At 44.4% G+C, this 121,896-nt stretch overlaps 3 protein-coding genes and 1 long non-coding RNA gene across 4 annotated transcripts in view; 3 read left to right on the top strand and 1 right to left on the bottom strand.

The window, feature by feature from the left end:
- Positions 1-244: 244 nt before the first annotated feature.
- Positions 245-82,333, bottom strand: Cnst (consortin, connexin sorting protein). Its single transcript, XM_032915798.1, has 12 exons — positions 82,055-82,333; positions 49,153-49,570; positions 46,855-46,866; positions 34,414-34,595; positions 24,613-24,643; positions 23,006-23,092; positions 22,527-22,641; positions 20,193-20,214; positions 19,948-20,044; positions 16,128-17,002; positions 4,580-4,715; positions 245-2,699 (listed from the first exon to the last, which is right to left on the bottom strand). The coding sequence occupies exons 1-12, from the start codon at positions 82,250-82,252 to the stop codon at positions 2,494-2,496; spliced, it is 2,379 nt and encodes a 792-aa protein (XP_032771689.1). The 5' UTR covers positions 82,253-82,333; the 3' UTR covers positions 245-2,493.
- A 50-nt stretch (positions 82,334-82,383) lies between these two features.
- Tfb2m (transcription factor B2, mitochondrial) lies at positions 82,384-99,990 on the top strand. The gene is made up of 8 exons (XM_032915797.1): positions 82,384-82,853; positions 83,591-83,679; positions 86,504-86,654; positions 91,092-91,240; positions 95,389-95,478; positions 97,030-97,092; positions 97,590-97,750; positions 99,580-99,990. Exons 1-8 carry the CDS (start codon positions 82,541-82,543, stop codon positions 99,755-99,757), a joined length of 1,194 nt encoding a protein of 397 aa, XP_032771688.1. The 5' UTR covers positions 82,384-82,540; the 3' UTR covers positions 99,758-99,990.
- A 13,731-nt stretch (positions 99,991-113,721) lies between these two features.
- Smyd3 (SET and MYND domain containing 3) overlaps positions 113,722-121,896 on the top strand; it is a 547,366-nt gene continuing 539,191 nt past the window's right edge. Inside the window, exon 1 of the mRNA XM_032915340.1 lies at positions 113,722-113,963. Within this exon, the coding sequence (XP_032771231.1) occupies positions 113,800-113,963 (164 nt within the window). The 5' untranslated portion in view covers positions 113,722-113,799. The remainder of the gene's footprint in view (positions 113,964-121,896) is intronic.
- LOC116911389 overlaps positions 120,045-121,896 on the top strand; it is a 2,126-nt gene continuing 274 nt past the window's right edge. The window contains exons 1-2 of the long non-coding RNA XR_004389325.1: positions 120,045-120,149; positions 121,227-121,312. This is a non-coding gene — a long non-coding RNA (uncharacterized LOC116911389). The remainder of the gene's footprint in view (positions 120,150-121,226; positions 121,313-121,896) is intronic.

Raw genomic sequence — 121,896 nt, 5'->3', positions numbered from 1 at the left:
GTTGAGCCTCTGGACCCTAACGATGTGGAAGGAAGGAAGTGACTCCATGAAGTGCTCTTCTGACCTCCACATGTACACTGTGGCACAACTGTGGTCTCCCCCAAAATATGTGAGTGTAATAGAAAAAAAAGGATTTCCCCAAAATAGTTGGCCTCTCCCTCAGGGGCTGGACACCTCTGACATCATGCTTTGCTTTCAAGCATTTCCTTCAACACCCAAGGGTTCAAATAAATCCTCAGAGACATTTTGTTGGTGTAGATTTTAAATTACAAGCTTGTTTGACACCCTCAGATACAGTTCTTCAGAACCCTAGTTATGAGTAGTCGTCAGTACTTCCAAATGAGAGGAGTGACATTTCGGTACAGTTGTTGGATGCTAATTCGTGGGACAGCATCCTCTCACCTGCAGGGGGGATACTCCAATTCATGCAATAAATGACGATTACAGTTTTCAAAGGTGCCCTACTTTTTCTGGGTGAGAGTTCACGCCCACTTTAGGTCACGAGGTCAGCCTTCTCCCAGTCACTCTGGTTCCTTGAGTGGTGAGCACCAGCTCTCCGGATACACAGCCGGGTCACCGATTAGCAGCTCTTTCGTTTGCTGGATTCTCCCAGGAAATCCAGGGTTCTAGAAATGTGACCAAGGTGGCTGAGAGGCAAATACAACATCAGAGGTCACAGGGGACTCTTGAGTGACCGTAAGGAGGTAAACAGGAGAGAGATTTGAACTTTTCTTGACATAAAATTGGCAGAAACAAAAATCACCAAATCCCTGCAACTAGAAATCACGAGGGTGAAACAGGTTTGTGTCGAGAGGAGCCTGCATGGGTGACCTTACTAGTGGCTTCTACAGAACCATAGTATCAGGACAATGGGCCCTATTTTACATATGATATGAATACAAAGTCTTAAAATTTATAATAGGACATTAAAATAATCTTCTAATAAAATCAGCCTTAGGTATAAGGAATCTAAATTTCAGTATTCTGTATACTTCTAAATAAATAACTCTGATCTAGAACCATCGAAAATATTACAGTTTATGGTGACATGATAAGAGATAAGCCACGCAGTATTGTCAGTGAAAATAAAAACTCAATTTCAAAAGAAGCCTAGAGACATACGGAGCTGAAATGGTACAAAATCCAAACTCTGAGTGTCTAATTAAATAGGCAGCAGTGGGACGAAGGGACACATGCTCAGTGGCACACGCGCAACTCATAAAAAAGCCCCTTAAATCCACGCTCCAAATAAATAGGCAGAAACGCAAAGGAAGGTACTGTGCCAGCCAGTAACATCTACAAAGCAATTTCTCTCTCTTCCTTCCAAATGATCCTAATGGGAAAACAGAACATAACGATCACTTGCTAAAAAACTATAATTCATGATTTTTAAAAACAGATGTTACCTAGAATATAAAAAGTCAAAGCTTCCTAAGTGAGAGATCACTGTACCGCAAATGAGGGAAGGCCATCTAATGATGGAATTAAACATGGCTAGACCTTTGTCTCTTTACGGTGTGAGGACCTCATGAGGCGGTCTAAAATGAGCCCATGATAGACAGTCAAATTCTACACACCTAAGTGTATGGCCTGAGATTACTCATACATGTGGTAGCCTGTTTGAGTCATCAAAGTATGGGTCCACCTTCCATAGACACCTGCACAAGGAACTGTGCCTTTCTGGGCTCCTATCCTGAGGGTCTCAGAAACACAACAGATGTTCAGTGAGTTTCTCTGAGCAATCAACACTTGAGGCAGCTTAGAAGCCAGGGTGAAATCTCACCTGGGAACTGGGATTTCTGTCACTGTGCCTTCAGGCCTGTCAAGTTCATTGCCACAGTTCTGTTAGTTCCTCAGTTCAGGGCCAAAGTTTCTACAGTTTATCTAGTTCACAGGTAAGCCTTTTCCAAAGATTTGTGCCTGCACATTGTCGTCAAGTTAAAAGAATAAAGGTAATCTTTGTATCCTATGCCAGCTATCCACTCGAGATCACTGCTTCAGACCTCCACACACCCACACAACCATTTCACAAATGAAGACCAGAATCTAGAGTAATGCCCAAGGCTTAAGTTACACAGCTCCCAAGATTAACTAAAAAATGGCACTGAAGCCATAAGGTGACTCTCTCTGATGACAAAGGAACTTATTGCATGATGGCGGGAGGCAATGCCCTCGGAGCACGACTGTAAACCAGGAGTGTCCTTTAGCCCTCAGTGTAAGCCCCACAGGACACTGGAAAGGCAAGGACTGGGCAATGCTCGCCAAGGCTCCCTCCCTCTGTCCTCAGGGCCTGTGTCAGCACTGCCTTCTGCTGGGGATTATTCTAACGGTGCTCTCTGGGCTGCTGTTCGATGTTGCTGTTTCTAACGTCCGTCCTTGGGTCCTTGAAGCCAGGGAGGGGGAATGTTTCATGACTTCTGAAATAAAAGCTGTCGGGGAAGTTTGCATCTTCTTTGTCTGTCGGCATTCCTGTCACGCCTGTCACCCTTGCTGCTAGGAGAGGTAGACCCAGTGTTTAAGCCCTGCCACCCCCTGCAGCAGCTTAGTGTAATAGAAGTCCACGTTGTCAGCAAAGTCCGTACAAACAGGTGACTTCATGTCACCCAGAGTGCAGTAGAGCGCCGTCCCTCCAATGCTGAGGAAAACGGTGGCTATGCACAGCAAGATGAGCAGGATGCAGGAGCCACCGCCGACTTCATCTGCGAACAGAAAGGGGCAAACCGTCAGCAGGCTTTGCTCAAGCTCACCTGCTCTTCAAGCCACAGCTCTCCTACGCCTGCTAATCTAGGCTAGCAACCTAGCTAATCTCTTCCCTCTTCTCCATCACTGCGACTCCTCCCCACCTACGGCTTCTGATCAGAGAATATGTGGACCAAACATTCCGAAGAGCTAACGGCACTAAACATGCACTCTTTTCTCGTCACATTCCCTTAAACAGTACCACGCAGCAATTACGCACAGAGTATTTAAACTCATGAGATATTACATATAATCCAGAGATATGGCTTGAAGTTGACCCAAGGCCTTTTTAAAAAGAGGAATTAAGGAAGGCCTGGTGAGATGGCCGAGTTGGTGAAGGCGCTTGGCATGTAAGCCTGATCCCCTGAGTTCAATCCCTGGGATTAACTGTGAACCCAGCAGTGGTCCAACAGCAACAACAACGACGACGACATCCAAGAAAGTAGCCAGGAGGTGTGAGCAGAGTCCATGAGAACGCGTACTGTCTTAGACAAGCATCCTGAACAAATGCAGGTTTTATTATTCAGGAAATAATCCTGTGGTACATGCAGGGATGACATTTGAATACCATTCAGGTATTTGAAAATGTCAATTTTGTTTAAGCAACATGCATCATGGGCTGTGGTGGGGATGAGCTGGAGCGGCCTCTGCCACCGCTGCCGCTGCCGCCGCTGCCGCCGCTTACCTAACCTGTGACTGGCACAGAGATGCACCAGGAGTGTGAAATAGATCCTAGCTTTGGAAGACGGGGTTTCGGAAAAGAGGACGTGAAGTTTCTCACCAATAACTCTCCCGACCACATTATAGTAATTTGATGAACTCGGTTAAATGAAATATACTATTAAGGCAGGTCTCATATACTTTGTAACTTTTGTTATGTGGCTGTCATAAATTTAGGATCATCTATGAGGGGCTGGAGAGACAGCTCAGCAGTTAAGAGCACTGACTGCTCTTCCAAAGGACCCAGCTTCGAGTGCCAGGCACCATACAATGGCTCTCAACCCTCTCTAACTCCAGTTCCAGCAGGTCTGATGCCCTCTTCTGGCCTCTTCAGGCACTGCATGTAGGTGGCGTACAGACATAGGTAGGCCAACAAAACCCATGCACTTAAAAAAAAAAATCTAGAAAAAAACCCCCAATTACCTATGAGCTTCCACATTACATTTCTAACCAGAGGAAGGAAGCTCCAGGCAGGAGGGAGCTTTGCCTATGCACTTAAGCGTAACATAAAGACTTTGTGACTGTTGAAATCAATTCATATACATTATCTACATGTTTTTGTATTCTGTATTTTAAGGATAAAGCTGAGTAGCCCGGTGAGGGAGGAGGTGGCCCGAGTGTTCCAGAGCGAGGTGTCTGTGTATGTGGTCAGGATGGAGAAGGCCCCTGGGGTCAGGCGAGCTGTGCTGATTGCACACGAGATGCCAGGATAAAATGAAAACGTTTCTGAGGCCTGTGACAGCATCGCCTGAGGGCCGGCCAGGGACAGAGATGCCCAAGGGCGGCTGTGCTGAGGGGCTCTTGGGAGACACTTGGCTTCTGTACAGAGAAAGTGAGTGCCTCATAGGAAGGGAGGGACAGTAATTTGTCACTAAAAACAAAATAACAAGCTCATGAGAGAGAAGGAGGGAGGGGAAGAGAGAGGAGAGTTTTCAACCTTGACCATTTCTGGGCTGATGACTCACTCATTTATTTCAGAAAAAAAAAAAAAATGTAACAGAGAAACTTTTTCCTCTGCTAGAGGATAGAGCAACCGAGTCCACACAGCCCTTACACATCCTGCTGGCAAACAGCGTGTCGGGCTGCCCAGCACTCCCAGACCCAGGGCCGCCGGGCGCACCTTGGTCCAGGTTATCGTCTATTTCCTGGAACCGCACTCTGCGTTTGGACGGCTTCTGCTGCATTTGGGCAGGATGGCCGCCTACTGCATCATTCCTCTTCTTCAGTATGGACACCAGCCCTTCTGCAGGAACGGCCTGAGAGAGAGGGAGAGAGGGAGAGAGAGAGAGAGAGAGGGAGGAAGAACCGGTTGTTACGTAGAGTCCCGTGGGACTTAGAGGTGCTATGTTACACATGCAACCACAGAACACCATGTCGGGGACTTATACTCCGTCCCTCTGTTTAAACTCATCAACAGGTTGGTTTGCCCCTCCCTCCCTCCCTCTCTTCCAAGCTAGGGTTTTGCTTGTCTTGAATTCGTGGCAATTCTCCTGTCTTAGCGGGAGTCTGGAATTACATGCCTGAGCTCTGATGTCTAGCTTAGTGACAGCATTTAAGACATGGCAGAAAACTTACCTTAGTACCTCTGGGAAAGTCCACATTACTAAGTCTATATTCAAAATCTTTTGGGGAATTTTGCTCTAGAATTTCTCTCAGTTTTTTATGACTCATTTTGTATTCAGAGGATAGTAAACTATATGGATAGTAAACTATATAGTCCACAGCTCCCTGGCTCCCCCACCCCCAACCCTATAGAGGCTGTCTTCATAGCTCAAGAAAGCTAGGAACTTGCTATAGCCCAGGTTGGCCTTGAACTTGAAATCTTCTCTAAGTCTCCTGCTTGCTAGCATCCCTAGCTTCACTTCACTGTTTTTGTAAACTGAACCGGAAACCACTCATGTTCCGCATAGCTTTGGGGGGCTTTAAGGCAGAACTGAGTAGCTGTCACAAGACCATAAAGCCTAAAAGTATTTACAGTCTGATGCTTCACAGAAAAACACTAACTCTTCAGCCTCTTCACCCATGTTACTGCAACCTTCTGATTTTCACTGGCTACCTACCTCTGTCCTTCCTGTGCCCCATCTGTCTTACTTAAAGCCAAAGCAGGTGCTTGTCATTTAGGACCAGAAGCCTCTAAAGCGTGTGTGCGCCCGCGCGCGCGTGCGTGCATGTGCATGCGTGCATATGCGTGTGTGCATGTGCGTGTGTGTAGGGTCAGTTTGAAGAGGCAGGAGGGGAAGTAGCTGCTCGCTTCTGCACGTCCCAGTGCACTGGGCGCAGGTGCTTGCTTGCTTCATGCTATAGATGATGACATGGGTGGGCATTGGGGGCTCAAGTCCTAGCTGTCCCCGTAACGTCATTTATCTGATCAACGACATAAAGTACTTAACGTGATTTCCAGTTCCTGCAGCGATCTCGGATAATTATGGACTCCATTAGTGCTTTTTATGAAACAGAGCTTTTAGGAGCAAATGACTTTAGACAATAAGTCTTCAGCTCGGTTTCTCTGAACATGGGTCTATAGAAACCATTATCTTAAAAAAAATCAATAAGTTGGCAATTTATTCTTTTTATAGGAAATACATATTTCAGATATCCTTATTCTGAGAAAGTATTTTAGTAACATTAAAATGCTAAGAGCAGGGTTTGCAAAGATGTCTCTCAGTGGGTACAGATGCTTGCCGCCAACCCTGATAACTACCTGGGTTTGTCCTTGGAACTCACACAATGGAAAGAGAACTGACTCCCCCAGATGTCCTCCAACCTTCACACGCATGCTGTGGCCAAGCATGCCTTCTCAATAAAGAAAGGAATGTAACTTGTTTTATAGGTACACATGTATGAAGAAGTAGGTCTTAAAAATTTAGAGAAAACATTGAACAATTTTTTCATAAAACAACGGGAAGTGATTTTTTTTCTTTTATAAGTGCCTTGCTTAAGCTGGGAGACAAAGACAGACTGTTAAGTTTTAAAGAGCAGGAATGAGGCCGGTGAAATGGCTTTGCAGGCAAAAGCACCCACCGTACAAGCTTGACAAAGAGTTTGACTCCCAGATCCCCCTGGAGAGACCTGACCCAGAGCAGCTGTGCTCTGGTTTTCACGTGCCGGCTGACACGCGCATGTCTGTACCCACACATGAATCACACACATGACCACACACATACAGAGCATAAAAATCAATTCATAAAAATCTTAAAAAGCAGGGGACAGAAAGTAGAGATTAGTTTTAATGAAAGATATTTAACGGACAATCCTTCTACTTCTAGGAAATGTAGAAATAAAAAGAAGGGGCCTCATAGATCCTTCGTTATTTTTTTCCCATTAGACATTTCTCTGATACATATTTGCTGGTTAGTGAGTTTACCTCCCGCAGGAAGGCTTATTCTTGGTTTCACAGAGTCTGCTATTTTCTCAGGCTGGTCTTGAAGTCCTAGACTTAAATGATCTGCTTTGGCCCCTGAGTAGGACTGCAGGAGTGCTGTGTGCCAGGAAAAATTCTACTACTGAGATGTAAATCTACCTTAGGAGCTAAGGTGCAGTTTAAACACGTGTGTGTGTGGGTGTGTGTGTAGGCGCGCGCGAGTGCGTGTGTGCTGCGAGTGTATGTGTGTGCATTCACACGTTAGATCAAGATAGTTTGCAGGAGGTTGTCCCCCCTCTACTGTGGGGGTTCGTTCCAGAGATTGAACTCAGTGCGTCAGGCTTGGCAGCAGGGGCCCTCACCTACCCAGCCGTTTAGCGTGAAGACCTGACTTTGGATCCCCAACACCCAGATGAACAACTGGTGTGAGTTCCATGCACCTGTAACTTCAACACGGGGATGGGGGTACAGAGTGAAGCCGGCATCTGACAGAGGGACAGAAGACAGCTGACACCCTCTCTGGCATGCATACACAAAAGGACGGTGAGAAGGGTGAGCCCCAGAGCAGCATTAATTAGGTTATCTTTGGGATATTAATTTTGCATCTGTAATTTAAGAAACCAGCTCTCATCAAATGATGTTGCAAGTATGACAGACTGACAGACGTTCCCTGGAATGTCACTGGCGGTATCAGTGTGGCAGCAATCAGCCTCTACCTTACTTCTTGGGAGCTTGGTCCTGGAGGCTTTAAGGGACACAAGCCTTACTGAGGGTCCACCTTGTTTCCTTTGTGAGGAGGACGGAGGCAGAGTGTGAGACACACAGTGGTGTGGGATGTCAGAGTCGCTGTGACTGCCCTTCCCCTGTGCTTCAACTCTGCAGTAGGAATCCTGCCCTCCACTTCTTTACCAACAAAGCGCTTTCATTTTCAAGCCCCCTGCCCCCGACCCGCTCCCCACCCTTCCCCAGTGTCCACTGAGAAGGAGGGTGCTCTTCCAGTGGTAGCTCCTCTCAGTCTCTCTTTGGGTATCTTCTCTTTTGTTTTTTTTTTTTTTTTGGTGAGGATTTTCTGGTTCCTACGGCACACACATCAGGAACAAAGTACAATGGGACTGAGCACAGGAGAAGCCAGCCTAGGAGAGAAACTCTTGGATGCAAGATTCTTAGGATGCGTTCTTCTGTTTGTTTGTCGTCCTCCCCTGACCCCCATAGTTTGGAGTAAAGGGTTTGCACTCACCTGAAACAGTTCTTACTTTCCACAACATGGTATTCAGAAATCAAACCTGTTTCACTCCAGAATTCCTGCCCCATATGGACCTCCTAAACCTCATTCAGACTCCCTTTACGCCACAGAATGGCAATCAAAGTGGTTAAGAAAAGGAGCTCACCCCTAGCACCGCCTGGAGGGCCAGGACCCAGAGGCTGGATAGTATAGAGACCTGGGATTGAACAAAAAAAGACTGGCCAAAAACTCAAAACAAAACAAAAAGAATCAACTAACCAACCAATCAAACAACCAACCATCGACGAAATGATTCCTAACGATGCTCTGCTATACGCATAGATCGGTGCCTGGCCCAACTGTCATCAGAGAGGCTTTGCCCAGCAACCGATGGGAGCAGATGCAGGGACCCGCGGCCGAATGGCAGAGCTCAGGGAGTCCTTAGGAGGAGCAGAGAAATGTCTATAAGAGCCAGAGTGCTCAAGGACACCACAGATTCAACCAACCTGGGCTCATAGGGCTCCCAGAGACTGAACAGCGAACCGGGGAGCAAGCACAGGGCTTTTCTGAAGAGGACGAGAGAGGGGGTGGGGTGGGAAAAGGTGGGGGAGGATTGGGAAGGGAAACTTCTGTCAGGAATCAATTAATTAATTGATTAATTAATAAAGGACTTAGGTGGTGGAATTTGCGATAATTCCGTGTCTGAAGGGGAAGTACTTGGGATAAGAGCGAGGCCTGTTCAGAGTGTTGTGCTAAAGATGCCTGATGTTCTACACAGAGCCTCCAGATGCAGCTCACCGAAATGTGTCTCCTGAAAACGACCCCAAGAAAGTCATTCCACGATTTATTTATTTATTTATTTATTTATTTATTTATTTATTTATTTATTTTTCTACGATAAAATAAGAGGCCGAGTGTGGTGCTCACAGCTTTAATCAAGCACTTGGGAGATAGGGGCAGGAGATCTCTGAGTTCAAGGCTGGCTGGACTACACAGTGAGTTCCAGGACAGCTAGGGCTACACAGTGACACTGTCTCAAAAAAAAAATATATATATGGTATTAAGATATAAAGCTTTTCAGTCGGTCTGTCTGTCGGTCCATCCTCCCTCCCTCCTTTCCTTCCTTCCTTCTTTCCTTCCTTCCTTCCTTCATGGTGCTGGGATCAGGACCAGGGCCTTCCCTATGCTAGAAAAGAAATAAAGAAAATCTAAATCTCTCCAAAAGCTTTATCTGTAAAAGTAAATTTAATTTCCTGTTCCAATTAGCAGATTGCTTTCTTACCCAAACAGTGTATAGCCAGCTCATCCACTGAGAACATCTGAGCCGTAATTACTGTAATTGGTGGCACTCCTGATGCAGGGCTGGAAACAAGTCCATCTGGCCTAGTACTGTGTATCTGCAAATAAACAGCTCATCTCGCTCAGTGAATGTCAATGGCTGCCTTAAATGTAAATCACAGTACACAAAACCGGTGATTCCGAGACCCTGGAACACCCTGCAGTCAGTCACAGGTCCTTCCTCACCAGGTTAAGGGGAAATGGACCCAAATTAGACTCTTCATCCGGAACCTCAGGCTAGTCAATTTTATATAAGAACACATGCTTGGCTTCCAATTGACAAATAACACATACAAGCCAGCGACTTCACTGCAGACGAACTGGGCATTTAACAGACATTCCCACGCCATGCCATGCTCAGTCCCCACAAGGCTTGTAGCCATTGTCAGATGAGGAAAAGCCAGACTTAAAGGGCCTGAGAGTGTGCCTGAGCTCACACTGCCAGCAACTGACCCAGGGTTACATACAAAGACTTAGTCTGTATACTGGACTTTGCTTTGCGCTACATGCATTGTTACAATTAGATCGAAATGAATAGGATCTTTCAAGTAAATTGCAAGGCTTTTGGCTTTCCAGATGTTGCCTGTATCTTCTACCCAAAATTCTAATCTTGTTTCCCAGTTAAGAGATTCTTGTCATTGTCAGAGAGGAGGGGGTGAAAGGTTGAAGATCGTTGGTAGAAGCAGATTAATATCATGGCTACTGTCACAGCATCACAGCTAATTGATAGAACAAGCCACGGCTGGACCCAGAGGTAACAACTGATGTGGGAAGCCATTTCACAGAAGAGCCAGTGGCTTCCTCAGGCCTCCCAATGCTAAATCTAGGGACACTGCAGCAGGAGAGGACAAGTGGGAAAACTGATGGTAAGGGAAACAGGCCTTATTGAATTCCTAAAAGCTTAAGAAGGAAAAAGTGTATCCTTAAAAAAACGAAACCGGGAGGGGGGAGGAGGGGGCTGGAGAGATGGCTCAGTGGTTAAGAGCACTGACTGTTCTTCCAGAGGTCCTGAGTTCAATTCCCAGCAACCACATGGTGGCTCACAACCATCTGTAATGGGATCTGATGTCTTCTTCTGGTGTGAACGAAGACAGCTACAGTGTACTCATATATAATAAATAAAACTTTAAAAAAAAAAAGAAAAAAACGAAACCAGGAACGGTCTAATGCATCTAAATATTCAGATGGGTACGAGGCTTTTGTAACTAGCTCTTACTTGCCAAACAGACACTTTGTAAGTACAAGCTGGGAAAGGAACGGTAAGTGTCAGGCATACCCTACTTCTTAAATCCCCAGAATCTGTCCTCCCTTCCCAGTACCTGGGCGTCTGGATCCAGTTATTAGGCTTGGCAGCGGCTGCCTTGACCACCGAGCATCTCCCTGGTCTCTTTACTATTATTTCAAGGTACATTGTTTATTTTTATGTGAACTTGGTTACAATTACCTCTCTACCTAGAAAGCAAGCTTCATGGAGACAGGACTCGGTCTATGCTTACTGCTGTAGTAGGAGGAGCTGAAGCATGCCGGAGAGGAAAATGAATACACAGATGTACTCAGTGCACACTTAGAGGCTAGAGAAGGACGCTAGGCATAGCTATCAGGATCCTTATCTTTCGGGACCCGCCAGTCTGGTGTAGAAGAAAATACGCCTGTGTCTTAGGGGAAGATCACAGCTGGATGACCTGTGGGTTGAAGCCCCGCTGGAGGATTGAATGACCCTTTATACAGGGGTTGCACATCAGATATCCTGCATATCAGGTATTTACATTATGATTCATAACTGTCAAAATTACAGTTTGAAGTAGTAACAAAATCATTTTATGGCGGCGGAGGGGGGGATGTCACCACAACCTGGGGAACTGTATTAAAGGGTCGCAGCATTAGGAAGGTGGAGAATGCCTTAAGAGGACTGTCGCCCCACCCCTCCATCACCCAGAGGTTTGGAAAATCGGTTCCAAAGGAACATCAACTTCAGGGAGCCGGGCACTGTGCTGGATTTTCCATGCTGGAAGGGCATGGTCTAATGTTGAGGCTTGGGAAGGTACAGATACAGAAGACTGTGCATCACTAAAATGGACAGGGTCCAGGTGGGAAGGAACAGAGGTAAGATGTGCCAGGTGGATCTGGAGAGGGGACCAGTCTGAGTGCAGCTGAAAACGGGAAGTAGCTCAAAGTGGATGGACCAGGTTACCAAGAATTCTGTATTTCATGCTACATAGCAGAGCATATAGTGTCTTATTTATTTACTTAGGAAACAGGGTCTCACTATGTAGTTCCAACTGGCCTTCAACTCACAGACCTTGGCCTGCCTCTACCTAAGTGTTGGGATTAAGGGTGTGTGCGAGTGTGCCCAGGCCTACTAGAGGCTTTGTTTGTTTCAATTTTATTTTTTAAGGGTTCCCCTGCATGTACATGTGTACGCACCATGTGTGTACCTGTACCCGAGGAGTTCAGGGAAGGAGTTGGATGCCCTGGAAATTAGAGTTATAGATGTTTTCGAGCCTCTATGTGGGTGCGAGAAACCAAACCTGGGTCCTTGGAAGAGCAAAGGCTCCTAACCACTGCTCCATGCTCTCTCCAGCTCCATGTGGAGAGTTTAAAAAGATGAGAACCTTTACACAGATATGGGAACATCTCTACTGGCCTGCAGGCAAGTCATTTCATGCATTTGTTTGGCCCGGGCGGCCTCCGGGCATCAGTTTGAGACTCCAGGTCTACCCCGTGCTGATGTAAGATCACTGAGAACGGGGACGGAATAAAACAAAGGAGAGGAAAGGCAGGAAGTAGCTAATGCAAATGTGCCGGAAGAACGGTAAATATGGAAATCTTAAATGTAATTAAAGCAAGAAAGGAACTTGGTAAAAGAAACACGTCAATCAAGATGTGTTAACTAACTAGAAACGTAAAAGCAGTGTAAAAACAAGAGACAAAAATGATACCATCTGGCACAAAGTAAAAATGGGCAATCCCAGGGTGTTCCTTGGGGACTAGTTAGAGCGCTACATAAATCAGGGGTCAACCACTCCCTCCCACGGCAGTGGTCTTGGAAGGCAAAATGTCTTCAGTGAGCTATCCCTCTGCTTCCCTAGAAAGAGTCCTTCTGAGCAGACCTGCCGTGGCTGGTCTTCTTTTCCCAAGACCCACGTGCTCAGCACAATGGTCAAAGGTCTTATCCGCTCAGACGTCTCCCCAACCCCAACAGTTACTTTAAAATCAGGGTTTCACTATGTAGCCCTGCTGGCCTGGAACTCACTGTGTAGATCAGGCTGGTCTCAAACTCACAGCCTGCTTCTGAGCGCTGGGGTTAAAGGCAGGTGCCACCAAGTCCAGCTTTACCTGTATTTTTAATCATTACATCCGCTTCATGGTGGAACTCAATGGAAGTCCGTCACAAAAATTATTCAATGTGGGGCTCAATGAGGAGCAGTCCTAACTTCCTGTCTGACACTGCACGGAGCTAGATTTTTCTTATAAAAACATCTATGAAATAAACCAGGTGTGGCGTCACACACTTACACTGTCAGTCCTGAGGAGACTGAGGCAGGAGGATTGCAAGTTAAGGGACAGCAGCCTAAGTTATGCAGAGAGACCTTCTCAAACCAAGAAAAACATGGGCGAGAGTTGGCTCAGTAGGGAAAGGTGCTTACTAACCTGACAATGCCAGGTTCCCATAAGTGTCCTCCGACCTGTGGCACATGTGTACCCAAACCCACACAGAATAAATGAAAGTAATAAAAATTAAAAACAACCCCAGATCTATGAAATGAAGTGTGTCTGATTTCTCCCTTAAGCAGCGGGACAGCACTGGGCAACCATGGGTCATATTCTTTTTAATAAGAAAACCCAGCACTGCTTCAGCCGTCAGCTGCTCGGCAACATTATCCTTGGGTTTGAAGAGCTTATCCAGCCTAGAAAGTTTCATTTCCACAGGCTTCTGTACTCAGGAACTCAAACCCCGGAGCACATTTCCCTTCTCTCTGAGCGGAAACTTCATTTCACAGGATGAATTTACGTCTAAAACAATGCAATGAGAGGCTGTCCATGTAAAAACCCAGCCAGGCGAAGTGAGAAAAGCAGGCAGACACTGAAGACACCAGCTCCCTACCACTAGGTGGTTAAGAGCTTCAAGCAGAAGGGGGCCCTCAGAGGTCAGAGCCCCGGCAGGTGCCAGAAGAGGGACTCACAGTGACAGGCAGCAGCATGTGGTGAGGCCGCTACTCTGTTGAGCTGTTGGGAATGGCAGGGGCTGGGAGGCCTGACCCAGTGAGGTTGTTGGTCAGCCCCTCTAAACCCAAGATTCTCATTAGACTCTACAGCGCCCAGCAGTGCCAGACAGATGAGCGTGGACATTTACCGCAGCATAAAGCAAAAACTGGTTTAAAGCACATTGTACTTCGGCCAAAACTACCTTCTCAGGATCTAATTGGTAAAGGATTTAAAACCAGGGGCTGGGGTGTGCGTGGCTCAGCAGAACGTTGCCTAGCACACGCAAGACTCGTGTGAGCTATCCTTAATACAAACCCAAAGTGTGCCGGGCTCCAGTAACCCCAGCACTTGAGGTCGGGGGAGGGGCGGGCGGGCAGAGGATCCAAGCTTCAAGGCTACCTCGAATGTTCGAGGCCAACCCCACAAGAGGCCTGTCTCACAATAACGCATATGTGTGTCTGTGCGTGAATAGTTCACTTGGAAGGAAACCTATGAGTTAACCTAACGCCTCACTCACTCTTACAGTGTGAAGAAAACACTTAAGTATTATTCTTTTAGCTTAAGACTTCCGCACTCAGGCAGATTTTATTAAAATGTACGGTTAGTACAGATACTGGAGTTAAATACTCAGAAAGTATTTCATACCACCACAGGGCGGGCTGTGTTTGTTAACTGTTAACTTCAGGGGTTCGTATACAGAAAAATTTAACAGACCAATAAATTCTAAAAAGGAGACCATTACGTACTCTTTTCTCAGAAGAGATAACTTTCAACTCCACGTACAATTTCCTAGCCACGGTGTCATGGAGAGAGACTGTGCTGTGATCTGAGAAGGAACAGCCCGTTTGGCTGTAATGCACACAAACCCAATGGCTTGACTGCCCTACAGGGCAGTGTTTAGAACAAACACTCTCAACTCTGCTCACCGTCAGTTCTGCTGCTTCTCAAAAAATACTCTGAGAGTTGTGCTGCGATCTGTACTGAAGAAGTGCCATTTTAACCCTTTCACATATACAGTTCAGCTCGTTATATTCAAAATGCTGTACGACCATCTCCCTATCTAACTATACCATCACTGAGCAGACACTCAGTATGCACTGAGAAATGACTCTGAGAGCAGAAAATTAAGACACAAGAACCATAGTTTTGTGGAAGCTATCTGACAATCAAGTACTCTGGTAAGAGCGAACATGAGAATAATTACTGAACTTAAGGCTTTACTTAAAAAAAAAAAAAAAAAAAAACCAAAAAAACTAGGGCTGAAGAGATGGCTCAGTGGTTAAGAGCACTGACTGTTCTTCCAGAGGTCCTGAGTTCAAATCCAGCAAACACATGGTGGCTCACAACCATCTGTAATAGGATCCAATGCCATCTTCTGATATGTTTGAAGACACAGTGACAGTGTGTGTGTGTGTGTGCGCACGCGAGTGTATATTTATTTTACATATATATAAAATAAATCTTTTAAAAAATCTAATTTTGTCAAAAAAGAGAAAAATGATAGTTTATAGGGAACTAAATAGTAATAGAACAATGGTCCCAGGAAGCTTGTCATGGAGTTCCGTTATCACATATAATTTGTGACCTATTTTTGCACTGTCTTCCTGAATTTATCTTTTTCAAAGATAATGCTGTTAGAACACAGTGGCTATACAAGAGAATTTTAGGGGTTGAAACAATGTCTCACTGTGTTTGAGGCTGACCTCAAAGTCGCTGAGCCCCCTCCTGCCACAGCCTCCCAGGGCAGGGTTTACAGGTGTGAATGAGGACAAGGGCCAAGTTAAGGGGGGGAGGGTGGGGACAGAAACGCTGGCCTCAGTTTCTCAGCACAAGCAAGCTCAGAGAGATATACTCAGTGTGACTCTGTCCGTCCATCCATCTGTCCGTCTGTCCATCTGTCCCCCCTCCCTTGTCTCCCTCAGGATATCTGCTGTGGATTTTACTTCTGTTTTCCTAGACTTGCTTATTTTATCCCCTTCCCCCCAATAGCTTTTTATCCTTTTCTTCTCAGGACTTTTAAAATTCTCTTATGAAACAAAAGACAGCAGTCATCTTTCTTTGCTGATCTTTTTTTTCTTTCTATTTAATAGCTTAAAAGTTTAAGCCCTCCTAGTGTCATTATCTTACAAACCTCCCCTCTATTCTGCTAAGGCTGCTTCTGGTAATCTAGAGACGTATGCTACTACACTGAAGGGACAGAGAACACATGTACCATTCCGTCTCCTGTGGCTATGAGAAGAAAGACCTCCTTATTCCAGTGTGATCAATCTTGTCTTCATCTGAGCCCCTGAGAATGTTAAACAGACCTCACAGGTTGAAAAAGAAATATGGCGTTGGAAACCGTGCCTCTGTGTCTACAGGCAGACGATGTAGCTTCCTGAACTGTAAACGCTGCAATGACTGAACGCCATCTGATTTAACCCATGTAAGCAATTTAATAAATAACGTTTATGTTAATGGAACAGTCCCCTTAAGCTTAAAGCCAAAGCAACATTTGCACATGAGATTGCACCTTAACTCTAGCTGTACTCTCTGCTTTACCTCTGCGATCTCTATCTTCTTGGCCAGATCATCCAGGGAGAGCGCGCTCTCCTCAGGAGGCAGATTCTCCTGGAGACTGTAGGAGGCTTCTTCAGGAGAGAGGTCTTGGAGGAGGTCGGAGTCGTCGTCGTCCTGGATGCTCTCATAGGACAGGGAGTCTTCCGCATCCTTTAAGCATCCTTCCAGAAGGCTGTTCAGATAGGCTTCCGTTTCCTTGCTTACTTGCTCTTCCCTGTCCCCCCTTTCTTCTGGGGCCATACACACTTCTGGGCACAGTGTGCTTACGTCAGAGGCGTTCCTGTCACCACAAAGTGCGCTCTCAGGACCAGTCTCCAAGCCAGCCTGACTCTGTGCTGATTTCCCATCACTGGCAGTGACATCAGGCTGCCGTGGCTTGGCTACCTCACTGTTGCAATGCTGGTCCCTGGGCAGCGCTTCAAATGTGTCCTGGAGTGGAAGGCAGAGTTCTTTTCGGTGTGTCTGTGAATATTTACCCCCTGAAATCAACCCAGGCGGTGCAATGTCGCCGCTCGGGAATGGCTCTGCCACTAGCTCACTAGGAGGAGCCTCCTTAGGGGCTCTGGCCACATCAGGGTGGTCCTCTGTGGGAGGCGCCTGCACACAGCTGTCGTCCTCACAGGCATTCTCGGCAGCAGCTGCCGCTGACCTGCTCCCAGCTGCCTCTGGGGACTGGGTGTGGAGCTCCAGTGTGGTATTGGGCAGCGCCTCCGCCTCCGTGTGCGCCTTCCCTGCAGTTCCTGGAAGGTCGGGGGAAGCTGCCTGCCAGTCCATCTGAGGACAGTCAGGGCTGCTCTCCTGGGGCTCCTCCTCATGCCGGCCTCCACTTGGACTCGTGCCGGGGCAGGTTTCAATCTCTGAAGATGAAGAAGAACCAAGCTGATTTTGAATTCCAAACAATGCTTTGCATACAAAGGTAGAAGAGGGGGTATACTAGAGCACACATGTAACACAAAATTATTCTGACACGTTCAGACAGAAACGCTGTCCACTGTCTGTTACATTGCAGTATCCTCAGAACACACACGCTAAGTAGTTAATAAATAGTATTAATGTAGTAAAAAATAATGATTATTCAAAAGCATGTTAAAATAAATGAATGATTCAGTCCTCGCTATAAATAAAAACATCTAAATTCTTAATTTTTGGCCTTTTATATTTAAATGGATACACTTACTGGTTTTTTTCTTTAAATCTACTGAACTAGAAAGCTTTTTTAGCTTCTACTTAAGGCATCTAGGGTATTTGGGTAATCTTACTAATGATATAAAATGTAAACAGAATGAAGTTTATTCAGAATAAAGGAATGAGAGTTTGTTAGATTTGTAATTTGAACATAGCACCTTTAAAAATGTGCTTTCTACATGGTAGCAAAAGGGGACATAAAAAGAATACACTTGATAAGTAGAAACAGGTTTGAATTTCAACCTTTCAATACTTTCTAAAAACTTAAGAGTTAAAAAAACCCTTGTATGTAAATAAGAAATAGAAATTGCCCATTGGTCAACAGAGAAGTCTTCTCATCTTGTTAGTTAAATATCCCATTAGGGCATATAATTTCCACAAAAAAAAAAAAAACTGGTCAAAGGTGCAAGATAAAATAGTAATTTTATTTCTTTTAAATTTTATTTTATCAGAACTTCAATTACCAACTGACAATCCAAGCCAAGTCCATACCAAAGACAAGACTAAGTACTGTCTCGGATGCCGGAGAAACTGCAGTGGGCTGGCAGACTCAGCTCTTATGCACAGGGGGCACCAGAAGAGTTCCACATGCCCCATACCTCCAGCCCCCAACTTCAAATATCAGAGAGGACTGAGAAGAAGTGGCCACCTCTGGAAAGTCCCGCATCCTTTCTCTCTCCCACTCTCAAGGTTTGGTTGCAAGAAAGCAGGTGGGTATCTGGTCCCCACGGGCTGTGAGCTTGCCCAAGCTTACTGGCATCTATGGGGCAGGGTAGGGGGCGAGGGTCAGAGTAAGAAAGGCCACAGCCAGGAGGAAAACGGGTCAAGCTCAGTCATAAAATCCCAGTATCTAAAGGTTCCGAGGTGGCCCTCAGAACACAGCTGTAGGATTCAGAGACTAAGGAGACCGAGGAGCACATCCTAGTCCTGTTAAACCACAGGCTGGGGGGTCTCCACATAAGGGGAGAGGGCAACACGTAATGATGGCAGAAAATGGTGAAAGATGCAGACTTAAGGTCCAAGTCACACTGCAAAGGCACCCAAGGCACCGGCGATTTCCTCTTAAAGGCATCACGTCATCAAGGTTGGGCCAGATGCCCTTCCTTGTCCGGGATCGTGATGGGTATTAGTGTTCGGATTGTTGAAGCCAGTGATGATCCCTGAGTTCACTCGGCCAGAGAATGAGATATTCAGTCAGAAGCCCGAAGATCCTGGTTTAACTTAGGAACCAAAGCACCAGACAAACGGTCTGAGCTTCCCCATCTGTACCACAGGGACCACAGCAGAGGGCAGGCCAGTGCTGGGCTGCACGCAGTCTTCCAGTGCATACAACGTGCAGGTATCGCTATGCTCCAATTGGGTGACTTCTGAGGGTAATGGTGTATGCGTGCATGTGCGTGTGTGTGCATAGGGACACGCACTCGGGACGGGGTCTTCCACAGCCCAGGTCAGGCTTGAACTCACCCTGTAAACAAGGAGGGTGACTCCGAGTCCCTGCTCTCCTGCCTGCACCTCTCAGTTCTGGGATTATTCATCGCCATGCCCATTAAGCTGCAATAAAGCTTATTTCACCCTGGTTTCTGACACATACATACATACATACATACATACATACATACATACATACCACACAAACCCGAGCATGTGGGGTTGACACAAAGCAATAGTCCTAATTTGTGTTGTAAGGGAAAAGGGAATGACAATTTTGAACGGACTTTACGAGTGCTTTACAGAGCACAGGGCTAGTGGATGACGACAGCCACTGCTGTGCTGTCAGGGATGCCCACTCAAAACTCCTGCCATGTATCTTTTAAAATGGTTCAAGGCCCAGGACCATAAGCTTCATAATATAAACTGATAATAAAGTCATCCTCAGGATAAAAATATCTGGGAAATGTATTTATTCCTAAAGCTTTATAGATGCATTTAGAAATGTTTCCCAAAGACTTTTTGATACAAGGCACAAAGTGGTATGAAACACACACACACACACACACACACACACACACACACAGAGCCACACTCACAGTCACACATGCATACTCATACAGTATCTCACACACACAGTCACACTCACACACACACACTCATACAGTCTCTCTCTCTCTCTCTCTCTCTCCCTCTCTCTCTCTCTCTCTCTCTCTCTCTCTCACACACACACACACACACACACACAGAGCATGTTAGCTAATAAAGGAGAGAGGATAAAGTGCTATAAGTTATCCAGATGGAACTTCTCACTAGCTCGGTTTACAGAACAGGTTGGTACCTGGTTAATCCGTTCAGTAATAGTTGGTTTTGTTGTTGTTGTTTATTTGTAAACAAGAAAGAATGTCTAAGCACACCAAAGCCATTTCAGACCATTTTTGTATAACTGTTTTATATTATGTTTTCCATACTAACATTACAGAAAATATTTAGGTTTTTAAAGAATTTATATTCTATTACTTCTAGTCATCTAAAAATGGAATTACATATAAAAATGTGGGTTTCTATTTTTTAAAAGTATATGCACAAAAACTCAAATACAAAATTCCGATCCAGCACTTCAGATCTAACACTTCCAACGCCACAGGTGACGGGCTCTTCTGTCCTCCCAGTCTACTCTGCAACGGACCTGGCTCTTTGGCTGTTGCTCCTCTCTCCATCGGCTCTTCAGACATTGTCACCCTCGGAAAGCCTTTCCTCCCTGGTGACTGCTCCACAGGTGCTATCTAAAGCGTTTTTAAAAAGGAAAAGATAGTCATGACTTTTTTGAGAAAGTTTTGTAAGTTAGAAAACTGCAGCGCACCGGGAAAGGTTTTCTAGTGCATATGGTGCTGACATGCTCCCCCCAATGCTTCCAGAAGCAAAACCTCTTACCTTAAGCTTGAACAAGAGAGGGCTGTGGAAAAGAAGAAAAACATAGTTTTAAAAGTACAGCATGCTTCCAAACAAATGCCACTGAAACGACTATAAAAACAAGAGCGTCTCTGCATTCTAATATTAGCGCAGAACATTCCCAGGGCTGAAATGCTGCCACCGGCTTCCGTGGTCCAAAGGAGAGCTACAGCGTGCGCTCGTTTCCTCCAACAGCCAATTGCTACTGAGAGGCCCCAAAGCTACAGGTGCTTTTTACACCCCATAAACGGTTTAAAATTTCACTTTGAAACAGATTATGGCAGAAGAAAATTACGTTGGAATTACCCATGGACAAACAAAGTAACTTTCTTTTTTTTTTTTAAAGATTTATTTATTTATTTTATGGAAAGCATTCTGCCTGCATATGTGACTGCAGGCCAGAAGAGGGCATCAGATCTCATTACAGATGGTTGTGAGCCACCATGTGGTTGCTGGGAATTGAACTCAGGACCTCTGGAAGAGCAGTCAGTGCTCTTAACCACTGAGCCATCTCTCCAGCCCACAAAGTAACTTTCAAGTTTTCCGTTTTAAGGAATTCCACTCTGAGAGGCGTGGGTGGATAAATCCTAGCTTTATTATCACTATACTTGGGATCAAGAAACAGGTCAAACGTCTCCACGTAGATAAGTGTGCAGACTGCCACGCAGTCATAGGATGAATTGGCAACAGCACAGCGGACTGACTGTGCATGTGACAGAATGGAACCCAGAAACAAGGGTGTACTGAGGAATCTAGAAACAGCAGCATTATTCTATGTGCTCCGTTTATATGAAATCACAGGCCGTGTAGAGGAGAGAGGGGAACTCGGACTTGGTACTTCAGTGAAGGTGCCTTCTGAGAGAGAGGCTAGAATGTTCTGTCTTGGATCTTCTTAGGAGTGCTAGTCACATAGACTGTGATAGGGAAAGCTTTACCAGGCTCATCCACTGAACTATAAATAACGAGACATAACTTGGGGTACAATGGTCTAAAGACCCCGTGTTCACGTCATGCTCAGGTAAGAATCACGGGCATGTACGCCACACTAATAAGCTGTGATTTCCTTCAGCGGGGCAGTGGCGGTGTCTGCACCGCACCACATATTACAAGTAAATAAATTACCTTTACTTTAAAATGTGTCCACTGTTCTAAATATGTAATAGAGATGAAAATGTAAAGTAGAAAGCTAACATGGGAACTTGCTAAGAAAACAAGTTATAATGCAGAATCTGCCTAGCGCAGGAAAGCCACCCTCAGAGAGCTGAATGAGCCTCTCCATCTGAACCCCTAACGGCTCTTCCCAGGCTGGTCTCCGGCACAGTCAGCTCCCAAGCAGATGCTCTCTTTCCTGCTCGACCTAAGCGGCAATTGCTCGGGAGCTTTGGTTTACTGCCCATTTCTCTGAAGAGAAGGAGACAAAGTTACCAGTGGAACAGAAAGTCCTTTATCCTTTCCTGGGGCACTGGGAATGGGCACTACGGAAATGCTATCACACTCCTTTCACCTTCAGAGCTCTGAGCGGTCCAGTGAGGAATTCAGAACAAAGATATGCAGAACAAAGAAATAACAGCTTAACTATGATAATTTAGTCTTAAAAATCTAAGCTCCTTGACACACATCAAGACACAGAAAGTACCTAGTAGATGAACTTTTCCTTCATTTAGGTTAAATATCACAAATTGTGCTGTTCAGACCGTTCTTTAAAAGGCTACAACTTTTCTTTTCTTTTTTTCTTTTTCTTTTTTTTTTCTTTTTTTTTTTTTTTGGAGCTGGGGACCGAACCCCAGGGCCTTGTGCTTGCTAGGCAAGCGCTCTACCACTGAGCTAAATCCCCAACCCCACCACTGGAAAACTGCCAAAGTAACAGAAATGATTATACCGATATCCATACATTTAATAAAATTAAAATAATAAAAAATGATTAAAATAAACAAGAAAAAAGTCATAATATACCATCTTAGATCATCTGACTTTTTTTTTTTTTTTTTTTTTTTTTTTTGGAGCTGGGACCTAACCCAGGGCCTTGCGATTGCTAAACAAGCGCTCTACCACTGAGCTAAATCCCCAACCCCCTCATCTGACTTTTCTGATCCCTTAATCAGAAAGGATCAAAATCATCATTGTTTCTAGTTAGAAGGATCCTCTAAGCCCATGGAAACCAGGTGAGGTGAAAATAATTTTTTTTTATTATACTCCGTTTAATTTAAGTTGAAAATGTCAAGAAAACAAAGAAATGGACCATACATTTCAATAGTCGATGTACTGGATATCTTCAATCCGCTCCAACTTACTTTAAATAAATTATGACATACTTACTCTTGATGAGTTGTGCAAATTTTAGCAAGCTGTTCAAAATCTTCACCATTAAATCCCTTTTCTGAATTCCTCAGAGGCTTCTCGGTGCTTGGCTGGACAGATTTCCATTTTGTTTCTAAATTGAAAATATCTGTTAGTCACTGGCTCTTACAGGATTTATTCAGACGCCACTGTAATAATTAATATGCAGCTAGCCTCTCAAGCAACCCAAAGGTTAACACAACTAGCAAACAGAGCTATGAAGAGCAAGATACAGACCCACCATCGCCTTCCCTCTCCTTCCTTCTCTCTCCAGGTGCTGGGGGAAAGCCTTGCCCTTGGTCCCAGGCTCTCTGACACTGAGCTACATCCCAGCCGGAGCTTTGTGACAGTAACTTTGAATCCTTTTAACATGCAAAACCAGGTCAATAAGCTAACTTTCTCAATAGTAAGTTGTTACATTACCACGAATTCCAAGTTCCAGGTCAGTCTGTACTTACCCCACTGTTCCTGAATGGCAGAAAGATTGGCAAGCAATTGCTCATGATACAGTCGTTCAAGCTGAATGAATTTCATTGCTTTCTCATCTGAATAGAAAATCTGAGGAAAATAGAAATGAAGACTCTCTCCGCTAAATCCCAGGTTTGCCAAGGAAATGTCCTTGTGTACAAGATAAGAAATGTGGACCTGACCAAAAAGATGAGGTGACTTTAAATATTTTTAAACTTAAGCACATCTGACTTGAGGTTTCCTGGCTTAAGAGTAAGTGCATCGTACCATATGCACGCATGTAACAAGGATGCAGAGGGGCTTGGGTTCCACACTCTCTGCACACAGAATGAAAGGTTTTCCTTAAGGACTGCACTTCTAGCATTCATTAAAGCCATCTGATTGGAAAGAGGGCCACAGGAGATCTTGGAGTCTGTGTGCTTTCTTTAATTTCTCTCCTTAGAAGACCCTGACTCTGAGACCCTGCAGGCAAGTGTTTCTTTCTGGTTCCCTAACCCTTTACTTAATTTTAATTGGATACTTTTCTCCCATGAATCAAAAGTATCACATGCTAAATAATGAAAACATGACATGGGTCTTTGATTTAAAAAAAACTAATTCACCTCAGTGACTTTCCTAATTATCACGTAAGTCCAGCTTTTCATTGTTGTCTTCTTATAGCCCTTTGGCTTCCCATCTGTACCACACAAACTTACTTCTTAGGAGGTCATGAAACACTGTCCAACTGCAGCTTCCTCTGGGCAATGCTCTAAATGCTGACCCAGAAAAAACCGAGGACGGGAAAGTTTAGCTTGCGTCCTTTCCACAAGCACTAAGAGGCTCAGTTCTCTCTTTCCCTTATCACCCTAACGATCCTTGGGACCATAAGGTGCCTTGGAACCATAACGTGGGACCAGAAAAAGCAGCACAAGTCCTCTGCTCCCTCTGCCTAGGACTGAATGCTGCCTATTCAGATTACATGAGATCTACTGGAAAACATCATTTTGTTGGTTACTAGTGAAGACCTAATCTTTTCTCTGCAGCAACATACATCTGTGTGTCCTAAAACATTTCTATTAGTGAGGAACCACTAACATATAAATTTTACCTAATGATGTAGCTGGATCTTAACATGCTATTCTCTAAACAACAAAACCACCTCCCGATGTCTTTCTCTGCACACGGTTGGCCCTGCCATGAGCAGCTCAGGACCAGGCTTGCGGTGTGCAGTCAGGGCAGGGGTAGGGGGGAGTGGTGACCATGCCGTTCAGCATGCTCTACTATGTGAACGTTTGACTCGTGTGCTTAAGAGCAAGAGAATCTAACAGCTTTTTAAAGTTTTCCTTCCCAGCAGCATGTGCTTCCCCCATTCTCTTGAACATAAATATTTAATGTTGGTAGACTTAGGGCTTCTATATGGAAAGTCACATTTAGATGGCTCCAGGGGATTTTCTGCAGCGACCTGTTTCCTCCACTTAGCTCTCTGAGGTAGTTACAAGGGCACATCCAACTGCCAAAACCTGCTGAAACCATTCAGTGTTCGCATCTTGTTGCACGGACCTCATCTTAAAAAAGATGGTTCTTCTATGTATTTCTATCTGCAATTAAGAAAGGATACAGTCCTCTTCCTGGAAATAGGTCTCCGCTACCTGTAAAGACAGAAGAAGAAAGGAGTATTTGAGCAAAAGGACGAGCTTGGGAGGCAGCAAGATCTTGTAAGGCTTTGATAGGCTACTAACAACAACGATTTCGCCACCTCCATGAGTCAGGGGAACGTTGTAGGCGCAGGACACAGTCCTTAGGTCTCGTCAAGCAAGGTTAGCACAGGCATTCCTCAGCCTCCACACCACCATGTCCTTTCTAGTCAAGTCCCAGCAAGTTTCGCTTGGACCCTTAAGTTTAAAAAGGAAGAATGCTTAGGGATGAGGGGAAGGCTGTGGGCTTACAAAGGTACAGCAGGGGTCCACAGGTTAAAAGATTATTATTATAAATTAAAAGTTAGAAAAGGGACCAGAGAGATGGCCCAGTAGGGAAAGATGAGAGGTGTGTCTGCCTCAGCCGACATCTTGCGTTCAATCCGTGTGATCCACATGGTAGAAGAACAAGTTTCCCTACCTTGTTCTCTTACCTCCACATGAGCACACACGAACACTGCAGAAATGCACATCACTGTTCCCTTTCTGTTTTAAAAACTCCCAGCTCAAAGCCTCATGGGACCCTGGTTTTGGTGTGTGTGTCTGTTTGAGACTATGCCTCACATAGCCCAGGTGGCCTTCAATGCCATATGCAGCTGAGAATGACCATAGCTCTCACTCCTACCTTTCAAATGGTGGGGTTGTAAGCAGAACCATAAGGTAAGAGTATGCCTTGATATTTTTGTTTTTTGATTTATTTTTATTGTGTTTGTGTGTGCATGCATGTGCATACACTAGAGTTTGAAATGAGGTGTTTGCAATTGTTCCCCTTTATTATTGGTATTATTTTTGAGGCTGGGTCTAACTATGTAGCCCAAGTTGGCCTCAACCTCACAGAGATCAACCTGCCTCTGCTTCTTGAGGGCTGGGATTAAAAGGTGTGACCATGCCCGGCCATGCACCTTCCTTTTTGACTCAAGGTGTTCCATAGAACCTGGAGCTCAGTGGTTGGCTACACTGAGAGGCCAGTTAGCTCTGGGGATGTGTATGTGGGCCTGGTCACCACCAATGTTGCCGTGTTTGCTTGCTGGAAATCTGCCTGGTTACTACCACACCTGCCCTGCTTGCTTGCTGCTTGCTGCTGCTTGCTGCTGCTTGCTTGCTTGCTGCTTGCTTGCCTACAGGGAGGCGGGGATCCAGATTCAAGTTTTCATGCTTGTAGAAGAGGTATTTTCCCATCTGAGCCACCACTTCAGCCCTGTTTTTAAAATATTTATTTCGATTTTAGTCATGTGTTTGACTGTGTATGGTGTGTTCACGTGAGGGCAGGAGCCTGCACAAGCCAGAGGCATCTGTCTCCTTGGAGCTCAGTTATAGGCAGCTGTGATCCACCGGGTGTAGGTGCTGGTAATTGAACTCAGGCTCTCTGGAAGAGCATTACACTTTCTTAACTGCTCAGCCACTTTTCTAGCCCTGTGCCTAGACCTATTTATTTTTGGTACAAGATCTCTTGTAGCACAGGCTTGCCTGGAATTCACTATGTAGCCAAGGATGACTCTGAACTGCTGATCTTTCTGCTTCTACTTTCTGAGTGCTAATTATAGGCCTGGTGTTGTTCTGCTATTTTAAAAAAAGACCCAGCTAGCGATACAGTGCTTGCCCAGCATGCTCCAGGCTCTGAATCCAATCCTAGACCCAACAGCTTAGGGATGTATGCAGCTCAGTGGCAGTGGGCTTGTCTAGTGTGTGTGTGTGTGTGTGTGTGTGTGTGTAGGGGGTCACAACAACAACGGCAACAACAAAAGGCTTCTCACTTATCAGTTTCATTCTAAAGGATCTTTAAACTAAGAAAAAGAATAAAAAGGAAGAATGCAGGCGTGCACTTTAACCCCAGCTACTGAGGATAAGGTGGAACAGTAGCTTGAGTCCAGGAGTTCAGGGCCAGCCAGGACAAAATGAGCCCTGTCACAGACAGATACAATTCATTAATTAATTAAGAATTTCTTTGATTAAAAAACCTGATTGATTAAAACTCCTGAAAAGTCTCCAGTGCACTTCTGACCCTCAGTCTTGCACCTGTTTCCGTCCTCCGTCCTCCTGGCCTTGCAATCACAGTGTGATGTGGCGGTCATCTTCAACCAAATGTTCACTATTCCAGCAGTATGCCACCCAGACGCCAATGTACAAAAGTGAGTAAAATATCCTTTCATACTTGTGCAGCAACACTTAATTCCATATATTATTTGCCAATCTTTCCTGGGCTGCTAGTGACTTTGAAACACTAGGGACAGAGCACCTCTGTTCTCTGCAGGGAAGCTGCCCAATTGAAGCCCTCCCTCTGCCTCGGAGTGCTGTGTGGGGAGGGGTGAGAGGGGTAGGGTGAGGTTAAGGTCAGTCCCTGGGCTTATGCCCTGTAGCTAACGTACTTGAGATGAAAAGTGAAATTCATCAATGTTTTGTCCCCCACTGAACAACCTCTTTACGTAGTTTCATTTTATGCCGATGTTAAGAATCAAAATTGTCTTTCCCCAAATAAGCAGCAACCTTTGCTGTGTATTTCTGTGGGGTAGAAACACGGCTTTGAGAAATGAGATGGCACCAGTGCTGACACTGGAAAAGAGCAGCAAACACTTAAAGAAATATCCATTCGTGCTCTGTGCTGAGCAATGTTTGGGCTGGGGAGGGAACCAGAGAGCACCGGCCTGACAGTTCAAGGCCCCAGTAAACTCAGAGGTGGCTGCACTCTGAGGTGGTCATCTCAGTACTGTGTCCTCTGTAACACCGGACACAGGACAGCCGGTTTCTAGGAGCTCTCACCACTGTTTATACTGAACTTTTAGTTGAAAAGCAGAATTTTTGTATAAGTAGATGATTCTCATATACTAGGTATCTACATAATATATTTTATTTTTATATTTGGGGAAAAAAACTTAGATTTTGTTTTTTAGGACCTTGATAAGATAGTGTTATGACCAGACCAGTAAGCTTAAATTATTGATAAAGTTTAGCATAACTTGCGCTACTTAAACTATGTTTTTATGTTACATTGCTTTTACATTCATTATTTTGTATGTATGTGTGGGGGTGTGTGTGTGTCTGCGGCATGTGGCGGTGAGAGGACAGAGTCAGTTTTCTCTTCCACAGTGAGAGTTCCAGGGACAGGCTCCGCACACAGGCTTGATGACAAGCACCTTTGCCAACTGAGCCACCACACCAGAGCCTACACCCTCAGAACGGCTTCTTCCCTGCTTCCCAGGGGCCTGCCATGACAAAGAACGATAAAGGAGTTGTCAAACTTATACCCAGCAGGTAAGAAGGAACAACGGTGGCCAGATCTCCCAGAAGAAACTATGCATAGAGACATATTTGAGCTTATATACTTATGTATACCTTATGTATAAGTTTAAGTTTAAAAAAAACAATTTTTACACAAGTTATGAAGATGGTTAAATACTTTGTTGTAAAATTTCAGTGTAGAGTTTTTAAAGGAAATAAGTTGTTTGGAGCACTCCGTCTTTTATCAGCTTGTCTAGGACGTTACTGGTTAACATGAGCTACAGAGCACTGCCCACCCTTGACCACATTTGATACCCACTGATTTACTAAGTCACGTGACGGTGCTAGCAGTGGAAGGCTGGGAAACCTTTCGGAGCTGGTTCTTGGGTGTTGGGGACCCTAGGGTGATCCATTTCTGTCGTGTCTAGGGTGGAGCTGCCAGCGCCTGAGCTAGAAAAGGCAGGCTCCAGTACCTGGCCTGGGCCTGACAAAGTGCCAGAAACCTCTTGTCCTCAGACTTGGAGAGAAAAGTGAACAGTGCTGAGCTGATTCTTCTCTTGGACATGGACATTAAATGCCTGCCCCTTTAAAGGCTGCCCGCTGTGCCTTTTGTATCTCTGCACCCCTGCGCACAGTTAGTTACTAAGTGCTCCCACTCCAGAAGTGTTCGTGGGTTTCATTCCTGTATAATCAGATGGGGCGACTGCAAAAATGCAATTTTCTGTCAGTTTTTACATTTCTGTGGCAGTTGCTACTTTTTTAAATTTTTATTTATTCTTTTATAAGTACACTGTAGCTGTCTTCAGACAAACCAGAAGAGGGCATCAGATCCCATTACAGATGGCTGTGAGCCACCATGCGGTTGCTGGGAATTGAACTCAGGACCTCTGGAAGAGCAGTCAGTGCTCTTAACCGCTGAGCCATCTCTCTAGCCCCTGCTGTTACTTGACTCAGGGTTTTTACCCTATACCCCAAGCTGAACTTGAACTCACAATGTAGACCAGGCTGGTCTGGCTTGCATCAATCCTCCTGGGTCGGCCTCCCCAGTGCTGGGGAGCTGTACACTGCCCCATCTGTGAGTTCTGGACCCATGAGGGTAACAAAACCCATGCATCTAAAGTAAATGCACTTCCAGGTAAAAGGGAAACATCAAGAAGAGATACACAGATTATTTACCCTGTAGTAATCCCCTCTAGGTCCAGCAGGACAATGAGGAGAGCCGCGCTGCCCCATCTGGACCGGAAATGCAGTCGAGTAGATGGCTCATGAGCTTTGCAGGTGAGTGACCTGACTGCATTATTTCATCTTAAAAATGGTCAAAGCCACCCACACCACAAGAAACAAAGCTGTGCCTTCAACTTTCCTAGTGTCTGGGAGTATATCTCCGTGCACTGGGCTGGCGCTAAATTTGAGACATTGTCTCGTGCTGTAGCTCAGCTGGTCCTAGAACTCACGATGCAGCCCAGGCTGACCTTGAACTACCAAAGATGCTCTTGTTTCAGCTTCTGACACCCCCTCCTCCCAGCCCCCAGTTAATCATTCTGTAACTCTGCTTTGGTGGCACTTAGTATCCGTCAGATGAATGAATGAATCCCTTGGAAGATGGGGGTGGGAGGAAACTGAGCCATCCAATGTCTCCCTCCCTCTCTGCAGTTCCAGGGTTCTGTAGAGTAACGACTAGTGAGTGAAATCAACCAACTGAAAATCACTGGCCTCCTCCACAAGTCTGAGGGGTTGGCAGGAAAGACTCTGAGGTTCTCTTGGTCACCTCACCACAGCCCCCCTTTGATAAGACGCCTGGATTTCTCCAGAAGGCCCAGACCCCTGTAGGGATAGAGACTACACTTACCTAACAGGACCTCTACCAACGTCTCCGCTCTGAAAGTCCCTAGTGCAATTATGCTTCCTTCCAGTCATTATCCCTAGGATAACCTGGGGACGTGGGAGGCCACCTCGGGAGGGGTGAGAGGGAGGGGCGTCTTCTTCCTGGTCACACCTTGGGAACACTCAGGACTAGGTGTGTCCTGTAGTCTTCCCAGAGCCTTCCAGGGCAGCAGGGAGCTTCCAGTGGGTGCCTGGAAGAAGCCATAGCCTCTGGCCCTTTGATCTATTTTTCAGCGGAAGCAAGCAACTGAAAAAATTTTTGACCTATATTTTAGTTTTGAAGTTCTGTCTATTAATATTATAGGCATGTATCTTATTTTTTTGGCTTGATTTTTGAGATTGGTCTCATGTGGCCCCTTCCAAGTGTTGGTGGTGTGCACGACCTCACTTAGCTTGTGTGTGCTATTTCTTGATTTCTCTTTCAGCAACAAAGGATGAATTGCTACGTTCTTTGCTGGTGGCTGTCCAACCCTGTAAACACATAGTCATTCTCTCACATGGTCACCTATCCTGTGTTATTATACTAAGATAGTGGGTTAACATCTTGTTTACCTTTTTACAAGCCAATTCACACAGTACACTATTTTGTCTGAAAAGAATTTTGTTTTCCTTGGAGTTGTTCGGGCCCACCTCAACCCCATTCCCCCGTGCTGGGGACTGGACCTGTTCAGCTTACACTCTTCCCAGGAACTATATCCTCAACATAGTTCTATTCATTAAAAAGCAAAACTAGATGTCCTTGCACCTCCCTTTAATGCCAGCACATAGGAGCCAGTAAATCTCTGAGTTTGAGGCCAGCCCAGTCTACATAGTAAAGGAACAGTCTCAGGTTATCTGGAGGGCCAGAGCTCCTGAAACACTGAGGAAGACTGGTAGGAACCCAGGACTGACAGACAACAGACTCAGATCACATGGAGCACTGAGGCCATGGTAAAGGTCTGGCTTCTCCTGTGACTGAGAGGAGATGCCACTGGCAGGCCTCGAGCAGTTAAGTGATTCGGTCTAACATGTTTTATCCAAGTCACAGTAACTGCCAGGTGGAAGGGAGAAGTCGAAATAACACAGTAAATTCGGGAGGTCTGTGCAGTGAGGAGGTTCAGATGGGATTTCATGAAGCCGCACACACTTGCTTCTCCCAGAGGAAGGGCCAGTGGGATAGCTCTGCAGGTACAAGTGCTTGTTGAGCCAGGCTGACAACCCGAGTTTGCTCCTTGGAACCCTTACAGGGGTGAGGTTGCCCATGGGGTTGTCCTCTGACTTCCATATGTATGTGGTGGCCTGCACTTCACATCCCACCATACACATACATACTATAATAAAAGAAATTTAAAATTTTAAGTGCACGTACAGATCATTGAGAATGAGTGTTAACAACTCGTGGATCTAGGTGAACGGCACAAGCTGATGTACTGAGAATTACTGAAGTGAATGAAATATGCTTCCATCCCTTGTGTGTCCCTAGGGAAGTGACAGGGTATTCAGTATTCTGCAGGGAGGTGATGGCCTCAGCTGATTCCCATGGCTCTAATGCCTCAGTGTCCTCTTCAGCTGCCCAGTGTGGACTTCACAAGCAGCCTCGGAACGGGGGACAGCGAGCACAGACTGCCCTGTGTAGAATTCGTAGGGCTTTTGCTGTGTAACATACACTGCAGTACGGGTCCATGTTCATTAAATGATTTCTACCAACTTTAGAATGATAAAGAAGCCAAGAGCCACTCAGCTCTGCAAAATGCCACTTCCCTCACTGAGCCCCTCACTGAGCCCCTCGCCAGGGCAGGCACGAGGGATGGAGGAACAGCAGGTCAGAGGGCTATGGCTGGTGTTTCTGGGAAATGGGGTGGAATGTTACTGTGAAATTCACACAAAATCTTTAGGCCCAATCAAGACTCTTATTGCTTCCTGACTAAAAAGGGCCATTTGCCCCTCTCCTGATTTGCTTCTGCCCTGGAATCGCCTGACATAGAAAAAAAAAGTCTTTGTAATTCTAAGGCAACCGTGGCTTAAGGGTAGATCTGCCTGTCTTGTTATTTCTATCTTTAGCTTAAATACTCTTTTCCCAACATTCACTGAACTTCTTCAGGGGAGTTCAAGCCATAGGAAAATCAATGGCCAAACACTTTTACCCTTGTTTTGCCAACGACTGTCATTTTGTCAAACCTGCTTTCTCTGTGCTGCCTCCCCCCACATCCTTTCTCCCTCGGTAAACTACTTTGAGAGCTTCAGGACTCACTTCAGGTATCTTATCCTTGCACTTATATCACAGGGAACAAGGCTATTCTCCTCTACAGAGTATGACCCCCACCGTCCACATAAACAATGGTGCTTGGGGTTTGAGAGATGGCTCAGAGGTTAAGAGTACCTGCTCTTCCAGGGGGCCAGAGTTCAAGTCCCAGCATCCCCCACACAGACACACAGACACACACACACACACACACACACACACACACACACACACACAAGGTGGGCAGCTCACAAAGTACTTTAACCCCAGCTCCAGGGGATCCAACACCTTTTTTGTTCTCTAAGGGCATGTACACACACACACACACACACACACACACACACAACACACACACACACGCACACATGCATGCACACACAAATTTTAAAAACAAAACTTTTTAAAAATTCTGCTTTACTACAATGCTATGTAAATGCAGCCCATATTCAAACTTCTTCCAGGTTATTTTAAATATGGTTGCAGTATCCATCCAATAGGATATTCTGGCACTAATGTTGAGGAAGTCGATGGAGGGCGGGGCGACCTCCACCGTGGACGGACAGTTATGAGGAGGATGTGACAGCGTGAACATCTTTTGTAAACTCAACCCACTGTGCAAAGGCAGCAAAGGCTGAAGCCTTGGTGTGGGGGTCAGGACGGCAAAGTCAGTAAAGTTCTAGAGGCCAAGCAGCAGGCCACAAGTCTTCAACAGTCACACAGCAGATGACATAAGTCTGTAAACATATACACCTTAGTGCCTTGGTAAAAAAGGTATTACACTTAAAAAATAAAAACAAAAATTACTACTGTTTAAAGGTTAAAATAGGAAAATGAGATTAAAAAAAACTAAGGGCGAGGGTGCAGCTCGCTCACAGATACTCGCTCAGCCTTGGACTTGATCCCTAGAGCACAGAAATCGGGAGTACTGGGTCGTGTCTGTAATCAAGTCAATGCGGGGAGGAGGCAGGAGGATCAGAAATTCAAGGCATCCTGAGCTACACAGCCAGTATACATGAAACCCAGACTCAAAAACAAAAACAAAACAAAAAAGCTTTCTCTAGTACCAATTAATTTCATTTAACTGTAAATAAAGTGCAAATCACAAATATTTAAAATTTGCCCAGGGGATCTCACACATTAGAAGGCTTCCCACTGCATCCTGAAGGGCTCCCTCTCCACGTTCTCCACCTTTCAACACACCAACACCTTCTAATCATCAGAAGAATTCCATTTCTAAAACCCAAGATGCATTCTGGGTATCTGTGGTGTCACTCACCATGGAGGTGGACATGAGACCCAACATTTATCCCCAGCACCATGGAACATGAATAACAGCAGTGACACCCCTCCCACGCACTCAAGGCCTTCCCCCACGCTGTGAGTTTCTTGTCTTCATTTCACCTCTGTCCCTTTCCAGCCACACCTTTCATATAGCCTAGTCACTCTGCTGTGATATGTCACTTTTAAGAATTTAAAATTTTTTCCAGGGACTAAGCCACTACCCAAAGACTATACATGGACTGACCCTGGACCCTAACTGCATACGTAGCAATGAATAGCCTAGTAAGAGCACCAGCGGAGGGGGAAGACCTTGGTCCTGCCAAGACTGAACCCCCAGTGAACGGGATTGTTGGGGGGAGGATGGGGAGGAGAACACCCATAGAGAAGGGGAGGGGGAGGGGTTAGGGGGATGTTGGCCCGGAAACTGGAAAGGGGAATAACAATCGAAATGTAAATAAATACTCAAGGTAATAAAGATGAAAAAAAAATAAAAGAAAAAACAAAGAATTTAAAATTTTTATATGTAAGGGCATTTACATGTGTACAACTCTTGTATGCCTGAGGCCTGCAGGGGCCAGAAGAGGATGCTGGGATCCCCTGGAACTGGAGTTTTAGGCGGTTGTGAGCTGTCCTGTGGATGTTGGGAATTGAACAAAGGTCTTGTGGGAGAGCAGTAAGCATCCACTCATCCTGACCAACCCAGCTTAGGAGCTGCCTTCTGTCCTCTGTTGCTGACTGGGCACTGCTTATCTTGTGCGGCTGACCCTTAGACATGTCCACTCTGACAGGACAAAGCCACACACTTGTATCTGATACTCATTTCTGCCCTTTCACCATGGCTCTCTTTAGAACAGGCATTAGGAAGTCTTTGTTCCTTCAGCGGCCAGTAGGCCTCCCGGCATCCACTTAGAGCTTGCTAAACTCTTGCCATATTGATTTCTATTTGTACTTAGCTGAAACATTGAATAAAGGCATTGGCTACTTGACCAAATTACAACTCAGCTAAGGCCAGGGGTGTCCACCGCCCAGAATATGCCAAATTTCTACCAGCCATGCACTCAGGGTCAACAGTGGGATGAGTCAATCATGGAGAACCAGAGTTTAGAGGGGTGTGACGTCATACCTGGTGGAGGAAGAGGGGAAGTGCCCTAGAGTCCATCTGCTCCACCTCTCCTCGGATCAGCGAGAAGAGCGGCTGCAGTGCTGGTGCTTTGGGTGGGTCATTTGCGTTCACTCCGGCAGCCTCCTCCTCACCGGCAGCCTGTGAGGCTGCATTCGGCATCTGTGTAACAGGTGCGCCATCACCTATAGAACGTGAAGAAATGAACACATTAGGCTAGACCCCGTCATGGAGGAATGCTTTTAAACGAGCGCTTGCATTAAAGATCAACTTTCAAGTAAAAGTAACCCAGAGGCCGCGAGTCGCTGTCCTCCTTTGGTGGCTGATGGTTTGCTGTTGCTAGGAGCAGTGATGCAGCCATTTCTGCGGAATCTCACTGAGGACCAGGAAGAAGGGGCTGAGGAGTCAAGGGTTTACTTCACAAGCATGAAAATCCAAGCCAATGCCCAGAAGTCCTGGTAGCACACTCTGGTAATCCCTGTGCCAAAGGGACAGACAGGACTCCTGAGGCTTGCTGGCCAGCAGCCTAGCCCTTAGTGAGGTACAGCCTGGGAAGGGACTATGTCTGAGGAAAAACAAAAGTGGTTGCTGCTTGAGGACTGACATCTACTGCTGTCAGATACACACACACACACACACACACACACACACACACACACACACAGACACAGACACACACACACAGACACACACATATATGATCTCAGTGGTGGAGTGTTGTCTTGCATGCACAAGTGCACAAGGTCATGGGTTCCATCACCAATAGTGTACACACACACACACACACACACACACACATATATGATCTCAGTGGTGGAGTGTTGTCTTACATGCATAAGTGCACAAGGCCATGGGTTCTATCACCAATAGTGTACACACACACACACACAGGCACACACATGCACAAGCCACATGCAGCATATAATAAAAAATAAAGAAATATATGCAACTTACTGCCTGACCAAAAACTTGATTCTCCCAAAAGAAAGGTGCACTATACCCTGGGGTTCTGGTTTACCTCAAATGAGAGAGCCCTGAACAGGAAGATAAACGTGTCACCCTGTGAGACAGCCAGACAAACGGAACCTCCTCAACGTTAGAGCTACTTGTAGGTCCCAGAAGAGCGTGGGGACTCAGGTAGCAACGCTAACCCCAGTGAGGTGATTTCCCTGGAGAGAAAGCCCTGCAAACTTCTGAGCTGTCACCACTAAGTGCTGAGTCCTGCCATGGCCTGTGAGATACACCCGTGCTTTCCACTTTAACTATTATCAAGGCTAACTCCATTCTTCACCAGATCCTCAGTACTGAGTCCAATGTTCGTGTTCAAATCAAGTGAGCTACCGATCTCTGTGGCTGCCATCGTTCAGCTGGTCTGTCTCAGACAGGGTCTTTCCTAGTGACAGAAGACAAGCAGCCCTTTCCTTCCTTTGACAATGTGCCCCTGCCTTTCTCTGTCTACCAACAAACCCAGTGCTCTGGCGGACTAGTACACCCTTTATATCCCTAGGAAAAGACTCCATAACTCTCTGAGCTCTTGCACATTTTAAAAGCCGGAAGAATTCTCATCCACTCCTACCTATTTATGGTATACCTTAACACACACACACACACACACACACACACACACACACACACACACACACACGCACGCACGTACCATGATCTGCAGAGATGTATCACTCACACCTATATCTTACATCTTGGGACAATGTTCTCTACTGAGACACGGTCCATAAGTCAAAGTGCTCTGGACGGGGAGGAGCCAGGGCCCAGTTACAGCATTATCATCTTTCAGAGTGACCTCGGAGTAGAATGTTACTCACCATAAATGGGGATGAGTTCTCCGATCTTTCCTAGATCTGATCAACTAAAACAGTCAAGACCCTCACAGAGATTTTGATGATTAATGCACAAAGTGCTGCCTGGTGGTGCACGTTTGCCGCCCCAGCCGTTGGCAAGCAGAAGCAGGAAGAGCTGAGCTTCTAAGCCAACTTGAGCTACACGGAATTTGAAGCCAGAAATGGGCTACAAGATAATCTGTCACAAATGACAGCCCTGCAGAGCTAGATATGGGAAATCCCTGAGGGCTGCTGGCTAACTACTGTAGAGCAACCACTGAGCTCTGGATTCAGGGAGAGACTGTTCTCTTTAGGGTTGCTATTGCTATGACAAAACACCACGATCGAAAGCAACTTGGGGAGGAAAGGGTTTATCAGGTCTACACTTCCACATCACTGTTCATCATGGAAGGAAAGCAGGACAGGAACTAAACAGGGCAGGAAGCTGGAGGCAGGAGTTGGTGTAGAGGCCATGGAGGAGTGCTGCTGACAGGCTTGCTCTTCATGCTTTGCTTTGCTCAGTCTGCTTTCCTATAGAACCCAGGACCACCAGCCCAGGGATGCATTGCCCACAGTAGGCTGGGCCCTCCCATATCAATCACTAATTTAGAGAATGCCCCACAGTCTTGCCTACAGCCCCATCTGATGGAGGCATCTTGTCAATTGACTCTAGCTTGTGTCAAGTTGACATAAAACAAGCCAGCACAGAAACTCAGTCTCAAATCAATCAATCAAATATAAAATTATAAGGAGTCAAGCAGTTGATGACACTGACATAGATGTCTGATCTCCACAAATACATAAAATTACAATAATATTTTCTTAAAAGGAAGAAATATGAGGCAGTGGGAGTTGCTTAATGGTATGAAGCCTGGGACCCCATTCCTTGCACAGCAAAAAAAGAAAGAGGTAGAGGAAGAAGAGGAAAAGGAAGAAGAGGAGGAGTAAGAGGACAAAGAAGAAGAGGAAGAGGGAAGAGGAAGAGGAGGAGGGGGAGAGGAAGAGGAGGAGGGGGAGAGGAAGAGGAGGGGGAGAGAAAATTTTTTTGCCCGAGAAGCAGAGGAAGGACCATCCGGAAGCAGGCAGCCTGCTTCCAACACTTCTCTCCTGCACTTCTGCCAAGTTACTTAAACTCTGATTCCTAGCTTTATTCTGGCTTCTCTGCAGCATGGGGAAAACAGCATCTAGCTTCACTAGCCCTAAATAAACCAGTGGAGACAGGAAGAACAGGGTGTGCTCCCAACCCTCACTGTCATGGAAAAGAAGATCATTATGACAGATAAACTGCATACAGGCACACGCACACGCACACGTGCACACACACACCTTTTAAGAAAAACATTTGGAGGCAAAATTTAATAAAGCTTACATCCCTAATGTTGTACTGAATAAGAACTAAGCTGGACACAGTGACACCCTCCCGTGGGCTCAGCACTTCAAAAGGTGATCCTTTGTTGCATAGGAAATTTAAAGCCAGGTTGGACTAAGTAAAAGACCCTTCCCCCCAAAAGTAAAATCTAAGAATAAAAAATAGCTTGGCATGATGGTGCATGCCTTTAATCCCAGCATTAGGGAGGCAGAAGAAGGTGAACCTGTGAATTCCAGGCCGGTCTACAGACTGAGTTCTGGAACAGCCAGGGCTACACAAGAAACCCTGTCTCAAAACAAAACAAAAAATAAAACAAAAGACTAACAAATAAGAACACGTAATAAGAAGCATGTAGGTTAGTTACAGACTTAGCTCAATGTTCAGCGACACCGTTAGTGTGAACACGAGTGAGCTCGCGCCCCCCCCCCACAGTAACACTCAGTTGCTTTCCAGGTTGGCTTCTTTTTCTTAGCCAGACACTCAAGGTTCCTTCACGTCTTCCCATGGCTTCATATCTCATTTCTTCTCAGCACTGAATGGGCTTGTTTTAGTGGGGCAACAATTAAGAGAAACACAGGCATAACTACAGACTTACAGACTAGCATGATGTGAACGTGTATGCGTCTTCCTGTTGTACTGAATGACTTTATGATAGCTACTTGAACATTAACAGCGTAATATGGAAGCTTGGTGGTTGTCCACATGTATTTCAAAGTAATTTTGATATTGTTACATTTGGCAACAATGTCCTATAAGTCTTAAAATTGTTTTGCTTTAGAAGGTTAATTATGCATCATGAGTTATCACTAAAATTCTTTGTGGTACATAAAAAGTTCTCTGGTAAAAACACGTTAATAGTTAAGCAAGAAAATTAAAACATGAACTGCCACATGCAATTTCCCCTTCACTATACAGTCTTATTCAATGTAAAGACAGCTCTGTGTTACTGTACATGAATCCAGATGACTAAAGAGAAACAAGAAACTCTGTTTACCTTCCTTTGCAAAACCACGTGAGTTACAGTTAAAGTACCCACCAAACAAGGTGGGGGTGCTATTTATATATTCTGCAGATGACAGGCAAATTCATAATCCTAATTTAACTTAACACCTGTCAACTTATTAGGCTCTAAAAAAGAGAACACAGTTTAACATTTGTCTGTTAAGGTTTTACTTAGCTTTTATACTTGATTTTAGCACAAGATGGAGAAATAATTTTATCTGATTTAAAAGTGTGTGACAGCTTTGGAGGAAAGATCAGGCAGTTTCTCCAGCTCTGTGTCCCTGGCTCATAACTGCTCCATTCAGCCTGACAGGTGTCGAGAATCTCTTTGCAGAGCCCAGGGATATCTTCTAACAGCTTTCGTCTCTCAAGGCCAGGACTGCACCCTGGTGTGCGTGCCCTTCTAGTAACCGCCATCTGTGAGCACAGCTGAGATGCGACTGTGGGGTTCCGGCGAGGAATAGTGTGACTGGATCATTTAAAGGCAGAAACCATGAGTGTGGGACATTTTCCCAGACAAGTGAGACCTGAAGGGTCTACAAGGCAGCAATGACCAGGTCAGCATAGCCGTGCTGGAGCCTAGAGTTAGGTTTTCAAAGCAAATGACAGGAGAGGCACCTCCACTCTCCCACATCCCTTTTATCTGACTTGTCTCTGTGTCATCTAAGTAGGAACCCCTCCAGAGCAGGAAAATGGCAGACTCTGCTGTAAATTATTGTCAGGTGATCAGAAAGTCAACCGACAACTTGTTGGATCACAAAATGACATTGGAAGCTGGAGAGGAAAAGCCAAGAACATTGTAACTTCAAGAAAGCAGGGCATTTGAGAGTGCCTGTGTGATTGGCAAACTACAGAGCCAGTCGCAGTTGTTGGGAAGGACAAATGCTTAGAGAAGCCCTGGGCTTTGACCTCCATGATCTGATTCTCTGCAGTCAGCAGGAAGAGAAAGCTGAGGCAGAACCACAAACAGCCGGTTAGAGGAGAGAGCCCAGAGCCAAGCTGGAAAGCCCAGAAAAGGACCCCAAGCTAATCCAGTGAAGAAGTGCTACCCTTCTGCTTTCCAGAGTCACCGCCATCACAGAGTTTACCATGTCCAGTATCTAATAACAAAAGTCTCAAAGTGTACAAAGAAACAGTGTAGAATGACCTATAGAAGGAAAGAAATCAAAGGATGGAAAATGTTCCTAACACCAGGCCTACCAAAGAAAGTAGGTTACCAGTCTCAAAAACGCCCAGAGAAGCAAAGAACAAAAACAAACAAACAAACAAACAAACAAATAAAAAACTATAGGAAACAGGAAAGCAAAGCGGAGGAAGACTAGGAAAGAGAGACTGCAAAGGGAATTACCGGCTAACACACATGGATGCTCTGTTGGGCGTGACTTGAGTTTTGGAAGTAGACGCCAGAGAAGACTGTGCAAGCTATGAATCTAATTACGGCCACTGAATGAGTGGAACCATTTTGGGCAATGAGTGGTTGATTTATGTTTTACATTAATAAAAGTAGGAAAAGAAAAAAATACATTCAATTCTGTGATTTTGCTACCTTCTCTGAGCTGCTGCATGACTTACAACTTACTTTTCTTCAAACTGCTGTAGCCCAGAATGCTGTGTCCATCTCAGCCATAATCCTGCAGATGATCAGGTGTAACATAACCATGGGTCTGTAGAGTCCCTGTCCTAGACTCTTCCACCCACGCTTCTCACTGACGCCAGAAGATAGAGTGCTCTCCATTTAAATATCATCCCTGTCTAAACACACCGAAGAATTCACAGCACCAGGACCAGTATTATGCGTAAGATAAATCTGAAACAGAGACAAAGTCCTTGCGGCCTAACCTGGGGTCAAAGGGATGTATTATGTAATTATGGCATAATTATCACTTGCTCCCTGTGGCTGAGCCTCCTCCCTCAGGCTACACACACACTCTGCCCTCAGAGGGAGCGGGGCACAAGCAGAGCTGTGCTGATGAGGTCAGGCTAGGGTCATGCTATGCTATTAACATGTGGTAATAAAGTAATTAATGGTAAAGAACAAAGAAGGTGACTCACACAGGCTCTGGACCTGTGACCAGGCTTTATTTTAGGTAGCATTTTTTATTATTGTTTTTGAGACTAGATCTTCTCACCACACAGCTACAACTCCGGGAATCACTGCGTAACCCAGGTTGATCTTGAACTCATGGGTGATCTCCTGCCTCCTCCTCAGTGCTGGGATTACAGGCATGAACCACCTGTCAGCTTTAGGTGGCAATTTAAAAAATGCCTTAACACCTGGACTGTTTGGAAGGCCACACCTCTCATCTGCTAAATTCTCTGCTTATAAACTGCAGTCAGGGCAGACTCTGGACAACAACGTCACACCTCTAAGAGAAATCCTATTCTCTGCTGGTGAATGTCACCGAGGGCATTCTCCTTGGGCAAAAATTGCAAGCCTTTTTATAGCTTGTTTGCCTAGCTGAGCACTTAAGAGAATGGCTCCAAGTGAAAGCTTCATAAATCACAGTGAGCCGAGGCCTGGACCAGCATCGAGCACCCTTCCTTCAGCTAGACTTGTCCTGAACTTAAAGATCTTTCTTATTTCTTTCAAGTTCAGGGTTCATTAAATCAGACACATTATCCTAAACCCAGTGTTTAGTGTTTACAGCTACACTGTGGATTGGAAAAGCATTTCACAAAATGAACTTTATGAAAACTTGAAGGGAATTTGACAAATGCTTGTCACTGAGAGCACTCGTGGGTCAGTCTCTCCATCGTGAACCCTGAAGGTTTCCAAGCAGGTGACCCCCAGTAGCAGCACCCATGCCACCACTGTGCTCCCCCAGCAGCCACACCCATGCCACCACTGTGCTCCCCCAGCAGCCACGCCCATGCCACCACTGTGCTCCCCCAGCAGCCACGCCCATGCCACCACTGTGCTCTCCCAGCAGCCGCGCCCATGCCACCAGCCAACTCCCTGCTATTCCCTCCAGTTCAGCCCCTTTCTAGAGCTTGTTGCAAGCTATTATCATTTTGAATTCATGGCACTCTTGGTACACATAAATATTGCCAGGAATTAGGCTCTAAATTATGTAGAACATGCCAATTAGCACCAATGTTGGGAATCTCTAATTTTCCTCTTAGACGTTTGATTAGCTGTTCTACATTCTAACAGGTCTTATTAAAAACTAAAAATATGCAAGGGGTTTGCCCAAGCATGCAATTAATTAGTGATTCAAATTCCTAAACCTTAAATTAATTAAAGACTTTTAAATTTCTTGTCCACAAAACAATTCTAGTGCCAAAGTTTCATATGAAATTAATAGAGTTTTCAGTTCTGACCCAGGCCTGGTTAGTATCAAAATGGCTAAGTCCCACCAGGTTATCAAGGTCGTCTGGTTCCAGGAACACTACGTTCATCAGCCGTCAAATACAAAACGTTTCCTGGTTCTCCGGTTTACAGGAAGCTGAACAAGATTCTCAAAATTAAGTTACCGTCCGAGGAAGTATAGGACCAGGAAACGATGTGGGTAAAGGCTCTGCTGTGCCAGCCTGGAGACCTGAGTCCAATCCCCAGACTCCGCGTCGGGGAGAAAAGCAAAGCCACTAAGTCCTCTGACCTCCACAAGGTACCATCTGCACTCGAATTAGGGAATCAAACAGGGTATTTAATGAGTAGTCCTCTCTCTCTCAACGGAGACATAGGCACATGCTCAAATTTGGAAACTTAAAAATAACTGTTTGCAGAAAGAGGGAGAGACTTAAAATTTCCTTAAAAGGACTTCCCCTTTTATTTTTATCTATTATTATTTCTATAATTCTCTAAAGTTTCCTGACAATAGATTATCTTTGGAAGAACAGAATCAGATGAGAAAGCAAGATTTAGAAAGCCAGGAGTTGGGCTGGAGAGATGGTTCAGGGGTTAAGAGCACTGACTGCTCTTCCAGAGGTCCTGAGTTCAAATCCCAGCAACCACATGGTGGCTCACAACCATCTGTAATGGGATCTGATTCCCTCTTCTGGTGTGTCTGAAGACGGCTGCAGAGTGTGTGTGTGTGTGTGTGTGTGTGTGTGTGTGTGTGTGTGTGTGTGTGTGTGTATTAATAAAAAAATTTTAGAAAGCCAGGAATTACGTCTGAAGAAAAACAAAGAGAAGTACATGTAACAACACCTTATACAGTTCCTATAAATCGGGGTACGAATCGTCCTTTATCGGGGATCTTTAGGTTTCATGGAGCTATGGACTATATAGCTACCCCCATAGTCTTCTCAAAAACAGTTTGCTGGGACGTAATTTACATGGCTTACAATTCACCTCTTGAAGTATAGAATTCAACTGCTTTACCGTCTAGAGTGTTGTCTACTGTGCACAGTCCTTATTTGTCGCATCTTTTATTAAGCATAATTAATGCTTTGAAGATTAATCCTGTGGCCTGTATCAGTACTCTATTATTATTTTTTTTTCCAAGATAGGGTTTCTCTGTGTAGCTCTGGCTGTCCTGGAACTCACTTTGTAGACCAGGCTGGCTTTGAACTCAGAAATCCACCTGCCTCTGCATACCGAGTACTAGGATTAAAAGTGTGTGCCAACGCTACCCAGTTTAGCACTTTATTTTTAATTGCCAAATAATATTCCGTTGTATACATGTACTTTGAATTGTGTGGCTCTTTCCAATGTTCATTTATGAGTGTGTGTGTGTGTGTGTTTACAATAGAGTCAGGTATATAGAGTAACCAAATATACTTTTGTCCTATGTGTGATGCTGGGAAGGAATTATCTTAAACAAAGATAAAACATTAACTCTTTGTGGGGCTCATGATTCAGTGAAAGTCTGGAGTAAAAAAGAGAAAACAAAAGAGGACCACTTAGAAAACACCGTAACACAGTGAAGCTTAGTTGTAGCACTGAAGGGCCGAGAAGGGCTGACTTGGTGATCCAGGCCTACAGTCAACACCAGAGCTGGGAGGCTGAGCTGCAGGACTGCCATGAATCTGGGCTACACGCTGTTACAGGATAGTGTGGGATTCTCAGGGCTGGCACGAGAGCTCAGTGGGTAAGGGAGCTTGCAGCCAAATCTGAAAACCTCCCACATGGTGGTGGGGGAGACCAATTCTTCCTCTGATCCTTGCTATGCACATGCACGGGACAGACACACATTACATAAATAAATACAAGCAAAACCGAAAGGCAGACAGACATCTGAGAACCCAAATGGACATACCCTTCCATTAAGCTGGCATTAATTGAATCCTCTAAAATCAATAACTCAATATTCTTAAGTATAGCCCCTAAAATATCTGCTTATCTTGATAGTTTATGAATATCTGTCTATTTTTACATATAATTCAATAAATACATGTTTGGAGCTATAAATTTCTTCATTCTCACCCTGTATGAGATCCCATTCCTTTACTAAGCATCAGTTTACTGGGACTGAGAGTAGTTGTGGGCAGAATCTGAAAAGCTGCACCGACAACTCGCTTAGATGCTGGGTTTGTTTTTTTTTTTTTTTTTTTTTTCCGGAGCTGGGGATCGAACCCAGGGCCTTGTGCTTGCTAGGCAAGCGCTCTACCACTGAGCTAAATCCCCAACCCCTAGATGCTGGTTTTTGAGAGAAGGTTTCTCTGTGTGGCCCTGGCTGTCCTGGAATTCACTCTGTAGACCAGGCTGGCCTCAGATTCGTAGAGATCCACCTTCCTCTGCCACCCGAGTGCTGGGATTAAAGGTGTGCGGTGCCACCGCTGTCACCACCACCAGCTTCAGACGCTGTATTTTAGAAGCATGCCTGAAATCATGGCCCAGTAACTAGCAAGGGGCACGCCTGAGTGTGGGATGATGTCACAGGTGAGGCAGGTACAAGATAGAAGGAGGCCTGTCATTGGACGAGAAGGAAGGATGGGCGGGAGAAAAGTTTGAAGGAAGAGGAGTAGATGGGGATGGAAAAGGAGAGAGAGTAGCTGGGGACAACATGGAAGCTAACGTTAAGATCCCACACTGTACCTTTACAGGTTGTTATGAATGTTCTTAAGGGATGGATGTGTACAGGGCTTTGTATGTTTAGGTGGACAATTATATCTTATCAATTGGATCAGAGGTTATTGTGTTGTGTGTTCTTGTATGTAGCGATTTAAGTGTAAGAAAGTGTGTGGTGGCTAGAGACACTGGGTCGCCGCAGAGTTGGGATGTGTGCTTCTGGCATGGAAACCTGCCTTGGGAACTAGATAGGTAGATTGCTGACGGCTCAGAGAGAGGCCTTCGGCAGTGTGATATGGGATGGAGCAGAGCGGGTGAGAGGCTTTGCTGACTGAGACTTGCTAGACTATCTAGCAGATATCTTGGGGCACTGCGGTGCCGGACCTAGTGGGGATAAAAGACAGCATTTTTATTTTTTATATTTTTACAGCAACACCTGAGATCTCTGTCAGTGGAGATTCCCAGCATCCCTCACAGGGACACTGCTGAAGCCCTTTGCCCTGTCCCTTGTGTCTATTCCTCATTGTCCTGGCTTGTTTGGCACTTGCTGTGCCTCCCACAGTTACTGTCATGCTCGAGCCTGTAGGGAAGGTACAAACCGGTTATTATAGCACAACATATTTGTGATCTGGGCCTTGCCAATCTCCCAGATCTCCAGCACGCTCTCTGCTATTTCCCTCCACTCATCCCTTTCACTGTCCTCAGCCAAAGAAAATACGGACACTAACACACGGGACGCACTCTCCTTGTGCCGGGGGCTGCTCTGACAAATCCTCATCTCCTTTCTTGGCCTGCACGTGCCCTATCTTGGCTTAGACATCAATTCCTCATGGAGGCTTTCACACCTCTCCCTGGACACTGCATGTTTTAACCCCGTCAGGGCTTCCTGTGCTAGACTGCCCGTGAGCTACTTTGCTGTCTCCCCGGAACATGAGAAAGGGAAAGGCAGGTTAACCAGCAGCTGAAGAGTACATGTCACATAAAACTCAACAAATACTCGCCAGCTAAGGGGCCCTCTGTGGTTCTAGAAATTAATGTAACAGCAATATTTATAATGTGCAGACTTTTCCAGTTATGTAAAGCCATTGTGCTTTAGTTAAAATATTTTCAGGGTGGGCAGAATAAAGTCTCCAAAAACATGATTGTGTCCCGATTCCATGAATCTATATGTCAAAGAGGAACTGGGGCAGCAGATAGATCTAAGGCTGCCCATCAGAGCAGAGAGGTTCTGCTGGATGGCCTGTGGGAGGGACCATGAGGACCCTTACATACAGAAGAGGAAGGCAACAGAGTCAGAGGAGCATCTGTGAAGACTGCAACGACGGAGGATGGGAGCCACGCACTGGGCTAGAAGCTAGAAAGACAGAAACTGTCTAGAGTCTCTACAGAGAATGGAGTTGACTGGCAGTCTCACGTAGCCCAGAGAGCAAGGGCAGACTCCTGACCTATACAACTGTATGTTAGATACTGTATGCTGCTTTGAAACCTAAAGTTGGGGAAATTTACTAGGGGATCATGGGAAATTTTTTTTTTAATGAATATATCTTGGGCTGGAGCCAAGGCTGATGGATACAGTGGTTGTCGCACAAGCATAAGGACCAGAGTTTGGATCTCCAGAATCCATGTGTGACTCCGCATGAACTCGGAGGACACTTAGAAAAAGTCTCTCTTATGGTCAAAGTCAGACATGTAAGATGCAATTGGGGGCTCATATTTTACGGCATCGCCAGTCGTTACCTTAGATACCAGTCACATGCCAGTGGATCCCTTCTACCTAACAGTAAACCTAGGTTTAAGTCTCTGTACCACCAAAAAGTATATTATATATAACAAAATATGTATTACATATATGTACCCATACACACAGGTACACACACACACATACAAACACACACACACACACACACACACACACACACACACACACAGGACTTAAGAGAAGTACACACAAGAGAGCTAAGGCAGCTAAGACACTCAGATTAATTTGTTAGTTCTGAACTTTCTAAGACCTGGTGCCCAGAACACTTTGGCACAGTGAGCACAGGAACTCATAAGCACTGGTTTCCTGGCTACCTCACACACAGGACTGCTGTGCTCAAGACAGTGCTGCAGGATGCGCAGTACCAGCTTCCTTGTGATAAGCAAAGACAGGGCAGGAACTGAGTTCGGGTCTCAGATCACAAAAGTAGCAGCAGCAGGCAGAGCATTGCTTCAGACCCAGAGCTCTCCTCACTAACGCCCGACTTCAGGTTGCATATCCACTTCCAGGTTTTGTCTTCTACCAGCTCCCAACCCTCCGGGTCTTAGTGGAAAGGGTAGAAGTGAAAACAGCATAGGGTGCTGACCTGGGGGGGCGGGGTCAGTTTAGAGGAGACTCCCACACACTCTCTACCTATCTCTTGCACTGTTTTGTTTTGTGCTTGGATGCCATGGTGACTGGTGCTGAGGAAACACCAAATGTTGTTGTGGCAATCTTTAGACACTTCATCTGAACTTGTCTGTTAAGTCATACAAAATTAATGAGCCACTGATTGCCAGGGGCTAGGGACAGGAGGCATGGGGAGTGACTGCTAATGGGTTCATAGGTTTTTGTTTGTTTTTTGAAACAGGGGATCCAATGCTGCACAGCTCTGTGGCTAGAATAAAACCACTGTGCCGTAGGCTTTAAAAGGCAAACTTGGTGGTTTGTTAATTATATCTCCATTTTTAACAACTTGCTATTATAAAGGAACCAGACATTAACGAACGTTGGCGCAGGAACAGAGAAACTATATCTCACCCATATTTATTAGGGATATAAAGTGGTGGAGCCTCATTGGAAAACAGTTCACCAGTTAAACATAATGTTACCTATCATGAAAAACCATCTCCCATTGATAAACGAGAGAAATAAAAGCATGTTCGTAGAGGTACCACTCACAGTAGCCAAAAACCGGAATAACCAACATGCTCACAGCGTGCACACGAGTGCCTGAGAAATGTGCTTCCTCCGTGCAATGGAGCACTTCTTGGCCATAAAAAGAAAGGGACTGTAAATAGATTACAGCCAGTGTGAACCAGGGAAATGTGTTACATGAAAGAACCCAGCCAAAAAGCCCATCTACACGATTCCATTGACAACAGAGTATCCAGAGAGGACAGTCTATAGAGAAAAACAAATCAGCAACTGCCTACAAGAGGGACGGCTCTGAGAAACCGACTGTGAACAGGGATGGGGCTCATGGGGGTTCTCGTATTTTGACATGGCTCTGTAGTCAGCTGGAGCTCACTGTGTAGCCACACTTGGCGATTCTGTAATTCCAGCTCTCAAATGCCGGGATTATCCACCGGGATAGGTTACAGTTCTTACAACAGCACTGTCGGACCGGAGAGACAAACAATGTGCCTTGAAGGACAGCTTATCGAATAAATCTAATACACACAGCACTGTTATGAAAAGTGTATTCACACCCCTTACCAGATGAATAGCCAAGTTATGGGTTATCTTTACTAGAGCCAAATTATGAGTTACCTCATCAAATACGGGATAATCACCAGGCTACATGAGTGCTGGCATGTTTGTAGACACGTGTGTACAGGTATATGTGTGCAGGTATGTGCACGCAGAGGTTGGTAGTCAGCGGTTAAGGCTGGGTGCTTTCCTTACTCTTCATTTTATTTCCCCAGGCGGGGTCTCCTGCAGAACCTGGGGCTTGCTAATTCAGCTGGTCAGCATAGCCAGTTGCCCCTTTCTTTTCCTAATAGTACTAGGGTACGTGCAGGCCTCCAGACCAAGCTGACATTGTGTGGGTGCAAGGGTCTGAACTCTGGATCTTGTGTTTGTACCGCAGGGACTTACTGCATCTACTGAGCCAGGTCCTAGCCCTGGAGTTTGATTGTTGACCCTAAACTTTAAAGCTACAAATGAAAACCAGGATGTAGAGTAACAACGTTTCTTATCAGCCCAAGTAAGAGGGAGCAGAAGGGAAGAGGACACATTCCCTTAATTCACTAGGCCTCCTGCAGGCACTGCTGGCCTGGGTAAAGTGAGTTCCAGTAAGGACTTCCAGCCAATAGCATGCCAGAACTGTCCAGGCCAGCATGCCTCTGACAAAACACCACAAAATCAAACAAACAAACAAACCCCACCATTGATGGCCTTTTCCCACGAGTGCCTGGTGATTCCGACACAGAGCTCCAGGGCTGTATTTTACATGACAAACTATGCTCTGAAGAAGTCTGAATTACTTTGTAACCAAAGATAAGCGGATATTAAAACCAGGTGCCTTACTCAACACTGGTACATGTAAGCTACTAGGTCACTTGCAGAGTGAGGCAGAAAAATCCTACAGGAAGTTGTACTAGCCCAGACCATCCCAGGTCAGAAACCAAAGCCTTGGTGATGCAGAAGGAAAACGTAGGTCAGCAGATTAAACAGTTCCTAATCCTCTACAGACTCTGACTTCTGCAGGGACAAATGCTATGCAGGAACCACTCGGTGGGACCTACAAGCACTGCTGCAGAACCACAGGAGAAGCACAGCAGTAGAAAGGTTTAGTTCCGTTTAAGGAGATTTGTTAAAGACAATGCGAAGGCCTCACCTGGAGGTGCTGAGCTCTTAGGGACGCTTCTTTTGGCCCTTGGACTTCTTTTTCCAGGTGGCTTTGTGTCCTCACCCAAGGAAGGCGGGTCATCTTTGGGACCTTCTGAGTTGTCCCTGGGGGCTGCCTCACAGCTGGACAGGCAGCTTTCGTTATTGTTGAGACTGTCCTGCTCAGACACTGCGGCCCTTCCCATGGCACCGTCACTGGTGGTCAGAAGTGCAGGCCCGTCTCCGGCAAGCTGATTTTCATTTTCATCTGAGACAGAAGGCAAGCATGTCACTCTCCTTTCCACGCTGTCCCCCGGATGACATCCATCTTGTGGCTCTATCTGCAGACTGTATGTAGGAGAGTCGCTGTCATCCATTAGCGCATCTTTTGTGGAACTGTTTAGCGTCTCGTCAAAGTCCTTCCATGCCTGCAGAGACAAAGGGACTATTTAAGGCTACTTCATTTCCTAATCTCTGGGGACATGTGGACTTTCAGTGCACAGGATTAGGAGAGGAAGGAACTCCATTCCTCCCTCTTCTTCACCTGACATCTCACCGAAATCTCACCCACTTCTACATCAGCAGGATGGCTTCACAGTCGCTGACCTGGGCAGATGCTCCACTAAGCCAGAGTGTAAAGGCTGCCTGCACACTGCCCTTCCTAGGTGCTCCGGGTGGCTCTGATGGGCATCCGATGGGGGCTGCTGACTTAAGGAAAGAAACTCCTGGCTATGCAGGCAGTCTGCTAAAATCAATCACTCATGATATGCCTGCCCCTTGCCAGAGGAGTAGGAACAGGCTGTGGAAGTATTCCTTTGACTAAGCAGCAGCAACGTTTACAAAGGAAAGCACTGGAAGCCTTGCTGTTTATGGATTTGCTTTCTAGAAAGGCACACGAGGGAAAGTCAAACAGCGCGTTTTAATCTGTGGTTTCACTACACCTTCATCTTCTAAGGACAAGTACTGAGGACAGAAGAGGTGAACCTCAGACTGACTGCCAGCAAGATCATTTTAAAAAGGGTGGCTGGAGAGACAGCTCAGTGGTTCAGAGCCTTAGCTGCTCTTCCAGAGGACCCAGGTTCAATTCCCAGCACTCACATAGCAGCTCACAACTGTCTGTAACTCCAAGTCCTGGGGATCTGACAACCTCAAACAGATATACATGCAGGCAAAACATCAATGTACATAAAAAACAAAATCCTAATTTACAATGGAGAGATGGCTCAGTGGTTAAGAGCACTGACTGCTCTTCCTGAGGTCCTGAGTTCAATTCCCAGCAACCACATGGTGGCTCACAAGCATCTGTAATGAGATTTGATGCCCTCTTCTGGTGTGTCTGAAGACAGCGACAGTGTACTCATATACATAAAATAAATAAATCTTTAAAAAGGGAAGGTGGTAATAATTAACTCGAGGCTACTTAAATATCTACAAAAGTATCTGTAGGTCCCATGTACTTGAGTCATTGAGGCAGGAGAATGGTTTGAACCTGGGGATCTTAGGTCAGCCTGGACACCAAGAGAACAGTAGTCGAAATACACAAGCCAAACAGATGTATTAAAAAAAAAAATCAAAATCCCTTTATCAGCCATTTTAAAAACTTATCGTTCAAAGGTCCATTTTAAGAAAAAGTATGCCCGCCAGACTCCTATGCTTGCCTAGGATCATTTCTGGGTCTGAGTCAAACATCCCAGTAATTCTGGAAGAAACAAATTCCTGTAATCACTGAAAAATATCACAAATAAAAATAAAAATTTTTAAAAATCACCTAAGCAATAGCACTTTATCTAAATGGGGGCTGGGGCGAGAGCCCTGGGGTAAGTGCATGCTCTGCTCTTGCAGAGGACGCAGGCTCAATTCCTGACACCTATACGGTGGCTCACAAATGTCTTTATCTCCAGTTCTAGGAGATCTTATGCTCTCTCTTGGCCCCTGCAGGCACCAGGCTCATATAAGGTATACATCCACACAGGCAATCCACACATAAAATAAAAATAATAAAAATAAAATCTTAGAAAGCCAACAAGGGGCATGTAAATAAAAGTGCACAAATGAGGGCTGGGGGTGGGGGTGGGGCATGCAGCTCAGTTGACAGCCTGGAGTGCAAGGAGCTGTGGATTCGCCCCCTAGTGCCACAGCCTGGACACAGTAGCACAAACTGAAACCCCAGTCCGTGAGAGGCAGGGGAGGCGAACCAGGAATGTAACGTCCTTCTCACCTATGTCAGAGGCCAGACTGGGATACATGAAACCTATCTCAGAAAATAGATACACACAAATATATCACACACACACACACACACACACACACACACACACACACACACACACGTATAGCACTTACACATTAAAAAAAAATCTACAATATTAATCCTATAAAATTCATTATATATTTTTTACCTATTTTGCAACTGACATATTATTTCATACATAAGGTCATTCTTGGAAAAACATAAAAATGTCTAAATCTGGTTGGTACCATTTTCCCTAAAACATGCACAGTATCTCTACTGACTGTTTCTGGTTTTTGTTTGGTTTGGTTGTTTTGAGACAGGAGCTCTCCAGATAGCCCTGGCTGTCCTAGAACTCACTGTGTAGTTCAAGCTTGGCCTCTACCTCACAAAGGTCTGCCCGGCTCTGTCTGAGTGCTCCGGTTAAAGAAGTGTGCGACCACCACCCAGCTTGTATTTCTGCTTTAAGTCACCTCAGCTGCTTTCTAATGTAGACCACGGGGAGGTACTGCGGCCTGGGTACACTTTAGGTACAGTACTTTATCTTCTAACTCTAAGACACCCAGAGGCCACACATTAAGCGAACCTAGGACAGAAGAGACAGGAGCAGATGAGGGAGGCCCGCAGCCAGCACTTGGTGACTCTCCTTCACACCTCACACTGTGGCAACTTCATGTATCTGACCTACCGGCTCTTCAAAACAAGGCTACACGGAAGGTGCTCATATCATTTGAAGTAGAGAAATAAAACAACTAAGATAACCCTGGAACCGGAGTAGAGCTGGACCCAGAACTACGTGTTCCTGGTTCAGGTCCTAGGCAGTTCAGTGAGATGGCTGAGGACAGAGGCACGCTTTCCTTGCCATTCTCCAAGCAGTGTGGGAAATATTAGGCGAGTTACATAGCAACCGCACATTTCCTCGTCTGTATGACTGCAGGACTGCTGAGGACCTGTCTCAGAGGGTTGGGTTTTTGTTTTGTTTTGGTGATGCCAGGGATCAAACCCAGGACGTCCACACGTCAGTGTCCAGGGCCGAGATGCTGCTTCTAACTGTTTTTCACCTCACACCCTAGTGTGTGCGTCTGTGTGTGCAGGCGCATGCATGCTGGCCTGCCTAGTTTTCTGTATGGGCTTGTGTGTGCCTACACACATCTATGACAGTTAGAGAACAACCTGCAGGAGCTGGGCCTCTCCTAACACAGAGGTTCTGGGTGTTGCGCTCGGGTCACCAGGAGGCAGCAAGGGCTTTTATTCATCACTGAGCTCCTAACTTTCCCGAATTTTCTTCTGAGAGAGGATATTGCCAAGTTGCCTGGGAAGACTTTAAATCTGCCACATAGCCTTGGCTGGTCTTGAACTCATGATTCTAATGTCCAGCCTTCTGCTATGCTACTACACCTGGCAAAAGGTCATTTGTGATGCGTAGGTAACAGGACAGAGAGTTGCTCCACATAGCAAATGCTTAATAAATGCTACTTCCCAAGCAGACTCACAGTGCATAACGCACTGGTGAGTGACTCAAGGGACACGCAACCTTACTGTATATTCAGAAACGCTTTTCCAAACGTTCTAGAACTGTCCAGACTCTGGGTGATAAACAGTGCTAACCAACTTCATCACAGAATATTGAAATACCAATCTACAATGGCGAATTCTCAGCCAGTCCCTTACATGTCTCCTCTGAGTATCCTTTTCCAGGTGACTAAGATATTTAGAAATTAGTGGTTTGGAACTGTCTGGTAAGGTCTGGGAAGATAGTTCAGTGGGTAAAACGTTAGTCTTCCAGAAATGAGGACATGGTTTGATTCCTAGACCCTGCATTTTAAGTCAGGCATGCTGTGGGTGTAGTGGTCCACACTTTTAACCCCAGCATTTGGGAGGCAGTTGCAGGCAGATCTCTTGAATGTAAAGGCTACATGGTAAGACCTTGCCTTAAAACAATAACCAACCAACAAAGCCACGTGTGGGTGTATGTGCGTGTGACTTCCACTGCTAGGAGGCAGAAACAGGCAGATTACCTGGGCTCACTGGCCAGCTAATCTAGCCTGTTCAGCTAGTACAGGGATGTATGCATGTATGCATGTACATACATATGTATGTATGTATGTACGTATGTATGGATGTATATATGTATTTAAATGTATACAGCTCTAAGGAATACAACTGAGATCTGGCTTTCACATGCACACGTGAGCATATAAACACACATACATACTCACAAGAGTCTGGGTGAGCTGGGGCATGATGTACACACCTGCAATCCCAACATGAGAAAAATAGGCAGGAAGACCAGCACTTGAAGAACAGCCCAGGTACATGAGACCCTGCTTCAAAACCAAACAATCCCTTGGTAGGTATAATTTTATAGCTAGTTGTCATACACGGGGCCCTGAGTTAGGAGTATTCATACAACAGACTCACTTCTCAGAATCACCCAGCAGATAGTTACTTCCAGTCTTGTTACTGTTGAAGAAGCAGAGATTATTGGCCATCTTAGAAATGCCAGAAATGCCATTGTGTTCTGTGGACAAAGGAACTAAAAAAAAATTTCACTTGGTGCCTCTGCCCTCCACCCGTTCTAAAACAGAGACGTACCTCCAATGACCAAGTTCAAGTCCTTTCTCCTCCCTGAATGCTCTACCATTGAATAAAAGGTTCCCAGGAGCCCTCTGTCTTCTGTTGAGAGACTTTCTGGGTGGTCTTAGGGTAGGCCCACACAGCTAAAAGAAGTAGCCACTCCCAGGAACATGTGTTTCTCTTCTGGGCCTCAGGACAACTTGCCTCCTACTCTTGCGATGATACAGTTAGTTTAACTGTTTTTTAAATTAATATTATTTATTTAATGTATATGAGTACATTGTAGCTGTCTTCAGACACACCATAAGAAGGCATCCAATCCCATCACAGATGGTTGTGAGCCACCATGTGGTTGCTGGGAATTGAACTCAGGACCTCTGGAAGAGCAGTCAGAGCTCTTAACCTCTGAGCCATCTCTCCAGCCCCAGTTAGTTTAACTGTCAATCAAAAGGAAATCCTACAAATGTTTTCTAGCATGGGGTCTCGCTGTTTAAGATTTTACTCTATATTTTACTTCTGCTGGCCACCTAACAATTCATCAAGGCCTGGCTCAAAAGTCACTCACCCAGTTTGCCTGGCTGGTTTCTGTCCTCAGACTCCTCTGCAGCCCTGTGCCAGTCAGAGTCCTCTGAGGACTGCACTCTTGCAGCATGTGCTTTCACATGCAAGCTTTTTGAATGCCCACAGTCTACTCCTAAGTCTTGCTTCTCAGTGTCTGGGTGGCTTTCTTATGAAAGGGGAGTCGGATGTGATGCCCAGCTGCAGCCTGACCCTGCTCTGAAAGGTAAAGGATCGGGTACACAGTGCTTGGCACCTGTCCGCACTCTTCATGTCTTGCAATTATTACACTTTAATTTGAACAATGAGATAAACTTCCAGTGGAATTCTAATCATTACTCTGCCACATTCCTCTCCTTTTCTGCCAGCAGTGGGAGAAAGGACTGAGTTAAAGGACAGTGGTTCAAACCTGAGCTAACACTGCAGTGGATGTGTGGGTCATCAGTACTTGTGAGTTTGTGTTCCAACTTACTTCGTTTACACAATATGGCTATTCTGTTGAAGTCCTGATGTCTAGACCAACTCTCTCCAAAAGAACAGTAACCCCGAATCATTACCACAACACAGACACTAACATATTTTGCCTTTTAAAAGCATGACAGTGACTTTCCAGACTCTTGTGGCAAAATAGCATTCCAAATATGTACATGGTGTGAGTCATCTGACATGTCGACTCTTTAGCCGAAGAATTTCAAACAAATATAATCAAGCAAGGCCTATATAAAACATGGAAGCCCAGAAAACCTCAAGGAAGAAGTACCAAACATGTATTCCAGCAGTTTAAAAAAAGAAGTCTTTATTTTGTTAAAAGCATAAACTTCATTACGTATAAAATTTTAATTCATTTTTCTTACATTTAAACATAGTGCTATTAAGCATAAGCTGTTATTAAAGTGAAAGACACCACACAGAAATAGTTAGGTATATACGAGTGACTAGAAATACTTTAGGGGACTGTAAATGTCATATTTCTTTAATTCATTCAGATCAGACTGAAACACTTTAACTTTCACAGACCAAGTTTCGTCGTAAGAACAAAGGCTGACTCCGAAGTTTGAATTTGCCAATTTACAGTCGGGTCAAAAGTCAGAGATGGTGAGCCAAGACTTGGTGAGCCTCAAGCCCAGAGATGCCCATTCCTCACCAACTGAAAACTGAGGAAGAAATTCTCCACGTCGACCACACTCCCACACTCACACTCTAGCACCTTCTCTTTAGACACACTCCAAAACACGCGCTCGCTCGCACGCACACACACACACACACACACACACACACACACACACACACACACACACACACACACACCCCAGAGCCTCAAGTCAGAGGAGTGCTGACACACCCTTCGCTGTGTTCAATACTGTTTCCTATAGTTTTGCTCATTCTTGCTTTGTTTCTTGGGGTTTGTTTTTGGAGACAGATCTCAGTATAGTAAGTAGCCTGGATGGCCTGGAACACGCTGTAAGCTCAGGCTTGTCTCACGCTCAAGCTCTTCAGTCTCAATGCTGGAACTGCAGCATGCTCTGCCACACTCAGTTGAGTTCAAATAGTGTTCAAGTGCCAGTCAAACACTTTCAGTTTCACGTTTTAGAAATGACTGTTAACTGCAGTACCACATTAGCAGGAAGCTTCTAGAAGTTAACAGTATACCATCTTGGGGGGCTGACAGAGAACCAGAGAAGACTGCCATTTCCCCATGTTTTGTAAAAGGAATGCAGAACATACAAGACTCAGATAATGCTTCTTAGTGACCTTTATTCATTGCTGGTGGGAGCAGAAATCAGGGTGGGGCTTCTCAAAACACTAAACGCAAACTCAGATGATGGTATATGCTTAGGATCCCAGCACTTGGTAAGGAAGAGCATAAGGACCAGATAGATAGATGTTCAGGCTACCTAGTAAGTCTGACGTCAGCCTAGGCAACATGACGCCCTGTTTCAATCAACAACATAAACCAAATTAATAGTAGTAGGACCAAAGGACCTGACTATCCGTCCCTGTGTGCATACTTCAAGGACTCTAAGTCCTACACAGTGATATCTTGCACACGCATGTTTATTGCTATTCTACTCACAACAGCTAACAAATGGAAGAAGTCCCGCATTCCATCAATAGATGGACAAGAGGAACGTGGTGCATGGACACAACAAAATTAAAAAGAAGTCATGACATTTGCAGAAAAACAGATTAACCTGGAAATTATGTTAAGTGAGATGAACCAGGCTCAGAAAAACAAGTACCACCCATTCTCTCACACTCAGAGCCTAGATTTAACGCGTGTGTAGGTGCACATGCAAGGGTGTGGAGGCTGGGACTTTTCAGTTGCTCTCCGCTTCCTTTAAATTGAGCCCGAAGCTCACTGAGTTGGCTCGACTGGCTGTCCAGCACGCTGGGGGAGTCCACCTGTCCCCATCTCCACAGTGCTGGATTACAGGTGTGCACTACCACACTCGGCTTCTCACAGATGCTCTGGGAGTTCAAACTCAAGTCCTCACACCTGCAGCAAGCACTTTACCCAGTGGGCCACTGTCACAGTTCGTGTATGTGTGTGTGTGTGTGTGTGTGTGTGTGTGTGTGTGTGTTCGTGTGTGATCAGAAAGGACTGATGCTTCTCAGTCCTCTCTCCCTAAAACGTAGCTAAAATACTGCCCTCAGGGCTCCCTCGTGGACAACTTCAGCGTGTGGCGCCTGAGGAAGCGAATGTGAAGTCACAAGGTTTGATTGCTGGTCTGTGGATGCTGCCTGTGTACAATGGCGGCATCCAGTCCAGGAACGTGACCAGCCAAGAGAAAGCAGTGCTGGAGCCCATCATGGCTAAGGTGGTAAAATTCATGTCGAGTGCTTTGAGTGACAGCAGTCAACAGGAACTCAAATGCTTGTTTTACATAACTAATCAAAATGGAAACCAATGCAGCAACTGAAGGCCTTAGGCACACGTGGAACTCTGTGTTTGAGCCTCTTACATCAGTAAATTTTATGAAATCAAGATATAGATTAAGCACTGGGCATGATGACACACACCTATGATCTCAGCACCCAGGACACAGGAGTGGCAAGAGGGTCACAGTTTGAGGCCAGCCCAAGCGTAGCGAGCTGGAGACCAGCCTCAGTAACAGTGAGACCCCGCCTCAAAACAAGGCCAATAGGTCAAGCACTTGCTGCCAAGCTCACAAGCATGCACCCACATGCTAGATAATGAAATTTTAAAAGGCTATTAGCTGGCTTGCCGGTGTCCACCTGTAAACCCAGCACTGAGGAGGCTGGGTACAAGGATTGCTATGAGTTTGAGACTAGCCTGGGCTACATACAGAGTGCTAAGCTAGCCAGCCCACAGAAGACCCTGTGTTTCACTCCAACATGTACCAAAAAGGGGAGTGGCTTTTCCTAGTGAAGTTTCTAGACAATATTATATACACGGCTTGTACTGTACTTCTATTGGTCCACATCACTCTGACACTGCCTTGATGAGGGTCACAGTCATGGTGACTCATCCCATGCTAATTCGTTCTTGCTAATACAAGTTATGCTACAGGCACCTCCTGGCACAGGCATTGTAATTAGTGTTACACGACAGTGTAAATACTCACTGACAGAAATAGATGTTATATGCCTTTAAAACTAATTCCTACTGCTTGTTTATTTATTTTCAGAATGTCTCCCTCAGAATTATGCATCCCCCTCTTTGGTACTTCCCCATACCTAAAAGTCAAAACATTTTGGGCACATTGTAAAAGTTGTGTATCAAAAACAAAACGGACTGACAGTGGATGAACATGCTGAAGAGATGGAGCGGTGTTATGGGAGAGGGCCCGAGGAATTACCTGGAAAGTATCAATCAGCCAAGGTGGGCAAGGGAACGGACGGCAGGAGCGACTGGCATGGTCGCACGTGGGTGTTACCGTAAGTCCATAGCATGCATTCTACTCCATAAATCCACACTGTTTAGAGATGAATTCTACCATAATTCCAAATTCTACTCCGTGGTATATACACTGTCTTCAAGTCAAACTCACAGTCCAGTTAAAGTACAAAGTAGTAGCGAAACAGAGGTTTGCTTCCCAACCTTCTAGAGGAGAAACGAGTCAATGGGAATGCCAGACTCCTCTAGGCCAACAGAAAGTGATTCCTTAAGCCTCTCAACACCGTCAATTATACCGTATTCTGCAGAAGTTAAGTGATTCTTTTTCCTGCTTCTTTATGTGGATGACTGAATATCATTTCTAAAATCTTGACTCTGGTTTATTTTGTTTTAAAAAGGAAGGATGAGTGGATATCGCTCACTGGTAAAGCACATGCTTACCTAAGGCCTCAGGTTTGTTTGCCCTCCAGCAACCTTCACTCCCGAAAGATGACTCTGTGCACGCACACTTGTGTATTTGTGTGTATATGTATGTAATTAGTGTTACACGACAGTGTAAATACTCACTGACAGAAATAGATGTTATATGCCTTTAAAACTAATTCCTACTGCTTGTTTATTTATTTTCAGAATGTCTCCCTCAGAATTATGCATGCCCCTCTTTGGTACTTCCCCATACCTAAAAGTCAAAACATTTTGGGCACATTGTAAAAGTTGTGTATCAAAAACAAAACGGATGAACATATGTGTGTGTATGTATATGTGTATATGTACATATGTATGTATGTATGTATGTATGTGTGTGTGTGTGTGTATGTATGTGTGTGTGCACTTGTGGACACGCATGCGTGTCTTTGTGTATATGCCCATGCTTTTAGGAATCTCACGAATGTTGCTGTCAATCTTTTATGGCCGTGCACTGTTCAGAGACACTTGCATTCTAAAATGCCACTTTTTGTTTGTCATAAGAAACCCCAGACAAGTCTCACTCAGTACCTGTGGCTCCTCCCAGCACTTTCAAGTCCCCCTTACCCTGAACCTCTCCCTCTCAGGGGCTGGGCTTCCCTTCCTCCAGGGTTCTCGTTTCCATATAACTCAGCTGTTTTGCCTACTCTTGGTTCTTCTCCTGGCTCCTGGCTCCTGGCTGGCCCTCTCTTGATTCCCATGTGCTCTCTTGGTCTAGCTCTCTGATGTCCCCACATCCTCTCATAACTCTGTTTAGTCTGCTGGCTGCGGTCAGTCTGGCCTCGGGCTAAATTCTTCTTCTTATCTAAAGTGAACCCTTTCAACCATACCTGGAAGGAAGCACCCATGTCCTCATCTTCCTTTCTTATTGATATCAGTTCCAAATTTCATCTCATTCTTACGAATCTGGAGTTTAACACAGGCAACACGGAACCTACTGAAGAGCACCAAGTGACTGAGACTTCAGACACCGGCTCTAAGGAGCCCTGATGTTATCTCCTTCCTGCAGGTCTGAGAGTCCTAACTTCAGCACTTTGTCCTAACTTGGTTTGCAAGGTCACTGTCCTCTAAACCTAGCAGTCTAAGACAAGTATCACTTTCCAGTTGAAGGGTCTGCTGCAGGCAAATGTGCATATTTCCTTCTGGCATCCATTGTCTGCCTTCCCTTATCTTGAAAATCAATGACACAATGTTGATCTTGGAACGGAACATGTTTGTCCTGCCCCAAGTCTGGGAGAAAGCCTGCAGTAAAGTGTGAACACAATCCAGGTGTTACACCTAGTGTTCTTTGTAACCGAAAGTTCCTATCTGGCCAACCTTAAAGACACACTTCGAGGTCACAAACAAAGCAAAGTAAGTCTCCACATGGCAGCTGAACTCTGACCCAGGAAGTGGAATGCTTTGACTAAGCTCCCAGATGCTAATATACTCAACTCTAACTGTCTCAGATGAAGATGTATTTACTTAGAGGGAAGAGACATGCAGACCCTGAACAGTTCACACTGCACCCAAAATGTGAATGGGTTTATGTTTCCATAGAAAATAAATTATAAGATGTATCTACAGGCTCTGCCCCAACCTTCCTTCTTTGCTACAAAGAACATTGTGATTGAGACCAGGCAAACACCCTAGGAGCCAGAGGAGGCTGCTTGTATGAGACAGCAGTAACGTGACTATTTTAAGACTCTAATTTAAAAATCTTTTAAAATTTTACTTTTTATTATATTTAGTGTTGGGGGAGGTCAGCAACTTGTGGAGGTCAGAGGACAGCTTGTGAGCATTAATTCAGTTCTCCCCTTTCACCATGTGGAGCCTATGAGGACTTGGTGACACATGCCTTACCCTCTGGCCCAAGAATATCTGACTTTGTCACACACACACACACACACACACACACAGAGAGAGAGAGAGAGAGAGAGAGAGAGAGGGAGGGACGGAGGAGGAGGAGGAAGAGGAGGAGGAGGAGGAGAGGAGAGGAGAGGAGAGAATAGAATAGAAAAGAAAAAAGAAAGGCAGGCCAGGTGTGGCACATTCAAGAAGAATTTGAAACCAGCTTGGGCTTTAGTGCGGAGGAGGGGGCGGATAAGTATAGAAGCCACAGCATGAAAGGTTCCGTGCAGAAACCACAAACAGAACGTAATAACAAAGAATGAGTGTGTAAGAATGAAGTAAGACCCAGGAGCTAGCACATACTCAGGACACCGTAGGGGAGTCATCAATTTTTCATGTAGGGATTGAAATTCATGAGGAGTCGGCCTCCCAGTGGTGACATCCATTTCTGGACCTCCGTGCCCTTGCCCCAAGAAACAGATGAAACCCCATCTGTTCACCCTGCCATCTGGCAGGAAACAGCAGCAGCAAGATGTACCTGTCTCTGCCTTCTCTGAAATGGCCCAGGAATATGAGTTGGAGCCTTCCTTCTCGTCCATCCCCAGCTCCGGCCAGAACCAGGGAGTGCTAACAGGGTAGAGACAGGAGGGAATATCTGAACACTGCATCACTTGCGACTGAGGTGGGCGTTCCTCCCTCAGTGCTTGGACCAATACCCTAAGGAGACGTGCCAAGAGAAGAGACAAATCAGATCAGCAAACTAAGCAGGGGCGCAAACAGCAGCGCACAGCCTTAGCCGCTGGACTGTGGGGGAGAATGCTGTGAGCAAGCCAAGATCGTGAGAATGAATTAACTGACATTGTTATTTGTGTGCACATTTGTGTGATGTGTACATGTGTGTCTGTGTGAACATGTGCCACATGTGTGCAGAGACCTGAGGAGACCAGGAAAGGATGTCTTATTCCCTGGTGCTGGAACTTTAGATGCTGGGACCAAGCTCCAACCTTCTGTTTTTAATTTTATTGGTTTATTATTTTTGGATAGCTGGGAGTGGAACCTGGGATCTCACTGATGCTGGGTCAACAGTTGTAATGGTTATTTTGAGTTGTCACCTTGCTATAACGATGACAGTCTCAATGAAGGACTGTCTAATTAGGTGAGCTGTAGGCATGTCTGTGGAAGACTGTTTTGACTGCCTTAATCGATGTGGAAAGACCCATTATAATGTGGAATTATAAGCACTCTGTCCTCTTAGTTACTATTTGTCAGTGTACTTTACCACAGCAATAAGAAGGGATGGACCCACTGTCCCATGTATGCACCATACACACGCAAACAAATACAGTTACTTCTTTCAGGTATGTTGTCATGGTGGCAAGAAAAGTAACCAACACATATGTCAAGAATGAAATCTACTGCCAAGGACCTGGGCTGGTGTAGCCTGAAAGCCTCCTCCCTGAGGACTAATTTTCACAGTACCAGAAGGCCCTGTGCAAGCTTCTAAGCGGGGGAAACGACCAACAGCCCCACCCCGCTGTGATGCTTGTGAACCACAACACAACCAGCATGGCATGATTAGCCCTAAGGGTCAAGTGTGGTATGCATTCCTTGCTGGTAACTAAGCTATTTAGTCAGTGTTAAGGCCTGCATAACAATAAGGAAACCATGCTTGGTACTGGGAGCCTAGCCAACTACCTGGGGCCAGTGAGATCTCAGATCTTGGAGTACCTACAATCACCACTTTACCAAACCAACGTAATCCCTGACTTCATTCAAAATATTTATCCTTATACCCAGAGATAAATGTAGCTTTCGCCCCTCATCGAAGAAGCCTCTCTTTGCAACAGAGACCATTTCAGAAAGACAAAACAAATCAAATGCAGAGACAAAAGATTATGTAGTGCCCAGTCCAATGGATACATTTACTAAATAGTCTGCATCTAAGGCTTAGGAATATTACAGAAGGGGGCTGAGGGGATGGTAAAGTCCAGAGAAATGCAAGTTTGCTTTAAGATTGTGTCTTTTCGTAATTCGAGAGAGGCTATATCCATGAGGTCTCATCAACATGGCTCCCTAAACAAGACCTGAGTGACACCAATGGACATGCTAACACGGAAGGGGGGCTTCACAGGACTTCACTAGACAAGGAGCCTCAGGCAACCTGGCAATGCTAAGAGATATGGCCTTCCCCAGGGAAGAGGCTTCTGACATATCGAGTGGTGAGCCCTGAGATCATATTCATACAGGCAACATTATACGGACCAAGCAGACACACATGCACACACAGTACAATAACTAAAGAAAAAGAGGCCATGGATTTGAGAAAAAATAAGGAGGGAACATGAGAGGGGTTGGGGGAAGGAAAGGGAAGAAGGACATGATATATTATAATTCCAAAAATCAAAGTTATAAAATTAAAACAAATAATTCTGACATAGAAATTTTGTGTTAGTAGCAGTGAGTGAAATTATTTGGTTTAATTAGCTTTACCAATGGTAAATCTACGCAGAGAATGACTTACACTTGGAAATAGATGTTCGTGATTTATTATCATGGTTTCTTATTTACTAGGCAGATAGTCTTGTGATGTATTGTACTGAAGTGTAAGTTTTTTATACTGTGGCAGTTGTCTTTGATAAGCATCATAGTACATGATAATCATTAAAAAGTCATATATCAGAAACCTATGATTATGATTTTACACATATGCAAATACCTATTGAAAAAGAACGAAATCTACATATATGCCACAAAAATGGCAAATGGTTATTTTAAAAAACTAAAGGAAAGCATCAATAAAAACAAGAACTAGTAATGTTATATCTCATCTAAACTTAAAAGTTTGGTACAGTTTATAACTATTCTCAAGAATGCTAAGTCCTAGCTGGGTGTGGTGTGCACTTCTTTACCCAGCATTTAGGAGGCAGAGGTAGGCAGAGCTCTGGGTTCGATCGAGGTCAGCCTGGTCTACATAGTGAGTTCCAGGCTACATAGAGAAACCATGCCTCAAACAAGCAAATGAATAAGTAAATATAAAAATAAAAAAAGAGTGTAAGTATGGAGTCAGACATAGTGGTGCACTTGGGAGGCAGAGGCAGGCGGCTAGCCACCTAGTCTACAGAGAAAGTTGTAGGCCAGTCAGGGCTAGCTGGCTACATAGTGAGACTCTCTCAAAATACAGGGGGAGAGAAGACAAACAGATTCATACCATAATTCAGAGATATCAGAAGTGACATTTGAAAACAAGAAACCAGGACCAGAGAGAGGATGGGTCAGTGTGAGGCAAAGCTCTGTTCTTGGAGGCATTCCCTTGGGTCCCAGACAGATGCCCTTGCTCGCCAGCTGTGAAATCTTAGTCACATTAGCTCAGATCTCTGAGTCTCGGTTTCTTTGTTGTAAGAATGGAATCAGGTAACACTTGGGAGAAGGTAGCCTCTAAAGACAAAACATTAAATACGGCCCTCGTAAGCAGTCATGGCTGTCAGGCTAACTCCTGAATCCTGCTTTTCCCCGGAAGGCCCACTGCCTGACCAAAGGCACTTCTTGCTGTGTACTCTAAGTAGAAATTTAGTTGTGTCTACTCAGCTTAGGGCTCCATGTGCTTTCAGGTCTTAGTGCTTACGTTTTATCAATCCTAAATCAAACATATGCCTGGGACTGCCCCTGACTCTCACTGTTCTCCTTCTCGTCTCCTGTTAGATGTGGATGATATTCTCTTACCCTAACATCCCCATTGTTTATCATGTCTTTTGTAATTTCTCTAAAACTCTAAAGTTTGTGCTAACATCTTTTTTTAAGTTATATGTATATATGTATAGATAGTTTGCTTTCGTGTGTTTCTGTACATCATGTGTAGTCCTCTTACCAAAGGAAGCCATAAGAGGACATTGAATGCCCTGGAACCGGAGTTGCAGACAGTTGTGAACTGCCATGTGGGAGTTGGGAATTGAACCCGAGTCCTCTAGAAGGGCATGAAGGGCTCTCTTAATCACTGAGCCATCTCCCCGCTGCCCTGAATATGCTGCCTGCCCCGCCCCCACACCATATGCTCACTTCTAAGTTGCTTCTGCCAGCTCTTGCTGAGTGAATGCCTGCGCCTCTTGCTTGTGGCTGTGTCTGTGGCTATCCTATCAAGGATCACTCCTCACAGTGCTTGCTCTTACGAGGCATCCCACCTTACTTACTAGGCGGGGCTACTTTGGTAGCTTAGCAAGGAGCCATGTTTATAAATGCTATAGGACCTCTTCAAGTGAGTGCACAGCAAGAAAAGCTCGCTGCCCCTTCTACTGGCCACGTCCCTATACTGCAACTCATCCCGCCACTTTCAAGAGCAGCCACATTCAAGAGACTTGTACTATGTGACATATTCCGTTCCAATGCTCTCTTTGGGTTCCTTGTTCAGATACAAGGGGTCGTTCCTAGTTCCCACAGGCCGGTTAAAATTCAAGCCGGGGTTGGGGATTTAGCTCAGTATTAGAGTGCTTGCCTATGGGTTCTGTCCCTAGCTCCGAAAAAAAAAGAAAGAAAGAAAAAAAAAAAAGAAAAATTCAAGCCCACTGGTTGAATACCCCCATTATGTTTTCAAAAATAGACATTGAAACACGTAACATTTGTTGAACATTTAATGAGGGTTGGGAATATGCTAGCATTCTGTGCGTGTTTTATTCCATTTGCATTGAAACCCTATCATCTTTCCTATCTTATGGATAGGGAACAGACATAAAGATATATAATCTGCTCAGGCGTATGTCGTAAGCCTCGGAATTGGGATTGGACCCAGAAGTGAGCGTTAATCTCTGTAAACTGCCATTCCTTCTTTCAAAGTTCCTGTCCTCTGCCATCACAGAATCAGGGAATGGCTGCAGAACAACACACTTTCTCTTACAGTGAGAAACCCTGAGACCAATCAATTACTTTACAATATAGGGGTGTGGGGAAAGAGAGGGTGAGTGTTTACGGAAGTGCACAGATGCATGTATACCATGGTGTGTGGACGGGCGGCCAGAAGACAGCCTGGGGTATCAGCCGTTACCCTCTCCCTTGAGACAGGGTCTCTTGTTCCTCGCTGCATCTGCCAGGGTAGCCACCATGAAAGCCATGAGCTTTCAGGATTTCTTCTGTTTCCCTCCCATTTCACTGCAGAAGTTCTAGGATCACAGGTGTGCACTCCACGCCTGGGTTCTTGGGATCCCAACCCAGGTCCACGCACTTGTACGGCAAGTTCTTTACCACTGAGCCATCTTCCCAGGCTTCTCAGTAGATTTTTTTTTTTAACAAGCAGAAACATTAGATGGCAATCTCAGTTATGTTTTATACTGTATTGTAGTATTAAAATATTTGATTAGTCATTTGTGAAATCGTTGACTTTCTACTGATAGCAAGATGCTGGGCATTTTAAAGATACAATATATTTATTCCTATTATCATTTAAAAACAGGATTCCTCTTGGAGAAGGGCTAACTCCCAAGCCAGAATTACAAACAGAATTGAGAACTGGTCACAGAGATAAAGAAGTATCTGTGAGGAGGAAAAGAAGAAAGAGTGGGAGTTGAGCAGGGATCTCAAAGCCACAGGATGAATGCACACTTTCTTATGACATCATAACTCCGTGCTGAAATGAACAGATGTTATACAGAACACCAAATAACACACAATGACTTAGGTTCGAATAAACAACTCTGGAGGAAAGAGATTATGAAACTGCACGTGAAGATGACCAGGATGTCGGAGTATAAGGATAGCATCAACAATGCTGCGGTGCTAACTGTATACTGTGCTCTCGGTAACCCATGTATTTCCATAGCAATCCCACTAAACAACATGCCCTAGATAAGGAAACTCAAGTAATAAAGGTTGGGCTACGCATTCACAGCCATATTATTCTCAGAATCAGGACTTAAACACAGTAGAGAGCTCTGGGGAGGGCTCTGAATGAACAGACTCCATGACAAGTAGAAGGTGAGCCACACATTGGAGAGTATGGACAAGTTAGGGGAGGCAGGGAGGGGGGCGGCCGCTGTCAACCTTAGGAAGGCCTGGTCACCGTGGAGGCAAAGCTAACACAGCTGACAAGGAAACGTCCTCAGAGAGCGTATTTAAATGGAATAAGCAGTGTATTGCAGGACCCAGGGCACTCTACCCCGGCCTCGCTTCTTCCTTGCTGTAGGGTTTCGTTCAAGTTATTTCACGCATGCACAGCTATTACTGCCCAACTGGAACTGACACTTTTATGGCAACAGAAAATGTCTTTTGCAATCCTCACAGCCCAGCCCAGCCCAGAGCATATAAAAGTTATAAATATCTGCATGTCCAACTGAACTATAACACTAAAATTTCACTTTCACTGCCTCTCACCGAAGGACACAGATGTAAAAACAAACACATTACATAAGATGGTATTTTAAACTTACTTAACAAACCCACAAATACTAGCTGGTGGGAAACAGAGAGACAAGGAAAACTTGAGAACAGGTTACTTCTGTCCCTGAGAGATTAAATATGATTGGAACAGGGCAGCAAACTCCCAGAAGCACATACGCATTAGTTGTTTTTACAGTGAATTAAGTCATCGGACTCATTCTGCTCTCTGACATCACAATGTGAGAAAATTCTGAGTTTGTAATTACAAATGTCTGTGCTATGCACACTGAAAGAATGCACTTCAGATGCAAAGGAAACACAGTAGGTGCTTTACGTCCTAGGCTAATGTAGACGGGGTCAACTGTAACCTGAGCTTTCCATTCTGTTTCTTTTCTTCCAGTTTTGCTTGAGACTTTAACCTGGGCCTTTCCTGACTCTTTTTCCTACATAGAAAAGCGCATTTACCCTAGGAAATTCCGGGCCTGTGATGAAAGTGAGCTGGGAGCCTGCGAAACAAGGGTGTAGGACTGGTACCACACACGTGTGACCATGCTCAGTGTAGGACTGGTACCACACACGTGTGACCATGCTCAGTGTAGGACTGGTACCACACAAGTATGGTCATGCTTAGTGAATAAAATAAAATTAGTAAAATAAGTATTACTAATAGGACACTCCTGACATCTTATAGCTAAGTAGTGGGAGTGACACCTTGTGACACAGAGTAAAAATGGCGACATACTTGGGCAGTGTGAACATAAGCATGAAATGTGGACCGGGAAGACAATAGTATCGTTATTACTGACTTCTGAAGAATTTTTAATCTAGATTTATCTCAAAACCAGATCCAAGCTGCGAATGACAATGCAGCCTATAATCTCAGCGCGTGGGAGGCAAAGGCAGGAGGAAGATCCTGAGTTCAAGGTCAGTCTGGGCTACATGGAGAGTTCCAAGAGTAAATCCTGGTCTCAAAACAAACAAAATTCCAAAGAAACAGAAATTGAGGGAGAAAGAGAAGGGAAACAGAGGGAGGGAGGCCCAGAGGAAGGAGAAAGGAAACCACGATCAATTCTAAAGAGTTGGGTGTGGTGGTGGATGCCTGCAATTCCAGCACGCAGGAGGATCAGGAGTTCAAAGTATGGGTGGGTTACACACATAGCAAGGCCCTGTTTAAGAAGATGAAGAAAAACCCTGGGAGCAAATAGCTCAGTGGTAGATACCTTAACTTAGCATGTGCAAAGTCCTAGGTTTTAGGCTCAGTAGTACACACACACACAGACACAGACACACACACACACACACACACACACACACACCCCAGGAAAACAGAAAGAATACATTCTGAAGATCTCTAGCCATAGAAGTTTTTTATTTTCTCTTGAATGATTTCCTCTGGGCATGTTCTTCTCCTTATCATGATTGAAAATCCCTACCTTAAAAATCTTCCTAAAAGCTACATAACTTGGCAGGGTTCCATCAAAATAAAAAATGGGGGTGGGGGAAAGCATAATGGATCCTAAAAACATAAAACCCCAATTCAATCAGCGAAACTTAAAAATAAAGCATGTTGGAACAAGGCTACCAAATGTTTCCATGTTGACGCTCCCATGAATTTTAAAGGCCAAGTTTCCATGGATTGCTGCAAAAGGAAAATCACTGTCCTTTAGCCAACACTCCTGGAGTGCCTACTACGCGCACCACCAGGCTTACTGTAGAGAAAAGTGGGGGAGGAAGGTTAGTAGGGTAAAGGATAAAAGAAACGAGACAGGTAGCTTGGAATCCTGGGACATTCCAAGACACAAACATACCAGTACAAACCGGTAGCAAAAGACAGGCTTTCAGTAAGGGCTGCCACTAAGCAGGGCGTGGGAAAGCAGGAGAAGAGCACAGCAAGTGTTGCCCAGGCTGGCTCTGAACTCCATTCTCCTGCCTGTGCACTCAAAGCGCTCTTACAGACTAAACACTAAGCCTGGTAAGAAAAGAATGCTGGACTCCAAATACCGAGAACTGTACTCTGATTCGCACTCGATTGATAACTGGTTTGAAATACTTAGCTAAGATATGTGTTCCCTGTGGACTTTGATTTCTTTAGCAGTAAAATCTCAGGATTTGATAGTGAAGATTCTTCTCTCTTGTATAGCTCTACTAAAAATGTATGCCATGCTCCTTTAAGTACTGAAATATTTTACTTATAATTTCACTGAAAAGATGTAACTAATGGCTGTGTGTGCACATGACTCTTAATACAACTATTGACATAGAAGGCGATGAGAACCGTATCACTGATATTAAGTCAACGTGGGGCAGTTTGAGGAAATCCAATACTGTTCACAACCTGAGTGGATCAGGGTGCGGCCAGCTCCCTTTCGGCCCCTGTGAACTGAACATGGCGAGGGGCACAACTCTTCTTTCCTACAAGAAGCTGTGGTGTGGCACCACAGTCATGATTTGTTAGTTTTGATCCATGTTTTTAAACAGATGTGCAGACTTTAGCGCTGAAATGCTGCATCACAATGTGCTTTTGTGAATCTTGAACTTGACTAAACTTGGGTTATTTTCTTTCAGCTTTCATTGAAATAAAATTAGAGGATTTTTAAAAAAAAACTCATATATTTCTTTGTATTTTTCTAGGTTTTTACAGTTCCCTATATTAATTTTTTCATTTAAATGTCTCAGTGACAGTGTCACTTAGATACAATTCTAATCATACAACTCAGCCACCTTAAATAGTAGAACAATAACAACCCGTTCTAGAACATTTTCATCTCCCTTAAACCCCTCACTTCATTCACGTCCAGCTAGTGACCCCTCCCTATTCCCCAGTGTCCCCCACAGCCTTCCTCAACCACTCAAACCACCAACCTCCACTGTGAGGCAGAAGGTCTGGCACAGGCTCAATGGCAGCCGGAGCTACAGTGAGTTCCAGGCCAACCTAGGGCTGTAATGTGAGATCCTGCCAAAACCAAACCAAAACAAACCAAAAGCTCCACTAACCTGCCTGTCCCCGTAGATTTACCTATTCTAGACATTCTATATAAATCTTAGCAGGTGTGTTGGCACACATTTTTAATCACAGCACTCGGAAGGCAGAGGCCAAGACCAGCCTGGTTTATATAGGGAACTCCAGGACTACATAGAGAGACCCTGATTCAAAAACAAAAAGATGGATGGATGGGTGGATGGATGGATGGATGGATGGATGGATGGATGGATGGATGGGATCATGCAATTCCTAGTCTTTGTGACTATTTTTCCCTATCATGGTGCTGCCACGGAATGTCTACGATGCGTCACGCTTTATTTGTGCAGATGACTCATAGCACAACTCTTACACCATAACAAACTGACAAATAAAGCAATCAAATGTAAACATATCATTTCCTTTGATTGCCAATATTTCACTGTAAGGACAGAACCACATTATGTATTCATCCATGAACTGATAAACATCCTGGCAGTTCTTAGAGTATTATGAGTAATGTTGTTACAGATATTTGTGTACAAGTTTTCATTTGAACCCCTTTCAGATTTTTGTTCGTCTGATTTAAGGCAGGGTCTCATATTTCCCACTCTGGCCTTGAATCTGCTATATAACCAAGGATGTTCTCAGACTTCTGCTCCTCCCGCCTCTAGCCTGTAACTGTCAGCATTCCAGATGGGTACCCCGGGAGCTGATTTGTTTCCCTAGGTCAAAGGAAAGCTACAAGGTTGGATACAATGCACTGAGCTGAATGATACTTTTGTTTAACTGATTAAGGAGCAGTCAACCAACATGCTACATTTCCCACCAGCAATTCAGAAGATTTGGGACTCAGTATCCCTAAGAATGAAATCTGTGGCTTCCACTTTTTTTTTTTTTTTTTCAGGACTGCTGTCAGTTTTGAGCCAACTTGGGTTACATAGAAGTTCCAAGCCAGCCTGGGCTACAGAGTGAAACACTGCTTCAAAGACAGTAGATAACCAGGTGTGGGGGTAGCACATGCCTGTAATCCCAGGGAGGCCAAGGCAGGAGGATTGTCCTGAGTTCAAGTCCATAATGGGCAGCAGCATGGCTAGGGTTGTAGACATAGTTCATCAGTGTATGAGACCCTGGTTCCCCTGCAGCCCCCACCCAAAAGCACCAGATGTGGACATATGCTTATAAAGTCTTAACATGGTGTCAGTGCAGATACTGTCCTTGTTCCTGACAGCTCTTTACTTAGCCTACTCTGGGGAGGTAGAATGACATCTGACTGGTAAATTTGGTAATAATGTTGGCTGGAAGGAGAAGTTCAGGCATAAAACACTCGCCTAGCATGTGCAAGGCTGGAGGATCAGTCCTCAGCTCTGCAAATAAATATGGATTTAAAAAAAAAGATTGTGGGGTTGGGGATTTGGCTCAGTGGTGGAGCTTGCCTTAGGCAACCCAAGGCCCTGGGTTGGGTCCCCAGCTCTGAAAAAAAAAAAAAAAAATTATACCTACCTTTCTCCTGCCTTGTGCCTGTCAACTGAGACTATGCTGTACTACTCTGCTACTTCAGGACGCCTGTCTCCTGTATCTTTAAAGAAGACACTGGATCGCATTAGGAATGAAGGAACAGATAGCCAGAGGAGGATAGCTGGAATGCTACAGAACCACAGCAGAAAGATGATAAACTGTCAGAGGAACTCGGCACACATCAGCTTGGCTAGACGGGAAGATATGGGAAGCCCAGTCTTGCCTCTCAATGTGTGCTCCCCCTACTTCAGTTCAGGTCCTCCTGTAGAACTGAAGAGCACATCGCTCACCGATGTCCCAAGCCCACACCCGTTCATAACCTCTCTGAAACCATCTTCCTAACTATTTCCTACTAATCCTGTAAACCTATGAAATAATCAGTTCACCTGCCTCTCAAACCCAGGAGACGATCATCATCATCCTCACCGTCATCTATGTGCCCGTGTGTGGGTTGGTGTGTGTGAGTGCAGGTGCCCAGAGGCATGGGATCCATGACCTCTGTAGACCAGGCTGCCTTTGAACTGGAGTTACAGACGAGCGTGAGCTATCTGATATAGGTGTTAGGAATAAACTCATGTCCTCTGCAAGAGAGTACACACTCTGAGCCCTGAGACTAACGGCATGCACCACCATGACTGACTAAGCAGCCAGTCCTCAGAATTGCTTGAACACCCCTCTGGTCTCTAGGACCCTATTTAAAAAAAGAAAAAAAAAACTCAATATAATTGCTGTAACCTAGAGAATTGAGAAATTCTACAATGCCAGTTCTCAAGAGCCCAAGATTGGAGACCTCCATGACAGAGCTATAGGATGACAGAAACAAGCACAATTGAACTGTTTCATAATGTTTCCTTCTATGTCTTCTGGAGTCTAAATTGGGAAGGTACCATTAAAGACCAACATGGTGATGGCTCAGCAGGCAAAAGCACTGGACTCAAACCTGACAACCGTAGCTCTGCCCCAGAATGAAGGTCAAAAATGACAGAAGGGACGCTATAACCGTGTTCTTGACCTTGACTTCATATTCACGATGCCTACAGAGCCCCCTCGGCCCCACAGAGTAGCATCTAGATTTTGGTAAACTGCCATTAAGGAGGCAGAGGCAGAATTTTTGTGAGTTCAAGGCCAGCCTGGTCTGTAGAATCCCAGGCCAGCCAGGAACTAATCAACAACAACAACAACAACAACCAGAACAACAACAACATCAATTTAATTCCATATACTACTTACTATATTATAAAATTATACTCACCAATAAGATTTCATATATATTTCCCTCCTTCCTTCCTTCCTTTCTTTCTCTTTCTTTCTTTCTTTCTTTCTTTCTTTCTTTCTTTCCTTCTTTCTTTCTTGTTTTTGTTTCTTTTGAGACAGGGTTTTTCTAGATTCCCCTGGTTTTCCTAGAACTCACTCTGTAGACCAGGCTGCCCTTGAGCTGCTTGCCTCTCTGCCTCCCAAATGCTGGGCTTAAAAGTGTGCACTACCACCACCTGGATGCATGTTCATGTCCTTTATTAAAAAACAATTAAACTCACATAAAACCATTTGTTTTTTTAAAATATTTTAAAAAATAAAAACAATTTTAAAAATTACCAATGTATTTGTGGGTATATGTGCACATGCATTTGTGTGTGCATGAGAGAGAGAGAGAGAGAGAGAGAGAGAGAGAGAGAGTGTGTGTGTGTGTGTGTGTGTGTGTGCATGCACAAGTACCACATATGGTGGTCAGAGAACAACCTTGGGAGTAGGTTCTCTCCTTCCATGCTGGTCCCCAGGATTGAACTCAAGTCTTCATGCTTGGTGGCAAGCCTCTTTACTTGCTAAGCCTTGTTATTGGCCCATGTCTATATTTGAAGGATTTGATTTTTTCATCAGATATCTTGGCAGAGACTTACACAAAGTGCTCTGTGTGAGCAATGGCCCCACAATCCCACCATACTTAGTAACATTCAGATTACCTAGACTCCACCATCAAGTGTCAACTTGACAGGCAGTAATGCCACATCCAGAATCACTCATGAGCCTACACATTTTAACGGTATTCAGCACAGTGGCAGATTTTCTCATATATACATTATAGTATGCTCCCTTGCATGGGTTAGGGTTAATTAAAATTCCTTTCTTTAATTCAACTAGGGTAAAGTCTAATTTAATCTCATATGGCAAAACCAATTTAACTGTATCATCCAACCTAAGTGGAGCCCATGTCAGCTTATCTCCTTCTCTTCCAAATAAGGAGCAGAGGCAGTGTCTTCACTAAAGCCTCTCAGTGCCTCACATATCCTTCTCAAGTCTCTCCCGCATTCCAGAACTAGATTAATCTTCAGGAAACACTGCCTCTCTGTCTCACATAATAAAAACAGTGGCTGCACTTATTTGTGGAATTAATAATTCTTCATGTCTCAAAAATCCATAATGACACGTTACTGCCTGCTGCCCAGCTTAGTTTCAGGTCATCCCATCTTAGGTTTTTACGGAGCATCAAAACATTTTCTTCGGCACTCTGAAATGAATCTGCAACACCCCACTACCGGTATCTCCAGATCTCTCACAGCCGGCTACGACAGAAAATGACAGCGGTTTGAATCAGCACCGTATCCACCCGGCTTCAACTCAGCTTCACCGTTGGTGATCCTTCTAGTCAGCGAGCGCCCACAACCACATACCTCTCTACATTGACCCTTCACCTCCAGACCCACCTATGCCTGCTCAGAGCCTCAACGGGACCACAACAGCGATTACCGCACGTCCCATGGAAGCCTCACCTCCGAGGAATGGCTCTGCGTCTGCTATTCTAAGGTGATCTTCCTGCCTGAATGAAGTTAGCACCTCCCCTACTTCATTACAGAGTATGCTTGTAAGCAAGGCTATTCCCAGCTCATTCTGCACTGAGACGCTCTCCAGTATAAAGCACGAGCTTCTTTACCTAATCCTAAATCAAGGCTAACTTCGGACTCTGAAAACTCATCCACAGGAACGACTCTTCAACTCTTTGCTCTAAAGCACACAGAGGACAAAAACTGATGTTTAAAACAAACAGAATACCCTCAAGATTCTAGAGAGAGGTATAGAGAACAATTTGTGAAGGTATCAAAAATATAAGGTAGCCAGGCATGGCAGCACCCGCTGTGATCCAGCACTCAGGAGGCAAGAGACATGCCATCCACAGACAGGCGTCTGTCTGCACTGCTGGCTCTGACCAACCAGGGCTACACCGGGAGCCTCTACAGAAAGGGAAACCGATAATACAAATGCTACTGGAGAACACTTTCCAGTGCTTTTCTGCAGGGACTGCTGGTAGATTATGCCTTTTCATTTTCCCCTCAAAACGATGTGTGGTTGGCATAGGTGGGGTAGAAATGTCCTCATGTCCCCTGGAGGTGTCCGGCTTCCTGGCCATCACACTTGTCAATATAGACAGAAGACATCATGGACCCTGACTGCCAAATAAGCTTCTAAGTTTCTTAGAGAGGAGAACAAAAAAGTTTTTTTTTCCAATAATTAGGATTTTAAAATTACCTTTTTTCCTCTTTGGGGAATCACTTTTTATAATTGAAGAGAGGAGCACTGTAAATAGGATTTTTAAGGCCCACCACATCCAGAGTGTTCCAACCTTTCACTTCTCCTTGGCAGGCTGAATAGGCACAAGTCAGAAGAGGAAACACAGTGGCGTGAGGCTCTTTCAAAATCTCTTTCAGACACTCCTGAGGCAAGGGCCCAGTGTGAGCTCCTCCGCAACGGCTTCTCCAAGCACCGAGCTTTAAGTGGAGCATCCCAGGTGCGCGCGTGCCCTTAGTTCATCTGCTGACATTCCTAGCATGGTTGTTCCTTCAGCCCGGATAAGGGCCCCTGAAGCAGAACTTGGCTCTCTACCTAGTTCCGCCTACCTTTTCAGGTTGTCAGGGAGGGTGAAGCTTGCATAAAGCTCTCCACGGCATGGCTAAGGATTATAAGAATCAAATATCCAAACTACTGTTCAACTGTCTTCCTGACAACCTGAGTTTAAGCTCCTGCCCTACATGGTGGAAGCAAAGACCAACTCTCACAGGTTCTCCTTCGACCTCCCTGTGTGCCTGTGTCGCATGTGTCCCCTGGGACACAGACAGACAGGCAGACAGACAGACAGACAGACACACACACACACAAATGTAATTTTAAAAGCTTTGTTTGTTTGTTTGTTTGTTTGTTTAGTTCTCAGTACTCAAAACAATAAAAGTCACTAAGTATCCGAGGAAGGATGCCGCCAATTTGTGGCCTTCTTCCCGCTCCATCCTCTCTAGTCCTGGGATCACAAGCCTGGTCATTTCCTCTGCTGAGTATGCGGGCAGAAATGATGTGAGCTACTTTCTTGAGTCCTTAAAACTTACATACATTATACTGGGATTAAATAAATCTTTTCCATATTCTGTGAGTGGAAAAAAAAACCCTCTAAAATCTTTTTACAGACTAAATTCTCCTTGAGAAATCTTTAGCAATGACTTCAGTTCACCCAGTCATTCTATTAAGTCTACAGTGGTCAGACTGTACCTGTGAAAGACAGAGACTGTGAACAAGGAACGACTGGACACAAAGAACAGCAAGCCCTAAAGCGCCTCGAAGCAACACTCTCCATACCCAGGAAAACAGCATCCGGTTGCATCATAAAGGGCACATATTTTAAGGGAACCAGTGACTTCAAAAGGCTACAAAAGTACCTTAAGAGGTTACTGTGCTTTGATTCAAATTAGATCACATCCACCTACTGACACTGAGTTCTCAAAACACAGCCAATATAGAAAAAGGAAACACTGATCTACTAGGCGGTAGTTTCCCAGGGGAAAAGATATACTTAAAAGATAAGGTATATTTTGAGATAAAATTAATTATTTTTCTACTTACTTTTTTTGAGACAAGGTCTTACCTCCTATGTAGTGCAAGAATAGCCACGGGCTCACAGAGATCCACTGTCTCTGCCTCTCTTAAAGGCTGGAATTAAAGGTGCACCGCCTTATTCACTGTGGTATTAATTCTTACGCTCATAGAAACCGTCAAAATGTCAATGCCCAAGTGTCAATAAAGGTTACTAATTTGCTACTGTTTCAGAATTCTTACTAGACAGTGTGACAGGGAAAGTGGGGACTCGTCAGCATTTTGCTAGGTACACACTATCTTTCCATTCCAAATGGCCAGCAATGACAGAAAACAGGAAGTCCTAAGATAGCATGGTGCAGTAGCACAGTGGTAACATGACAAGAGGTTTCTATCTCCAAATATGGCAATTTCAAAATCATGCCTAAAACACTTTAGAAATCTCCAACTATCATCAAATGTCAGAATTTTAAAATATACCATGTTTTTAAAAAATTCAATATAAATTACTCCAATTGCTTAGAAAATAAAAGTAGGTCATCCCATGGGGATAACCACAAGAAAAGTCTATATTAATGTAATGTATTAATGCATTAATGTAAACCAAGAAGGCTCAAAACTGAAGGGAAAGCAGCATAACAATTTAAAGACACCAGACCAGTGGGGTGTGGTGTCATGAACCTTTAATCCTAGAGCTTGGGAGGCAGAGGCAGGCGAATCACTGAGTTCGAGCTAGCCTGGTCTACAAAGTGGGTTCTAGGATAGCCAGGGCTACCCAGTGCAACCCAGTTTTGAAAATCAAAACAACCAACCAACAAACAAGACACCAGACCTTCTCAGTCAGAAATCTCTTTCTGGAAGTGGTTCAAACATTAATGGAGCTTTTTAAAGAAACAGAAAAATTGCCAGGTTAGCAGTTTTCTTCCTCAAATAACTAAAATAAACTTACTAGGGCCGATTTGCAGGAAACAGTGTGTTTTAATTTTCTTCTAGCTGTGCTGTCCAGGCTGACCACAGGCTCCAGGGCTCAAGTGAGCTCCCTTTCTCAGCCTCTGACCTAGCTGGAACCACAGGTCCACGCTACTTCATCCAGCTTGGTTTTCCTCAAGAAAAAACATGTTTTTAAAAAAATTTTTCTTCTTTTAGTTTTTTTGGTTAGGTTTTAGAAACAGGGTCACCTTATGTTACCTAAGGTGTTCAGCAGGTCAACTCACTATCCTCCTACCTCCACATCTTGAGTGCTGCTTTCGAAAAATACAAGTTTTATTACATTGTCTAAGCTACAGAGCAGGACTGTGTAAGATACACCTGTATTATATAAGATACATGGGTATTAAAGTGGTTAAGATGAAACAAATGGACAAGACGATCACAGTGTCAGTTACTCTGGAGCCACCCAGACAGGGCTACAATGTATCATTTAGCCGAAAGCTTGCACTGCTCTAACTGTTGCTCCATGCTCGGCATTAGCTCAGTCTAGCGGCTCAGTTTGCTGGTCTTCCTGCAAATTCCGTACTTTGTATCTTTCTGCCTGTGTCTTCAATGTTCTCTCCAGGGTCCTGAATTAAATTCTTTTTATCAATCCAAAAGCAGCCGATAGACAACTGTCTAGTTTTAAATGCAAATGAAAACACTACCAGAATGTAAACATCTCTTTCACAAAAATTAGTCCTTCCACCTTCTTTAATTCCCCATTTGCTCCTGTAAACAGGCAGCCTTACAGTGTGCTGTTCTATACCAGATAGAAAGTCTGTTTGCTGATTAAGGAAGCAGACATGTTTTTGTATTAAATTATAAGAAGTATTAATTGGGAAATTTATTAGAACACAAGAGTCAAGACAGAACCAATGCTGGGTCAGGCTGATCCCCACATGGGTCAGCTGGATTCCATGTTACTTCAGCTTAACCGTGACGGTTTCATTTGACTCACCACACCTGCTGCAAAGCAGCTCCTGGCAGGTACCTAGATGATGTGCCAGCGACTTTATATAAAGCTACCACACTTCCTTTTAACAAACATAAACTGGGTTCCCACGATTTCAAAGCCAAAATAGCATATCCTCTCTCATTCTATATTTTGCCTAAAAATTTACATTGTCCTTGATAGGAAACACCAAGCTACAGAGGACATCTCCAAAACCACTAGCTAAAAGTGAACTGGTTCAGCAAATAGCCAGTTTCAACCCAGCAACACAGGTGCCCAACCTGTTTCACAACAAAGTTCAAGCATTTCACAGGGCCTTCCCAAGTGCTCCCTACTCAATGCCAACAGGCTGAGTAGACAAAGACTCTTACAGCCCCGATACAGTGTTGACGCACAGGTGTCACGATGACACCCCAGGAAATGACTGAGCCCTCTATTCATCTTATGATACTCACTAAACAAGCACTGAACATCAGTGCTCATTAAAGGAGCGAAGTTTGATGTAAGTACTGAACAGGAAGAGACTTCTTTTTTTTAAAAAAATGATTTTTAAAAAATTTATTTATTTAATGTATGTGAGTGAGTACACTGTAGCTGTTTACAGACACACCAGAAGAAGGCATCCAATCCCATTACAGATGGTTGTGAGCCACCATGTGGTTGTGGTTGCTGGGATTTGAACTCAGGACCTCTGGAAGAGCAGTCAGTGCTCTTAATCTCTGAGCCATCTCTCTGGTCTAGGAAGAGACTTCTTAGAACCCTCTTCCTGCATAGAATCTTCTTAGTTTGAGAATGGAAACACTTAGAAAAAGGAGAAAGAAACAAACAATTGTTTTTTTTCTTGTATCCCAAGAGAATCTGACTCTTGGGGTAGAAAGACATTTTAAGCATCAAACAATAATGTTATAGCTACGTGCCAGCCACTGAAGGAGGCACTGGCTACAGGTGACTCTTGGACAACTGTAACAGGGTCAGTCCTAATCAAGATGTGCTATGAGTGTTAACCACGTCAGAGCTGCAGATTTAGCAGGAAATCTTGAAGAATATGGCAGTAACTATGATACACAGAGGAGTAAAGCCACTAGGGCCATTTCCCCCTGATAAGCGGGACTGCTAGTAAAGTCTTAGAATCATCTTCCAAGTCTTTGGATGTCTTTGACTCTGATGCAAACCAGAACTGTCGTTTAGTATTTCCCAATTTCAGTTCTCATTTAAAAACTACCAATAAATAAATAAATAAATAAATAAAACCCAGTAGTTTCCTTTCTCAAGCAATTTGATTATAATAACTTAATAAGAAAAATAATTTAAAACCAACCATAAAGAAACCAACAGGCACTATTAGAGAGAAAAATTACTTCAAAGGCACAAAAATTGCACAAGATACAGAAGCCCCAACGGCTAAGCAATTGTGATTAAAAAAATACTTTAATTAAGCTTTTCTAAAAATGTAGGTCTAATGCTGCTGATGAGATTCACTTTAAAAGTGAAATGGACATTTATTTCATTTCTTAGCATCTGGGCTCTAGGGATGGGGTGCCTTCTGTATTACTCAAGTACCTGCAAATGCAGACAAATACACCATTAACACCATGCAGAGGGCAGCAACCAGACTCATGGCAAAGGCCTGCAACCCCACTGCAATCCCAGTGTTGCCGAGTTAACGGAGGGTAAGGGCTCAGGTAGGAAGGCATCTGTGACAAAAACATGGGAAACCTGAGTCCTGATCCCCAAAGATATACATCCATAACCCCAGTGTGTAGGGGATAGAGGCAGGCGAATCCCTGGAGACTGATGGCCAGTCAGCCCAGCAGGATCTGTGAGCTCCAGGTTCAGGAACAAAACATGTCTCAGAAAAACAGTGGACGGTGACAGTCATGCAACATCGCACTACACAGGCACACACCCATACACAAACAAAAACAGGGGGCTGGGGAGGTAGCTCTGAGGCAGAGCCCTTGCCCAGCAAGCGCAAAGCTCAGGGTTTAACCCCTAACAAAGAAGGAGGACGATAAATATAACTTTCCTACCATCAACTACTCGAAAGGGAAATAAATCCCACCCTAAGTTTCCTAGGACTGATTGGGCTGTGGTCCACAGGTATTGTGAAAGTTTTAAAAATGGTGCTAGGTATGGAATTCTGGGCCTTACACATGCTAAGTGGTCTACCACTGAGCTATATCCCCTTGCCTTAAGAGGCTTATTTTAAAGGTGAAAAACTCAAGGATACACTTGGTAAGTGAATTTTGTTATTGCTCTGATATTTAAAAAAATCATTCTGGGGGAAGGGCTGGGAGGAGAAGAGGGAGGGACGGCAAGGATCGTGATGTAAAGTTAATTAAATTAATTAATTAATAAAGAATTCTAAAAATCATTCTGCCATAATCAATTGTTAAATAGCTCTGGGAGGGATGTAAATCTAGAATACTTCTGAGTTTATCAAAATGCCCTTTTGGGGGAGGGGCAGAACCTTTCTTTTTTTTCTTTTCATGAGACATGGTTCTACTATATCCTAAACTAGCCTTGAACTCTATGCATCCCAGGCTGGCATCGAACTGGTGGGTCCTCCGCCTCCTGGATGCTAGGATTACAGACTTTCCCTACCATGCCTGGCTAGAATATTTTAATAAGGAAAGGATGTTAAAAAACAAAACAGGGGGTTGGGGATTTGGCTCAGTGGAAGAACACTTGCCTAGCAAGCGCAAGGCCCTGGGTTCGGTCCCCAGCTCCGAAAAAAAGAAAAAGAAAAAAACAAAAACAAAAACAAAACAAACAAAACACCAAAAAACCCCAGAAACTTAACAAAAATTAAGATCAGTGAATAACAGTTAATAGCTTCTACAGTGTACTAACTTACCATGCAAAAAAGGCCATCTTCAGGTGTCAGTTCTTTATGCCCTAGAGTTTCATCAGCTAAGGATAAGCTTCAGGCTACTTGGCAGGTGACACATTCCTCAGAAACTCTTTCCTTGTGCATTTAAATGCCAAGCTCAATTATGCTGCCAGCAGAGTAAGCAGAAAGGATTGTACGTATTTTAAACTAAGAAGTTGATTGGCCGCGGCTTCCTGCCTTGATGGAAGGATAATGGGCAAAGCTTTGAGTACGATCCCCAAACACCGAAATCACTCTCAAAGAAAAGGATCTTCCAATACTGCCCCAAAGACTGCCAAAATTCCCATTAGGGCAACCTATTTTTAGTCTCTGCAATCGGCCTTTTAAATTGCATTCTACAGTACAATGTGCTTAACTAAGTTTACACAGAGAATAAAGAAGCTTCCTAAGACCTTAATCCTTTTAAACATAGGAAGGAATTTTAAGCTTTCAGATATTAATTTTTTTCAGCCTTAAATTTCGGTCTTGCAAACATGCATACTAAAAAAGAAAAGGTAAATCTTGGCCCAGAAGGAGGAAAGAAGGGAAGCACTAGGCGGTTTCTGACAACCAAAGAGGTAGCTGTGGAGGGGAAAGAAGGTATGAGAGCAAATAAAAGCCATCCGCAAGGAAGCCAGCACAGACGACGGGCCACCGAACAGAGACACCGACGCGGAGTAGAAGCCGCAGGGTCTCCGGGGAGGGGAGCGCGCGCGGAGAAATTGGCGCGACGCGCGACAACCGCGTACCCGCAGAAAAGCGGGGAAAACAGGAGAGCCGAGAGGGGGCGGATGCGAGGGGACCCGCTGCAACTCCCGGGAGGACAGCGCCCGGGGAGGAGCCAACGACTCTCCCCAGCTCGGCGGCAGTCGCCAGCCGGCAGGTCCCCTGCAGCCTGGCTGCTCGTCTCACCTGGGCATCCGAGGCATCGCAAGGGCTACCGCCGGGCGCCGAGTCTGTTTCCAGCCCGGCTCGCTGACATGGCGGCCGACGAGCTGTCACACCGCCGGCTCGGGTCTCCCGCCGCACTGGAGGATCAGACACCTCTAGCCTTCCCGCCCCGCCTCCCTCTGCGCACCCCTCCCGGCTGGCCGCCGGACCGAGGAGCATAGAGTGAGATCGCGGCTAGAGAGGAAGTGCGGAGGGCGGGCGACCATAGAGTTCCAGCCCGGACACACCCGGAGAGTCCACTCACAGGAGCCTGGGGGCGGAGCCTGGGCGGAAGCGGAAGCGAGTGAAGAAAGCACCGAGGCCAGGTCGTTCGCATGCGCCATTCGTAATGTTTACTTCCGCCCGGCCTAGTGAGGCCGTGAAGTATGTGCACGTGTGATGTGGTGCTCCGTATTCTTCGCAGAGGCTACCCTGTTAACTGGTGATTGGGGTGGACATTAGAGGAGGATGAGGGGACTGGCGATGAGGCTGCCCCCGCGGCTGGCGCTGTCAGTGTTGGCCGGCCGCGGCCCGTCTTGCATTCTGGGGTCCGGAGCGGCGACGCGGAAGGACTGGCAAGAGAGGAACCGCCGTAGCTTCTCTGACCTCTACACTCAACCGTTGCCTGATTGTGATTTCGAGGAGTCGCCCTCGTGGTCACACAAGAGTCGATCAGAGCCTACGCGTCACATAGCATGTAAGAAGTCGGCCAGGAACCTGGTACGAGACCTGCTAGAGCACCAAAACCCATCCCATCAACTTATACTAGAGTGCAATCCAGGTGAGTAGAGCAGAGGGGTTTCTCTTAGCTTTTACATCCCCAATATTATAAATTAGCGTTTATTTATCGTGTTTGCGCGCGTGTTTAGGTCAGAAGACAACTTAGCGATAGCCAGTTCTCTCCTTATACTATGATCTCAGTGATTGAAATGAAGTGTTCAGACTTCACGCCAAGCGCCGTTGCCCTCTGAGCGTTCTCATTGGCCCTGAATTGTATTTTTTTTCCTTGAGCATCACTTCTTACAGAGAGTCGATTCCGTTTAGACTTCACAGTAATTTTTATGGCTAAACATTCAAATAGTCCATGAGTAAGAGGTAAGCGTATTCTTGCATACTATCTTATATATTTGTTTTTCTTCTAAGAAATTGTGACATTTGTTGAGGATGGTAAGTATTACTGTACTGCTTACCCGTTAACTGAACTGAATCATCATTTTACATAAGTAAAAAGAATCTTATCTGGGAACGTCGTGTCTTTGAAACTTGTGTAAAGTCATCTTTGAAAGTGACTATGGCCGGGTGCAGCGCACACACCTTTTTTCCCAGCAGAGGCAGGCTGTGAGTTCGAGGCCAGCATAGTCTACAGAGGGAATTCCAGGACAGCCAGAGATACACAGTGAGATCCTGTCTGTCTTGGGGGGGTTGGGAGGGGGGAAGAGGCAGGCAGACAGGGGGCAGAGGCAGAGAGACAGACTGTTGTTCATTTTGCAAATAAAAGTTTTTCTGTTAATACACCAGGTCCAGGAATCCTGACTGGGGCATTACTTAAAGCTGGTGCCAGAGTGGTTGCCTTTGAAAGTGAAAAGATGTTTATTCCACATTTGGAGGTATATTTTTAAGTTTCTAAAGTAATTTGTTGTTCCATCCACTAAGTTTGAGTGAGTTAAAGAAGTAAAATTAAGCACATAATTTCTTCTTATGGACTTAGGGAACATGTCTCATATCTCTAGAAAGACTAGGACCTAGTGAGTGTTCCATAACTAAAAGCTTGGGAGTTCTGAGATCTGTTTTCTAGTTTCTACTGGGGTCCAGAAAATGATAACCTCAAAGTGTGACTCATTGACATGCTGAGTATTTTGGAATAAAGGACAGGTGGAAGCCCACAGGTGTAGCCTCAGAAAGAAAGTGTTTCTGCCCTACTGTTCTTCAAATCGAGCCCTAGAGACCAGAACTCCTGTTGTCAGGATAGACATAGAAACTGGGACCACCTCCCTGCAAAGGAGCCAGTAAGCCTGTGACTATTATTGCAAGCTTTGTGTGAGAACCGTCTGTAAAGATACTCTTTGACCTGCCTGATTCATAGTAGATCATGAGTTCTTTTGTCAGAAGCATTGCCCCTCTGCCCAGGAGAAGGATGGCATACAGAGAGCCTAAGAATCGGAGCAGACAGACCTCGGGTCTGTTCCCACCTTTGGTCGGTTGTAGTAGAGCACACCCCTTTTATCAAAGCTCATCCCCACATAGATGCTCATTCTCCGTCATCTCTCAGCATAAAATTGGGTACTTTCTCTAAATCCACATATGACCACTTGTTACATAAGGCTTCCATTAATGAATTTGTTGTTACACTTTTCCATTGTTAATCTACCTTTTGTTAGATGAGTGTAGTTTATTCCCTTAAGATCCCCTTCCTAGGGGGCTGGAGAGATGGCTCAGCGGTTAAGAGCACCCGACTGCTCTTCCAGAGGTCATGAGTTCAGTTCCCAGCGACCACATGGTGGCTCACAAACATCTGTAAAGAGATCTGATGCCCTCTTCTGGTGTGTCTGAAGACTGCTACAGTGTACTTATATATAATAAATGAATAAAATCTTTAAAAAAAAAAAAAAATCCCCTTCCTATACAGTCTAGCTGAGTGATATGTAATTGGTCCCTAAGCTCATGTCCCCAGCTTCAGTAAGCCGTGCTGTGGCCCTGCCCTGTGTGAACTTAAACATTCAAGAGTGAGTGCTGGGCTGGGATTTAGCTCAGTGGTAGAGCGCCACCTAGGAAGGCAAGGCCCTGGGTTGGGTCCCCAGCTCAAAAAAAAAAGAACAAAAAAAAAAAAAAAAAAAAAAGAGGAGTGCTAAGGTTAGGTCAATGGGAATGGGTGAGCTCTGTTCTCTCTGTGAACTCTGAGTTACTTAGGACTTCAGTTGAAGCAAAAAAGGTTTGAGATGGATAAATACAGTTGCAGAAAGATGTTTTTCCCCCCAAATGATTGTTTCAGTGTTTCTGAGTCTTTAACTGACCACTTGAGAGAAAATTAATTCAGGAAACATGCGATCTCTAGCAGCTTCCTGAAGCACAAAGAAGGAATGGCCTGAATTTAAAGGTGCTGTGAGACAACAAAACTGTTGTGGAAATAGCTACAATATCTAAGGATTGAATTGTTTAAAACTGAAACTTTGGAGCCAGAGTTGAGTTGTCGTTGGCCATTGGTGAGGTCATGCTCAGTGGTAGAACTGCAAGTTGGTCTAGCACAAACAAGGTCCATGGTTAAACCTGGTGGTGAGAGTGAGCCTGGCTGGTGGAGTGCCACACACCTTTAATTCCTCAAGTCTGGTGCAGAGGCAGGAGAGTGAGAGTCACTGGTTCCAAGGCTAACCTGTTCTTTATTTGGAATTTTAGACCAGACAGCACTCCATGGTGAAAATGTAAAACAAACTGTTTTTAATTGACAGCACTGAAGAAAAAGAAGAAAAAAAGCTAGTAGGTCAGATGGGCAGAGATCCTTCTGCTTCTGCCTCCCAGGTACCTGCAACGCTAACATGTGGGAGACAGAAGCAGAATTGGTCACCAGGAGTCGGAGATGAGCCTCATCTACAGAGTGAGTTCCAGGCCAGCCTGTGCTGCATAGTGAGACCCTGCCTTTACATTCCCACACCCTCCACAATAGAGCCAGCTTTACAAAGAGCTAAAGCGTCATCAACAACAACAATTAAAAAAAGAAAGAACATTTGTTGGTGATTTTTTTTTTTCTGGTTTTTTGAAACAAGGTTTCTCTGTGTGCCCTGGCTGTCCTGGAACTTGCTCTGTTAGACCAGGCCAGCCTCATCTACTGGCTTTTGTCTTCTGTGTGCTGGGATTAAAAGTGTGTACCATCATGCCTGGCTTGGTTTTGGTTTTAATGTGGTGCTGATGGTTGAATGCATAGCCTCACACATGCTACACAAGTACTGAACTACTGACCTCCACGAGCCACTGTGGAAGGTTATTTAGTTCTGACTTCTTTTCTTAAGAAAACTGTTGCATTTGATCATTTTTCAAGCAGTAGTTGATTTTTATTTCCTTTGTTAAATTTGAGGTTATTAGGACTATATCTTCATGCAAGATCTTTGAATTATCTTTATTTTATTTGAGGTGCTGGAGAGCCTCCCTGGATGTTTGGCCAATGTTCTACCATTAAGCTTTATACATTCCAGCCCTTAGATTTTTAAGACCAGATCTCACTATATCATAGAGATAAGCTAGTCTTAGAGTTATTATGTAACTCGAGCCCACCTCGAATTTATAATTCTACTGCCTCAGTTTCCTGAGTGATGAGATCAGGCACGCCCCACCAGCTGTTTTTATTGTTATTTATTTTTTCTTATTTTTTGAGATAGATCTTGAATTGTAGCAAGGTGTACATGATGATAAATTTCTAATCTCACCTTTCTGTCTCCTTAGTCCTTAAGGAAGAATGCGGATGGAGAGCTACAAGTGGTTCACTGTGACTTCTTTAAAATAGATCCTAGATATCAGGAGCTAGTACGACCAGATGTGAATTCACACACAATTTTTCAGAACCTGGGAATAAAAGCAGTTCCTTGGTCAGCAGGTAACTGTTGTCATTCACTAAAGCCGATGCTTTACAGTTTCTGTTTAATGCATGTATATATAATACATAGAGATTTAGATCAGCTCACGAGCAACTACTCTCTTATTAAACATGCCTCTTCCTGTATATAAATAATCATTTTAGTTCTAGAAAGGACTAATTATGTATTAAGGGAGAAAGGAAGCTTAGTTATTGAATTTTAATTTTATATATATATATATATATATACTCATTGTACATAGGACTATCTTACATAAGGACATTTTCATATAAATTCATGTTTAAATATGTGTTCATATAAATTCCCTTTCATATCACCTTTTTATTTAAAATTCTTTTTAAGGATTTGTTTATTTTGTGCATATATGTGTTCTGCTTCCATGTTTTTGTCTATACACAATGTTCATGCAGAGTCCATGCAAGCCAGAAGAGGGCGTTGGATGGACTCCCCTGGAACTGGAGATTTACACAGTTGTTCATCACCATGTGGGTGCTAGGGGTTGACCAAGGGGCTAGAAGAACAGCCAGTACTCCTAACCACAAAGCCGTCCCCTGAGCCACTCCTACCCCCCTCACTCTTCCTCTAGCTTCCTTCATCTCTTCAATAGTGTTGCTTCTGCATTCATATCATAATGTAATACTTGATTTTATGTATCTATGTAAATCTAGTAACTACATATGAGAGAAAGCAAGATCTTTGACTTTCTGAGGCTGGCTTAATTTGCTTAATATGATAATCTTTGGTTTCTTTCGTTCTCCTGCAGTGTTTTAACTTTGTTGTTTATGGCTAAAAAAAGAAATGGCATTGTGTATTGTAAAACGATACATAATTAGATCTTGTTTTAAGTTCAGTTTGCTGATCTTACCCTTCGCTGGGGAATTTATTAGATGTTAACAGTAGGCATTATTATTATTGGAATGGAGCTGTTTTGTTGATCCTGTAGTTTGGGTGTTTTCTTGGTCCTCCTCTGCTCAACTACTGTTTGTAGTGTAGTTTACTCTTTCTTGTCTCTCTTCAGTCTGAAGAATCCCTTCAGGTATCTTATGTAGGGCTAGTTTAGCAGTTAAGAATGTCTTTATATGAATGTCGCTTGTGGAACACTTTTCTTTTTCTTGATCGATACATAACTTTATTGGGTGTACTATGCTGGTTCAGAGTTGCCATCTAGGGTTTGAAGTGCGTCCTCCCAGCCCCTCCTGTCTTAGTTTCTGTTGAGACATCTGCAGTGACTGCTGGGCCTGTGTGTACATGCAGCTTGCCGTCTCTCTCGTGCAGCTTTCAGAATGCTGTCTTGGCTCTGTGTGTTGAGTGTTTCACTATCAGAGATGAGAAGCTTCTTCTGGTCTTCTCTGGTCAAGCACCGTTACTTGACTAAGCATGTCTTTCCCTAGACTCAGGAACTTTCTGCTATGATTTTCATTAAAACATTTTTTTTTTTTTTTTTGGTTCTTTTTTTCGGAGCTTGAGACCGAACCCAGGGCCTTGCGCTTCCTAGGCAAGCGCTCTACCACTGAGCTAAATCCCCAACCCCTCATTAAAACATTTTTATTCCTTTAGCATGTATCATTTTTTTATGCTGATGATTTATAGATTTGGTCTTTTTTAATGTACCACAGATCTCAAATGTTCTGTTGATATCATCCAGTTAATTTATCATTTTTGAGTGCTCAATTTCCTATACTTTGTCTTAAGCCCAGACATTGTATTTTCCCTTGAGCCATTCTATTAGTGGAGTTTTCTATAGATTTTCTATTTGACGTCCTGAATTTACTATTTCAAGTGACTCTTTTTAACGTAGTATTTCTGTCCCCTTATTGAATTTCAATTCCTATCCATATTTAACTTCCTTAAGCTGTTTGTGTTCTCTTGGAATTTGTCCAGGGATTTCTTGGTGTACTCTTTGATGTCATTGGCTGTACTTACAATCCCTAGTACACCCCTAAAAGTAGAGCACTGTCTGCAGAAACAGTCACTCCCAAAGGGTAGGCCCACTGTGAACATATAACAACAGCCACATACACAATCCCCTTAAATGCCAATCGTAAAAAAGCACAGGAACACTAATTATCAACACTGCATATTAAGATACTAGTAGTCAATCATGAGTATGCATGAAAAGGAAAATGGTAGAGAAGATTAATGATTAGTATTGAATTGATTGGGAAAGTGAAGAGGGAAAATAGGTAAAGAAATGGAGTGATGGGGTGGCTGGGCCTGGCTCCATGATTGAGAGCGCTTGCTGCTCCTCCTGAGGACTGGTGTTTAGTCCCAGCATCCATGTGCACAGCTCTCAGTTGTCTGTACCAACAGCTCTGAGAGATCCAATGCCTCTGGGCATCCTTGGCCACCTGCACTCAACATGTGTGCCCATGTGCATAAGTGTATGTCTGTACATAACTAAAAGTAATAAAGATAAATCTTAGAAGTAGACACATAATCAGACAACTTCAGAGAGGAGGAGAGCCCCAGCTGGGAGGAGGCCGAGACACAGACCCTGCAAACCAGTCTGCTGGCCATCTGCTTGGACAAGCTATCCAAGTGGGAGTGAAGAGAAGGTGAGCAGATAGAAGGACAACATTGGTCTGCTAAATTAGGGGAGAGAGCAGGATGGGATGTAGAAACTGAGTGCCTTCTTAACCGGTTGCTGGTCGCAGCCTGGATGTCTGTCAGTCTCCAGGGTGTCCTTCCCATGGGAGGTTACAGATGTTCATTCTGTCAGTGGGCATCCCTCACAGGGCTGCTCATGCATAATCGTCACACCTCAGGGTAGGCCTTCAGAAGTCCAGTTTCGTTCGAATGCCTGTCTTGCTCTTGGGCTGACCTTCCAGATATCCAGGGTGTGTCACCTGACACAAGTGTGTGTGTTATTCTAAACACTAGGTTGATACGTTCATTAACCAGATGTCCATCTCACTGGATATTGCCTGAATCTGATTCCAGTTTCTTCTTTGCAATCTAGAGGAATTCCGGTCAGGTGTCAGCATGTAGTTCCATGACATTTTCCATGGGGGAATGAGGGGACAGAATTAAGCTGCTGACTCAGCAGAAAGAGTGTGTGTTTGTTTGCTTAATATTCTTATAAGTAAGTATGTGCATAGACACATGGGTGCCCTCAGAAGCCAGAAGAAGACATTAGCTCTCCTGGAGCTAGAGTTACAGGTCACTGTGAGCCACTCGAGGTGGAACCTGGGAACCAAATTTGAGTCCCCTGGAAAAGCACCAAGTGCTCTTGAGTGCTGAGCCATCTTTCCAACCCCAAGAATCTTTTTAAACCGTGTTTTGTGGCTACTCCCTTTAGTGCCAAGAGGAAAGGGTTTTTCTCAAATCTCCTTCTGTCATTGCTGTAGGCAGCTGTCTTAGTTCTTCAGAATAGTTGTCAGCATTCATCCTGCAAGACATGTAGAGTGCTTTGGTCCTGGGCTTCTCACCGTCTTTGTTCAAGGGCTTTCTGACAGCATATTGGTGGACATCATCTTCTTTAGAGAATGAAAAACTTTTGGATTCAACTAGCTCTTTTAGGTCCCAACCGATGAGGCACAGTGGTATCTGTCTGTCCTGAAATATCCTTCTCTCCTTTTTAAACAATGACCAAGTTGAGAACACTCAGATTGGCATCCATGAACAGACTTGGGCTTCCTTTCTCCAGTCTCCGTGGTCTATAACAAGAACACCCTTACTCAGCGGCAGGCACACTTGCCATGGGTCAAAACTCCTTCTTCTTGGGCAAATCTTGTTTGTCATTCCTATAAAGTATCCAGACCACATAACCCTTCCACTCTTCACCCCAAGCATCAGCAGCTACTTCTGTGGCCATCCGTGCCCTTCTCATAGAGTGCATGACGCTTGTGTTCATCGTCCACATCAGTGAGCCTCTGGCAGCCGGTGGCAGGGAAGGAGAGTTCAGCTTCATCTTGACACAGCTGACCGTCTAGGAGACGTCACAAAAAAGAGGCCCCAGGACAAAACTTTTACGTTCTTTCTTTTTTTCCCTCTTCTTGTATGTACACATATTCTTGAATGTACACATGTACATGTGTATGCATGTGGAGGCAGAGTTTGATGTTGAGTGTTCTCAGTCACTCTGTGCCTGTCACTGAGCCTGGAGCCTGTCTGGGTAGACTGAACAGCATACCCTGGAATCCCGCACAGTGGTGGGTTCTCTGCAGCCCACCTGGAAGCAGGTCCCCCTCACACTTGCACAGTTAACCCCCCGCTGACCCCAGCTCCCTGCTCTGCTCTTTCCAGTTTCTCATTTGGGATGTTCCCACACCTCTCTCCCTGGTGATTCCAGCTTACCACACCTGCATGTCAGCCACCATCTCGGGTCCTTAATTAAAATACAGTTACCATTGTGAACTTACTTTGTATCAGCAAACTGTGATCAGAAGAGAAAGTTTTAAGGACCTTATACAAATTTCTGTTTGTATTCCTAACAGGTGTTCCTATAAAAGTATTTGGAATTCTACCAAATAAACATGAAAGACGATTACTTTGGAAAATCCTGTTTGATCTGTACTCCTGCGAATCTATATACAGATATGGACGAGTAGAACTGAATATGTTCATTAGTGAAAAAGAATTCCGGGTGCGTTGTTAAAGGATAATCGGTATCGCTGCTTTGAAAGAGTGCTGTGGTAATCTCAGGAGCTTCAGCTGCATTTTAACTTGGGGGCCCTGACTTTGGAGAGTTCCAAGATTATGAAGTTCTGTAGCACAATCTTTAGAGTCAAGTTAGGACTTTACATTTTTTTTTTATTAAACATGTAAGGTGGACTGTTTTAATTATTTGACTATTTACCTTCAGCGGCATTGAATATATTTATATTATGCACCCAGTACTTGCTGTTTAGCTCAGACTTTCAGACATCCCACTGAGCGCTTGACTCCCCACCCTCCCATTTCCTCAGGCTCCAGTGACCATTGCCCTGTGAACCTGACGTGGAGTCATACCTCGTTTGTCCTTTTGTGACTGACTCACTTCACTTACCTTGATATCATCAAGTTCACCTGTGGTGCATCATGTTCAAATTTCATTCTCTTTTTACTGAATAGTATTCTGTATGTATTCACCAAGATTTATCTGTTCATTCATGATGAGAGAACACTTAGCTGCTTCTACCTCTAGAATATTATGAATAAAGCAGCCACATACCAGACTTCATACGCGTTTTTACAACTTCTTGTTTTCCGGTTGTGGCAGGGTTAGTGTGCGGGTGTAAGGTAGTGGTTGAGGTTGGCCTCTGTTGCCTTGCTCAGAGCTGTCTACCTTCTTTTTGATTCTTTTCTTTGTTTACTCTGTTTTATTTACTCACTGATTTGCCTGTTTGAGACAGGGTTCTCACCAGGACTTGTAGTTTGCCAGTTTGGCTAGCCTAGTTGCCTAGCAAACCGCAGGAACCCTCTGTCTCCATCTCCCCAGCCATGAGTTCTGGGCATGTGCTGTTGTGCCTGGTTTTCCCATGGGGTCGTACTTAGGCCTCATGCTTGCATGGTAAGCACTTTGCCACCTGAGCCATCTCCCCAGCCCCTGCTTTCAGTGTTTTGGGCTCATATATAAAGAACTAGGATGGCTAGATCATGTGGTAATTCTCTATTTAATTTTTAAGATATAAGGAAGTGCCATACAATTTTTCTTGCTAGATATACTATTTTATTTCCCATCAGCAGTGTGCAAGCATTCAAAGATTTTCCTCTATCATACTTGTATTTTTCATGTAATTTTGTGTTTCTTATTAGTGTGTGAGTGTTGGTACACACATGCCACAGACTGTGTGGGGGTCAAAGATGGGTTCCAGGGATGAACTCAGGTCGGCAAGCTTGCCCAGCTGCACCGTCCCACTGGCCCTTCTGTGGCTTTGATAGCATCTCATAGTGGGATGAAGCATCGTGCCACTGAGTTAGTAGTGTCACCTAATTGGTGTTCAGCATCTTTTGTTTGCCTACCATTGGTACATCTTCCCTGAAGCAGTTTCAGTTAAGTGTGTGTGTGTGTGCATGTGCTTAGTGTTTGGTTTTTGTTTTTTCCACAGGGGTTTCTCACTGTACCCTTGAACTCTCTCTGTAGACTAGGCTGACCTTGACTCAAAGGTCTGCCTGCCTGTGCTTGTGTTGCGGTTAAGGTGTGCATCACCACTGTCCGGCTTCTGTTAAAATCTTTTGTCCTTTTCATTTTCTCATTGCCCTAATTGACTTTTATCTTTGGTGGGAAGATACATCAACACTTCTTTCTGTAAAATAGGATACAGGTCCCAATGAGAACCACATAGGAGGTTAACTTTATAGACAGTGGAGGACTGGAGAAAGCTAAACCAGAACTCAGACGGCTGCGTGGTCACTTCACAGTTACGTTCCTGAAGCAGAGACAGGGACAGTGAACAGAAGGCTAACAGGATGGTCACCTACAGGACGGTCACTTCACAGTTATGTTCCTGAAGCAGAGACAGGGACAGTGAACAGCAGGCTAACAGGCTGGTCACCTGCAGGACAGTTGCTGTGTGTAAGGATTAATGTAGATGGACTTTCATTTTCTTTCTTTTTTTTTTTTTTTTTTTTTTTTTTTTTTTGGTTCTTTTTTTTGGAGCTGGGGACCGAACCCAGGGCCTTTGCGCTTCCTAGGCAAGCGCTCTGCCGCTGAGCTAAATCCCTAACCCCGGACTTTCATTTTTCTTAGCAACTTGTCCTTTCTTGTGTGGGAACTTCGGCTGTTTCTGACTTCTGGAAAAGACAGATAAACAATATGGGCTGACCTTGGCGGCATGGAACATAAGTCTGAGTGGTTTGGGTTTGATTTTTAGTCTGCTGTGTTGGGAGCCTGGTGCAGGAAGAGCAAGCAGCTTCTTTACTTTCCTTCTGTGTAGTGAGAAGCCTCCTAAATCCCCGTGCATTGCTGTTGGGATCACAGTCCTGACTGCACACAGATCACAGTGCTTCCTATGATGTTGCTCCAGTGTTATTGATGGTGTTCATCGTGCATGAAAGAATTGTACATAGGAGAAATGGAGCAATGAGGAAATGTGTCCTCACCCAGAGAGTAAATATTGGCTAGCCACGTAGAATGAGAGAATGGACAATTCTGATCCTGAGGCCATTCATACATACAATATATGAGCAAAGAAAGGAGAGCAAGGTAAGAATGCTCATCAGGCTGTAGTGGGCCACAGTGGCCAAACCTGTGTGGACACTTGGACACTTAGGGGATAGGGAAAGATTTCAAAAGAGGAAGGATCAGAAATCAAGGTTACCCTCCAATCACAGTTGCAGACCAGCCTGGGCTACCTGAGACCCAAAATTTTGTTTTGCTTACAACCTCTTTGTCTTGCTTACAACCTCTTTTTGTGCCTTTTTTTTACCATGGACTTTATTAAGGGATTCTTTCTCACTGATAGCCTCCATTCACTGATGGTATCATCCTCAGTGTCTAGCAAGAGTCAGCTTTGCTAGAGAGGCAGAGACAGGCAGATCCCTAAAAAGAGCCTTAACAATTATTAATAAACATTGTGTATGTGTGCATGTTCATACACATGGGTGTTAGCATGTGGGACATGGGTCTTAGCATGTGGGACTCAGAAGAGAAAAAAAAAAAAAACCTTGCATGAGTCATTTTCTCCTTCTACCAAGGGGATTATAGGTTCTCAGGTTTTATCCAGTGAGCCCTCCTACAAAATTCTTGATGCACCATTTAATAGCTCACCTAATACATAATCCAACATACCCGTCTTTCTCCATAATACATGTTGTTATGTTGTGTTGTTGGATCCATAATGCAGAATTGTTTTTGTCTTAATTGTGTCTGTAGCTCAATTATTAGTTTTTCTGGTTTGTGTTTGTTCTTATTTTCGAACAGAGTCTTACTCTGTAACCTGGGCTGGTGTCAGATTCATTATGTAGCCCAGTCTAGCCTTGAACTCAGTGATATCTTCTGCCTTAGTCTCCCTAGTGCTGAGGTTATAGGTGTTTGCTATGATTCTTAGTCTTTATACATTATTTTATTCTAGCTTTTCTTACGTATTTCATGTGTAGGATTGATTGCCTGAATGTCTGTTCGTATCCATACATTCATGCATGAGGCCAGGTAAAGGCACCAGATTCTCTGAGTCTGGAATGACAGACAGCTGTGACCTGTCATGTGGGTCCTCTGGAAGAGCATCCATTGCTCTTAACTACAGAACCATCTTTCTGGCCTGTGGGGTGTGTGTTTGTTTGTTTTTTTGTTTTTATTTAGAAGTATGTATTTATGCCATGTGTGTACAAGTTACTTGGCAGAGCTAGAAGGCATTGGATTCCCTGGAACTTAACAATTCTTGATGCACGATTTAACAGCTCACTGTTACATGGTGTGAATGGCCTTTGTCTGTGATGGGAAACAAACCCCAGTCCTCTGGAAGAGCAGCAAGTGCTCTTAACCCATATCCAGCCCATGCAGTCAGCTGTATATGTTGCCATTTGTTTTGAAAAGGGAAAACTACTGAAAGTACTTATGTTAATATGTTGTTCTTAGTGCGCTTTATGTTTGTTGTTGAGACAGGGACTCTTTATGTAGTCCTGACTATCCTGGAACTCACAGAGATCCTCCTGCCTCTGCCTCCCGAGAAGTAGATTTAAAGGCTATGCCTGGCCAAGTCTCATCTTTTAATTGACACTTTTAGATGCTATTAAGATGTTTCAGTTAAAACCCAACATTTGATATTTATTAAGACTTTATGTAACATAATTTTGTTTGATTCTTTTTACTAGAAACTAATAGCAACTCCTAAAAGGCCAGATTTATATCAAGTATTGGGTGTGCTTTGGCAAGTGGCTTGTGAAATTAAGTTTCTGCACATGGTGAGTGAAGTTTTAATGCCAGAAGAACTATGTTGCTCAGGTTGGTAAGTGCGGACCCTGCACTAAAGGTTTAAAATGTTAATTTCATTGTCTTCTGACTTGTTTTGTTTTATTTTGCAGTAGAGTGTGACTATGCAGCCTTACCTGGCGTGGGGCTCCTTATTCCTTACGTAGGTCGGAATGGCCTTGAGTTCCGAGACCCTCTGTCTCTGCCTCTTTTACCAGCTCTTGAGTGACATTAGTATCGACATTTGTTTGGCAATTTCTTTCTCTTATAAAAGTAATATGACTGGCTCGTGATAAAACTAGGAAACTTGATTTGTTTGAGATATGCTTTACAGAAAGGAAGGAAATTTTCTGAGTCACTATCAGTTCTGTATCCCGGAAATCATTACTAGTGACACTGGTGATATTAAATCATTACTAGTGACACTGGTGATGTTTCTGCTTTCCTTTTTTTTTTTTTTTTTTTTTTTAAATATAGTGAATATTTTATTGCTTTGGGAGTTTTTGTTTGTTGGTTTGGGGGTTTTGTTTGTTTTCAAGACAGGGTTTCTCTGTGTATCCTGGTTGTCCTGGAACTCCCTCTGTAGATCAGGCTGGCCTCAAATTCACAGTTAACCTTCCTCTGCCTCCCATGTGCTGGGATCAAAGGCACCACCACCACCCAGTAATGCTTTGTTTTTTGAGAAAGGTTTCATTGTGTAACCTCAGACTTTTCATTCTCTTGTCTCAGCTTCCTTGAGTGCTAGGAATATAAATGTATATCACCGTATTTAGCTTAATACACTGCCTTTACCTATTTGAATATCCAAATTCAATAGTTAGTCGTTGTAACACTTACTGAGCATCACCAGGTATGATTTGAAGTGATTTACCCTTTTATTTGTGTAAGGTTTTGGGTTTGAGACAAGTGCTTAAATACGAAGCTACAAACCTTAACCCCTGGGTATGGGGCTTTTTGTTTTTGTTTTTGTTTTGTAGGGTGGGATGGACTGGGTATTCTGTAGCCTTTACCTCCCAAGTACCAAGATTATAATTATATACCACCACACCCAGATTTGCATAGGAAGATTTTGTTTTTAAGGCAATAGTAACTTGAGACATTTTGACAAAAAAGAATTAACTGAAAGAATTGAGGAGACTTGGTCTTCAGTTGTGTTCTATGAACTAAACAATGTCTTGGGCTTGAGGAGATAACTCAATTGCAAAAGTACTTGTAGTACAAACATGAGGACCTGAGTTCAATTCCTAGCACCATGTAAACAGTCCAGTGTAGTGGGCCATGCCTCTAATCCCAGGGCTGGGAGGCAGAGGCCAGAGGATCTTTGGTCTTACAGAACCCACGAGCCCAGGTTCATGAGAGACCCTGACTTGAAAAATGATGTGGAGAGGACGAAAACAGCTGAGAACAGCCGAGAACAGCCTCCAACCTACGCACACATGCACACACACACACACACACACACACACACACACACACACACACACACACACCACACATAGACCTAAGGAAAGAAAGAAATAGCTTGTCTGTTTTTCTTCCTCCAGGAGCCTTCGTCGTCATTTAGTGTGCATGCCGAAAATGGGCACTTGGAAAAGTCAAAGCACTCGGTAAGAGCAAATGGTGCTGGTCCCTTTTCTCATGTAATCCAGTGTTTATTTTCCCTAAAACTGTCTTGAGAGACTGGGGAGGTCTCCAAAACAGTGATTATCTTTATTCTGAATTAACAATTTTCAGTAATAAGATTGTGCATACATATGTGCGTGCATACCCAATGTATAAATGTATGGTAAGGAAAAAGCTAGTCGGTAGTACTTCTGTCTCCTTAGGTCTGGTGGTGGTGTCCCTTGAATAAAGCAGGAGCTCCGCTCGTACTGGGGCTGTGTTTGAGCTCTGATTTTCACTAGAGTCAGTAAACTTTAGCTGTCCCGGTTAGGTAAGGCCCAAAAACATGCGGCACATGCAACAACTATCGTGAAGAACTAAGTAGTCAGCCTTCTAGTCTGGTAATAGTTTATGACTGACAAAAACTTCCTTTTCTTTCTTTCTTTCTTTCTTCCTTTCTTCCTTTCTTTCTTTCTTTCTTTCTTTCTTTTTTTCTTTCTAGGAATCATTAAATTTACTGAAACAAAACCTATATCTTGTTCGAATGACTCCTCGTAGGACATTATTTACAGAAAACCTAAGTCCTTTGAACTATGATATGTTTTTCCACTTGGTAAAGCACTGCTTTGGGAAACGCAATGCCCCAATAATACACCATTTACGGTAAGTGGAAATTCAATAAAAATGAGTATAAAAGTAGTGATTTACTGAGCTTGTCTCCTGTGTTAGAAGGTGGTTTTTTTCACATCTTGATTTAGAGTAAGGTGTGCCCATGTTTCATTTACCTGTTAAAAATACTTCCTCCTGGCTGGAGAGATGGTTGAGAAGCAGTTCACAAGCGCCTGTAACTCTAGTTCCAGGAACTCTACCACCCCTCGCTTGCCTCTGTGGGCACCACACATGGCACACACACACCGACCCATAAGGTAAAAGTCAAAAAACAATGAATAAAAATACCTTTCTCCCTGCTGTGCATCATGTTTTCCACACACTCCCAGTTTCATTTATTTTCATCTTTAAGCAGCAAAACCTAAGGTACTCAAAGGTGGTTTTAGCTTTACTTGATATTTTCTTTTTTTTATGTGTGTGCACATGTGTGCTGTGCCCATAGAGGCCAGAGCAGCATGCTGTCTCCCTTGGAGCTGGAGTTACAGATGTTTAAGAGCTGCTTGATAGAGGAGCTGAGAACTGAGCTCAGGCCCCCAAGAAAAGCAGCAAGTACTCTTAGCTGCAGAGCCATCTCTCCTGCCTATGCAATGGAGTCTCCATTTACCTTGTAACTAGCAGTCCCTAAAGTATTGTCAGAAGATGGAAAAGTGTTAGTTATTTTAATTAATCATCATATACCATATAACCTTAATAGGACTGTTTACTCTTTACTAGAAACATGTGAGATTGGGTTTCATGGAGCCAAAGCTAGCCTTAACTTTCTGTACAGCCAGAGATGACTTTGAACTTGTGAACCTCCTACCTTTACTTCCCAAGTACTGGGATTATGGGTGTGCAGATGTGCACCAGTACACTCAATATTTACAAATAAAGGGTAAGCCTACAATCTCAACACCTAGGAGCCTGGTCACCTGAGTTCCAAATAAGCGAGGACATAGACTGAATCTATCTTTAAGAAACCTTGCCCATGTTGGTGGCGCACTTCTTTAATCCCAGCTTTTGGGAGGCAGAGACAGGCAGATGTCTGAGTTTGAGGCCAACCTGGTCTATAGAGAGGGTTCTGGGCCTACATAGAAACCCTGTCTCAAAAAACCCAAACCAAAACAAAACAAAGAAACCACTCAAAACCCAGAAACTTCATATATACACAAAAGTTTAAAATGTCAATAAATCACCGAAAGAACCTAATTTTCATCTCACTGTCTTGGGGTGGTGGCCATTTAAATGCAGATGTCAAAAAGAAAGAGAAAACCACCAGGTGCACGTGGTGGCACACACCTTTAATCACAGTACTGGGGATGCAGAGGCAAGGGGATCTCTGTAAATTTGAGACTAGCCTGGTCTACATTGTAAGTTCCAGGCCAGCCAAAGCTATGTGATGAGACCATATCTCAAAATGAAAACAAAAATAAAAATGATAATATGTAAACTAGAATTTTGTGAGAATTGATTATACCATGTTAAAACTTCACTTGAAAACTTCACTTGGTGTTTTTCGTTGCAGTTGAGCTCTGAATTTCTAAGAATAACTGGGTCAGTTCCTGAGTACTGAGATTATGTCCTTAATACAGTCTATGTGCATATTAGTTATCCAAACTGAGTGTGGCATTCATCCCTATAACCCCAGGACTGGGGAGGTAAAAGTAGGAGGACCAGTTCACAGTCATCTCTGTACGGAGCTGAAAACGCAGATATTACATATAGACTGTCAACTACATTTACTTATGTGTTAGCCATTTTGATTGACATGGGAGGCAGCTCTCTCAGCTGTAGTGACCGTTGTGAGAGGGAGTTAAGTGCGTTTGTTTGGTTTTCCTCTGCAGTTCCCTGAGTACGGTTGACCCCATTAATATACTAAGGCAGATAAGGAAAAGACCTGGAGACACGGCTGCTAAAATGTATCCTCACGACTTCAAAAGACTTTTTGAAACTATAGAACGTTCAGAAGACTCTGTCTTTAAATGGATCTATGACTACTGCTCGGAGGACAGTGAGCTCTAGGGAAAACGTCTACAAGCCATGAATGAGCTGTTTGTCTATTAATTTTGAAATTATGTGATGAATGAAAACTGAATTTCAAGATGTTCATGTCCTTTTAGCAGAAGAGAAACTATCCTTGTTTGGCACAGATGAAGCAAATAATTTCCTCTTACGTTGATACCTTTGATACACAGGAAAAACCATGGCTGCAGGTTTATTCAAAGTTAAATAAAACAAAAACTTGTCAGTTCAGTCAGATCAAATTTGCTTTGTTTTAAATTACTTCCGCTGTAGATCAGTGGTAGAACACATGCCCAGGTGTCCAAGGTTCTGGTTTTGCTTTCCAGTACAGGAAATTTTAAGAAATTTCTCTTCACTGCAAAGGCCCATAGGTGTGGAACATTTCCTATGGGAATTTATTTACTTTAGAAATGGAAACCTTGAGCCAAGAGAACATGGAGGCTGATGTTAAGCTTCCTCTCTGCACATCTACAGGTTGTTATGAATATTCTTAAGGGATGGATGTGTACAGGGCTTTATATGTCTAGGTGAGCAATTATATCTTATCAATTGGGAAAAAAAAAAGAAATGGAAACCTTTGGGCCAAACATCTTTCAATATGCACTTTTCACCACTGCCAATGGCTTGACTCTCCCTCCAGTTTCAATACTGTTACGCTTAGAATGTGCATTGATTTGGGCACACATGGTGGTGCAAGTCCCAGGACTTGTGAGGTAGAGGGCCCACCAGTTCAATGCCAGTTTCAACTGTGGAATTGAGTTTGAGGCCAGTTTGGGCTAAGAAAAGACCTGGTCAAAACAAGACAAAACAGTAAAAACTTATTTCAGAAAGTGATTAGATTATCTTTTATGTTGAAGTGGATTATCAGGTACTATGCAATCCAATTGTTTAAATTCTAGTATGTTTTAAAATTTTTTGAGAAATAAAGAATTTGCACATTTGCCCCTCTCTCTCTCTCTCTCTCTCTCTCTCTCTCTCTCTCTCTCTCTCTCTCTGCACGCGCGTTTGTGTTTGGTCTCCATATGCAAGAGTGAAATTTTAAATTGACCCCAAACATACTTACCTTACTTGAGTCATGTGTTGTGCTTTCGGGGAGTAATTCTGTCTGTGTAACTGAAATGTCTTGAGCAAAGTGCAGGATGTGCACCTCAGTTGCAGTGGCGGCTGAGGTGGGAGGGGTGAGCAGTCCAGAGTTGGAGACCAGCCTGGACGAGCCTCATCTCAACCACAAAGCCTCTTGCAAGCTAGGGAGGTGGCTCTGCAGGGCTTGCCGTGCAGTCCTGAGGACATGAGCTGAGTTCCCAGCACACATGTGAAGCACGCTGTGGCAGCAGAGCAGGAGGACGGCACATGGAGAGGAGCTCACGAGTCAATCTATCAAGTTACGAGCTCTGAGCTCAGTTGAAAAGGCTCTAAAGATCTTGCATCAAAAAATAAGCAGTAAAGATTTGTCCACCCACACAAGTTTATGCACCTATACCACACACAAGGATTTCTGGGATGGGATAGATCTCAGTGGTAGTGGTAGAGTACTATCATGTGTGAGGCCCTGGGATCCATTCACTGTACTCAGAAAGAAGGGGGTGGGTGGAATGCCTTTTTTTTTTAGGTTGTGAAAAAAAATTCATCCAAGTCTAGGCTGGAGTTGTGCCTCAGGTAGAGCACTTTACCTGGTTTGGTCTTCAGCACAATAAAAAGAATAAAAGTTCAGGCTGCACTGTGGTGGTGCACACCTTTAATCCCAGTGCTTGGAGGGCAGAAGCAGGCTGATCTCTTCTTGTGAGTTTGAGACCAGGCTGTTCTACAGAGAAAAGTTCCAGGATAGCCAAGGCTGCATGTGCACAGAGAAACCGAGTCTCGAGAAAACAGTTTTGAAACAATTGCCTCAGATGTGTAAGGCCATGAGGAAGAACCAAAACTGGAACTAGATTGTCTGTGACCTAAAAGTATGGAACTTGAAGGTACTTTCTTAGAGGCAGGCACTGAGGAGCTCAGGTCTGTGGTACCTTTCATGTCCTCATTCTTCCCACATATCAAGCTTCAATTTCTGCATTTACTTTTGGCTCTGGGCCAATGGTTTGGCTATGGTTAGTTTTAATTGTCAACGTGACACAGCATAGAATCACCTGGGGAAAGAGTCTCCATGGAGGATTGTATCTGGTTGGCCCGTGGATGGGGATGCCTGTTGGGTATTGTCTTAATTTATATGGGCAGACCCAAGACACTGTGGACAGCACCATTCCCTAGGCAAGAGGAGTGGAGCAACCCAACGGAAGAGGAGTGAGCATGTGCGAATTCATTTCTCAGTTCTTGACTGTGGGTGTGATTGATGTAAGGAGATAATGAAGTTCCTTCCTTGACTTCTCCACAATGGTGGATTACCGAAATAAACCCTTCTCCTCTAAGTTGTTTGCGTTGGTGTATTTCATCACAGCAGCAGAAACGCAGTTACAGCAGTGTTGCTATCGGTCTGACCTAGAGCCATGACATACCCAACAACTTAACGAAATTAGAAGACATTAAAAATGACTGAGGGGGTTGGGGGTATAGCTCAGTGGTAGAGCGCTTGCCTAGGAAGCGCAAGGCCCTGGGTTCGGTCCCCAGCTCCGAAAAAAAGAACCAAAAAAAAAAAAATGACTGAGGAATCAAACATCCCCCTAGTTCCCAAAACCTACCTCAGGACCCCAAAGCTTTTATTTTCCTCTCTAGCCTCAGCAGTTTTGTGTAGGAAAACCTGCAGCCTCAGCACCGTAATATGAAGTACGTTCTGTTTCCAATGACTCCCCTTTACCATGCCTTGCAACTTTGAGGGACACTGAGACTAGAACTAGGACACTTTGGGGGTGTTAGAATTGAAGATGCTGCCTTCAATAATGTGTTTCTCTCCTGTTCTATGCAGTTCTGCTACCTTTAGTTAGAAGGAAAAAAAATGAGTTTTATTTAGTCAGAGTCAAGTGATGCTGATTTCACAGAATAACAATTATCTGGATGTTTCTTAGCCATCACACTGTATTTCAAAATAATTAAAATATAGAAGTAGTAAGAAAAAATAAGGTTGTTGTATTAAGGTTATCTAGAGTAACAGAACTTATGAAATGACTCTCTGTATATATAGAGAGGGAATTTATTAGAAAGACTGACAAACCAGTCCAGCTAATCCAACAATAGGTGGTCGTGAACACAAAGTCCAAGAATCCAGTAGTTTCTCTGTCCATGAGGCTAGATGTCTGCAAGTCTTCAGTATATTCTAGAATCCTGAAGTAGTAGGTTCTAGTGCAGTGGTTTTCAACTTCCTAATGCTATGAACCTTTAATATAGTTTCTCCTGTTGTGGTGACCCCGGATCATAAAATTATTTTCATTACTACTTCATAACTAGTTTTGTTATGGCTATGACTTGTAAATATTTCTGGAGATAGAGGATTGTCAAAGGAGTCCCAACCTCAGGTTGAGAACTGCTGTCTAGCTTTGTGAAGGAAAAGACTTACTGGTGACAGAATTGCAAGCAAAGAACTAAAGTTTCTTTCTTCCACGCCCTTATAGCAGAAGGGCTGGCTGGGATGAGAGCTTGGTTTTTCCCAGCTCAAAAGATCTAGATTAAAGATGTGTCTTCCTACCTCGAAGATCTGCATTAAATGTAGATCTTTCTACTTCAAATTAAGCAAAACATCCCTCTCAGGTGTGCCCTCCACTGTTGGGTTTTAGTTAATTCCAGGTGTAGTCAAGTTGACAACCAAGAACAGCCATCACAGTCTTTAAAGAATCTCGAGATTTTAGTTGAAGCACATTTGTGCTGGCTAGTTCCCTACCAACTTGACATAGGCTAGAGTCATCAGAGAGGAAAAAGCCAGTAAGCGGCGCCCCTCCAAGGCTTCTGTATCAGCTTCTGCCTCTGCACCAGGTTCCTGCCCTGTTTGAGTTCCAGTCTTGATTGTTTTCTATGATGAACAGTGGTGTGAAAGTGGAAGTCAAATAAACCCTCTCTTCCCCAAGTTGCTTCATGGTGTTTCATCACAGCAATAGTAACCCTGATTGGGCGAACACTGAATCTCAGATTTGTTCTTGTAACAACAGGAATTTTGGTTGGTTTTGGTTTGGTTTGGCTGTATAACCCAGAACCTTAGACATGCTAGGCAAGTATTCTGCCAAGAGACATCATAATCACCAGCCCAGCACTAAAACACCGAACCTAGTTAGTGCCTTTGACATCAGAATGTAATCAAAGCTGCCAAAATGTGCTACCATTCTATCCATGAAAGTCAGGCATGGCTTTAGGCTCTTTTTAAAATCTGTAACCATTTGTGATGCCTAAATTCCTACAAGTAAGTTACACACCTTAGCAGCTGTGGTGGTTTGAACATGTTTGGCCCAGGGAGTGGCACTATTGGATGTGTAGCCCTGTTGGAAGAGGTGTGGCTTTGCTGGAGGAAGTGTATCATGTCACTGTGGGTATGGGCTTTAAGACCTTCATCCTAGCTGTCTGGAAGCCATTCTTCTTCCACCAGTCTTCACATTAAGATTCTCGGCTTCTCCAGCGACGTGCCTGCCTGGAAGTCGCCATGCTCTCTTGTTGAGGATAATGGACTACACCTCTGAACCTGTAAACCAACCCTGTAGGATGATGTCATTATGCAGGGAGGTGAGTTCAAAATAAGGAGAAGCCTATCACTGGATGAGAAGGAAGGGTAGGCAGGGGAAAGTATAGGAAGGAGAGAGGAGGAGGAGGAGCAGCGAGGAGAGGAAGATGGAGACAATAGAACAGGATGATCCAGATCCAGGTGGACTAGGTCAATTTTATCTTTTCTAGGTGGGTGGTTTATATCTTTATTAATTGGCAGTGAATTTATTGTGTGGCTGTATTGTGGGTTGGGAATTTAACATGTAAATCTGATTGCTGAGTTACAGTTTGTTGACTATTGATTTTACCAGGTGGCTGGAACCAGAGAGTTCAAGGCTAGCAGAGAGCCCCCAAGAGAGATACTAATCTGAGATGAACTAGCAAGAGAGCGCAACCCGCCTCTCGCTACACAGCCCCGATTAAATGATTTCCTTATAAGAGTTGCCCAGGTCATGGTGTCTGTTCACAGCAGTAAAACCCTAAGACAGTAGCATTTGGTTTTCCTTCTTCCATTGGTTTACCATTGAATATGGTTGGAAATGCTGAGTGCTCTAAATCCTTATGCAATTTGCCTCTACTACATGGTCCGTCCAATCTTCAAATGCCACAGACTTTTTTTTCCCCTAGCTATGTGCTTTGAGCCTTGGTTTTGCTCCATATGTCTTAACTCTGTCTTCATCCATCTGTTTCATGCATGTACCAATCAACCACGGCTATACATTCGATTTTGAGTGGCTGAATGGATTGAGCGTGTAGTACAAACGAGAGCAAATAGCAAGTAGTAGAGAGTAAAGCATCTTCCAAGTGAGCATGTGGATATCCTGATTGGGAGAGCAAGCAAAGTTAGCAGGATTATACTAGGCACTTAAAACACCCATTGTAAATGATTAGGAAAGCCCTGCTGGAGTAGTCAGTCCGTCTAGAATTTTCGTAGTTAAGAGATTTCCAGACAGTGGGTTCTGTACATGGACAAGCTTTCTGACCTCCTGTTCCCACTGCTGCCATTTTTATATCATGATAGACAAGTTACCTCTTTTGGAAATTCTCTGCACTCTAGCTGTTCTCTAGAGTGCTGTGTTTTTAATATCCTTGGATGCTTGTTTTCTTTTATATTTGTCACAGAGCCAAGGGCCCAGCCTGGCCCAGGACAGGGTCTTGAGGACACTTTAACATGCAGCCAGGGATGTGGAGATTCTTTATTCCTGACTACTTTCACCTCTGTCTTTTGTTCGTTTGGTTTTGAGTCAGATCTCACTATAGTAGTCCTGGCTAGCCTAGAACTGAGCTGACCTCAAACTCATGGAGACCCACCTGCCTTATCCTTTCAAATGCTGGAATTGAAGGGGTATACCACTAAGGTCAACCCAGAGTCAGTAACAATTTACCTATATAATTTACATCATTTTTATCTCTGCCATTTTAATCTTTTTAGTATCTTTATAATCTGTTTTTTTCTATAGATTCTTTTCTTGATCAGTTTTTGATCAATGCTAGGCTTGCCTGAGCTTCTTAATTCAGTTATACTTTGTGATAGTAATCTATGAATTACACCCACCGGATTACCATGGTTTCCTAGATCTTAGCACTGGTGTCAATCAAGAATTATGTGGTCCTTGAAAGGCACGTTTCTTTAATCCAGCACTTGCGAGGCAGAGGCTGGAGGATCTCTGTGAGTTCCTGGCAGGCATGGTCTACACAAGAAGTCTATATAGCCACCAACAATTCTTGACAAGCAACAACTTTAAACCTCAGGAAATCTGATTCCACCTTGTCTTAGTGTTTTATTGCCATGTAGAGGGGCCATGACCATAGCAAGTCCTCTAAGAGAAAGCATTTAATTGTGTCTGGCTTACAGTTTTAGAAGTTTAATTCATTCTCATCATGGTGGGAAGCATGATGGCATGCAGGCAGTCATGGTGCTGGAGAGGTAGCTGAGAGTTCAACAGGCAGCAGACAGAGAAAGCCACTGGGCCTTTTGACACCTTAAAGCCCAATCCTACTTCCTCCAACATGGCCATGCCTCCGAATCCTTCTCAAGTAACATCATTCCCTGATGACAAAGCATTCAATCATGAGCCTATGGAGGCCATCTTATTCAAACCATCACATACCGTCAACCCTATTAAGATTTTATTTTTATCTATGTGTATAGGTCTGTTAAGTATATGCTATGTGTATGCAGGTTCCCTAGGAAGCCAGTAGTTGCCTAGCATGGGTATTGGGAACTGAACTCAGGTCCCCTGTGTTAGGGTTTCGAATCTCGGCCAGTGCCTAGACAGAACACACCCAGTCACCATGGTTCCACGTGGAGAGGTTTAATGAGAGAAGAGTAGAAGAATGGAAAGGCAACTGGCCATGGCACATGGAGAGGGGTATGGGGGCAAGAACAGAGAAGAACAAAGAGCAAGAGGGAAGTAAGAGAGAGTGAGGGCAAGCAGCCTCTTTTATAGTGTTAGGCACAGCTGGCTGTTGCCAGGCAACTGTGGGGCGGAGCATACCTGGCTGATCCCAGGTAGCTGTGGGGGTGGAGCATAGACAGAATACCAACACCCTGGAAGAGCAGCAAGAGTTGAACCACTGTGCTGTCTCTCCATTTGTCTTGCTAGGGTTTTATTGCTGTGAAGAGACACCATGACCAAGGTAACTCTTATAAAGGGAAACGTTTAATTGGAGCTGGCTTACAGTTTCAGAGGTACAGTCCACTGTCATCATGGTGGGAAACATGGCAGTGTCCTGGCAGACATGGCAGTGTCCAGGCATTGATCCAATGACAGCCAAGAGAAGATTGACTTTCACAGGCAGCCAGCAGGAAGGCATCTTCTGCACCAAGTGGAACTTGAGCATAGGAAGAAACTCAAAGTCCATCCCCATAGTGACACACTTTCTCCAACAAAGCCACACCAAGGATATTCAAACCACTACAATATATAACCTCAAAGCCTGCCCCAAACAGTAACACACTTCCCCTAACAAGACCATACCTACTAATAGTGCCACTCCCTGTTGACATTCAAACTCGAGTCTATGTGGGCCAAACTATTCAAACCACCACACAATCTCTTCATCGGTTCTTTTTGCTTTGTTTTTGTGGTTTGTTTGTTTTTGTTTTGTTTATTTGAGACATGATTTCTCTGTGCAGCCCTGTCTATCCTGGAACTCACTCTGTAGACCAGGCTGGCTCGTCTCTGCATCTCAGGTGCTGGGAGGGTGATACCACGGTCCTGAAGTGGAAATTTCTGGTTTCTTTGGAGACTCAGTTGTGTCATGTGATGTTTTTCTGGAAGCTGTTTATGAGAGGATATCTTGCTGAAGCAGACACGTGAGAGGATGTTTTGCTGAGGCAGACACGTGAGAGGACACATGATGTTTGGAAAGAGTATGAGCAGAACCCAACAGTGAATGATGCTCTTGCATTGCTTCCCCTTGTGACACTTTGCTGGTCTTTTGTCAACGACGGGGCTGAGGGTACCTGGAAGAGAATGGGGGACAAGAGACGCGAAGAAGGATGCCAAGACAAGAGTCTGATCAAGGCGACAATTTTATTTTTTCCCAAGGCTGAATTTATACCATAACAGGAGTAACAGAGGGAGGGGGCCACAGGTCAAGGACACAGTATTCGTGCGGTCAGCTGAGGTCAACAGGATGTTGGTTTTTCAGAAAGGTTACAGGTCATCACATTGGGTATCTTGACTTCAGATGTATTTCTCAGCAAGGTCAGAACTTTGTCATATGATTATTCATCCTGACCACCAGGTTTGTATTAGTCTACTGCAGCTGGCTGGGGATTTTCCATGAACCCAGTCATACTTAATTCTAACCATAATAATAACATCAATAATGGAGGGCTTCAAGGGCATTGCTCCCAACAGTATTTGCTGATCTTCCCTTGTTCCAAGTTCATAGAAAGCAACACCAAAGAACTTCTCGTGGTATTCCGACTACTTCCGGCCATTTCTACCAACTCCTGCTGACTTGGCAGAGGCTTGCAGTTTCCTCTGGGTTGAGCTGCTGCCACTGATTCAGGTTCAGTGTGTGCCCACTGGGCTTGACCACTGCTGTTGATTCATTCATGTTTGATGTTTTAGACTAAACTGCTGATACCCTGACAACAAAGATTGGATTTGCCCCCAAACAACTACCTCTACACAAGTCTACAAACTCTGTTTCCTATTAACCCTTCTTTTCCCACATATTTGATAGGTGGGCTAGAAAGGAAGTTGAAGCATTAAAGAACCCTAAGTAAATTAAGTTTTGAAAAAAAAAAAAAAACTAAGCCTACACTGTCCAGCTCAAAAGAAAAATGTTGGGCTGGGAAGATGGCTCAGTTAAGAGCACTGACTGCTCTTCCAGAGGTGCTGAGTTCAAATCCCAGCAACCACAAGTGGCTCACAACCATTCATAGTGAGATCTGATGCCCTCTTCTGGTGTGTCTGAGAACAGCTACAGTGTGCTCATATAGAATAAATAAATATATTTAAAAAAAGAAAGAAAAATGCTTTACTTAGGACAATGAAATAGTTACCAACACCGATCTCTTCTAAACAAGATCAAGGTTCTGAAAGGTGAAGAAGAGAACTAAAGGCCTTCGCATTTCAGGATGAGTCTCCTTCAGGCACATTCAATGATACTTTTGTTTGTTTGGGGAAAACTGATAACTTTGCACTAAGAAAATGAATGATGCAGCCAGGAGCATCGGCTCATGCCTGTAATAGCAACAAGGTAGGTGTCTTAGATTGCTCTGCACACACACAGCACATGGATATATGTGAGGTGAAATATTCCCACACAATTAATAAAGGTAAATTAAATTTAAAAATTAAAAAGTAGGGAATGAAAAGGGGAAAGAGATTACTCTCTCTGAAATCTGTAAGCTCCTGACGTGATGTCTATGATTGATGACCTTCAAGCCCCAAAACTGAATGTTACATTTATTAGAAGATGAAGAATTGTGAGTTCCATGTGCAGTAAATACATACTACATCATTGTGGGAAAAAGCTCCAGCTTCCTGGGAAGGCATCTCAAAGAGTTTTGAAATAATTCAGTAATTCTTGGTTAACCGTTCTCTCAGTTACTCAAACTGCTGGCTGACTTTATTATTAAACATTTATAGCCACTGTTTAATTTACCCCTTGCTAATAAAATAGTGAATTAAACTTATAATTAGGGTTTATGGGAATTGAGGCTTATCATCCCGTGCTCCGGTGCTTCCCCTCACATCATTAAAAGCAAGTGAGGGAGAATGACGGAAAAGGGCAAGGAAGCATTAATTCTTGTGTATTTTTAATAATGTATTTTTCTGTGTGGTGTATGTATGTGTTCATGTGCACATGTGCACATAGATATGTGTACTGAAGTATGTGTTTGTATGCAGGCTAGAGGTCAATGTGGGTTTCTGCCTCAATATCTCTCCCCTTATTTTGGGGAGATGGGGATCTGCCAGCTTCTTCCCCCCGGACATTGGGATTTACTGGCCTATGTAACTGTACCTGGCTCTTTTTAGTTGGATACTGGGGATCTGAACTCATGTCTTCTTGCTTACTTGGCAGACACTTTATCACCTGAGCCATCTCCCCAGCTCTCAAATATTTAATATTTTTGGGCCAACTGCCTGGTTCATCTGGTAAAGGGGTTTGTCTTACAAATCAACCAATCAGAATTCAATTTCAGGATTCTAGAGCGGAAGGAAACAACTGACTCCCTAAAGTTGTCCTCTGATCAGAACATGTATCATACATATGTATACGAAATAATAAAGAAAATTAAAGTATAATTCAAACATGAACTTTAGAAACTACATTTATGTGTCTGTTTAATTTGTGTGTATGTATGTGTACATGCATGCATGCACAACACATTGGTGTTAGAAGACAAGCTCCAAGACTAGACTGGATTCTTTTCTTCTACTAAGTGGGTCTCTGGGATTGAACTCTCAGATCATCATCCTTGGTGGTAAGTGCCTTGACCCTCTGAGCCATCTTGCCAGGCAAATATTTAGTGTTTTAGTCATCACTGTACTTTTAGTGTCACCGTGTATTTCCCAAACTTTTTTGTTTCAAATGGAAACTCTATTCCTATTTACTGTTTTCCTTCCCTCCATTCCAGCCCCTACCCCCAGTGCTATTGTACTCAGTCTTGTGTATTTGTCTGCCCTGGTCCTTCATATTTGTCCTTTTGTATCTGATGTCTCTCACCTTATATGTTTTCAAGGTTTATCTTTAATGTTTCATGTGTTAGAATGTCATCTCTTACATTTTGTATTTTATTTATTTATTTATTTATTTACTTGAGAGAGAGAGAGAGAGAGACAGAGAGAGAGAGAGACTTGCACACTTGCACATTTGGTCCTATGGACTCCTCTCTCTCTCTCTCTCTCTCTCTCTCTCTCTCTGTCTCTCTCAAAATTACATGTGTCAACTAACTCAACTAAGGTGGTCAGAATCGGCCACAAGCACTTCACCTGCTGGGTTATCTTACCAGCTCAGAATTTCAACCTTTTTGACGGCAGAATAGTATTCTTGCATGTTCATGCACCACATGTACCTAGGTACCACAGACTTGGTTGTTTTTACTTTTTGCATTTGTGAACAATACCACTGTGGTATGGACATTTGAGCCTGTCCTTTTATTTATCTGGTGTAATGAGACTGTTGTAAGTAAAAGAATACATGGTCTGGACATGTCAGTCAGTGTAGAGCAATTGTGTCCAGCATGTACCAGGCTCTGAGCTCAACCTGCAGCATAAAAAGGTTCCCAAACAGGTTCAAGTGTAAAAGTGAATGTTGGGATGTGAAGAGAAGTCACATCAAACATGAAAATGTGGATGTGGGATAAACCATGTTATCATGTCTGTTGGACTTGGTCAGGTGTTGTTTACACACCCTCTCAGATCTAGGGGGCAGACGTGTAACAATTTTAAAGGTGAGATGATGGGGTTTCCCTTTCAACCTTGTGTTTAAAGAAGTTGCCCAGGTGATGGTGGCTCATACTTTTTGATCCCAGAACTCAGAACGCAGAGGCAGGTGGATCTCAGTGAGTCCAAGGCCAGCCTGCTCTATAGTGTTCTAGGACAGACAGGGCATACAGAGAAACCCTGTCTCAAAAAACCACACACAGACACAGACACAGACACACACACACACACACACACACACACACACACACACACACACACACACACACACACACCACACAGTAACTTTTAAAGAATTTGTAGTGAATGCCTCGTCACAAATCGAGCTCAGGAAATACAAAATCCTGGGTTCTGCTCCCTGCACCAAGCACAACACAATGAAGCAATCCAAGTTATGACAAAACAGTGGGTATGTACTTAAGTGAAAAGGGGAAGGGCCAGCGAGATGGTTCGTGTGGTGAAAGACCCCCACAGCACTGTCTGCTAACTTCTGTGACAACACTGAGCACGATTCACTCACACTCACGGGCGATATCACACACACACACACACACACACACACACACACACACACACACACAACTCAATAATAAAGTTAACATTTACTTTTCTAAGAGTATTTCTGGGTGTGATGGTACATGCCCTTGATTGAGACGAAGGGGAAAGTCGGTTGTGTTGGATGATGTTTTGCTGGCAGAAACACACGAAGGTTTTTCTGAAATGGCCACAGGTGAAAGGCTGAGGCAGACTTGTGAAGGAACACTTTGCTGATATCCCTCTGGGTCCCTCCTACTGACTCAGGTGAAGGCTGAGGCCTGACCGTCTCTACTAGGTAGGGCCACCACTGCTGATTCATGTTTGCTCTCCTGACTCTACCTAAGTAGACTACTAATATATCCATAAAGTAGTATATCCTCTAGTAGGTGGTGAGCTAAAAGAGAGGTTAAAACATTTTAAAAGCATCATTAAAACTATACTTAGAAAATTAAGGTTTCAGCAAGGGGCAGGAGCAGAGAGGCAGGATGGGGCTGGGGGTGGGGAGCAGAGGTATAGAGGCAGGCAGATGTCTGTGAATGCTAAGCCAGCCTGCTTTACATGGAGATTTTTCAAGCGACCTTGTGAGGCACGGTCACAAACCAGTAAAGTATTCAGATTGAAGTAACAAATCACTAATAGAAAATTTTTTTTGAGCAGGATTTCTCTATTACTGAGACTAGTCTTCAAGTTGTGGGTTTGCTGTGGTTGCCAGGAGGCACCAGAAGTGTGTATAAGAAAGACCCTTTGGTGGGCAGGTGTGATCGTGTGTACACCTTTAACTTCAGCCCTCAGGCAGAGGCAGGTGCATTTCTGTGAGTTCAAGACCAGCCTGATCTACACAGAGAGTACCAGGACATCGAGAGATACATAATAGACCCTGTCTTTAAAGATTTACTATTTGTTTTATGTATATGAATACACTGTAGCTGTCTTCAGACACACCAAAAGAGGGCATCGATCCAATTACAGATGGTTGTGAGCCACCATGTGGTTGCCGGGAATTGAACCCAGGATCTCTGGAAGAGCAGTCAGTGCTCTTAACCGCTGAGCCATCTCTCCAGTCCGAGACTGTCTCTAAAAAGCATTCCGTGGTGTGATCCAGGAGGCAGCTAAGTGTGAGCCTCAGAACCGGTCGAACATGCTGACGCTCCTAGGCAGGTCTTGTGCGTGCACCTTTGCTTGTAAATTGCATACCCATAATCCAAGTACCCAGGAGGTAGTGAGTAAAGGGTTTCCGAGTTCAAGACCTGACTGCAACGTATTTTCAAAAGGTTCCCCAAACGCAACTCTGAGATGGTTTGTTAAAAATATGGGCATGTATATATACAGGAGGTGTGATTCAAAACTGCAAATGCTAAGATTTTCAATCTAGGTGGTGAATATGCAGTTAACCACTGCCCTACAAACATTATTTTATTTTATTTTTTGAGACAGGGTTTCTCTGTTGTAGCCTTGGCTGTTCTGAAACTCATTCTGTAGACCAGGGTGGCCTTAACCTGGGGTTAGCCCTCAGGGGTCTGCCTGCCTCGGCCTCCCCAGTGCTGAGATTAAAGGTGTGTGCCACCGCTGCTGGTCTCTATAGTTTTTTTCACTACGCATTAAAATTTGCATAGTAAGCTGAGCGTGGTGAACACCTTGAATTCCAGAACTGAGGCTGAGGCAGGCAGATCCCTATGAGTTGGAGGTCTAAAAAAGAGGTTTCTTGGTCTATAAAGAGAGTTCCAGACCAGTCTTTGCTACACACAGTGAGACTCTGTCTCAAAAAAAAAAAAAAAGTCGCAGAATAAAATACGAGAGGAAATAAACACACCACACTAACCCTAGCTAGAGTAGGTCCTCCTGCGCATGCTCACAGGACCTGCGCGCTCGTCTCCGCCCCCTGGTGTACGCAAGCGCGGGACGCAGGCGCGCAGTCAGAAAACACGAGACTCAAGCCGAGGGACCCCGCTCGAGTCTGAGGTGTGGAGCTGAGAAAGGATGGAGGTACTGAAGGTGGAAAAGTTCACGACTGCCGACCGGGGAAACGGGCTGCGCGCTGTGGCCCCACTGCGCCCCGGGGAGCTGCTCTTCCGCTCCGACCCCTTGGCTTACACTGTGTGCAAGGGGAGTCGTGGCGTCGTTTGCGATCGCTGCCTTCTGGGGTAGGTACGGAGCCTGAGCCCTGGCGCGTGGCTCTGAGGGTGGCGATGGGCCTCGGGGGCACAGTTCTGTGGGGTGTCTGCAGCACCCTAGGCTGCAGTAGGAATTGGGGGAGTCAGTGGTGCGGATGAAGGGGAAGCGTTGGGCAGTAGATAATTTTGCTGGGGAACAAAACATTCATACCCCGTGCAACGAGCTTCATCGGTTGTGGAAATCAGAAGTGGCAGGGGTGGGTAGGTGCGGGAAGGAGCAGGGGTGTGTACGTCAGGATCAGAACTGAGGCCCCACCTGACCTGTCTTGCGGGAGGAAGAAGCCTGGTGTTTATGTTGCACTTTGCTGGTCTGGATTTTGCTTGGCTTGGGTTTAGGAAGATGAATGAGACATCCCTAAGGAGCGGAGCAAATGAGAATTACAGTGTAACAGAAGAGCAGAATACAGATGCAAACAGTATACTCTAGCAGCGTAGGTTACAGAGTGTTCACCTTGTCCCTCGCCCTGTAGAGATTGTGCGAACAAGTGTAAACTCACCACCTCTGTGTAGATGCAACAGTTTATGTGACAGCGTTTCGAAGTCTGGAAGCACCGTGTCAACTTAAGGTGCTTTACTGTTTATAGAGTTGTGTAACATACATGTGCATTCATAGGATATGTATTCCGTCAGCACACATCGGGTTCTCACCATACACTGGGAGAAGGACTCTGAGATAGGTAGGTTGATTTTTGTACTTGACCATTCCTCCAGACCATTCCTCCAGACACTGTGATTGGGGTGGGTAGAGGTGGGGAGTAATCTGGCTTTACCATCCATTCCACTATACTCCTCTCGCTCCGCCTCTCCCCCCTCCCATGTCCCCGCCCCCTCAGACAGGGTTTCTCAGAAGCACTGGCTGCCTTGGAACTCTGTAGCTCTGGCTGCCTTGGAACTTGGAGCTCTGTAGACCCGGTTGGCCTTCTCTGCCTCCTGAGTGCTGGGATTAAAAAAGTCCTGGCGTTACCAACGCCCGGCTTCCACAATATTCATGTTTGGTTTATAACTGAAGATTTCAGTTTGCATTTTAAGTTTAGCAAATAATACTATTATGTTATCTTCTAAAGTGAAAATCGAAATGACTTGCATACACATGCATGTGATTTGTTGAGGAGAGAGCAGTGGGAAGTTTGTGGAGTTAAAGCAATTCACTCCTTTCAAAGCTCGAATGTCATGTGCCCCTTGTCACAGACTAATTAGAGAAAGCAGGACTCATCCTTCATTCTGTTACATACCTTGCCAGGTATTTAGAGTGTAGGTGTACCTCACCCCCTGGCAGAGAGCTTACCGCTTAAGTCCAGTAGCATTAAGTGGTAAAGATGACGTAAGTCTCCTCGCAGACACCGTTTGACGGCTGTGTTGCTCAGTGGGTAGGACAGAAACATTTGATCATAAACAACGACAAATTAGTATGGAATGATCAGAGATTGTCTTTTGAACCTGGGTCCTCTGGAAGGGCTCTTAACCACTGAGCTGTCTCTCCAACCTGACATGTTCTTTTTAAAATTTTTGTTAATTTGTATTTTTCTTAGTGTATGAAGTACTGGACTTCTACACATATTTCGTTGTTCCCAGAGCTGATCTTGAGTCGTCCGTTACAAGGGACTGCCCATTTTCCAGAATAAAGTGCCCAACGTGCCTGTCTTTTATGGTAGTTGTGACTCTTACATCATAAACTTTTCTCGTGATTCAAGAACAAAAAAAAAAAAAAAAAAAAAATTCTTGAAAGGCTGTTGGGGAGTCCTCAGCTCTGCGTTAAGGGTGGGAGAAACCTGGACCTGAAGGTGGACAGGAACCAAGTCAGAATTGCTCTGCAGGGGCTGGGCTGTAGTCTGAGCCGTATCCTTCTGCTGGGTGCACGGTGGTAAGCGGATTCCGGAGCAGGTTTCTCTAGCGCCCTGGACAAGGGACTCTGCCGCTGCCCTTTGGGAAGCTAATTGTTGGACCCGGGATTAGCTGAGCTCAGGCGCCTCCCCCCCCCCTGCCCCCCAACCCCCAGCTTACCTTAACTGATAGGTGAGAAAGTAGTGTTCTTGTTTGGCTAAAAAGTAGGAGGCAGCCCGGACTTCACAGGGTTATAGACAGATGCATCCTTCGTGCTGCCTAATAGATACGTGCTTCTTCGTTCTTTACACCAAACAGTTGATCTGTGCCGGATTTGGGTTGCCACAGGGTGTGTATGCCGGAATCCACTTGCATTGTGGGAAGCCCTTCATGGAACACACTCGTTTCTGGGGTATGGGTTCTGAGCTGCTTAGTTGAGAATCATTGCAGCCCGAATATCTGGTTAGGGAAATGCTGGTGCATCCTCACGGAAGCTTCCCATCCGTGCTGATGCACGTCATTGCAGCATACGTTTTCCTGTTCACTGCTTGTCCCTGGAGTTTGTTTTTTAGTCACCATCACTTACACAGTGAGAAGGAGGTGTTGTGTTGTTGTTGAATTTTAGCGCTCATTTTGTAATATGAGTGCTATTTTGCAAACAGTTTTTTTCTTTCCTTTTTTGTTGCTTGTTTTTGTTTTTGTTTTTGAGACAGTTTCTCTCTCTATAGCACATCCTGGAAATAAATCACTGTGAGGACCAGGCTGATGTTAAACTCACAGAGATGGGGCTGTCTCTGCTTGGATTAAAGGTGAATGCCATCATTCCCAGCTTGCAAACTGTTCTCTTACCTTTGTCTGTCTGTCTGCCTGCCTGCTGCCTGTCATCTTTCTTTCTTTCTTCCTTCTTTTTTTTTTTTTTGAGACAGGGTCTCACTATTTGCCCTGGCTGTCCTAGAACTCACTATGTAGACCAGGCTGGCCTCAAATTCAGAGATCCACCTGCCTCTGCTTCCTAACTGCTGGGGTTAAAGGCTTGTGCCACCATGCCTGGCTCTTTTTTTTTAAAATGGAGAAGCTTGAATGTGTTCTTTAGCGTCTCTTGTTCTTTCCTTTAAGGAATGGCTCCTAGCTTTTCATGTAATGAGAAAAGACATCGAAGAGGCTGAGGATATGGCTCTGGGGTAGCGATTGCCTAGCAACTTGAAGGAAGAAGATGAACTCGTGATGTGCAGTCATTGATATTGTTTCCCTGCTGCAGTACACGGTTTTAGTTTGCCGCTCATACAAAAGATTGATTGTAACATGAGCTTTGTTTACTGCAGCTTATTTTGGTTAAACGAAGCATGTGAAATTTCACTGTGGGGTCTGGAGAAATGACTCAGAGGTGAAGAGCACCTCCCGCTCTTCCAGAGGACCCAGGTTGGATCCCCCGCATCTATGTCATTCGGTTCACAGTCACATGTGATTCCAGCTCTAAGGGTCCGAGTCTGTGTCTTCTGCTCTCCGCAGGTATCTGTTCACAGAAGGCACACGTGCACATAGGTACACCTAAGTGAAAATGTGGTCACACATGGCACATGTGCACATAGGTACACACAAATGAAAATGTGATACACAAGGCACATGTACACATAGGTACACACAAATGAAAGTGTGATCACACACGGCATTGATGCACACATAAATGAAAATGTGATCACACAAGGCACACGTGCACATAGGTACACATAAATGAAAATGTGATCACACATGGCACACGTGCACATAGATACACACAAATGAAAAAGTAAGAAATAACCCTTCAGATAGCTTCGCTGTATCATCTTGGCTTTTGTAGGTCTTCTTACCATGGTGCTGACTGAAGTCTAACCTTTCTGTTCTCGCTTACAAGGCACATAGCAGATGGGAACTGTCCATACTGTGAAAGGACAGGATTTAGGGCTAGTTTAGAAAGGGCCATGTTGCTTGCTGCTTCTCTATCAACACCGTCTGTGGACAAACTCTAAGGATAGTTCCGTAGAGCATTTCATGTGTCATTAAGGGTCCAGGCTTTGTGGCTCTCAGGAGGGAAGTGGGACTTGGAAGCGGGAAGGTCTTTCTGCCTTTGTGGACTGTGGAGAGGAGTGGGCGAATGTTGGGAGAGTGGACATGTTACGGGAGCTATATGCCAATGTTCTGTGGTTATGGGGGTGTTAAATGGACCAAGGGACAGGTAATAACCGTACAGTTTGGGTCTTCGTCTCCATGCCTCTTCCTCTATTTGGGATCTCTTTTCTTTTTTTGTAGTGCTGGGGATGGAACCTAGGACTTTACTCATGCTAGGCACACCCCCCGAGCCTTATAATTTAGCATCATGAGAAGGGAAAGCTGCTGACTGTAGCCCAACAGTGGTAGAAGGAAGTGGCTACACAGGGGAGCCTGAGGGGCAAGGGATTCTGAAATGCTGTCAGTGAGGTGGATGGAGGAGGTTAGTGACCAAGGGAAGAGTGGGCATCAGGACAAGGGACTGTGTGGTGGTGGACCCTTAAGTCAGGACTGGATACCAGGGATCGGAGCAGAATGACGTCTCAAGAGATGAGGTGGCACCAGTCCAGTAAAGGGACTGGATTATTCTGTGTCACAGAGAACAGTGAGCATCTAAGGCCTTGGCACACTGCATTCAGGGTGTCTCAGAAGACCTGGGGGAGGGGAAACAAACCTTCAAAGCAACCACTCAGACCAGTCTGGTAAGGAGCTGTGCTAAAAATCTGAATGTTAACTGGGGAAAAATTGATTTTGTTATTTGACACATTTTAAATAGGATGGATGTTTAAGAAAAAAATGAGTTCTAGAACAAACCACATCAGATTCAGGAGATAGATTCCGGCGCTTGGAGAAAACAAGGTAGCCATGTTGGAGTTGACATGTGTACATCTAGGCCATGACATAGGCAGTGCGGGAACACAGTTTAGTAAGACAGCGGAGTCTTTCTTGGCTAAGGACTGGACCTAGACTAGGGTTAAAGGGAAACAGCTCCATGCTGTGTGGAGAGACATGGTATGTGGGGACAGGCAGCTGCAGAGATTAAAGTCCAGTACAGCGCCACACACCTTTCATCCCAGCATTCGGGAGACAGAGGCAGGTAGATCCCCGAGTATGAGGCTAGCCTGGTCTATGTAGCACATTCCAAGCCAGCCATAGTGAGACCCCATGAGTTCTAGAACAAGCCACATCATGTTCAGGAGATAGATTACAAAAAACCTAAGCACACAAGACAGAACATCGAAACGAGCATTGCTTTCGTTGCTAGAGAGATGGCTCAGCGGTGAAGGGAGCTGGCTACCCTTCCAGAGAATCCAGGTTTGATTCTCAGCGCCAACCGTCCGACTCTCACAACTGTCTGTAACCCTTGGCTTCTGCAGGCACTGGTCATGTGCATGTGATGCCTAGACAAACACGCAGCCAACCCTGCCCACATAAATACACTTAAAAATTTTTTTAAAAAGGTGTGAGACAGCCAGGGAAGTGGTTGCTAAGTGACTTAGGCTTAGATTCAAAATAGTTTTCTAGGAAAGAAGAGGGAATTGCCTGCTGAAATGTGGGCTTGACGTAAAGTGTGGCGGGACCTGTTAAAACCTGTTTTTTGTTTAACCTCTGAACGCCTCGTGCTTTCGTCCTGCTGCAGTAGCAGCTGCTGGCTGTGAATGTTGGATGGGCCCAGATGTTGGGTGGCTGTGATGGGTGCAGAGGGCAGAAGGACCTTGAGCTGTAGGTAAGAGCTCACACAATGGTAGATTACAGCCTGTAAGCTGGGGATGAGATCACGGGGAAAGGGGTGGGTTGTGAGTGTGGCGGAATTACACAGCTAAAGGTCTTTTTAGTTGTTTAGGACAGGGTCTCATGTCACCCAGACCGGCCGAACTATGTAGCCAAGAATGGCATTTGACTTCTGGTCTTCTTCGCTCTGCCTTCTACCTCCTGAGTTTTGGGATTATGGGTATGTGCCTCTGTGCCTGGCCAAAGGCCTTTTAATTTATATTTATTTATTTGTGTGTGTGTGTGTGTGTGTGTGTGTGTGTGTACATGTTTATGGGTATATGTGACATGTGTGTATAGATGCCAGGAGACAACTTTGAGTGGCACTGTCTCAGGCACTGCCCGACATTCATTTTATCTTCTTCTTCTTCTTATTATTATTATTATTATTATTATTATTATTATTATTATTATTATTATTATTTTATTTAGAGGTAGGGTCTCTCTTGGGCCTGGAACTCACCAAGTAGACTAGGTTCCCTAGCTGCTGCTCTAACTCTGGGATAACAAGAATGCACATCATATGTGGATTCTTTTTAGGTAGGTCTTGGGGATTGAACTCAGGTCTTTATACTTGCATGGCAAGCAGTTAACCAGTTTAGCTGTTCAGCTCTGGCTAGTCTGGGACTCCAAATACACTGTAGCTGACCTTGAACTCACAAAAGACCTGTCTCTTTCCCAGTGCTGCGATTACAGGAGTCAGCCACAGCAGCCTATTCTGTTGTCGTTGTCATCGTCATCGTTGTTGTTGTTTGCCTAGTTTTTGTTTGTTTGCTGTGAAGAGACACCAAGAACAAGATAACTCATAAAAGGAAGTAATTAATTGGGGCTTGCTTACAGTTTCAGAGGGTTAGTCCATTATGGCGGGAAGCAGACAGGCATGCAATAGCTGTAGCTGTAGCCAGGAGGTTTACATCCTGATCTATAGGCTGAGGGGAGAGACATGGGGGTGGGGCTGGGGAGACAGAGAGAAAGAAGAGGGGGACAGTGAGACTGACTGAGACAGACAAAACCCATCCCCAGTGACGCACCTCCTCCAACAAGGCCACACCCCCCCAACAAGGCCACACCTCCCCCCAACAAGGCCACACCTCCTCCAACAAAGGCCACACCTCCTCCAAGGCCACACCTCCTCCAACAAGGCCACACCTCCCCCAACAAAGCCACACCTCCCCTAACAAGGCCACACCTCCTGATCCTCCACAAACAGTTCATCAACCTGAGACTAAGCATGCACATGTGTGAGCCATGGCAGTGGAGGGCGGGTATTGAAGTTTTTGATATTGGCAGTTACAAATGGTCACAGAATTCATCAACTCCAAGTGTTACCTGCTTAGCACTATATGTCTTAATTTAGGGCGTGCATAAATGTTAGAAGAAAACAATTACTGAAATGATCAGAAATCTGAGAGATCCAGGGATTGGGTGAATTTTCTAAATAAAGTTACCAAGAAAGGTATGTATTGTAATGAATAGTTTAGCAAAGGTAAATTCTCATACTGGCTTGTACCCCAGGTAGAAATCATGAAGTCCTGTGTCCCCGACTCCTAATGTGTAAGAGACGTGGGGAGGTGCACGTGATGGCTCATTGATTAAGATCACTTGTTGCTTCTGCAGAGGACCTGGGTTTGCTTCTTAGACCTGTGCAGTAGCTTGCAACTCCCTGCAACTTCGCTTCCCGAGTTTCTGACTCTCTTCACCAGGTATGCACTTGGTACAAATCCATACTTGCATGGAAAACTACTGAGAATTAAACAACAACAAACAACAACAACAACAACAACAACAAAAACGCACAGAAATGTTATGGGGATATGTTTTTGATTTAAATCTCAGGTGTGTGGGATATAGGGCCGCTTCAGACTGTCCACAGCAGGTGACTATGATTTGCCTCGTGCTCTAGCAGGGGTGTGATTTTGCCAGCTGAGGCTAGTTTATGTTTGGCATTCTGGAGGGTCTCGAGAGGGTATACCAGAGTCTCAAGAGAGGCAGTTGCTGAAAACACTTAAAAAAAATCTAAAATTTATTTTAAAAGAAACATCATTTGAGTTTTTATAATAGCTAATTTTGTGAAGTTTGTTAGTGAAGTCTTATAAACTTTTGTGTAAGGAGGCCCTGAAGGCGGAGGGACAAGTAGAATCATTTCGCAGGCTGCACCTGTATAGCTGATTTGAAATCATGGCTTGGGTATTCCTTGTAATGGCTGATGGGTTTATCTGAGGGCCAGAGACCTGTAAAGGAATGAGAAGGAGTGACTGATAATTAGGCGGGTAGAAAAGGACACCGT

This window comes from Rattus rattus, chromosome 10 (genome assembly GCF_011064425.1).
Source record: "Rattus rattus isolate New Zealand chromosome 10, Rrattus_CSIRO_v1, whole genome shotgun sequence".
Lineage (NCBI taxonomy): Eukaryota > Metazoa > Chordata > Mammalia > Rodentia > Muridae > Rattus > Rattus rattus.
This window is presented reverse-complemented; position numbering and strand designations above follow the sequence as displayed.

Coding starts and splice junctions, on each gene's coding strand:
- Tfb2m (XM_032915797.1), top strand. CDS start 82,541: ATGAGGGGACTGGCGATGAGGCTGCCCCCGCGGCTGGCGCTGTCAGTG. Junction 82,854..83,590: donor TATACTAGAGTGCAATCCAG/GTGAGTAGAGCA, acceptor TTAATACACCAG/GTCCAGGAATCCTGACTGGG. Junction 91,241..95,388: donor TTAGTGAAAAAGAATTCCGG/GTGCGTTGTTAA, acceptor TCTTTTTACTAG/AAACTAATAGCAACTCCTAA.
- Cnst (XM_032915798.1), bottom strand. CDS start 82,252: ATGCTCCTCGGTCCGGCGGCCAGCCGGGAGGGGTGCGCAGAGGGAGGC. Junction 49,571..82,054: donor GCGATGCCTCGGATGCCCAG/GTGAGACGAGCA, acceptor TTGTCTCTGCAG/GCATGGAAGGACTTTGACGA. Junction 2,700..4,579: donor AGACGATAACCTGGACCAAG/GTGCGCCCGGCG, acceptor TTCTGTTCGCAG/ATGAAGTCGGCGGTGGCTCC.